General features: G+C 47.5%; 6 protein-coding genes across 6 annotated transcripts in view; 2 read left to right on the top strand and 4 right to left on the bottom strand.

Moving 5' to 3' along the window:
• slc25a38b (solute carrier family 25 member 38b) overlaps nucleotides 1-4,450 on the bottom strand; it is a gene marked incomplete at its 3' end in the record, with an annotated part of 10,830 nt that extends 6,380 nt beyond the window's left edge. The window contains exons 1-2 of the mRNA XM_084441222.1: nucleotides 4,365-4,450; nucleotides 2,966-3,075 (exon numbers count right to left, since the gene is read on the bottom strand). Coding sequence (XP_084297348.1) covers nucleotides 2,966-2,980 — 15 coding nt within the window. The 5' untranslated portion in view covers nucleotides 2,981-3,075; nucleotides 4,365-4,450. The remainder of the gene's footprint in view (nucleotides 1-2,965; nucleotides 3,076-4,364) is intronic.
• Nucleotides 4,451-6,632: 2,182 nt separating this feature from the next.
• LOC311311512 (myosin-9-like) lies at nucleotides 6,633-21,396 on the bottom strand (the record flags this gene model as incomplete). The annotated part of the gene is made up of 40 exons (XM_084441243.1): nucleotides 6,633-6,741; nucleotides 6,985-7,157; nucleotides 7,344-7,452; nucleotides 7,715-7,923; nucleotides 8,005-8,128; nucleotides 8,220-8,308; nucleotides 8,410-8,538; nucleotides 8,693-8,854; nucleotides 9,078-9,290; nucleotides 9,496-9,708; nucleotides 9,895-10,143; nucleotides 10,507-10,659; nucleotides 10,763-10,867; nucleotides 11,221-11,427; nucleotides 11,563-11,707; nucleotides 11,900-12,112; nucleotides 12,356-12,527; nucleotides 12,687-12,810; nucleotides 12,954-13,091; nucleotides 13,310-13,516; nucleotides 13,743-13,874; nucleotides 14,074-14,182; nucleotides 14,652-14,812; nucleotides 14,943-15,012; nucleotides 15,132-15,253; nucleotides 15,453-15,643; nucleotides 15,856-15,970; nucleotides 16,081-16,254; nucleotides 16,715-16,888; nucleotides 17,091-17,362; nucleotides 17,463-17,558; nucleotides 17,729-17,872; nucleotides 18,161-18,259; nucleotides 18,374-18,437; nucleotides 18,554-18,646; nucleotides 19,563-19,583; nucleotides 20,307-20,400; nucleotides 20,531-20,558; nucleotides 20,732-20,888; nucleotides 21,070-21,396. The coding sequence occupies 40 exons, from the start codon at nucleotides 21,394-21,396 to the stop codon at nucleotides 6,633-6,635; spliced, it is 5,886 nt and encodes a 1,961-aa protein (XP_084297369.1).
• A 3,382-nt stretch (nucleotides 21,397-24,778) lies between these two features.
• Nucleotides 24,779-41,096, top strand: LOC311311680 (CCN family member 1-like; the record flags this gene model as incomplete). Its single annotated transcript, XM_084441434.1, has 6 exons — nucleotides 24,779-24,836; nucleotides 25,128-25,324; nucleotides 37,880-38,093; nucleotides 39,028-39,417; nucleotides 39,781-39,962; nucleotides 40,785-41,096. 6 exons carry the CDS (start codon nucleotides 24,779-24,781, stop codon nucleotides 41,094-41,096), a joined length of 1,353 nt encoding a protein of 450 aa, XP_084297560.1.
• Nucleotides 41,097-42,423: 1,327 nt separating this feature from the next.
• LOC311311083 (ATP-dependent RNA helicase DDX39A) lies at nucleotides 42,424-49,099 on the bottom strand. Its single transcript, XM_084440722.1, has 10 exons — nucleotides 49,030-49,099; nucleotides 47,590-47,798; nucleotides 46,877-47,004; nucleotides 46,439-46,715; nucleotides 45,564-45,682; nucleotides 44,911-45,042; nucleotides 44,580-44,689; nucleotides 43,502-43,646; nucleotides 43,021-43,168; nucleotides 42,424-42,691 (listed from the first exon to the last, which is right to left on the bottom strand). Exons 2-10 carry the CDS (start codon nucleotides 47,795-47,797, stop codon nucleotides 42,675-42,677), a joined length of 1,284 nt encoding a protein of 427 aa, XP_084296848.1. The 5' UTR covers nucleotide 47,798; nucleotides 49,030-49,099; the 3' UTR covers nucleotides 42,424-42,674.
• A 9,110-nt stretch (nucleotides 49,100-58,209) lies between these two features.
• Nucleotides 58,210-85,478, top strand: evi5l (ecotropic viral integration site 5 like; the record flags this gene model as incomplete). The annotated part of the gene is made up of 24 exons (XM_084441435.1): nucleotides 58,210-58,439; nucleotides 60,201-60,390; nucleotides 61,009-61,233; nucleotides 61,544-61,618; nucleotides 62,023-62,148; nucleotides 63,811-63,954; nucleotides 64,110-64,199; nucleotides 64,538-64,635; nucleotides 64,840-64,900; nucleotides 65,072-65,125; nucleotides 65,719-65,751; nucleotides 67,342-67,482; nucleotides 70,494-70,610; nucleotides 70,928-71,068; nucleotides 71,610-71,777; nucleotides 72,212-72,358; nucleotides 72,685-72,780; nucleotides 73,106-73,201; nucleotides 75,022-75,317; nucleotides 82,232-82,368; nucleotides 82,495-82,718; nucleotides 84,441-84,548; nucleotides 84,831-84,996; nucleotides 85,306-85,478. The coding sequence occupies 24 exons, from the start codon at nucleotides 58,210-58,212 to the stop codon at nucleotides 85,476-85,478; spliced, it is 3,336 nt and encodes a 1,111-aa protein (XP_084297561.1).
• Nucleotides 85,479-104,464: 18,986 nt separating this feature from the next.
• The window catches only part of map2k7 (mitogen-activated protein kinase kinase 7), a gene marked incomplete at both ends in the record, with an annotated part of 10,692 nt that continues 10,156 nt past the window's right edge, over nucleotides 104,465-105,000 (bottom strand). The window contains 3 exons of the mRNA XM_084440782.1: nucleotides 104,465-104,608; nucleotides 104,760-104,805; nucleotides 104,909-105,000. The exon at nucleotides 104,909-105,000 is cut by the window's right edge and continues 51 nt beyond it. Of these exons, the coding sequence (XP_084296908.1) occupies nucleotides 104,465-104,608; nucleotides 104,760-104,805; nucleotides 104,909-105,000 (282 nt within the window). The remainder of the gene's footprint in view (nucleotides 104,609-104,759; nucleotides 104,806-104,908) is intronic.

Genomic DNA, 105,000 nt, shown 5'->3' on the forward strand with positions numbered 1-105,000 from the left:
AACACTGACACGCGTCCAAGGAGCGAAGCATCAAATGTCACATGTGCTTTTATTTGACAAGCGCACACACACACACACGTCTATCTGGCCCTACCTTTCCCATACCGCTGGGGGGTCTTGATGGAGAATCTTGTTTCTCTTGCATCACTCTCTCTTTCCCCTCTCTCCACCTCCCCGTCTGCTGGAGCTGCTGCTACAATCAGCACATCTCACAATAAGCCTCCACCCCCCCCCTCACAATAAGACTCCACCCCCCCCCCCCCCACCACACACACACACACACACACACCCTCTCTCTAACCCTAACCCTCTCTATCTCCCTGACTGCAGCAGCTTATTCCACAGGCTTCTACTGGTGGCTATCTTCCTCCAGCTCTCCCACGTGCAGGCTCTCAATCTCTCCTCTTTCTCTGTCTGTCCTCTGTCCCTCTCTCACACACACACCGCTCTCTCTCCCTCTCTCTCTCTCTCTCTCCCCCTACTGAAACCCTCCCTGACAAATCACGTCTTTATGAAATGCCATGAGTCATGCATGCAGTGGTTTTGTGTGTGTGTGTGTGTGTGTGTGTGTGAGTGTTTGTGTGCAAGCAAGGGGGGTCTTGCATGTAGGTCATTGAGAACGTATGCTGATGGGAGTCTGCTTATGCATGTCGTTGTGTGGTAGCGCGCACTCACGCATATCTTCCGTTCCGTAGGGCAAAACTGAACAACACACGACTAGGTTAGTCAAACTAGAACGCCTGAGACGTAAAGCGATTCAACGATAAACTGCTTTCACATCCATCCAGCCTGAAGCCTCTGCTGTTGGTTCTGAGCACGTGACTGAACCAATCCCCTCACTCTATGTCTATATCACATCCTCCAGTCAAGGCCCACCTTCCAAAGGGATGCCATGGCAACCATCAATGACGACCAATGAGGGACAGAGAATCAAATAGGCGTGACCTCACCTCCGAGCCCTTTAGCAGGGTTCAGAGTCTTTAGCAGGGTTCAGGGTCTTAAGCAGGGTTCAGAGTCTTTAGCAGGGTTCAGAGTCTTTAGCAGGGTTCAGAGTCTTTAGCAGGGTTCAGAGTCTTTAGCAGGGTTCAGAGTCTTTAGCAGGGTTCAGGGTCTTTAGCAGGGTTCAGAGTCTTTAGCAGGGTTCAGAGTCTTTAGCAGGGTTCAGAGTCTTTAGTAGGGTTCAGTCTTGAGCAGGGTTCAGAGTCTTTAGCAGGGTTCAGAGTCTTTAGCAGGGTTCAGAGTCTTTAGCAGGGTTCAGAGTCTTTAGCAGGGTTCAGAGTCTTTAGCAGGGTTCAGAGTCTTTAGCAGGGTTCAGAGTCTTTAGCAGGGTTCAGGGTCTTTAGCAGGGTTCAGAGTCTTTAGCAGGGTTCAGGGTCTTTAGCAGGGTTCAGAGTCTTTAGCAGGGTTCAGAGTCTTTAGCAGGGTTCAGAGTCTTTAGCAGGGTTCAGGGTCTTTAGCAGGGTTCAGGGTCTTGAGCAGGGTTCAGGGTCGTGAGCAGGGTTCAGTCTTGAGCAGGGTTCAGTCTTGAGCAGGGTTCAGTCTTGAGCAGGGTTCAGAGTCTTTAGCAGGGTTCAGGGTCTTTAGCAGGGTTCAGTCTTGAGCAGGGTTCAGGGTCTTTAGCAGGGTTCAGGGTCTTTAGCAGGGTTCAGTCTTGAGCAGGGTTCAGTCTTTAGCAGGGTTCAGTCTTTAGCAGGGTTCAGTCTTGAGCATGGTTCAGTCTTTAGCAGGGTTTAGTCTTGAGCATGGTTCAGTCTTTAGCAGGGTTCAGTCTGGAGCAGGGTTCATTCTGGAGCAGGGTTCAGTCTGGAGCAGGGTTCCGTCTGGAGCAGCGTTCAGAGTCTTTAGCAGGGTTCAGTCTTGAGCAGGGTTCAGGGTCTGTAGCAGGGTTCAGGGTCTTTAGCAGGGTTCAGAGTCTTTAGCAGGGTTCAGTCTTGAGCAGGGTTCAGTCTTGAGCAGGGTTCAGAGGACTCGAGGTAGCCTGGTTTAACATCTGTAATTCTGGATGGGCTTCAGTCTATTCGCCTGTCATTGTCATGTAAAGCAACAGCAGCAGATAAAAGCACCATTTGGAGATCGGCTGGCCAATAGGACGTTTTTAAAACCATCGTTATCGGCTGAACGGGGCTCTGATAGTAGTCGATGGCTGCGCAGCCTCTTCCCATTATAGACCACATTCAAACGATGTAGGCCTAATCCACCAAATCACACTTAAGAATGTTCCGTTACATTTAATTTATATACTTTATATAATGTTGTTGCCATTAGTTTCATTGAATTAATTGACAAAGATCTGGACCACAGCCACCCAGCAACTGATGAAAAGGAGTAGGCTACTTAATTTGAACAAGACATTTGATCAACATTTTTTAACAAAATGACCTGGATGTAGCCTACTACTCTTGGGCGTGAGGAAGGCATTCTTAGAGATTCTCCAGGCCTACATGCCCTGTTGGACATGTAGGCCTAACATGTGACAGAGATCAGGTGTGTGCAGGTAGTAAAGGGTTAAATGACCATGACACGTAGGCCTGATCCCCCTGAGTTTTCATTACTCTTTGCTTTTTAGCCTACGTTGAGTTTAATTATCCAGATGTATTTATTTAGGCATTTAATTTATTTGACAGTGGCAAAATATTATTATTATTTTTTGCTATCGGACAATTAATCGTAGATCTGTTTTTTCCTGCTTCAAAATCCTTTAAATAACCACTATCGATCGACCTCTAGCACCATTTAACGTCATACTAAGGAGTATCTGGCAAGCTCACCTCGCCCCCCAAAATGTTACAATTCAGCACAAGTCACCAGTTGGAGTGACCCGTCACGGTCACATATAAACATGAGATTCCCCAAGAATGTCAGAATCATGCAGCTCTGTTTGGTGGAGGACGCTCCTTCAACTGTCACCGTGTGACTGTTCATACAGGTCATATCAGGATAAACCACTGTATTTGTTTTTATTTACCATAGCCAGCTCCATCTTTGAGGGTGGTGGGGTAGATGACTCCTGGAAGTTGGTCGCGCGCAGCGCTTTATCCTCTCGAGCCGTCTTGCCGCTGTGAAGTACCGTCCCAACTTCAGTGCAAATGAGTCAGGGGGTGAGGAAACTTCATTAGTCAAAACGTATAACGTTAGTTACAATGTATTTCTGAGTTGAAATCAATTATATTTATCTGGGATATTATGTGGTAACTTGTTACAAGCAGCAAAAGTTGCAACAGTGTAACTATCCAGCTCCGCTAACGTTTGTTTTTATACCCAAATGTCATCATGTCCACGACCTGTCTGCTGGCTGGGCAGGCGGATGAACTCACCGGGCTAGGAGCTCTCCCTAGGAGCCCGCTAAGGACCCGCTAAGGACCGAGGATGGATGAACTCACCGGGCTAGGTCTCTAGGAGCCCGCTAAGGACCCGCTAAGGACCGAGGATGGATGAACTCACCGGGCTAGGAGCTCCCTAGGAGCCCGCTAAGGACCCGCTAAGGACCGAGGATGGATGAACTCACCGGGCTAGGTGCTCCCTAGGAGCCCGCTAAGGACCCGCTAAGGACCGAGGATGGATGAACTCACCGGGCTAGGTGCTCCCTAGGAGCCCGCTAAGGACCCGCTAAGGACCGAGGATGGTTGAACTCACCGGGCTAGGTGCTCCCTAGGAGCCGCTAAGGACCGAGGATGGATGAACTCACCGGGCTAGGTGCTCCCTAGGAGCCCGCTAAGGACCCGCTAAGGACCGAGGATGGATGAACTCACCGGGCTAGGTGCTCCCTAGGAGCCCGCTAAGGACCCGCTAAGGACCGAGGATGGATGAACTCACCGGGCTAGGTGCTCCCTAGGAGCCCGCTAAGGACCCGCTAAGGACCGAGGATGGATGAACTCACCGGGCTAGGTGCTCCCTAGGAGCCCGCTAAGGACCGAGGATGGTTGAACTCACCGGGCTAGGTGCTCCCTAGGAGCCCGCTAAGGACCCGCTAAGGACCGAGGATGGATGAACTCACCGGGCTAGGTGCTCCCTAGGAGCCCGCTAAGGACCCGCTAAGGACCGAGGATGGTTGAACTCACCGGGCTAGGTGCTCCCTAGGAGCCCGCTAAGGACCCGCTAAGGACCGAGGATGGATGAACTCACCGGGCTAGGAGCTCCCTAGGAGCCCGCTAAGGACCCGCTAAGGACCGAGGATGGATGAACTCACCGGGCTAGGAGGTCCCTAGGAGCCCGCTAAGGACCCGCTAAGGACCGAGGATGGATGAACTCACCGGGCTAGGTCCCTAGGAGCCCGCTAAGGACCCGCTAAGGACCGAGGATGGATGAACTCACCGGGCTAGGTGCTCCCTAGGAGCCCGCTAAGGACCGAGGATGGATGAACTCACCGGGCTAGGAGGTCCCTAGGAGCCCGCTAAGGACCCGCTAAGGACCGAGGATGATCACTTGACTCGGCTTCAGGAAAGGCATGTCGCCAGCGTCGAGGTGCTGTCTTTAACGGTGGTGAGCAAGTTAACTGAGCTAGTCTTTCAGGGAGCGTATAAGGACAAGCCACAGCAGAGAGAGTGGCTATCTACCGTTAGCTAGCTAGTGCTAACTAAACCCCACTGACACCGTAGCTAACGTTAGCCAGCCTGCTTATCTAGTTAGCGCGTGCTCTTAAAAGTTCTGTTTGCGACAGGCGAATTTTTACTGCTCTAATTCGTCCGTTTACACAAATAACGAGAGTTGTCAGAGCCGTTTCTCTCTGTCAATACTGTCTTTCTAGCTCCCGGGAGTTCACAGGGAATGTCAAAGCCGCAATGCGCAGCGCACCGGAGCAGCAAAGTTCCCAGATGCTTTACGTCCCTGGACCACAAGCCCCGCCCTCCCTACCAGTCTGCAAACGCTTGAACCGGTTGTGAACCGGTTTGAACTCGCTCTCCACTGCCAAACCCTACGGAAAGCAAGCTGAGAAAGATTCCACTGAACACGGAACCCTCTGGTGGTGGTGTTGCACCATCAGTTTATGAAATGTCATGGTACCACTATGATATACACTATATGGATCTAACCACACAAATGCTCTTCTGGATGAATTGGCAAAAATGATCACAGATTATTGTAGAAAGCAATCCCAGAAGAGTGGAAGATTGTTATAGCTGCAAAGGGGGGACCAACTCCATATTAATGCCTATGAATTTAGAATAGAATGTCATAAAAGCTCCTGTAGATTTAATGTGTAGGTGTCCCAATACTTTTGTCCAGATGGTGTATGATGAAATGATTAAGCTACCAGCCAGGCCATACATGGCAGTGGTATAGCCAACATTACAATAACAGTGGAAAGTTCTCAAATAAAGACTACATTAAATGATATTGCAAGTGAACATTTTATTAAAAATTGACACCTAGTAATACAAAATGTTACTAATAACATTGCATCCAAGAATCCATAAACCAGTCAGAAATTAAGCTTTAGCCTATTACTTAAAGCAAGGATCTTAGCATCAGTGCTACCCACCACCACAACAGCATAGCAACACGAATAACCAAAACATGGAAATATCAATAATTAGAGAAAGACAGAGCTCCCAAAACCAAGCTTTAATTACAAATGTTAAGGCTATATTGTTCACCCCATACTTGTGGCTTTATTTCATTCTGACCCTTTACAAAGTGCGTGCAGTCGACTCAACTTGTAAACCAGTGTCTGAATGTGAAAAGGCTACTATGCTCGCAACATGTTATAACAGTTTTGGCTTAAGAGAGGTAATGTGCACGTTTCCACACGCCCATGGGGTGTGATTCAAACCTGGGTCTACCACCGTTTTAACCAGCTACGCCAATGAAAAGCTAACTCTTCCTGGGAGCAGGTGAATGATATTTATACTGGGGGAGTGAGATTAATCAACAACTCCTTACTACCTACTCAGGACGCAAGGATTCCGTTTCACTCACTCGGCTACACTCACCCCCCAAACTCACTCCACATCCACAGGGCATCTGGGTCACAGCACCAGTGTAACCCCTCTGTTTCGGCAGGGTGGGATTAGAACCCTGGCCTCCCGCTCAGGAGCTGGACACGCTGACAGTTGCACTCCTAGTTTCACCTGCTACTCCACAGTTCACTCAGTTACACACGCCAAGACTTGACAGTGGAAAATGCACAGAAATATATAAATCTATAATATTACTTGATCAATATCCTATGACCCATACTGTTTTAGGCTACTGCGCCAATCAAACAATATCACGTGCAAAACATGGCACAAATGCCCAATGTTTACAGTGTGAAAAATGTATAATAGCATAAACTCCCAAGCAGAACAGGGCTAGAAACAGCAAGAATATTTATGAAAATAGTTATCTAAAATGCATTAATTACATCTCTCCTTTTCGGGGGATAATGAAGCAACAGAGTAGAAAAATTGTTTTAGAAAAAGTGTAACAATGCAAATATAATTTGGTCCAGCATATTGAGACAAGATGCATTATCGAAACAGAACTGAACGATTTGTAAGGCTGTGCGTAGTCGGGCTTGATCCCAGGTCCAGTATCAGCTACATGAGACGTTTTCTAAAGCACCTGAGATGCATGTCATTATGAAACCAAAATGGCGCGTTGAGTTTGGATTTCCAGTGTCGCCCTTTTTCTCCTCACCACCACTCTCCCGTTCACTCGGGGGCGGGCTCGGACGCCTCGCCTGGCGCGTCCAACTCCTCGTCGCTGTCCAGGCCGCTGCGGGTGACGACTCGGCGCATGTTGAAGGGCAGGTCCCCACGGCTGCAGATTTAAAAAAAAACATTAAAAAAAAAAAAAAACATTAAAAAAATAATAATAATTAACAAGCCTCCTCACTCATGGTCAGCCATAACTACCAATACAATCAGTAGCAGCATATCAAACTGCTAATCAATCAATCAACCAACAAATCAACCAACCAGCTAACTAACCAACCAACCAACCAACCAACCAATGACCAGACAGAAGGTGAGGAGGAGGAGGATGGGGTAAAGGGGGCTGTACCGGAGCTTGCTCTTCAGGGTGCTGACTTCTCGGTTCATGGTGTCCGCGGACTCGGTGGCGTCGTCCAGCTCTCTCTGCAGCTTCCTGCGGTAGGCGTTGGCCCGGGTCACCTCCTCCTCGGCCTCCTCCAGCTGCCTCTTGAGCTGGCGCATGCGGCTGTTCAGCTTGTCTGCCTGCGAAGCACGGACGGGAGAAGCCGTTCAGTTCAGCTGCGTTCATGCAGGAACAATGGTTTAGAGATTTAGACCTGAGCTCTTCTAAACTCCACTGAGACAAACCTCAGTACCTGCCGTTTCCTGTTCTCTAAAGAAACACCAATAACCCCCCAAACAGAAACTGAAGCGAGGAATGAGCCCCACCTGGTCTTTGTACTGCTCTGTGTTGCGTCTCTCGTCCTCCACCTGAAGCAAGACCTCCTTCAGCTTCTTCTCTGTGCGCCTGGTCAGCCTGGTGGCCTGCTGGCGCTCCCTGAGAGAGCAGAGGGCAAAGGTCAACTCATGAGTTAGGAGCAGAGGTAATGGTTACCGTCATGAGACAGACCTTTCCTTCTTCTAACCAGCACTGTTTTTTGGGGTCTGTGGCATATGCATGTGTTATCCTTAATAATTGACAGAATTCCCTCAAACCTACAAAACCTGGGGAAAAACGCCAGCTGAAATCGTTTCAAATCACACATCCAGACGCTCGATCCTCAACTACATTGAAGGAACACATGCGTGCGGGCTCTCACTTTGACTCGATGTCCAGCTGCTCTTCCAGCATGCCGATTTTGGCCTCCAGGGAGGCGATAGAGGACTTGTATTTGCTCTTGATGGTGCCCTCCATCTCCTGCAGCTTGAGCTTCAGCTCCTTGTTCTGGCGATCCAGGTGAGAGCGCGCGCCCTCCATGCTCTGAGAGGTGCTGCGCTCCGCCGCCAGCTCTGTGGTCAACTGGTCAGTCTGTCAGAGGAGGAAAATCATGGTGAGGGACTCCTTAGGCAATGTGGTACTCGCAACGCGGAGGCCAACGCGATTCGTTACCTGTAGGGTAGCCCTCCTCAAACGGTCGTTCACCATCTCGGTGCTCAGGTGCTCCTCCTCCAACTCTTCCTCCAGCTGGGATATACGAGCCTCTAGCCTCCTCTTCTCATCCGCCATCTGGATGCTGAGAGAAAGAACATAGACGAGATTTTGTTGAGAAAAAAAAAATCTTTTAAATATATAGATATATATAGTAGGTTTTGTGGTTTTATTACTTCTTGGCTGCATGGCTGTTGATTTCGTCCTGAAGCTCGTCCCTCTCTGCCTGCGCCTGTCTCTTCATCCTCTCCGCGGTGGCCAGGTCCTACGGAGGTCGGGAGGCGGGGCGTTAGAGCTCAGAGAAATTAAAGAAGGGAGACGGAGGGGCGGGATGGACCGTTCGACGGCCACGCAGGTGGTTCGTACCTCCTGGAGCTGCATGGCGTCGGCCTCCATGGTCTTGATCTTCCTCTCGTTCTCCTTGGCCTCGTTGAGGGCCTCCTCCCTGGACAGGCGCAGCTCCTCCAGCTCCCTCACCAGCTCCTTCATCTGGGCCTGAGGGTAGACGGAGCGCTAAGTTAGCCCACATACCCATTGTATCCGAACAACAAAAAAGTTTAGCAAGCCAAGATCTCCGCTCATTTCCAGTGCGTGATTGCAAGTGTTGGAGTAAATGTGCGCATGCCTTTAAAAAAAGGTGTGTGTTTACCTGCAGTCTCTTGAGCTGTTTGAGGGCCTCGTCACGGCCCTTGTTGGCAGCGTCTATCTGGGCCTCCAGATCGGCCAGGTCCATTTCCAGCCTCTTCTTGGATGACGTGGCCAGGGAACGCTGCCTGCGCTCGTCCTCCAGCTCCACCTCCATCTCTCGCACCTGGACGACAAGGGGTTAAAAAAAATGAGAAACTGAACTAGATCACAAGACGTTTAGAGCTTTGTCTGGAACTTCAAAAGTTGGGTTAGTGGGTTGAATGCTTATTGCATACACAATTCCCTTTGGAGCATGGAGCAAACCTGGATACAGGTTTCAATCAATCATGCCTTTGGGTCTATGAGACATTTGGAGGGGGGGGGGGGGGGTTTGGAGTCTATCGTACCTGCTTGACGAGCTGCTTCCTCCTCTCCTCTCCCTGCTCGTCCCTGGCCTGGAGGTCCCGGTCGAACTGGGCCTTCATGGCCTGCATGTTGACCTCCAGGCGCAGCTTGGCGTCCTCGGTGGCCTGCAGCTCATCCTCTAGCTCCTCCAGCTGGACCCGCATCTCCTCCAGCTGCTGCTCCATCCCCCGCTTGGAACGCTCCAGCTCGTGGACCTACCAAGAGTGAAGAGGAGAAACTTTATTGTGATTCACTGACATTCAGCAAAAATTTAAAATATAAACTAAATTAAAGCCATTACAAAAGCCATTACAAAAACTTTGAGCTGTTAAATCGTCATTGCAAAGACCCAATCTTGAACCTAATTTGGGTTTTGTGACCGTCCACAATAGTGTTTCAAGAAGACAACGGTGATCTTACGCTCTTGCCGACGTCGTCCTTGGACGAGACCAGGTCTTCCATCTCGGCCTTGAGCATCTTGTTGGCGCGGTCCAGCTCATCCTTCAGGTCCGTCACGGTCTCCAGCTCGCGGGTCAGGGTTAGCGCCCGCGTGTCCATCTCCCTGGCCTCAGCCTCCGCCCGGTCGCGCTCCTCGGCGTACTGGGTGGAGATGGTCTTCTCCTCGGCCAGCATCTGGACAGGGGAGAGGAGTGTTACCACTGGACAACCCTGGAGGCGCAACTTAGCGAAAAGAGTAAACCAGGTTCGATTGACAGGCCACCGAATCGTCCCAGTTGTTTTCAGGAATATCAGCGGCTACCCATTACCGCCGCGATGACGCCATGTCGTCCCAGACCCCCTCGTTGCTCTCCCTCTCACCTGGTCGAACTTCTTCTGCTTCCTCTCCAGGTTGTTGACGATCTGCCTGAGGTGGTCCTGGTCGACCATCATGTCGTCCAGCTCCTGCTGCAGACGGGTCTTGGTCTTGTCCAGTTTGTCGAAAGCCGAGTTCTTCTCCTCCAGCTGCTGCACCACGCCCTCCAGCTCGCGCTGCAGGCGCTTCTTGCTCTCCTCCGCCCCCTCCAGGGATGACGCCTCCAGCTCCACCTTCTTCTTCATCTCCACCAGCTGAGGATCCAGGGAAAACGGGTCAGAACGGAGTTTCATTTAACTGGAGCAAAACGCGATATGCTGTTTGAACACATGGCAAATCCCTTGAGGGTAAGATGTGTCATGGGGAACATGAGGAGAGTGAATGATTTGTCAAAGGAGTGGGAGGGTAATCGGTAAATGGTCACATCAATAGCTGCCATGCAAGGCCGCTAGCCTGCTCTTTGGTAGCAATCTGGGGTTCAGTGTCTTGCCCAAGGACACTTCAACATGTGGACAGGAGGAGCCGGGGATCGAACCGCCGACCCTGCGGTCATTGGACGACCCACTCTACCTCTGAAATCACCCTCCTCAGGGGTACAGAAGGAAGGATTCGCCCACCTGAGCTTGGAGGGTGTAGACCTGCTTCTCCACGGCCTTCTTGCTCTCCTCCTCCTCCTCCAGCATCTCCCTCAGGTTGTTCTGCTCGTCCTCCATCTGCCTCACGCGGGTGGAGAGGGACAGCTTCTGACGCGTCTCCTCCTGGAGCAGCTCCTGCGAACGGCGAAGAGAGGCGTGGTTGGCGTCAGCCGTAAGTGACAGAATAAGGTCCGAATTAGAATAAGGAGTGTGTGTGTGTGTGTGTGTGGGGTCATACCTGCACGTCCTGCAGCTGAGAGTCTACAGAGGAGTAGTCTTTGGAAGCCTTGATGGACTTGCTGTCCGCCTCGCTCAACAGCAGGTTGACATTATCCAGCTCCGACTAGATTACCGAGACACCGAACGAGAGAATGAGCACAGCCCAGTGATCACAGTGACCAAGAGTTGTCACAAACACACCACTTAACCCCTGACTATATATCCCCAACACACTGAATGATGTAACCGTATTATTATTTTGTAAAGATTTTTGGAGGGGCTTTTCTGCTTAATTGGAAAAGGATAGTGAAGATTGACAGACATGCAGCACAGGGCCCCCGAGACGGATTTGAACACGGGCCGCTGCGGTAAGGGCTAGCCTTTACGGTACGCGCCTTAACCAGATTAGCCACCGGGGCGCCCCCGACGTAACCGTATTATACCTGTGAAAACCACAGCGGAGCGGCCGGCACGCACCTGCATCTTGGCCGCCTTGTCGGCCAGCTCCTGCCTCTGGCGTTCGGTCTCCCCGTGCTTGATCTGCAGCTCCTGCACCTGGGCCTCCGCCTTCTTCCTGCGGTGCTCCAGCTCCGACTTGGCCTGCGTCAACGACTGCAACTCGATGGCCAGCTCGTTCCTCTCGATGTCCAGGCCCTGCTTGGACTTGTCCACCGACACCAGTTTCTGGCGGGGAACGGAGAGTTTAAAGCGATTAAAACTCGGAAGGTTGTATTTGACAATAACGAAACGGATACGCAGACTCTTCTGGGTCTACTCTACGACAGCTAGAATTGTCGTAAGAAACGGCGGAGCTCTCACCTTCTTGGCCTGCTCCAGCTGCTCGTTCAGTTCGTCGAAGGCTTGGTTGTGCTTGTGTCTCATGTCGGTCATCTGCTGCTCGTGGATCTTGGACTCGTCCTCCAGCGCCTTCTTCATGTGGGTCACCTCAGACTCACGCTTGGTCCTGGGGGACGGGAATGAAGGGAGAGAGGAGAGAGAGAGAGAGAGAAGGGAACAGAAAAATGAAGAGACAAGCCATGTAAAAGAAAACACTGTCATCGCAACAACACTAGCCATGGCATCTTTTCAGTTTTTCTGGACTTTTCTCAATAAATACTCTAACTACACTAGAGACATCCATGCCATCCGCTGCTACCTGAGCTCCTGCTGGGCGGCTGTGGAGTCCAGCTGGTCCTCCAGCTCGGTCTTGAGGGCCTCCAGCTCCTCTCCCAGGTCTCTGCGGTGTTTCTCCGCCTTGGCCCTGGCCGCCCGCTCCAGCTCCAGGTCCTCCTGCAGCTCAGACATCTGGGCCTCCAGCTCGCGGATCTTCTTCTGGGCTAGGTTCTTGGCCGCGGCCTCCTCCTCGATCCTAAGGGTATAGGATTAACGCGAGAGGTGTGAGAACTTGATTGACATGAACTGTGAGAACCCCGTTATCCAAACGGATGGTGAAAAACAATCTTCAACCCTTTATTTTAAAGTTCTATATAGACCGGTAGTTTTCACTCAAGACTACCTTGAGCATCACTCGAATTAGAACATCTTTTTAACCCACTAATCTGTAATCGGAGACATTGCATCATTCTCATCAGACAGACTGTGTCCCCCTCACCTGGTCAGCGCTTTCAGAAGCTCCTCCTCCTTCTTGGCCAGCTGGGCGCGGAGCTCGGCGACCTGGGCCTGCAGGTCGGCTATCTGGTCGCTGAGGTCGGTGGAGTCTCCCTCCAGCTTGCGCCGGTTCTTCTCCAGCTCCTGCCGCTGCTTCTCCTCCTTTCTCAGTCGATCTGCGGGGAGGAGGAGGAGAAATTAGGGTTATCTCCGCTTACGATCCTTCACCCGCAATGACGTGGAAGACCTTTTCCGAACACTACGGATGGAGTGTAGTATCGGCATGTTATTGACAAGGTTCGGTCGGAACGGGTCCGCAGTTGCGAGCCACCTACCCTCCAGGTCGGTGATCATGGCCTCGTGTTTGTTCTTGAGCTTCTGCAGGCTCTTGGACTTCTCCTCCTCCTCTGCCAGGTTGCTGGTGGACTCGGAAATCCTCTCCTCCAGGAGCTTCTTCTCCTGTTGAAACCAATCCAAGAATTGTCTTCCCACGCTGGCTATTCAACTCTTAACTCCTATAGCTCAGTTACAAGTTGCTGTCTATTCCTTTAATCAGCATAACCATGATTGACTGGTTTGTTGTTTTGACGACTTGAGCGGACCTTGTTGAGTTTGTTGTTCTGGTCGTCCAGCACCATCACGTCCTCCTCGATCTTCTTCAGCTTGGCGTCCATGGTCACCTTCTCCAGCTGCAGCTTCTGCCTGGCCGCCTCCTCCTCGTCCAGCTGCTGCTCCAGTTCCTGGAGGGAGAGACAGAACGTCATGTACCTCTGATGTCTTTGACGCAAAATGTACCCCTACCTTCGACTCTTCTAAAAGGCCTAAAATGATTAGGTCCGGTCTTGTGCTTAAGTTACTTTCAAGGGAAAAACTACATTGACAATGTTTTCTGATCCAGAACTTTCTCAAATACTTGGACCTTAAATACCGACCCGACGCCCAGGGCCACGCTCCTCACCGTGATGTTCTGCTGCATCTTCTTCCTCTCCGTCTGCATCTGGGTGACCCTCTCCTCCTCCTCCTCTACACGGGCCTCCAGGTCGTGGAGGATCTCCTCCAGCTCCTGTTTACGGGTGGCCAGGCGCGAGCGCATCTCCTCCGCCTCGGCGCACAGCTCCGTCTCCGCCTGCAGCTGCTCCTGGAGGGCCAGCTTCTCTGCGTTCAGCTGGAGGGCAGAGAGGAGCCCGGACACGGGGTCGTTAAAGCCAGGTCGTCTTATCATCTTGGTGTTGGGTAAGAATCATGCACTGTGACTGTCCCTTGAGGACTTAGCTGAGGTGATTCAGAACCAACTACTTGACCTCAACGAAACAGAGTTGGGCGCTTGTGAAGACGCCCGTACGTACGTACTACAGGCCTCGACAAGTGTGTTACAACCGGCCTCTCCATACCTGCTGCTGCTTGGATTCGAACTCCTGTAGCTGCTCATCTGCCTGCAGCTGCCTCTCCTTCACCTTGACCAGCTCCTCCTCTTTGGCCAGCATCTCCTCCTCCTGCCTGGTCACCTGGAGCAGGGGCTTCACCTGGGGGAGGACGGGAGAGAGGATATACTCAGAACACGGGGCCATTTCCCCCTCCCCTGTCTGTCCAGCGCCTGAACTACCGGGACATTCTCACTGGTGTGAGGTCCTGGTTCAAATGCGGCCACCCCGAGTAGAATGTTCAAAATCATAACAATGTCAATAAATGGCTGAATCAGTTCCATTTTGGATTCTTCCATACCTTGGTGAAGAGTCTCCACCACTGCCAGTTTCTCAGTTTGAGGTAGGCAGCACAGTTCCTCTGGATCACCTTCATGGCCGTCAGCTGCTGCTGCCTCTTAGCAAAGGCCCTGGATGGAGGTAGATAGATCAATTCAAATCAAACTTTATTTGTATAGCGCATTTCATACACAGAGGCAACACAATGCGCTTTACAGAGAGGGGTGGACATAGGTCAGAGATTTACTCTGACAGATGGGTCAGAGACAGAGAGATCTACTGACAGATGGGTCAGAGACAGAGAGATCTACAAGCCACCAAACGGCACAGCGCCACCCCGTACTGTATCTTCTCCTTCGATATCATTGGAGTGTAAGAGGTTCAGTGGGCTGTATGTAACTTTATTTGTATAGCACTTTTCACACAAAAAATGCAGCTCAAAGTGCTTTACAACAAAGATGTATGCACTGTGCTTCACATAAAAAGACGTAAAATTTAAAAGTAAGATAGAGATAAAGTTATGAAAATAAAGAAATCAAGTACAACATTTTTAAACGATATCATAGCCAAAAGGCTGTGGTGGGATATCATTCTGCTTACTTGCGGGCCACGTATCCCCGGCACCAGGACTGGAAGCTGATGATGACGTCGGTGATCTTCAGGTCCCGCTCCTCCTCCAGGTGGGCCAGGACGCCGGCCCGGAAGAACACCTTGCTCTGGCCGATCCTGAACAGGTTGGGGTCCAGCTCCAGGGCCTTGATCTGAGACAGGGGCGGGAGAGAGGAGGAGGAGGAGTAGAGAGGAGGAGGAGGAGGAGTCAGCCATCCACAGAGGGAGCAGACTTTTGAGGAATCTCGTTCGGAAGGTTTGACGTTTCGGTTCTCGTCTCACCATCAGCACGCAGGCTTGCTTTCCGTCCATGAAGCCTTTAGGGATGGCGTTCGGAGTGAGGATCTCGTATCTGGGAGGAGGGAGGTCGTGAGGAAGGGGTTTGCATTCCGACGTGCGCCTCCCACCATGACAAACACGTTACAGTCAAATTCATGCTCGCAGTGAAGGTGAAAGTCGACGAAAGGTTACCTCTGTCTGAACTCCTGGAAGACGACGCGGTTGGGGAAGCCCTGTCTGCAGATGCGGATCCCCTCCAGAACACCGTTACACCTCAGCTGGTCCAGAACCAGGTGGGGATCCAGCTTACCAGCCTGGGAGAGGAGAGAGAGAGAAAGTCATGCAAAATTAAATTGCAATTCCTGACGAGACACTGAATCAGGATTTATTTCCACCCAAGAAGAAAAGCAACAGAATATAACATCTAGATCAAGGTTCCTCAACTGAATGGAAGATTTAGACCCCACGCCTTTTTACGTCCGCACGGTATAGGTGGAGTTGTGCCGATCCTACCTTTTTCTCGTGGTTGGGGATGATGCAGCGGACGAAGTTGGGGTTGGTGTTCCTCAGCGTGGTCATGAGGTTGGACAGCTGCTCCTTGTAGAGCTGGCCCACCGTGCGGAACATGCCCTTCTTGGCCTTGAACGCCCCGTGCATGGGGTCCGACATACCCGCCACCTTGTCCAGGCCCACGATACGGTCCACTGACAAGGAAAAGCACCAAGAGTCAACAAGAAGATTTAGATAGAATCAATATAAAAAACTAGTATAATTCGTAGGGTTTGGTCTACTCGTTGATGGCCGAACGATGCCATTTTCCCTGCAGTTCTACTAACCAAACACTAGATGACAGCACACCACTGCCTGAGGCATTTATAGTCAGCTGTAGCAACGCAAGTCTCCTCCCAGGACGTACCATCTCTCCACAGGTCAGACACAAACTTGTCTGAGGACTGGTTGAGCAGGCTGGCCACGTTGTCGTTCAGGGGGTCCATGTTCTTCATCAGCCACTCGTCCGCCTTGTAGTCCACCTGAGGGAAGAGGGGAAGGAACCATATTGTGAACTCGAAAACCCTCTCACGATGGGGACTCGATTCAAGACGGACCGCGCGTACGGGAGACTCGTAGCGGAATCGCTAACCTTTCCGGCGTAGTGCATGACGCAGAAGTCGGCGTCGTCCTTCAGCATCTTCGGCTTGTGGAACTTGGGGTTGTTTCCTAGCTCCTGGACCACCTTCTCCACGAAGCTCTTGTCCGTGGCCTTGGGGAACCAGCACTCCTCGTCCAGCAGCGCCAGAATGCCTGGGGGGCTCACCTGAGAACAGCGGAGGAGAAACGGGGCAGATCGGAAAAAGGGGGAAAGAGGCACGACGTCAACACCTTTCGCTGACGTGAACTGCAGCGTCTAAAATCTTTTACATTTGAAATTTCATTTGAACAAGAATTGACTGTGCCCAAGAGGGGAGTATGGTAAATGGAGTGCACTTTATCCAAAGCACTTTACACTTTACTCTCATTCACACACACATACACACACCAATGGCGGCAGTTGCAATGCAAGGTGCTAGTCTGCTCATTGGGAGCAATTTGGGGTTCGGTGTCATGCCCAAGGACACTTCCGACATGTCGCCAGGAAGAGCCGGGATTTGAACCGCCGACCCAACGATCACTGGACTACCCGCTCTACCTCCTGAGCTATACAGCTGCTCCCTGTAGGAGTAAGAACAAGGACGAATTCCCCTGAGGCAGAATGGGTGGATGGACGTGTACTGTACATGTTTCTCGATGAGGTCGATGCAGGGCTGCAGGTCCAGGCCGAAGTCGATGAAGCTCCACTCGATGCCCTCTCTCTGGTACTCCTCCTGCTCCAGGATGAACATGGTGTGGTTGAACAGCTGCTGCAGCTTCTCGTTGGTGTAGTTGATGCACAGCTGCTCGAACGAGTTCAGCTGTAGGAGGGAGAGAGAGAGAGAGAGAGGAATTGAGAGAGAGAGAGAGAGAGGGAGGAAGAGAGAGGAAGGGAGAGAGAGAGAGGGAGAGAAAGAAAGCAGTTATTTGGAGATTCAGAACTCAAATGGCTTATCAGGAACACATCACAGAAAACCATCCAGTAACTACATCAAAGAAACAACCACCCTCCCTCTCCCTTACTTCGAAGATCTCAAATCCAGCGATATCCAGGATGCCGATGAAGGAGGCTCCCTGTCTCTTGGTCTTGTCCAGGGCCTTGTTGATCCTCATCACAAGCCAGCGGAACATCCTCTCGTAGGAGGCCTTGGCCAGGGCCTCAATGGCAAACTCGGCCTGCTCCTGGGTCTGCGCCTTCTGCACGTAGTCCCGGCCCACCTTGATCCTGGGGGACAGGATGGCCCGGGTGAAGTCCGTCACGTTCATGCCCAGCAGGTGGCACACTTTCTGGGCGGCTGTTGGAAAGAGGAGTGGGGCTCAGGTTGGCGATGGAGGTTGCTTGAAGGGAGGAGGCTACAAAAGTGTGTGTGTGTGTGTGTGTGTGTGTGTGCATACCAGTGTCGTCCGGCATGGACGCCTGGTCAGAGTGGCGCTCCTTTTTGAAGCTCATGTTCCCCAGCTGCAGCACAGCAGACACCGTCTTTAAAAGACCTGACAGGGAAACAACCACCACATTAGATAGTGGAGTAACAGGAGTGACAACAGGAGCGTCTACTTCTCATTCAGTTCATTTAAAGACTTGTCCCGTTCCATTTTGCACAACTAAGCAACATTTGGGTTGCTGCGGAGGACAGAACCGGGCCGGTTTGGAGGTGCCTTACCGGTGCACTCCTCCTCCGGGATGCTCATGATCTTGAAGGCGTCCATGGTCTCCACAAACAGGTCGCGGTCCTGCTGACCTGGGATGGTCACATTCCCGTTGGACAGGAAGCGGTACTTGCTGTAGTCCTCCAGGCACAGCTCGGCTAGAGAAGAGAAGGTCATTTTATTGAAAATCAATTCTATTTCTCTATATGCAAAATATAGACAAATGAAACTAAGCCCTTCAATGAACGTCAGCCATTTGTAAAACTGTATTGTAAGGATTTTGAGCCCAGGGGTCAGGTGCGGTGCTTTCAAATAGCCTGCTTTGTATGTCGGGCAAGGGGTTGGTGGCATTAAAATGGCATCATATGTTACTGGTTAAAAACAAATATGCCAATAAAGTTGTGCAAAATATTATTTTGAAGCTATAAAAGTGGTTGTTTCCTTACAACGCTGTTTGTCTCCAGCGCCAGTCAGCATGTAGTAGAAGATATGGAAGGTCCTCTCCTCTTTGGCCTGTCTGATGGCGCGAGACTTCTCCAGCAGGTCTGTCAACATGGCCGTCAAGGCAAGACCACACTACAGTTGACAGACAACCTAAGCCACGGCCATATTCTATATTTTTACTGGATGTCGTCCAAGAACCCATTATGAAAGGATACAAGTTTCAATATTAGCTCCGACAATGTATCCGTTGACATCAAAGTTGATCCTGATGAATTTCCCCTACAAGAGAGAAAACAAAGGATGATTATTTTTTTTTGCAGGGAGATTTGGAAGACCCATTCTGAGATTGTTGTCACTGGAGGCATCATTAGACGGTCATTGGATATGGCTCTCACAAAACGCGAGGAGTTGTCGTTCTTGACGGTCTTGGCGTTGCCGAAGGCCTCCAGGATGGGGTTGGCTTGCAGAAGCTGCTTCTCCAGTTCTCCCTACAGCAGACACAGTCAGGCGGTAGAACAAGTCCACGTGGGCGGTTTAACGAGATGATCTTATCTAAAATACTTGGTTGAGGTTTTGTTTGGGGTTGGTTCTTGCTACTGTTCGTGCATTGCAAACACAAAACAAAAGATGAGCCAATCCATGCGGTAGTCCCGAAGCCTTGCGGACATTGCATTGTTAATATCGCATAAACACAGGCATGAAGACGTGCATGCATAGCATTCAATCCCAGTCAAAAGCATTGTTTAACCACACACACACACACATCATCCAGGTTCAAACGGGCCCACTGGAGATCAAGATCACTCCACCCCTTCCCAACACAACAAGCGCAATCCATGCAGGCACATGCATGAACAAAGAGAGGAGCGACACCCAAAACAAGGGCGCAGATTAACCAGGCAGACGACCAAAGGCCCGTTCACCTTAACCGACCTGAATGGGGAGAACACTAAAGTTTTTTTTGGGGGGGGGGGCAATACACTCGCCACAAACGCTACACTGGGGAGGCATACACCAAGGGGCAATAGAGTGTTTGAGACAAACCCGGGGTAGAGTTACCCCTCTCTCCACGGTGTGTGACTAGACAGTTTACCGTGGGGGAAACTGGACACAGCAGAAGGCTGGGGGGGGCAATTCACATCATTCTTGAGTCTAGACAGATAAATGCGAGTCTCACTCTACGCTCATGAAAAACAGGTCGTATTTTAGATCCAGAATCGACATGAAGCTCGATGGATGTTTTTCTGGTGAGATATATGCACGCGGCGATTGCTTCCACGTTACGCACTGCAGCGGTGGTCGTTCGAGCGTTGTTGAAAGCGAGGGGAAGGGAAGATGGCCGCTGTTAGTAAAACAACAACAAACACACAATGAACGGCGCTGGAGAGACAGGGATGAACTCACATGTGACAGTGCTGCACTGCTCTGGTGACCGTAAGAGAGAGAGAGAGAGAGAGAGAGAGAGAGAGAGAGAGAGAGAGAGAGAGAGAGAGAGAGAGAGAGAGAGAAAGAGAGAGAATCTTCAACTTTAACACAAGCATGATGGTATGTAACACTCAGCCAGAGTGATGTAACAGAGCTGTTTAATGTAAAGGGGTCACACGGGTTCAGGACTTTCATTCCAACTCATTGACCAGCTCCGATATCGGGCCAGGCTACCTGCATGCAGGTTTCAGTAAATCATTCCTATCGTTTTCGCTGAGCATATACAGGTACGGACACCGCGCACGCGCCACTAGAGAGATAGGCGAGGCGGGCGGGTCCAGGCCTGACAGAGGAATGCTAGGAATACGCTAAAACCCTCCTTCACAGGAAGACAGATGAATGTTAACAGGGAACACGGGTCCAGGTATGTTACAACCTCCTTCACAGGAAGACGGTTCAGAGGAATGAGATCCCAGGATAACAGGAATGGAAGGACGAGGGAGAGAGAGAGAGAGAGAGAGAGAGAGAGGAAGGGAGGGAGAGAGAGAGGGAGGGAGGGAGGGAGAGAGAGAGGGAGAGGGGGAGAGAGAGAGAAGGAGGGAGGGAGGGAGAGATATACAGGGAGAGAGATAGAGAGAGAGGGAGGGAGAGAGAGAGAGGTAGAGAGAGGGGAGGGGGAAGTAAGAGGAGGACAGAAAGAAGGGGAGTGACAGAACTACTGACCTGGTCCTTCTTGGACTTGAAGGACGAGGCGACGTGGGCCAGATACTGGATCACTTTCTTGGTGTTCTCCGTCTTACCGGCTCCGGACTCCCCTCTGAAGGGAAAGACGACAGAGATGAGAGTCAGCAAACTGAATATGCTGGTTGAAAACCAGAGAGGGAAACTCACTTGAGACACAAGTATACTTAGCAGAGAAGATTCTGGTTAAAATGAAATGAACCTACGTGCAAAGAATGGACTGGTCCTCGCGATCTGGAAGGGAACGGAAGAAAATACAATGACAAACAACATAGTTGGAGGTTTGGCACACTAGTCGGCACAGAGGGAAAATGGGTCGTGTGAAATATCGGCCATTGCGTCTGTAACTATAGTATAGAGTGTGTAGTTCGGTTGTGTGTGTGTGTGTGTGTGTCATATGTTCCCACCCTGCATCATGCTCCGGTAGGCAGTGTCTGTGATGGCGTAGATGTGAGGGGGCATCTCGTGCCTCTTCTTGCCCTTATACATGTCCACTATGTCCTCTGTGTAGATGGGCAGGTACTTGTACGGGTTGATCACCACACAGAAGAGCCCCGAGTACGTCTGGTAGGAGGAAGACACAAGATGGAGGATGGAGGAGGACATTGGTCAGGCCCTCGGTATGTAAACAAACAACCCCACGATCGACACGGAGGCCCACACACAAGGGTCGCCATTTGTGAGTGTGTGTGTGTCGTGTGTACTACTCTAGTGTTCTCGTGTGTACGTGTGTGTGCACACTCACGTAGATGAGGCCGGAGTAGTATCTCTCCTTCAGGTTGTGCAGCACCGACGCCTCATTCATGCAGGTGAGCTCGGCCATGTCCTCCACCTTGTTGAACTTGGGCGGGTTCATCTTCTGGATGTCGTCCTTGTTGACCTTCACCTTCTTCCCCGAGTCGGCCAGCTCCACCAGGCACTCCTCGCCCATCTCCTCCTTGACGGATCCCGCCTTGAACCCCAGCTCCTCCGAGGGGATCCACACCAGCTTCTTGGTGGCCCAGTCGGCCTGCGCCAGCGGGTTACCGACCTGGCCGCGGTCCCCGTACAGGAACTTGTTTGCGTCCGTCATGGTGACTGTTGGGGGGGGATGGGTGCCGTCAATACATATTGAGAAAGACTTCTGTAGAAAAACTGTAATTATGTTACGAAATTAGAATGTGCCGGCGCTTTTTAACATGAGTCCCTCCATGGAAGGAAGTTGCAAACTCATTTCAACATTCTAGCAAATGCAGGGCTATTATCTGACACACTAAAAAGAATCAAGGGTAGAAATTAAGTAATAATGTCAGTTTTGGGAGTATGGGCTTTGAGGTGATGGGACTGCTTTGTTCAATAGCCTCTCTACTGTATGGTTGTTTAATTGACGTTTTGCATCACCATAGCCAGTAGACCATGGATAGCCAGTAGACCATGGATAGCCAGTAGACCATGGATAGCCAGTAGACCATGGATAGTAAAGTGCCAGTTTGGGAACCTTAATATGTCTAGCTACAGACCTGGGACTGGCATGAGGAACTGATTGATGCTGATAAGGACAAACAATGACAAGAATTCCAGTGTACCTGTACTGGTTATATATGTCAATTCAACTTTTCTATTTCTATTCAAAGAGATTATTGTTAAAACACCAAACATGAGCTCACGTCATAGACGCCGCTAGCAATGGTCAAACATGTGACACCCGTTCTATGAACATGTGCTTGAGCTCATGCTCAAGGTTATTTTGTGCTTTTCGGTAGGGCTGCACAATTAATCATGAATTAATCGAAATCGTTTTATTATGACGGATTATGACCTCCGTAATTAACTAAACGCAAAAGGCCGCAATTAATGTGATTAATAATTTCGCTTTGAATTGTGTGCTAGGACTACACGGACGAATCACAGGCGCTTATGCTGTCTGACCAATCACATGCGTTCCCGCTGAGTGCGCTGTGCGTAGCAATTTCACTGAGAAGACAGATAGCAGTAGGTCAAGACAAGTGTCACAAGAGTACCTGCAGCCGTGAGTACTGAAAAAATGATCAGTGGTGGTCAGTGAGTTAGTAGCAAGAAAGGGATCAATGTCCGTGATTTGGGAGCATTTTGGTTATTATATATGAATATTATATATTAAATATTAATCACAATTATTAATCGCAATTACCATTTTGAAGCAAATAATCACAATTATCTTGTCATAATCGTGCAGCCCTACTTTTCAGTGATTTATTTATACAGTGATCTAGGGGGTCACATGCATGTTGAGCAGTTTCTCCATCACAGAGTGCCAGGGAGACGTCATACATGCAAGCACAGTCCCTCCATAGTTAAAACTCAGTCATTCCATAGTTAAAACAGTCAGTCCATAGTTAAAACAGTCAGTCCATAGTTAAAACAGTCAGTCCATAGTTAAAACACAGTCAGCCCATAGCTAAAACAGTCAGTCCATAGCTAAAACAGTCAGTCCATAGCTAAAACAGTAATGTGCAAGTCAGCCATTTCTGTCTCCTTTCGCCATACTTTACCCCTTGTTCCTCCTTGTTCAAACATACAGGTTGAGACTGAAGGATTAGCATCCAGTTTGGGCATGTTAGCACAAATAACACATCTAATCTGATTCTCCACTGCCAGGCCAGCAATGGTAGCACATCTGCGTCTGTCTATGCGGAGGGCTGTAACTGATACTGGAGGACATTGTCTGATCACTGTATTGATCCTGGCTGCTGAGCCAAGTTATAATGATATTTCCATAATCTGTGGTGAAGATGAAGATGGCCAAGCTCTGACAAACTCCTCTGACATCAGCCATGATCACGCACAAATCAAATCAAACTTTATCTGTATAGCGCATTTCATACACAGAGGCAACACAATGCGCTTTACAGAGAGCAATGGGGGGGGGGGGGGGGCATAGGTCCCACCCCTACATATTCCAGAGGGAAGCAAAAAAAACATTTCATCAAGGGGCCAGAAAAGTGAGCTGTAAAAATTCTTCCCTGACCTCTCTCAACGAGACTATCGAACAAGCTCCTGGAAAATGTTTGTCTATTGGCTAAGAACCTATTCAGAGCAGTAAACATGGGCTTTATACACACACGCACAAACAATCACTCGCATACGTGTATACACACACACACACGCCACAGCCCCCTATACTGGAAGACAGTATTACACACACAAGACCTTTTTGGTCATACAGCTGACCTGTCATCGTGCCCCGTCATCTCTCCAGGTCACTCTCTCCCTGCACCTCCACCCCCCCCTACCCCCCCGTCCACCTGTACATTCCCAGGACCACATTCCGCCATCTCATTAGGATGGAAATTCTACACACTCATTCCAGGCTCGCACGCCCGCTCCTCTCCCATTATCCACAAAATGTCCAGGAAGGAAGAACGACGACTCAGCAGAGGTGTGTGGCGTAATACTGTCTTCAGGTATAGGGGGGCTGTGGTGGGCGTGTGTGTGTGTGTGTGCGTGTGTGTACCGACTACAGGCCATATGAGGGCTTCCCCTGGGGGGAGGGGAGGAGGAATGTGAGGAGCAAGTCTGGGCAAATTCAGAAATGTCATTATCTGCCACACCCTCAGCCTCTTTCAAAACACACACCGTGTCTTGTGCTGTCCATCCACATCTTAATCTAATCCTTTTAGCTTTCATTCTCTCTCTCTTTCTTTCTCTCTAAGGGGCTATTCTGGATCATGTCATTCCCCTGTGGTTAAGTCTCTAACTGTGTCTTTAATTGCATGAAGGTTAGATAAGAAAATCGGATACACAGTACATGTTGAATCCTCCGAAAATGGGTCTCTCTCTCATCCAAGAACTAACCCTGTCAGGTCAAATCAGTATCCTCATTACACACACACACACACACGCACACGCACAAACACACACACATGACCTGTTTGCACTGTCAAGCACCTGTGGTAGGAAGCTGGCATTATGCATGTACAGCACAAATATGAACCTCCAAAGCGCCTTCTGGTAAACACAAGTAACCTTGATTGTGTGGTGTGTGTGTGTGTGTGTGTGCGTGTGCGTTTCATTACACATCTCCATGTCATCCTCCCTCCAGGCGAGATAAAAGCAGTGTGCGTGTGTGTGTTTGAGAGGGATGAAGAGATCAAGTCCAGGAGGTGTTATCTGTGTGTCTCTCTCTAACTTCATTATGTTCAGAATCTGCTGTTCTGATTACAGAGGGACAGAGGGGGGAGGGCGGAGCAACCAGGGGCTCATGTCTCTCCCGTGCTGTTAGCCAAGTGTTCCTGGACGAACACAAAGGAACCAAACCTGAATCTCGCTGGCACAGGACCAGCTGACCCCACCCAAGACCCCCCCCCCCCCTCCCAAACCACGTGTTAAAGTTAGCCTCATTCGAGCCAAAGGCCCACAGAGCAGAACGGAAGTCTATGCTAGACGTTAGACATCTCAGCTGAAATACACCACCGTGATGAGAATGTGACTTCCACATGTCGGCGTGTGCCAAGTTCCTCAGGAAGTATCGCGTGGTGGTGTGTTTTGACACTGGTGTTTCCAATCGCCTTTCTTGCGCAGCTTCTCTCCGCGTCTACGTTCTCACCCCCGGCCCCCTGCAGGGCGCGTAGCTTACATCCAGGAGCGGCCATTACACTCCCGAAGACGCTAGGGCGGACTGAGACTTCCAAGGCTTTCCTAACCCAGGGGTGGGATCTACATGTCTGGTCTGGCGATTAAGGTGACGTCAGATTCATGTCCGTCACGTTTACTGACTTCAAAGGAGACTCTGGCCTGCTTGCGGCAGGTGGCACGGTGTCGTCTCCTCGCCATCGCCCTCCTCAGAGACCTGTCCTCCGCACGCGCCGACAGCGGTTCTGGACCGACGTCACCCTCGGCCTCCCCAGTCCTTCCCTGCTTTAAGCTTGGCTTCAACTATCCGCCCTTTCAACAGACCCTGGGCGGCCGCCGCCCCCACGCCGCCGGCCACGCCACCAAGTACCCACCTGCGCCGAGAGCCCGAGTTCAATCTGAGCTTCTGTGTAGGAAATCAAGTATTTTTGGCCCAACATGACCTAAATAGGCTACGTTAAGCGCTGCTAAAAATGAACGGTCCATGTCGTCATTACAGTGCAGTAGGCCTATGTGGTAGATGCAGGCAAGGCTTTTTAATAGTCTGACTGAGGAAGGGTCACCTCAGGAGCTAGACTACGTCCAGCAAATATAAGGGGGCAGGGAAGGGGACTACATCCATATGAATATTACACACGAGGCAAAATCTATTCATAGTCAACATTTGCAGGGGAAAAGGGCAGACTAAACCATGCTAATGTAAACATGCATACCAACGTGTTCCTAAAACAGGTAATCTGACCAGACCCAGAGTCATGAAAAACGTGAAAAACCACCAAAGAGCCCAAATTACAGTATGAATTCACTACATGTAAATTGTGCGTCCTCGGGGGATCCAGACGTCAGGGTGTGTGCGTTTCGTGTGCTTGTCAACCCTGCTCCAAACTATGGTCCGAGTTACTCAATCAGCAGGCAGACCGCAGTCAAGAGATTGCACACAGCCTCTGAAGCCAGTGTCCGACTTCAAACCAGGGCCAAGCAAACATCACATATATTGGTCAAAGCTCGCACAACATAGCCTACTAGGGATGACAATGGCTCCGCAGACACCTTGCACTACAGCGGTACCTTTTACAATAGCAACTTGGATTACTGGGTTAGGGCTGGTTAGGTTTTGAAAGCTGAATTTCCAAAAACAAGACGCAGCGCCGTAAGAATAACGGGCGCGTCTATAGGGGGCCTAATGGGATAGCCATGTAATAATGATATGAGTCATGGGTCATCTACGATATGTGCCATATCATCCAGGATTAGGCTACTAGCCTAAAGTTGCCATATGCTCAAAACTTAGAAAAAGAGCACTGTTTTATGAAGATTACTGCATTGAGGCGCCCTGCCAGACGCATTGTTACCTCGGGTTAGCAAATTCGGAACCAAAAGAAACATCAAACATTCGATTGAATCAACTTCAGCTGCTGTTGCGGTAACTGCCGGGAAAGCTCTCAATGCAAGTGCAATGTCAAGGCACGCGTCTCTCCTTCTGCGTTGTTCGTAGTGCTGCTGGCCGATTTAGCACGCACTAAAATATCTTATCACACGGGAATAGGGACACGGGGACAGACGGGCAGCCAACGATACAAGAAAGCAACCCTGTAGGCTACAGAAACATACCTGCCGCTACTGGAGGCAACTAAGAATGATTTCAGCTCGTCTCCGGGTGTCCGGGTTTGAAAAGGCGACTCTGTCCGCTCGACGACAGCCTCTCAGATCACAGCGCCGGCTCTTTTGATGTTCTCGTTTCTAATGTTCTGTACTTCTATTCTGTCCGCCCCAGTTCGACCAATGCGAGTTCTATCATGCGGCCCAGCTGCCCAGGCGTGGCTCAGGGAGGATGGACGACGTTTGCTTTGATACGCCCAGTTTGATCATTCGCAGGTGAGTGTGCTCCGCCTCTCCAGGTATCAGCGCCTAACTAGCCTACTAGCCAGGGCCGGACTGGCCATGTGGCGTACCGGGCAAATGCCCGGTGGGCCGGACCTACTCGTGGGCCGATCTAAAAAAAAAAGAGCTAACGAACGGCCCATAGAGCAGGGACAGCGGCCCATTGGTCCATTTTCTATACTGACAGTGGGCTGGCCCAATCATATGTAGGCCCCACCCCTCCCTCTGTTAGTTTCAGGTGTCATTTGCGTGGGCCCGCAGTGAATGGCCTGTCTCCCCGTCAACAAATCGCGCAGCAGCAGCACCCCCCCCCCCCCCCGTCAACAAATCGCGCAGTAGCACCCCCCCCCCCCCCCGTCAACAAATCGCGCAGCAGCACCCCCCCCCCCCCCGTCAACAAATCGCGCAGTAGCACCCCCCCCCCCCCCCCCGTCAACAAATCGCGCAGCAGCACCCCCCCCCCCCCCCCGTCAACAAAACGAAACTGAAGGTGTTCCATCTCACCGCGTCGGCTCGGCTAGTGGGCCGACTGGGGCTACATTTCCCGGTAGGAAATATTCACCCAGTCCAGTCCTGCTGCGCGCTGGTTGTGGTGGGCGGTCTGGGCCAAGATGCCAGGGCTGAATTTTTGTCCCAGTCCGTCCCTGCTACTAGCTATAGAATATATAACCCTATCTACAGATCAGCCGCAATGTTTAAAACTAGCTGCATAATGTTGTGTAAGCCTCCCCCGTGCTGCCAAAACAGCTCTGACCGGTCGATAATTTTTCTAATTACGTGGACATAGGCTAATTCACCCTGTAACAATATATTTGTATAGCCCTGTAATTCACAATATGTAATTATTTCAAAGTTTATGTAATAAAAACTAATAATGTAATAAGTAGCCTGGTGTAGCCTGTATTGATCTCCGGGGGGAATTTGCAATACAATGCACGGTTGCAGCATCAAATACAACAAAATAACACAATCAAGACAATACACAATAACACAAGGTGGGTAAACTGAGTTTACTCGGATTTATCCTCCACTACACAACTGAACACAGGAATTTAAGTTTTTCTGAAGGTTTCCTGTAGGAATCCTACAGAGCGAAAACCCTTCATGGTAATATTCCTGCAGGAATGTAACAATTCCTTCAGAAATCCTTCAAATATAGGCTATATATATATATTAAAAAAAAAGGCTATATAGTAATAATAGATTGGTAACCTGGAATCCTGCAGGAATCCCCAAATCCTGTAGATTCCTGCAGGACTCAATTTCTAGGAGGATTCTGTTTTCCTGCAGGCTTTTTGTAAGGGCAGTCAGATACAAATATACAGATGGTAAAAAATATCAGAAAAAAATACACAGCAGATACAAATATATACAGAATCCAAACATCCCAGAGGACACCGTCAGAGCTGTTTGGGCAGTACCAGGCAGACCTACACAGCATTAGGTAGGTGGCTTTCATACTGTGGCTGATCTGTGTATATTTTAGTTGTGGGCTCTATCAAAATTAAACAGTTTAGAAAGTAGGCTTTAGGGAAAGGGAGTGTTATGAAATCGAGGGAAGAGAGAGAGAGAGAGAGAGAGCATCTGGGGTCTGGCAGTCTGTGTGGACCAGGGAGGAATGCTGAGCCAGGTCTGTACCTGCAGCCTCCTGGGATTTTCCACCCCGAGTCTGTGAGTGGAGGGAAGGGGAGCTGGGGGAGACGGGGGAGGTGGGGGGAGATGGGGGAGGTGGGGGAGATGGGGGGAGGGGGGGGGGTGGGTGAGACGGGGGGAGATGGGAGAGGTGGAGGAGATAGGGGAGATGAGGGAGATGGGGGAGACGGGGGGAATGGGGGAGACGGGGGAGATGGGGGGAGAAGGGAGAAGGGGGAGGTGGGGGAGCGTGGTGAGACGGGGGAGCGTGGGGGAGATGGGGGAGCGTGGGGGAGACGGGGGGAGGGGGGGGAGATGGGGGAGGGGGGGGAGATGGGGGAGCGTTGGGGAGACGGGGGGGAGATGGGGGAGCGTGGGGAGATGGAGGAGCGTTGGGGAGACGGGGGGAGCGTGGGGGAGACGGGGGGAGCGTGGGGGAGATGGGGGAGCGTGGGGAGATGGGGGAGAGTGGGGGAGATGGGGGAGCGTGGGGGAGATGGGGGAGCGTGGGGGAGACGGGGGAGATGGGGGAGCGTGGGGGAGACGGGGGGGGGGGGGGGGATGGGGGAGCGTGGGGGAGATAAGGGAGATGGGGGAGATGGGGGAGCGTGGGGGAGACGGGGGAGCGTGGGGGAGATGGGGGAGCGTGGGGGAGATAGGGGAGCGTGGGGGAGATGGGGGAGCGTGGGGGAGACGGGGGAGCGTGGGGGAGATGGGGGAGCGTGGGGGAGCGTGGGGGAGATGGGGGAGCGTGGGGGAGACGGGGGGGGGGGGGATGGGGGAGCGTGGGGGAGATAAGGGAGATGGGGGAGATGGGGGAGCGTGGGGGAGACGGGGGAGCGTGGGGGAGCGTGGGGGAGCGTGGGCCGGGCACTGCAGGGAGATGTGAAGTCACACACACAGGCTGTGGAGGGAGAGAGAAACAGAGAGACCAGACAGAGACCACATATTACCTCAGTTTTAAAGCCTCTGCACTGGATACCTGTGAGTTTCAGCAATTGATTTTATTAAGATTATTTTATTTAGTTTTTAAAGCAATTCATGACTGTGCACCCCGATATATGTCAGACATGCTTTTGAGCCCTATTGTCCTGTGGCCCTCCGGTAGGCCTACTTCTAACCATAGCAAGGCCCAGGACTAAGAAATATGGAGAGGCAACTAAAAAGCTTGTATTCCCCCAGCCTCTGGAACAATCCAGCCAGAGTTTGCCAGAGAGTTAAAAAAAAAAAAATTAGTAAGCTCTTTAAACACTTTTCGGGGGCTCTTAGCATGTTACATGCTAGCATCTTCTACACTCACTTTCATTTGTTTTTTATCATGCTTACTTTTTACTGTATGCATTTTCTTTATGTCTGTTGGGCTATCTGACTTATGTATTCCCTTTCATTTTGGTGCAAAGCGCTTCTTGCATTCACGTCTAAATAAAGTTTGATTTTATTTGAGAGAACAGGCACAATCAATATACCCCAACTTAAAGGATCACTTTACCCTTGTGACTGACACCATTGTGTCTGCTCACCCATTCCATTATATCAGCACATACACTAGTATTGCACATATTTATTAAGAGTAATTTCTCATTCTTGACGATGAACAGACAAACAGAGGTCATCCATGACCAAACAAGTTGAGTTCAATTATTTGCAACCTAACAAAAACAAAAAGCAATACAACAATAAAGTTTGTTTTGTTTTTTTAAACGAATGTGCAAAAATATTCATGCCCCTGGCGAGTCTGGCACACGCCCAGACAGACGCGTATAAATGTGTCTCGGGCCGCGGAGTGATACCGTCTCTCCACTTTCTCTGCCTCTCACCAATGTAAAGCCTTTTCACGACTTCCCTGCCTTATACGGTCAAAAGAGAGAAAAAGAACGAGTGAGAGAAAGAGTGAAGGAGGTGTGGTCCATTGTGTTTTGTTTTTTTTAAGCTGTGGGGTAAAGTTACTCTTCCAACCCTACCATTACCCCTCCCCCCTGAGGCACCTCTCAGGTCAGAGATGAGAGTCGAGGACGGGCAGGTTGGAACAGCGCCGCTGAGGTGCAGACAGGAGAGAGAGACACTCGCACAAGCACGGGAATGGTAGCTGAAGTTAAAGGGCCGAATAAATTCTCGCTTAACGTTAGTAGCTTGCAGGGCACATAATGAATTGTCAAAAGTAGACCGACAACAGTACAAAAGTAGAGCTCTGATTGCGTAGCCCACGGTTCATCACAAGCATTCGCGTTCCAATGTTTAGTGCTGATTAATGTGACCGTATAAGGTGAAAGTGCTACGGCGGAGAATGACAAACACCCAGTCTGGAGTCGCCCAGGTATGCGTGAGCCAGAGGAATTTGTCATACAGTTAATACCGACTTTCCAAACGCCTTCGGTGTCTCACCACTGACACCTCACACACAGTACTAACCTGTTTGTCAATTTCTACGGCCACGGGGCTTTTTAGTAACGCCATATGGGTGGTGTAACTTCCTGCAAGGTCTGCTTCAGGGTGTTCAAAGACCTTCGTGCAACTTCATGTGCTGACGACACTCGGCCATGCTGCTACGTTGATAATCAGTACCGTGTTGGACGCAGAGGAATACAACACCATATAGAAAGATTAATGTAACAGAGCAATAGGCTACAACACCATATAGAAAGATTAATGTAACTGGACACACTTTCTTTTGCTTTATGCTGCACACGATTCACAAATCCAGGAAAGAAAAGTACATGTCAAGTCATGTAGAGCATCGTGGCTGTGTGCAACTTCACTGAGGAAGGTGAAATGATAGAGGCAGCACCCAGGGATGTGGGTCATAGGCTGGGGAAGGGCGTGGGTGGTGAGGGGCCTCCACGGAAGCTGTTCTGGATGTGTTTCTGCACATCTCCTTCCCTGTTGACAGGCCTGGACAGCCACTACGAATGAAGTGACAATTCACGCATATCTGGGTGTACAGTAGCAGCTCTCGATATTTCTTCAATAAGCATACTTGGAGTGTTTTCAGGTGTAGCCTATTGACAGGCTCTTTCTTTGTAGAACACCATTTTTAGCATCATTGACGTCAAACATCAAACACCGAAGCAAAATGACAGGCTACCATTAGCCTACGATAGGCTACTTAATAGCTTCACAAATATACATAGATCATTTTTATACATTTCAGTAGGCTACACAGTCACATGGAATTAACACAAAAACATTACCCTACAACAACATGAAACAATGATACAAAAATGTAACATACAGTCTACCTCGCTTCGCTTATAGAGGGTGCAAGGAAATCTTAATTGACAAACGACCGACATTGGGACAGCTATAGTGAAACTGCTTGCAATTGTCTTTGTCATTACTTTAGTTTCTTATCACACTTTCACCTGCTACTTAATAGCTCATACTTTTAACGTCTTTAGAGCTCTACTTATATGGTGTAGGCTACTGTTGACAATTGAGAATGTGCCCTGTAAGAAAAGACAGTAGCAGCTGCTCACCCCTATTTGTCTCCATCCTGTGTTTTGACCGACATTCCTCGTCAACATGACTGACGGTGTTTATCTGGTGACCTGAGACGCACCTGGGGAAAAGAGTCCCTCTAGTGGAGAAAGCGGAGTACAGGTTTCAATTAATTTATGTTTTTTCCTCCCCGAAACGTTATGTCTCAGGATGTAGATAATCATAATTATAATCTCCTTCTCTCTCTGAGAACTAAACCAACACTCTTGAACATACCGGGTTGCCATAGCATGCAAACCTGGTGATTGTCATCTATGAGCAGAGTGATGCAGAATAAACATGCTAGCCTACTCAAGCATTGTGCTGTGGGTTCAGGAGATGATTTCCTTCTTCCTTCTTCCTTCTTCCTCCTCAAAATGTCCGGACCCAACTCTACTATAGCCTACTTGTTGATTAAAACGTGCGAAATCGAAATACAAATTTGACAGAAATCTATTTGAGCTACAAAGCATGATTTGTGGACTCTTTTTGTCCAGACCCACAGAAGAAACATCTCAAAACAGAAATACAAGACAATATTGGAAAGATGATAATTTCTTCGTGGACGCTTGCCAATGCCATTATCCTACAATTTAAGCTACACTACATGGCATCAGCAAGACAGCGAATGACACACACCCTCCACTCCATCCTTGACAGCATACTAGCCTACTCCTTGTTTTATTTACCTGAGATGCAGCTCGAGAATGTAGAGATCTCCCTCTTGTGGACAAAGATGAACACTACAGGTTGTAGGCCATAGTTCTGCAAACGTTCATTTCATTGCTCCCAACTTGATCAACATGACTATGCATGCAAGCTTTTTGCTTTTAAATGCTTTTCCCCCCCAGATGCCGTGTGTGTAGAGTGTATGGTGTGTTTGCCAAAGTTTGCAGCGTTGATGCATAAGGGGCCTCAGTCCGCCCCCTCCCTGGAGTTTCAGAAAGGCAGGAAGACCCTTCTTCTTCTTCAGCTATTTCATCTATGTCTCCGTCTCCACCACGGTCATATTTCTATGTCTCTACCATGGTCATATTTCTATGTCTCTACCATGGTCATATTTCTATGTCTCCACCACGGTCATATATCATGTTGCTAAGTCCTCTGATTCTGTCAATGTGCTACGTCCTCTGTGAAACCCACCTTTGTATTCTGGAGTATGATTCATTCTTTAGAATTTACCACCACTCCCTTTTTGAATGTTTGCAGATAGGAGATGATCATGTCAGCCCACAAATTATGGTTTGAGGGTGATCTCCATAACCTTCTCTTCCTTGGTTATTGGCATCAGAGGGGTTTGATTTTATTACCTGAAGAATGACCTCTGTTCAAACTAAGTGGTCTCAGTAATGTGTCATTCTGTGATTGGCTACAGATAGTAATGTGGGTGTGTCTTGAGTGGTGTATATTTGGTAGAGATCTCAATGCTTTCACTGACAACGCTGTTGTCTTGCTTGTAAACCGTTCTCTCTTTGCAAAGGGTTAAGAATAAAACACTTTTATGCTCATGGAGAAACAAGACATTGAAAACAACATTTTGATATATCCACGACGCCACCCTCTCTTCCTGTGTGGAGTTCGCATGTTCTCCCCGTGTTCACAAGAGTTTCCTCCCAAGAACCCCAGTATATAAAAAAAACACATGCAGAAAAACAGATGTGTCTCGTCTCTGTCCTTGACCAGGACTGGAAAGAGCGCTCTGATTGGTCGCCAGGCAACGTCCCTCCAGGCGTCCACTGCTGTTGGCTGCCCTTGGAGGAAGGACATCCCAGGATGGGGTCAAAGGAAGAGAATTCCTTTCACCGGGCAAACAGGTGTGTGTGTGTTTGTCTGTGTGTGTGTGTGTGTGTGTGTGTTCCTGTGTCGGCCATTGCACGCGTGTGTTCGGATCAGGTTCTGTGTGACAAATAAAGACCTCTAATAAACATGCCTTGTTTCCTATCTTAAGCGCCAAGAAAGAGCTGCAATGGAGACAGAGGTCAGTGTGTCAGAACCAGCGGGCGTCGGCCCATGTGAGTCCTCTACCGTTCTCTCCAGGAGGCCGTTGAGAACATCTAGAGCAGCGGTCACCTGACCCTCATCAGTGAGAAACGGCGTGAGTCAGATCATCGTCTCGTCCTCAGATGTCTATAAACAAAACTGTAGAAATGTAAATAATGTAATAAATCCAACACTTCATGTCTATCAGTTAAGAGCGTTATTATAGGCTACTCTTTTTTTTGCATCAGTTTTTATGATAACAATTTGTCCCATGCCGTCGGTTGCATGCCTTGTTAGTAACGTCCCCGTCATTAATAGGCTATTAATATGACACTTTTAACTGTTTCCTCATTGCTGGCAGTGTGGAACAGGAAGGTCTCTGTCCTAACTCACTATTTGTGCCAACAAGGCCCCTTTCCTGACCCTGCAGTGAAGAGGCCGTGTGCACATCCAACCTGTACTGTAGGCCAGGTGCAGGATGAAAAAATGTGAATCTATAAATGGAAAAGAACATCTGCTCACTGGATTATAGCTCCCAACACTTTATTTAAGCAATGTTTCGACCCCACGGAGTCTTCTTTGGGCAAAATGTCTGACCCTCGCTCTCTGGCTGTCAAGGAAATCAATACCGGACTTCCTGTGTGCTGTTATAAAAATAACTTACAGAGAGAGAGAGGGAGAGAGAGAGAGAGAGAGAGAGAGAGGTACGTGGAAATACAAATTCTTGCACATCTCTATATCAGCTCCACCTTTTCCCTCGAACCCCCTTCACTCCTCCTGTTTCAAGACACGACTCCCGTTCCCTCAGCTTAGCCTGGACTCTTTAGAAATGCATTGTGGGACATTTACAGATCCGTTCAGTTATCAGTAGTTTTTTTTTATTTTTTACATTATTCAGAACCATACAACCAAATACTTTGTGATCTACTAATGTAACCTTAAAGATGGTAAAACATGTTGTGTGTGTTTTTTACAGGCATACCACAGCCCAGACCAGACCGGCCAATGGGGAGTAGCGGCTCTCCCCTCCCTTTAAAACAACAAACCGTGGCGCCACAAAACACCTGTCCTTTCAATTCTCCCCTTAGTATACTCCATTCGCTACTCTCTCTCTTTATCCTCTCTGTATTCTCTCGTTCCTTTTACCCCTTTCCTGTCCTGCTGTTCTGTCTTCCACCTCGGTAACACTTTTTCCCCCTTCTCTACCTAAGCTGATGTTATCTGGATCATATTTCCCACTTTGTCCTAATCTGCCGTGATGTGCGAGTTGTCCTCTTGTGACTTCACCGGATTGTACACTCTGGCCAATGTATCAAGTTTCCACCGTTTCATCTTCAAAACAGCTCGCACCGGGAATACTAACCACCCACTGGGTGACTCACAGAAGCCTTTGATAAATAATACCCCACCCTCCCTTTCTTTCTCTTCTCTCTCGTCTATCATTGGACAGTGTGTGTGTGTGTGTGTGTGTGTGTGTGTGTGTGTGTGTGTGAGTGAGTGTGTGTGTGTGTGTCAGTGTGTGTGTGGTGTGAGGTCAAACAGGTCTCTTCCATAACAATGTGTCACAGGATATAAGAGTAGACCAATACATTTCTCTTACATGACTGTATTGGCACCACCATTACACACACACACACACACACACACACACACACACTTACACACACACACACACACACACACACACACACACACACACACACACATATTAGTGAGTGAGTGACAGCTTTGACTATTCTGCGGTGTTTCCATTATTGGGTCAGTGCCATGGCTACTTCCCACTGAGTGACTGGCTACGGTTTGGGCTTCTGGGAAGAAGGAACCGTGTTTGGTTTGCCACACAACGGATGCGCCACACATTCTGAAGCGTCGAAAATAGCTTTTAACCACTGCCCTCCGAGTCAAAGAGACCAGCTTGGTCAATTAAAAGAGGCACACAATATTCTCACTGGACTACTCCTTAAAAAATAATACGTGCAACTAAAGTAGGCTACACCAGAAGGTTGCAACCAAAAAGTTGTTGGTCCTCAGGTGCGCTCAAGGAATCTTCCTTGAACTCATAATACTCCATGCTATTCGTACCAGCGGGCTCAGTATCACGTTTCATACAATTCTTTCATCGAAAGAGGGCGTTTGTGTGTTCAACAGGTGTGGCAGGAAATCTGGGGTTTGAATGGGTGGACGAGGGGGGCGCGGAGTGGGCGAGAGAGCGAGAGACCGACAGAGGGGTTTAGTACAAAGTAAACCCAGGCCAAGACCGAGTTCTGCTTTAAACAATAAAGCTTGTTTTAGCTTGAACTTTACTGCCCTCGCCAAGGTCTCTCTTTCCTCCTTCCCGTGTCAGCGCGGCTCAGGTAGCCCAGCCGAGACGGAAACATCGCTAGACGTGGTAGCGGAGCAAAACAATGAAGAGCCAGACAGCAGCACCTTGGATCAGAGCAAAAACATCTGTTCTTTAGACTAGAATGGACAAGGTACCAGCCGAGGTGTAAGGAGGCTATAGGTTCATTTTCCCAGACTAATGCAGTGTACATAGCCTACTATTATGGTTACATTTATGTTGACTTAATACCCCCACTTAAATTTTCTGTGCTGGTACGTTCGTATGAAAACAGACGAAATTCTTAACCTTTTCCTGAGGTGGAGTTACCATTAATGTTACTGTACTGTCTGACCCGCTAGCAGCCAGCTGAGTATATTTATCTTGGTGTTAAAAGAGCTGCCAGCCACAAAGGTGGAATGTGCGTAAATGTGACTTGAAAAGCACCGGTTACATTTTAGTTTTAACCCATAAAATAAATACAGAGTGGTCCTACAATTTTATGAATGACTGTATTCATTCCCATGCACGCCCCCCAATCAATTTCTAACCCTCTCCTAACTCCACCCATTTGGAATGTCTGGACTGATGCCCGAATGTTAATTGGGTAGACATATGGTGATGGGCGGAGTTTTTCCAAGACTCACGAGGTTGGTATAAATGAGGAGTAGTGGGGTATTCCTCCGCTTAAAACGTTCAGTAATCAAGTTAAGAAGTCAAATGACGAACCCACGGAAGAAATAAACTCTTATTACTCCGACGGCTTTTTATTGAAGGACACATTTTGACTGAGGACTTTAATGCTAGTCTTTAGCTTTTCAAAGTTCTATCTTCCTGTGGATTAAAATAGTAAAACCCGTGTTTTTTGGGTGACCATGGCATTTATGATATTCCTTGCATTCTTGACAATAGCAGTCACCAATCAGGTAAGCCATCTTCACAATTGATAAAGTATCTCACTATTAAATGTCAGGTTTTCATGAATATGCTAAGCAACAGCGGTCGGTGGATGGATGTGCGCGCAGTGGTGGCATGGTTTGACATCTAGAAATAGTCATGTTGCATTTCAATAAACAGCACTGAACGACCCACGTTGCATTTCTACGTGTTATTCACATGGAGGCCGTTTTCATTCTTATGAGTTGGGGCATGTAGGTTATGCATGTTGCTGCCGGTAAAGGCAAACGGCAAAGTGTGACGAATCACGGTTGTTTGTTGATCCTCTCTAACGGGAAATGTTGGCAAAGTATAACGCACTGTGACGGGAATCACGAGTTGGCAGGGAATTGGGTACATTACTTGATCGACTGTCTAGACATAGTTGATGTCTGACTGGATAGATGGCATGCTGCTGTCTGAAGTGGAAGTCCATGCTGTGATAAGATTATGATTGACGCACGAAGTCACTCATAGTCAAATCAAGTGTAGAATTGACTTCAGTTCACTTAAACGGTTAATGAAAATGATATTATGTAATATATAGACACAATAACACTTGACCGGAGAAGAATCGGCTTGGAATTTGGAGCTTTCTCCCCCAGAGCTGGTAGCCCAAGGGCAAACAGGAACAGAATCCAACCCACAATTTAAACTTGTTTATTTTCATGTTTCTAAATCTCACAACATGCCATAGCACCCAAACCTCCGTCCCAACCCCCTCTTCCTTCTGTCCGTCCAGGTGCGTGCCACCTGCCCGTCCGTGTGCGAGTGCCCGGCGGCGCCCACCGTCTGCCCGCCCGGAGTGAGCGCGGTGCCGGACGGGTGCGGGTGCTGCAAGGTGTGCGCCGCTCAGCTCAACCAGGACTGCAGTCCAACGGTGCCCTGCGACCATCACAAGGGCCTGGAGTGTAACTACGGAAATGACGTGACCCTGGCTTGGGGCATCTGCAGGGGTAAGTAGGAGGGGAGTGTTGTTGTGGAAGTCTATGGTCTGGAAGTGTGTTTAATGGAAGGAGTGTAGCCTATGTCTAGCTGCGTGGTATAAGCAGAACTGTACGGTTAATATCTGTTGTGCTTGGACGGTTACAGCTGTATGCCTCCAAGCCTGTAGTGTGTAACTTTGTTTTCAACATTGTAGGATGAACACGGGCACAGTTAGCAGAGAGACTAACCATGTGTTGAAAGTCATCATAACCTCAACACTTCGCACATCACACCCCAGTGAGGGAAGATATTTTGATGTGTAGAAGATTCTTATGGGCAGAAGGGGTGGGGGGGGGGGGTTACCCGGGGCGAGGATTCAATCTCAAAGACCAAAAATATAACTCCTACACCAAGCCAAGATGCCTCCACAGACTAAGAATAGAGGTTTCTGCGTGAGTTGGTGACGGCGGGTCTGTCCCTCTGTCTCCTCTCCCACCGGGCTCACTTCCTGTTGACCTTTCCGCGACCTCTCTCTCTACTCAGATCTAAGCATTCCGCTATAGGTTCCCGTGTGCGATTCCAGTATCGGGTTATTGTGTATTTGCTGGTTGTTATGGTGAAGGGTTACGCAAGGGGTTCTCAGCTGGCGTAACCGGAGAATGTGGCGAATTCCTGCCGGTCATACCTGGGATTGTCACGGGGGGGCTCCTGATCATTGACTTTCAAAACACAACCCCTCTTCTAGACACAGCATCTTTGAGATACTCCAAACATCTGCGGTGCCCAAAATATCCCCCAACCCCTCCGGTTCATAATGGCTGTAACATTCAAGCTGTTCGAGGGCCCCTGTTGATGGTTTTACGTGGGTTTTTTAAGTCCTCAATGTGTTGCATGTGTACCCTGAAGAGATAAATAAAGATTCACAGCTTTGAATCGAAGTTGCTCATCTTTATTTCCTCTCAGCGACAAAAGAGGGACGCACCTGCGAGTACAACGGCAGGATCTACCAGCACGGCGAGAGTTTCCGCGCCGGCTGCAAACACCAGTGCACGTGCATCGACGGCGCGGTGGGCTGCGGGCCGCTCTGCGCCAACCAGCTGCCGGCCGCCACGCCCGCCTGCCCGCACCCGCGGCTGGTCCGCGTGCCGGGGCAGTGCTGCTTCAGCGTGGACTGCCACAAGGGCACCTGGCGCCTGCCGCCCAAGAGTCAGAAACCGCGCCACCGACCGGCGGCGGCGGCGCCTCCTCCTCCCCACGACCCGTACCGGCCCGACGACGCCAACACCGTGGGAGACGAGCTGGCGGAGAGGGGCAAGGGCTGGGAGGACGAACGCGGGTACAAGCACCTGCCTGGTGAGCTACGTGTTTGTTTGTTAAATCAGTGTTGACATTCAGCTCTGGTAATATTCAGGGGCTACAGCCGCTCTAGGGGCGGCTGTGGCTCAGGAGGTAGAGCGGGTCGTCCAACGATCGCAGGGTCGGCGGTTCGAATCCCGCCTCCTCCTGACGACATGCCGAAGTGTCCTCGGTCAAGACACTGAAGTGCAGTCCATTTACCATTTGGTAATACTCTTACACAGTCAGTAATACCCGTGTTCAGCTTGTGACAGAACACTGTAACTACTGTTGAAATGACATTTATTACACCTTTCTTTTATTATCTCTCTCTGTTCCTCCCTCCTTCAACCCCCCCCCCCCCTCGCCATCTCCTCCCAGTCTGGAAGCAGCCTCAGGAGAAATGCGTCGTCCAGACCACCGACTGGTCCCAGTGCTCCCGGAGCTGCGGCATGGGCGTGTCCTCGCGCATCACCAACGACAACGGCCAGTGCAAACTGGAGAGGGAGACGCGTATCTGTACCGTACGGCCCTGCGGCCATGACCTGGCTCCACCCCCCAAGGTGTGTGTGTGTCTGTGTGTGTTTTGTGGACAATACCCTCTGACGTCGTCGCTTAAGTGCGTCAGTAAAAAACAGACATTCAGGAGAGTAGACCAACCGCGAAGATTTATCACCACAACCCCTCTCTCTCTCTCCCCCCCACACAACCCCTCTCTCTCTCTCTCCCCCACACAACCCCTCTCTCTCTCTCCCCCACACACACTCCCTCTGTTCCCTCGTTCTGAAATCAAACACGGGAGCCTCAGCTCGGTGTCTCTTGCTGACGCCCACCCGAAAAACACTTTGAAAACAAACCCGGCCCCCGACATTGTGTTTGGCATATCCCTTCTCGCGCAGAGTGTCCGATGGGAACAGTGTAGCGTTGATTTACTCACAGTAGCGGCGCCCTTTTAAATATAGTCCCCCCCCCCCCCCCACCACTAACCCAGCATTCCTGACAAGCAACTGTCCATAGCTGGCCGGCTCTCTGTGTATTCAGCCAGCCAGGGAGATGAGGCTTGTCTATATTAATCCTGCCTTTCTCAGCCTGTGGCTCAAGGAGCCGCCCTACCTCCAGTCCCTGGCCTCTCTGTAGCTGTGATTGTTGCATGTGACCAGCGGGTTGCCAGGTCTGTTACTTTGGGTCGGTTTGGTCTGAATTGAACATTAGTTTCCCCCAACATCCCTTTAATGCTGAAAGAATAGCACGTCAGTATCAACGTGAAGAAGGATGATCAAGTAGCTGCCGTTTTTGTTGTTGTTGTTGTGGGTGTGTATGTGTCATTATAAAAGGTTATGGGTTATATTAACCTATCCTCCCGCCCCCTTCTCTCCCGTACACAGAAAGGCAAGAAGTGCTCCCCTACCCACAAGGCACCAGAGCCCCAGCGTCTGTCCTACGGCGAGTGCCGGAGTGTCCGCCTCTACCGGCCCAACTACTGCGGCGTGTGCACGGACGGACGCTGCTGCTCGCCGCGGCGCACGCGCACCGTCCCCGTCACCTTCGTCTGCCCGGACGGCGAGCGCTTCCGGAAGTCGGCCATGTTCATCCGGTCGTGCAAGTGCGGCGGCGACGACGACTGCGGCCACCTGAACGAGGCGGCGCTGCCCCCTCAGCACTGGATGTACGGAGACACGCACAAGTTTGTCGACTAGACGCGCCCGTGGGGCCCCTGGGCCTTCTTCCCGTGAAGGCGGACATTTTGAAAACATAGACTTTGCACCTTCAGGCTTCTATCAAGACAACCAACCTGAACTCTCTGACTGTATGGGGCGGGCCTAGAGTATTAATAGCCAATTCCGATTGTAAAAGTGTGTTTGACTATGGTTGACAGGCGATTTACTCCCGGAGGTTCCACAAGACATGGGTCTGAACACAGTCCTGCAGTCTGACTTGACCTAAAGCACATATAGGTGCTAAAACGAATTACTCTGAAGGCCTCGGGATTAGACCTTCAAAGGGCAAGGAGAAACACCAAGCAACACAGCACTGTTCACTAGAACAATCTTGCAACTTGGAGCGTCCAGGTCTTCCTCGCGTACATGCGAAGCCTTGCCTGTGGTACGCACAGCCCCGCGAGGGTCGCAATGTTGCCACATTTCCCACAATGCACTGAGGACACGGAGCGGCAATTAGTGAGGATGAGCCTGGATTGGCTGAAATATCTTGAGTATATGAACATTGAGGACAGACGTGGACGAAGTATGACACCAAATACTGATATTTATTCTTATTGATCTCATTTTGTTTGGCAGGGAAATCCAAAGACACAAACACTCTGACGCAAAGAGGAACGTTTTACTTGCATGGTTAAGATGAGCCACCTGGAAGCAGAGATTTATGGAATGGTAATAAAAGATAGTGTCTCATTTTAGCCCCACCGAGTTAAAAGGAGCCCCATCGGGAACTGAGAAGGGTCGAGAAAAGACTGGACCAACTCCAATGCATTTCAAAATGACCTCTGCCTCTACCAAAATATTAGGACATCAAATGCACTTGCAGCTCCTGTTAATTTGTATCCTGAAAGCCGTAACTGAATCCCATGTAATATTTCACAAAAGAAACAGAAAAATACACCCATCTACTCTACCCCATCTGTGTGTTGTGAGATGACTGTCTTGTCTACGCCATATAGCGGAGGTTGAGCCAATCATATGGCAACTGCATTGCAGGTGATACAGGCTGTGGGTCCAGAACATGTTAAAGTACGTACTCTGGTTCCAGTATATTCAATTACTCTGGTTCCAGTATAATTTGACAGTTTGGTTTCAAATTCGTTTGGCAGCCCTCATGATGTGGAGGAAGCTATGGAACTAAACAGCGGCTAGCGGAAGAGTCTTCAACTATGAGCATAGCGCCCTCTACTGGTGATCCGTTAATACTGACTTAGTCCTCACTTATGTCCATATACTTCACATGTACACTTGTGTGAATGAAGGAGTGGATATATAGGAGGTAGCAACTGAATCCGACACAGTGAAATGACATTGTATAAAAAGTTTTAATACAATTCCATTAACCAAAAATACATCCACGATTATAACAAGAGAAAAATTAAAACTCGACACCCCCTGGGGAAACAACAAAATAAAAAGTGTTGATGCGTCATTAATGAGCATTCGGGGACAAACGTTTAGGGGGGAGGCTTTAAAATAAACTGGTTTTTTTTTAAATCCCTCCAAGAATGCATGGGAGGGGCACACACGATCTGGTCTTCACTGGAAAAAGAGGACTCATCTGGACTGCTCAACTGTAGAGAGAGAGAGGGAGAAGGAGAGGGAGGGGGAGAGAGAGAGAGAGAGAGAGGGAGGGAGGGAGGGAGGGAGAGGGAGGGAGGGAGAGGGAGGGAGGGAGAGGGAGGGAGGGAGAGGGAGGGAGGGAGGGAGGGAGAGGGAGGGAGGGAGAGGGAGGGAGGGAGGGAGGGAGAGAGGGAGGGAGGGAGGGAGAGCTTTCAGTTGACAATAACATCTCCCCCATCAATAAAACCCAGTGTTCTGTAGGCCCCCCACTGCTATTCAGACCATATTAACACCTATATTACTGGGTGTATGATAGTAGTGGTAAGGGGGAGGAGCTTACTGTAGGTAGAGATGTCGATCTCTTCCGGAAGTTCCGCCACATTGACCTCGAAGCGGTCCTGCACGTCGTTCAGGGTCTTGGCGTCGGTCTCGTCGGACACGAAAGTGACGGCCAGGCCTTTCGTCCCGAACCTGCCGGCACGGGCCACCTGGGGGACGGACGCAGCAGAGGTCAGGGGAGAGCCTCGGACTATTGGTTGTCGCTGCGACTGCAGTCGTACCATTGGTCGCTTCTGAATCTACAGTCGTAAAGGCCGCGTACTTTGTTCATAAGTGTATGCATCCACGGACTGCATACATTTTAAGTTGTGCCGTTCATGTGGAAATATTAGTCACCAGCTTCTACTACAGACGGGTAGTGAAAAGATGGGAATGTGTTACGTGGCTGGAGTTTAGACTTGATACAAATGCACCTTCGTTGTCTTGGACGTTTCTATGTACCACACCCAGAGAAAGGGTCAGGCGTATGGAAGCAGACTAACTCTGTGCAGGTAGGTGTCGGAGTCCTCCGGCATGTCGTAGTTGAAGACGATGTTGACGCGCTCGATGTCCATCCCTCGGCCAAACAGGTTGGTGGCCACCAGGATCCTCCTCTGGAAGTCCTTGAACTGCTGGTACCGAGAGAGCCTGGCCAAGAGGAGGGGGCGTGGGGGTCAAAGGTCAGCCAGCTAGCATTCAGCAGTTCAGGTACTATAGGCTGGCCAAACCTGGCATACCTACAGTAGTGGATTAAACCTGGCATACCTACAGTAGTGGATTAAACCTGTTTTATCTACAGTAGTGGATTAAACCTGGAATATCTACAGTAGTGGATTATTAAACCTGGCATATCTACAGTAGTGGATTATTAAACCTGGCCTATCTACAGTAGTGGATTAAACCTGGCCAATCTACAGTAGTGGATTAAACCTGGCATACCTACAGTAGTGGATTAAACCTGGCATATCTACAGTAGTGGATTAAACCTGGCATACCTACAGTAGTGGATTAAACCTGGCCTATCTACAGTAGTAGATTATTAAACCTGGCATATCTACAGTAGTAGATTAAACCTGGCATATCTACAGTAGTGGATTAAACCTGGCATATCTACAGTAGTGGATTAAACCTGGCATATCTACAGTAGTTCATTAAACTTGGTATATTTACAGTAGTTCATTAATCTTGGTATATTTACAGTAGTGGCTTAAGTGAAATGTAATAAATAATAAAGAGTAATGAATCTTATATCAATCCTTTCCGGTAACGGCATCTATTTTTAGGACGTACCTGCCCTCCTCTGAATACATGAAATGAAAAATCCATCGAGCTCTGAATTATTCTGACAGTGCATTACAGGAGGTGGAACTGGAGCATTCTCAGATGCTCGCATCGTTTCTCATATCTCTGAATACTAACGTGGAATAGAATTCAAATCAACCTCCTGGGCCGTACTGCAAGCACCTCACACCCTGAAATGTTCGGAATAAGTCATGCGTCGATGGCTCTCTCGACAATGCTGTAAACCGCACAAGGGCAGGGTACTTTTAAAGGGCGATTGATTCCTGGTGTGGTACCCACCTCTCCTCCTGGGCCATGCCCCTGTGGATGGCGATGGCCGGGAAGTTCTGCTCCACCAGCAGCTGGGACAGCGCCACGCAACGTTGCACGGACTTCACGAAGATCACCACCTGACGGGCGCAACATAGCAGTGGGTCAGAGGTGTGACAAATCCAAAAAAGCTAATCAAGAATAAATGTGACACAAACATGGAAGCACTCACAGCCAAAAAGTACGCCCGTACAAAAACATCAACGCTTACGAATGTTTAACGCTTAAAAACCCCATGGCGGCGTCTAGGGAACAAGTAGCTGGTCTTAGCCGCGGGACGAGAGGGTGTGTGTGTGTGTACCTGGTTGAACTCCAGGACGTCGAGCAGGTCGAAGAGCTTGCGGTTCTTCTCGCTGTCCTTCAGCTTGCAGTAGTACTGCTGCAGGCCGTGAAGGGTCAGCTTGGTCTCGTCGTCCACGAACACCTCCATGGGCTGGAGGACGACAGGCTCGCGCACGTTAGCATGAACCCCAGGGACCCGGCCAAACAGCACTCCACCATTTCTGGGACTAGACGTTTTAAGTCTTGTAGCGTTACGTTATTTTAGTGTTATTAGCCTGATTTGACACCCATCTATAGCAAGGGGCTGTTTTTTTTTTCCTTTTCTAAAGCAAGCAGCCGTAGCTGAGATGGATACAATAGCGCACACATCCTTTAGACCGCTGGCCGTTTCCTCGTTCGAGGCGTGTGTTCCTCCCGACAGGTCCAGAGGCAGGGGTGGAGCCCCCTGACCCAGGTTTAAAGAGAGGGTCACTCTATCCCCCATTAATGGCCACTTGTGACACTGACAGCCACGAGTGGGCAAAGCTTAGAGGGACTTTTAACGAAGTTGGGAGACGCGGTAACTTCCCACCACAGTCTAGGGATATTTCTAGTCATTCTCACCGTGAAAGCGATAAGAGCTACGTGTTTAAACGCGCGTACGCTGGTTCAAGCCCCTCGTTCCCTACTCACATCCTGCATGAATTTGCGGCAGACGGGCCGGATCTCCTTGCTGAGCGTGGCGCTGAACATCATGCACTGCTTCTCGTGGGGCGTCAGCCTGAAGATGTCCTGGACGTCACGCCTCATGTCTACAGGAGAGGGAAAGACGGGTGTTAACGTTTTACAGAAAGCCCTCTTGTAGTTATTGAGCAGGGTAAAGTTAAGCGAATTCGTTTTTTCAGCTCTCGTAATCCTCCTCGGATCAAAATGATTGAGGTAATTTGACCCACTTCCTTTGTTCCGGGGATCACGTCACAATTAGGAGCGAGTCCAATACCAGTATTTCCCCAAACATAGACTAAGCCGTGTTGGCCCGGCCCAGTTCACAGATCTCCTGACTTAGCTGTGTTGGCCCGGCCCAGTTCACAGATCTCCTGCCTATTTTCATAACGAAACCTTCCTCTTCTCAAATCTGGAAAAGTATCTCGAATCTTGATACTACTAATGTTATGCGCTCTGTGCTGTGCAGCACGCAATTGTTTTAACCTATCCACTCTCACCACCACTAACAGCCTTGTTAGCTTGCTACGCACACAGTACACACATGCACACCTCTCCAGCTGGTATCTCTGGTCTGGCTAGCTAGCTAGTGTTGCAATTATTACACAGTAGTTGAGCTGAAATCAGCAAAATCTTACAACCGCCGCTGCTTCTAAAATCTATAACACTAGCCGCTTGTGGTCTCGTTTGACTTACTAACGCTAGCGAACGTTAGCCTAGCGCTGTTACGCCAGGTAGATCGGACACTTCTTGCCTCGTCACCCCTGACCTCCGGGTCACACCCTGCCACAGCTACATTCCGATCCCGCTGGGGGGAACGCCGAAATGCCCCACCCCAGACTCACCCAGGGCCTCCAGCATCTTGTCGCACTCGTCCAGGACAAAGTGCTTGACGTTCTTCAGGCTGAGGGTCTTGTTGCGGCTCAGGGCCAGGATGCGCCCGGGCGTGCCCACCACGATGTGGGGGCAGTTCTTCTTCAGCACCTCCTCGTCCTTCTTGATCAGCATGCCGCCAAAGAACACGGCCGCCTTGACGGTGGGCATGTACTTGGAGAAGCGCTCGTACTCCTTGCTGATCTGGAAGGCCAGCTCGCGCGTGTGGCACATGACCAGAACCGACACCTGACGGACGGAGAATCGAGGTTTTAGCCGAGCTGTTTGTGGCGCCACACTACATACATAGATCGACTTATATAGACTACCTCTACGGTCGCGCTAATAATAGATCATTTGTTGGCTCGTTTTACACAGTATGAAGCTAAACATCGGTGTGACTCGCTCACCTGACCGTCCACAGGCTCAATCTGTTGGAGAGTGGCTAAGACAAACACCGCTGTCTTTCCCATACCAGACTTGGCCTGACACAGGATGTCCATGCCCAGGATGGCCTGTGGAATACACTCGTGCTGGACTGAAACAGACAAATTACAAAAAAGTTCGACGGTCAGGTTGTCCACATGATTCATAGAGACGGCCTAAGAGGAAGCGTGGAAGTGCTGTCCCCATGGGACCTTATTTTGGGAAAGTCAAGAAAATCGCAGTTTGTCGTAAAACTGTAAAGCAATACTTTCGGAACTAGGGAAATATTAAAAGGAGGAGAAAATCTCAATGGGCCTGGCCATGTTGAGACAGAGCGGCAGCCATGCGAAAGGAGGTGTAACCTGTTCTCTAAGAATTTGCATTACAAGGTTTTGGTTACAAGGTTTTGGTGAGTGTTAATGCCAGCTAACGTTAGCTAACTTGCGAGTAACTGGGATGAGTAAAAATTATGCTTTAAATTGACAAACATCTGAAAAAGAAATGATTTGTCTCTCGCCATTGACTAACATAGATATTTTTTTCCGAATTAAAGTCCTGTGGTGGTCTACCAGAAGAGGAGGGACTTAGGCTCTCTAGAGGCAGAATTGGTATAAAGCAGCTCCTGAAACAACATTCCCATTACAGAGTTCAGCCGCCAAACACCACTCATGCGTTTCTCTCACTGCGTCAGACTCACCTTCAGAGGGATGTTCAAAGCCACAGTCGACGATGGCGCGGAGCAACTCGGGTTTGAGCAGGAAGTCTCGGAAGCCGGAGCTGTGGATGGACACGTAGGAGCCCTTCACCTCCTTCTTGCTTGCCGGGGTGGCTGCCTCCGGGGCTGCCTGTGGCTCCTCGTCCTCTTCATAGTCCAACAGCTCGTTGTCAACGTCGTTCTCGGCCATGCTGTCGGAGTAAATACAGAGACCGTACGTTAACCTTCTGTTGTATTGGGCAACGCAGAGCCTTACTGAACTGTTTGTTTTGCTGCTTTATTGCTGTTGGACTCTTAAGCCGTCCTTAGTCCATACCCGTCTTCCTGATGGTCTTGCACACCTCCTTTACAACTGATGCCATCTTCCTTTTCACGTTACCGCCCCTCTCCTCTCACTACTCCGTTTTAACCGTTGTGCGTCTGTGTTCTTCAGCAGGGTGTACGACGACCGACCACCATTTATTGGTAATAATATGCACATTTTGGATCTATCCTTCTTACGCACTGTGATTTTGGTCCACTACAAAATGTACAAAGTACGGCAAATAGCTCGCTACGTTACACTCAACCAGGCTGACAATCCCCGTGCGTCGTCCAGCTCTCATTCTCAGCGGCAAATCTTGCGCTACTAGTAGCTGGTTATGCTAGCAGGCTAGTTATGCTAGCAGGCTAGTTATGCTAGCAGGCTAGTTATGCTAGCAGGCTAGTTATGCTAGTTATGCTAGCAGGCTAATTTACTAGCAGGCCGCGATTCCACCGCGCAAGACGGCAATGTACGTCTGAATTCATGGCTGATCACATATTGCTAGCTTGACAAATTCAAGATAAAGAGTATCGGCAATGGTAGTTAAATTAACATTTAAAATTTCACGATCAACAAAATGAAATCATTCCCTCTAAGTAGATTGAAGGTCTCGGTCGGTCGATACTACACAAACAATGCGTGGTGGGCCGGCCGCCCCTCGGGCCTCTTCCTTCAGTTCGCTCATTCAAACTTGATCCTTTACCCGGTTCAAAAACACGCAAGTTAACTCGTATATTCAGGATCTAAACAATTTAACCGAACGGGCGATACATTCAATTATTAAAGTTTGAGATTTAAGTCAAGATCATATTTCTACAGGATGATATATTTGCGAATCTCAAGGACCCTGAGATCACTGGGCTTGCTGGTTCCAGCCTGGGCTTGCTGGTTCCAGCCAGATAGCATGTCAGCAACGCTACTGCTAGGCTAACGAGGCTAACGAGGCTAGCTAGCTAGCTAGCTCACGGAACAAGCCGGGCTTTGTTTACATATTTAAACAAAAATATTCGTTTGTGCCTACTCTAGTCAAACCCGAAAGATTGGATATTGCATTTAAACAGCGTTTAGTTATTTCGTGGTTCAGAAATATCGAGTGAAATCATATAAAGCTATTTTACCTTTCGATGTTTGCTGGCTGGTTGTGTTCAGCTTCGAGAGTGTGATCAACTGCTAGCTGCTAGCTCACATGCAGCTGACTAGTTCCCTTTACCCCGGAAGCAAAGCTCTGGGTTAAGTAGTGGCTAGTTCCCATAAACGCAGAGACCAGTCAAACCCTAACCCCAACCCTAAACCTAACCTTAACCCAACCCTATATCTAAAACTAATTTTAATCCTAACCCTAACCCTATCCTAAGCCTAAACGCAACCCTAACCTTAACTCTAAACTGCCTCTGCGTTTATGGAAACTAGCCTTTACCCTCTGGTTTACCCGGCCTCGGCTGCTATTGGTCAGTTTTAGAGCCCATCAACAAGTCAAAGCGTTTGTCAATTTTCTGTTGTGTAACAAAATCAAATAGGTCATCTATATTCTGCATTCATTAATATTTTTCATAACTAGATATTAGGCTACTCGTCTAAGTTATAGCGATTAAATTGATTTCACTAGCCTCAGAATTATGTAGGCTAGATTTTACATCAAGCACTGAAATTCACATGGATAAATGGAAAATGCCTACGCTTGATAATGATCTTAGAATAACGCAACATTACATAAGGGGTGCAAATATTTATCATTTCATGTTTGGTTGTTGTTTGATTCACTGTAGATTGGCCGAATTGACGTCCACACCTGTGCCTCAATGGCTTATTAGCCTACTGTAGGCCTACTGTCCCTCCAGTATCCATGGGTTCTAGTTCCACTCACAGTTCACATATTTCTGTCATTTAATGTCTGTTTTCTCCCAAATAGCCTACCTCTCAATTGTGTAGGACTTATGTTACATAGACAAAATAATATTTTTGTCCACTTGGTGGCATCAAAGTAGCTGCCCCCTACTATAGCCTACTGCAATAAAATAAGCCTACAGGTCTACCATTGGCTTTAGGTGTTATCCTGAAACATTTGGTCTATGTTTTCTTTCGTTATTCATTCTAGGCCTGTCTTATGTTCACTAGCTCTTATATCAATTTCATTTATTCAACCCAGGGGAGACATTGCTCATTATGGAGGCCCAGGGGTCCTATTTTCACAAACGCCATCCTCCACCCCTCAGCATACCTTTGGAAAAATGCTCTTCAATGGCAAATGACTATGAATTTATGAATTTATGGTAAACGATGACACCTGCAAACACCTCCTCTCCGCAGAATAAAAGTTACAAATGATTGGTTTATCTTGTTGTCGCTTTGAAGGGTAAGTTAAGCAAGACAAATCATTGGCTTTATACATGTCAATCATGTCCCATTCTGTCGGTTGGCGCTACCCCAGTGAAACGCGAAGCACGCCATTCTGAATATGCTTTGATCATGGTTGATTACGATTAATCATGCGATTTAAAATCGTGTTTAGGTTGAACTTTGTCTTCGCGGCCTTAATTACCACCGTAACAGCGAGGAGGCTGACGAAGGGAGTCTGGGAAGCACAGCCCTGTAGGCGTCGCCTGTCTCTTTGAGAGGAAGCTCCAACAGCCAGCTGCGCGACTTCGCTCTTTACCATTCAACCAGCCGCACACGAGCGATGGCATATTGCGTGAAAGTCAGATCGGTGTGAATACTTTAACGCTTCTATTTGTGACCGTTTCGTGGTCGAACAGGACGACGGCCTTCGGAATGACATAGGAATAAACAAGAGCGCGTTATGGGAACGGCATTCAGGTGGGTACTGCTCATTATTTCTATATCCAGACAGTGTGTATGCTTAGCCCATATTAGGCTACAACAGTCTATCTAGCAATTTTCTTGTGAATAAATGGATCGAGCGGAGTGACTGCTGTGTTGGGAAATCAAGGAGAGATGTATTTTCTATGTTGGCGATCCTCCGTCCTCTTCATCAGCGATGCCGGTGCTGTCATTCTCGTTGTAAGATGTAGACTACATTCAGTGGTCTCAATTTGCGAAAGGAATGTCCAAAAACGGACTTATGGAATATTACAGTAATTTGGCATGTGAATGTGAAATGAATATGAATATGAAATGTAGGCTATAGCCCAACCGGGCTCGTAGGCTACCTCGCCGCGCGCCGTCTGCGGCCTCATTTTACAGTAGCCTCTCATGTCGTTGCTTATTACACAATCGTTATAATGTTTTGAAGAGCATTCACGTTAAAGCCGTGCAAGATGCAGACGTGCCGTTTATATGGTTACTGATGCTGGAACTGTAGCATCACCGTGTGCAGCGCGGGGCCGCACAGGTAGGTGTATGCATCAGCATTTCGGCCTGACTACAGGGCAAAGTGCCATCATAAAAACAGGACCGGTCAGCCAATGGGATCGTGCCCTCGGCTGCTTCTTTGTATAGGTTACTGGCTCGGCCTTGGGTTTCCAGTCGGCCCAGTTGTGTGCATCGTGCTGGCCCATGCTCATAGGCACAGGGAAGTCAAGTCTGTTCTCTATGGCGTTAACCATAAACCCCAGTAATTCACCAATTGGTAAATTCAACTCGGCTTATAGGAGATGCATTTTCCTCGTTTTTCCCTCTTGCCAGATGATAGTCCGTAAATAGCATATAGAGCTGACTGATGAAAGGCTGAATGTAGGCTCCAGGCATCCCAGTCTTTCTAAGGAGGAGGTGTTGAGTAGTTAATTTCATTGATCACCGCCTGACTTGAATAACAACAGGGAGGGCTTTAAGACATGTCTGATGAGTAGAATGAACCAGCACTTTTGAGGAAGTGTAGCCTGTTGGGTTGACGTCAGTATTTGTAAGTGTGAGATTAAGTGATTGGCCATGGTGTTATCTGTGAAATCCACTGGCTACACACACACACACACACACACACACACACACACACACACATACACACACACACACACACACACACACACACACACACACACACACACACACAGTCAACACATTTAGCTCTCAACCTGAAGAAACACTATTATCAGATCCCCTTCACAATCTCATGACCTTGTTTTAAAGTTAAACGGCCTCACCGGATTACCATTGACAGAGAACTAGCTTTGACTGCTCCGCAGGGAGAGATACACACACACACACACACACACACACACACACACACACATAGACATACAGTAGTCTCTTTCACTAGCACACACACGTACACACACACACACAGACACGCACACACACAGTCTCTCTCACCAGCACACACACACACACACACACACACACACACACACACACACACACACACACACACACACACACACAGTCTCTCACCAGCACACACACACACACACACACACACACACACACACACACACACACAGTCTCTCTCAGCAGCACACACACACACACACACACACACACACACACACACACACACACACACACACACACACAGTCTCTCTCACCAGCACACACATACACACACACACACACACACACAGTCTCTCTCAGCAGCACACACATGCACACACACACACACACACACACACACACAGATATAGTCTCACAAACGCTCGTTCACATCCAGCTGCGTGCTTCTTTAACACCTCATCCCTCCGTCCGCGTCCCGCTGCGTCGCCATAGTGAACTGCGAGCAGATGAGCTAATAGCCCTCCGCCGAGGTCGGCAGGATAAACGCTCTTTGTGTTTCACACAGGCCTGCTTCGTGTGTGTGCGTGTGTGTGTGTGTGTGCGCACGCACGCCACAGAAACTGCTGAATATCTAGCTCAGGGCAGGAGGGCAGAGAGACGACCCTTGTGTGGTGTGTTGCTGTGGAGGTCTATCTGTGTGTGTGTGTGTGTGTGTGTGTGTGTGTGTGTGTGTGTGGGCATGCGACACAGGCTGCCTGTCCCCCATGGTGGTGGGTGGCGTCCAGCGGGGGCCCAATGCAAACTGCTCCACTCCATCATCCTGCTGACTCTGTGAAACGGCGAGCTACTCGTTGGTGGCGGTGACACCCCCGGCCCACACAGAGGCCCCGCCCACCTCCCCCACCCCCTGGTCCGTTGTTGTTGACGACGGTGTGTTTGCACCTGGCATTTGTAATTGAATATCGCCGCCACTCGTGTTTGCAGACCTCTTTTGTTGTCGGTGGGTACATTGGTAATCTAATCCGTTGTTCATACAGTACGGTAATGTAATCATACAGGTAACTCGTTCAGTCAGGTACGCAGGGCTGCGGCTTCAATAAATAATTTTCCTGAGTGGTGGTGAAGTCCTGGCATGTCAAAGACACCGTTTCCTGAGCCCCACTCCACACTGCTTATAACACCGTCACTTTTATAGTCTAGTTTCATTTGACCCCTGCTAGGTGCTTGCCAGCTATTTTATAATAGACCATATAAAGACCATCATGTCTTGTCGGTATATCTTTATGTTTAGTTTTATATACAGTAACGGTGTTATTTCATTGTGGGCTAACATTTGACGTTTCATCTTGTAGAGTACCCTCACAGATTGTTTTTAGTCAGGTGAAGAAGGCCTGTTATGGGAGCATACTGTAGGGCCAAGAATTGCAGAAAGATGGTGCTTTTGGAACTCTGGTGGAATGATTTACCCCGAGTGTTCCATGTGTGACTGATGGGCGATGATTAACACTGTGGCTGGGTGTGTTGGGGTAGAGCTGGAACCCGACTTAACCAGGCCTGTTCTGAAACCCCAGGACAGCATCGATGACTAACCAGACCTATTCTAAAACCCCGGGATAGGCATCGGTGACTAAATGGAGGCTGGACTAACACAATCAGCTGTTGACATCATGTAGCGTTGTCTGTTTTTGCTTTGAGTTCGCACTGTAGCCTACAGATCCCCGATCTGTTGCTCTTCCCTAGGATATATATATATGAGTATGTTCCATTCCTGCTCTACTGGTCTCAGATCAGATTGGATTCACACAGGTAGACCCTATCAGGGATAGGGTTGGTAATTACAGTAAGTATTTAAGGTGACTGTTTAGCTGACATGATGATCTCATGCTTGCGTCAGGGTTTTTGTCAGTGCCTAGCTTAGCTGTGCCAGAACAGTTGTAATCCATTTTGTGAGATTACGTTGATCCGTATGATCTAACTGCTCTTATCTTGTTATTAAATAATAGAGAGATCTGATAACGAATGTAGCTTAAGCCATCTAACCAAGACACAAATGAATGAATGATAGTTTATTTTGTTTCAGTTATTTCAAACAAACAATACATACATAAACAATACAGTCTTACAACAATAGAAAAGCAATAATAACAAATAACAGAAGCCGAAAAGGCATAGGCTGAATCTATAAGCTTAATTACGCCTACCCTTCTTACCAATACAAACAAACAAACAATATTCAACTATAGTCCAATACCATCGTGACAACCTTTTAACCTTTTATCACTATACAGTGATAGAACAGAATCTAACCCTATGAAGATATAGCTCAATGTTTTAAACCCAAGTCATTCCCATTGCCATGCAGTCGTTCTGTCAGAGTGAACTTGTGGAAATGTGTATTTAAGGTATTTCCCCCTTGCTCTGTATTCTAGGGGAAAATCGCCAGGAGTAGGATGAATCCTTAAAGGGGAAGTCAGGAAATAATTATTTGAGTAAATGTCACTCCTTGGGAACTCCCCTTTGAGGAGCGTTCACCAGCTCCGTCAGTCTGTGTCCCACGCGGGTTCCTTCAGACCGTCCTCGTCAGACCGCCCCCAGGAACTACCCACAACACTGCCCTGCAGGAAGCAGGAAGAGAGCAGACAATTTCTGTAAATCACAATTACCGTAAATCACCAATTACTGGTGACTTACGTAATTCGCTTTGCGGAGGAAGAGCTTTTTCAAGGACGGTCGTTATGAGAGCAGGCGTCGCCGTGGACTACGATGACTCGGAGCGACCCGAGTGGAGGTCAGCCGCCTCAAAACATACACGCATATTCTCTGTTGGCAATGAGGAGACCGGGAGAACATCAACAACATTATCGTCCATATAGGGGTCATAGGGTTGAATCCTAATTGAAGAACAAGCCAGTCAGATCTATGTGTCTGTATTGCACTAGCTAGATAGATGTTTCACTGTTGAAGGAATAGGCCAATAGTCTGGCCCACAGGCAGAAAGATAACGTAAATTAGATGTAGCAACAGAGCATCGTTAGCGACAGATTAGCGCGGGGGGCCGTCCTTTGATGTCAAACAGTGCCCCGGGGGGTGTGAGGGGTGGGGTGGTGGGGGGTGGGGGGGGCAGACGAAGGGGGGGCGGTAGGAGGGGAGGGGCGGGTCACAGAGAGGGTATTGGAAGATGGGGGTGGGGGTTTGGGGCGTTAGAGAGATGGAGGGATGGATGAGTGGGGGGTGATTGGGGGTCCTGGTGATTGTGGCGGGGGGGTTGGAGGGGGGACAATAGAGCTGTCTGTTTCCTGCGGACGGTGCGAGTGAGGGGGGGCGGGGGGGGGGGGGGGGGGCGCTCGAGCGCACACACAATGCCAGAACTGTGCACGCAGATCGCGGTTAAAACGGCGACACACACACACACACACACACACACACACACACACACACACACACACACGTTAGCTCAGGCAGAGCTCGCATATACATACACAAACGTCAACACACACACACACACACCAAAGCCCCCCCTCCACACACGCCCAACCAAATAAAAGGCAGCAGTCAGCTCTCCATAGCCCCCCCCCAGTCCCCAGTCCTCTGCAGTGAATCCCAAATCCTGCCCCCCCTCGCCCGCCGCCTCCCCCAATTCCAGGGACGCCAGCGCCACGCTCATGTCGCTTCCAGGACCTTCGTTTCGTCCCCCCCCCCCCCCCACTCCGGTGACACACCGCTTCCGTTCGTCATCGCGAGTGCCGTACCGCCCCGCCCTCTCCACCGCGACTCGCGCGTTCCGGAGTCTAGCCCGTCTGTGACGTCGCTGCTGTACCCTCCCTGGCGTCTGTCCCAACCGTGCCGAGTGGGTGACAAATGGGTACTAGCCTAGACGAAGAGGCTATGAACACTTGTGATACTAAAACACTGTCTTTCAGGGCCCATGAGGATTCTGTACGTGTATTACCCTTTCGACTTACTGTCTAGTGATTTAAATGTATCGTTCAAAGAAACCAGGCCTTTATATGATGGGCTACACAAGTGCATCTCCATTCACCCTAATACCTTTTCACAGTCAAGGATTCACGGTAACTAAAGGGTCATTGCACTCACTCCCTCAACCTAATTATCCCAGACTGCTCTCTGCTGCTATTATTACGTTGTTTTGGCCGGTCCTGTGAGGAGCTGGCATTGTGACGCTTCCGTTTGACCGTCTCGTTGTCTCTGATGCGATTGGTCTCATGCGCTAGTCTGGTTAATGGCTCTTTTCATGGGGGCCGGCCCCCCTGATGCATGAATGCGGTCGTTGTCCCTTCCCTCGCAACGTTCTCTCCCCCGGATGGCTTTGGGGTTCCTGGGTTTCGCACGCCGCGCTCCGGTCGTCATGTGTGTCCGTGTGACTGCATGGTGGCCAGTTACAAAGGGGTATTGTTGTGGTCCGGCGTAGCTTACTGTAGCACTGTGCAGACGTTCACATTTTACTCAGGACTAACAGTGGACTACTAGGGGTCCTTTCGCTGCCAGTGTTTTGCTGCACCGAGCCTATGTTGTGGGGAGAGGTATCGTGCGTTCATGCATGGTACGTGTGTGTGCGTGTGTGTGTGTGTGCGCGTTTGTGTACATACACATCTTGGGTCTGCTCAGAATTCTGCTGATGGCAAACTCATCATGGCCCCCCCCCCCCCCCCCCCCATCTCTGTCTAACGCTGCACTCTAGCAGAGCATCCATTTGCCAGGCTCACGCTGAACTAAACTCTCATCCAGGGGTCAGATCCCTCCCGGAGCGGACCTGCTTTTCAACGCGCCGTCCAATCACACAGTAGCGGCAGGACCTTTGGCCCTCGTTTCTGCAGTGGCTACCGGGTCGTTATCCTCCATAGTGCTTCTCTGATTAGCAACTGCGGTGGAAAGTCTATTCAGAAATGACAGGAGAGAGGGAGGCAGACAGCGGGATGGAGGGAGAGAGGGAGAAAGAGGGAGATGGACAGAGGGAGGGAGAGAGAGGGAAACGGAGGGGGGAGGGAGACGGAGGGAGGGATGGAGGGAGACAGAAGGAAGGATAAATGCGAATCGGACCAGGCCTTCCCCTAAGGCCTGGCTTTCTAACGCCGGCCAGTAGAATGTTGCACATTGTGAAGCCCGCATGAACACACCCAATGTTCACCAGCATATACACACTCATATAGAGCAGCCGCTTGTTTCATTCAAATATCTAACCTAATCTTACAATCATGATCGCATAACACTTGAACAATCATGATCGCATAACACTTGAACAATCATGATCGCATCACACTATCACTTTGAGCTGTATCTAGTTCTCTTCTAAACGAAATTTTCCGAATGCAATCAAATCAGACCTAAATGGAATGGGAAATACATAAATGACCCTGGCGAATTATCGAGAGTAAACGGTGAACAAGCACTTTGACTTCCAATTAAATAATGGATTTTATGACCGTCATATATAATAATTCCCCTCCTGTATAAGACGGCATTATGGTCCGGACAACAACGTAATCAGTAACATCCACACTTTTAGCTGCTAAGCGCCAGTGCCTGTTCAGTTACAGGCAGAGTATGGGTATTATTATTATGGAGCTGCCATGACTACAGTAGTCTTCTACAGGCCCAATGACATCATGATGACTCATACCCTCCTAACATCTCACTCTGAATACAAATGGAGGGAGGTGGTTTGGCAACAGCAACAACAACAACTATCACTATGGAGATGTGTTTATCATTACTGTATACCAGTACTGTATGTCTTTAGTCAGTCAATTCATCATTTTATCATGTTGTCAATTAAGTAAGGATGTACTTTACCATTTCATGTATATTTCAGCTGGGCCTGTGTGTAAATCAGTCAATTAAACCAGTCAATCAATTAAACCAGTCAATTAATCAGTCTGGTCATCAGTTGGTTTTATCACAGGCTACTTATCTATCCACCCCTTTTCTTCCCGACAGGTGTGAAGAACCCTGATCCTATTGGCTCCACGGCTCAGCCTGCCGGCCAACCAGGCGACAGCCCCGAGGGGGAGACGAGGTGAGGAGACTCCACCCGCAGCCTCCCCCCCCCCACTCCCGGTCTTCCCACAGTGCATCGCTGCACCGCCACCCCCCCTTCCACCACCTCCAGCGCCACCATGTCCACCCCCAGCGGTAGCCCCGAGCGGGAAGGGGGCCCTCAGCTGGACTGCCCCTCCTCGCCCCCCGGCCTGTACCCCGACCCCCCCTCCACGGGCAGCCCCATGCTCAGCCCCGACTCGTCCTCCCACGATGCCGTGCTGTCGGCGCCCGCCGCCTCCCCCGCCGACTCGGAGAGCCTGAGCCCGGACGAACTGGAGCTGCTCGCCAAGCTGGAGGAGCAGAACAGGTCAGCAGCGCTCCCACCTGCGCCCGGCTTCTCCCGCGACTTCAAAGACTGCGTTTATGACTGCGACTCCTGTGCAATTTAGGGTTAATATTTGACTCAAAGTGGAGGTGGAATTTTGAGTTAATATTTGATTTTTAAAATGGAGGTGGAATTCAGAGAATTCCACTCCCAGGGCCGGTTTGTCTTTTCAATATCAGTTTTTATTAGCGCTAAAGCTAACACGGAGAGTAGCTAGCCTTTCAGCTGTTGTTAGTCGACTGTTTGCCCACAGTAGACTAACTGTAATGTAATTCCAGCGGACTGGTGGGAGATACATTTTGCTCCCACGATCAGAGCTGCTACTCTGTCCCAGGATGCTGATAACTGCCGGTTTACAATAGGCACAGTGTTCCTCTATAAAGAGGAGTACCCCAAGGCCCAGTCATCTGACCAGAATAGTAGTTAATAATACTAGTATTACTCGTAATACTAGTATGTGTTTATTTATGTCCCAATGGCATTATGGCATTATCCAACTAGGCCCAGTCCCATTTCTTTTTTTAACCCCTAGCCCTTGCCCCTCAGAGTGCTAAGGGCTAGTGGGTTGAAATCTTCCCCTATGAAATGGGACACCCCTTCAAGACCGATACATTATCTGTAGGTCCCCTGTTGTCTGCATGGAGTGGTACAGTAACAAGTGCAGCAAGTTCATTTTCGTGTGTCACTCATATGCTATCAAACGGGGGAAAGAATACATGGAAATCTTTCAAAACGCGGGACTGTCATGCATACTGTAAATCAGCCTTGAAACAATGTTGTCATGTTAGCAAGCTAGAGACATATCAGCATACTGCTATAGCGATTTTTCGTTATGCTTGTTTACATTGAAACTACATTAAATACAGACTGGAAATGGTGCTCCGAGAGCACAGACCTCCACCCCTGAATGCATTTCGGGGTTCTGCACACCTAAATTGGCCCATGCTACTGAGTTTCATGGCCCCTTCAGTGAGTTTCATGAAAAGCAGTCTGGTAGTTTTTGCATAATCCTAGTCCAAAAAAGGAATGTACAGTAGGTGAATGGCCGGAACGGCTGTGTTTGGCCGGCTCGTGGACCGGCCCTGTGATTTGGATCTGCTCCAAAATTGAATGGGGTCTGAGTTGGACCATGCTACACCCTTCCACCGAGTTTTGTGAAAATCGGTTCATTAGGTTTTGCGTAAACCTGCTATCAGACAAACAAACAAACAAATAAACAAGCAAACAAACAAACAAACAAGCAAACGCACGCCACCGAAAACACATCTGGAAAACATCCTATGGTTGTGAACCTATAATTCCTTACCCCCATCCTCCCCACCACAGAGATGAATGGAGTATTGGATTCATCTCTGGTGCTATACGACTGGCTACCTTAACTAACTGCACTTCTTTGGTATTTAGATTGTAGATTTTAGATTAGATTTCATTTTAGATTTAGATTAGATTTTGGTATCCCAATCACCTCATCTCATTCGCTATCAGTTATCACAGTTTGATTAATGATGACGAGTTTATGATGTTGGCTAAAGCACAGCACGTACAGAGTCCACCGAAAACCTCTCAGAATGAAAATGAACCCTATGATTGACCTTTGACCCCTATCTAACCCCTAACCCCCTCCAACCCATAAAAAGTCTTATACATTCTTTACGTAGATATGTATCTTAACATATCTATACATTCTTTAAATAAATGATAGATATCTGTGCTCACCTGTGTCCACCCCTTGTCCGTACCCAGGCTACTGGAGGCCGACTCCAAATCCATGCGTTCGATGAGCGGCTCGCGTCGCAACAGCGGCTGCTCGCTGGTGTCCAGCTCCTCCGCCTCCTCCAACCTGTCCCACCTGGAGGAGGACACCTGGATCCTCTGGGGACGCATCGTCAACGAATGGGAGGAGTGGAGGCGCAAGAAGGACAAGCTGCTGAAGGTGAGGAGGGGGGGGTGTTGAGGGTGACACTCAAAACGGACTCCAGAGAGCGTGTCTTTATTACAATAACTATCATGTCTAGTAACTTGGCTAACTCAACCAATTCCCTCTCTCTCTCTCTCTCTCTCTCTCTCTCTCTCTCTCTCTCTCTCTCCCCCCCTCCATCCTCTCAAATTAGTTCAGTTCAGAGGTGCTTTATTGGCATGGGGAACATGCGTTATTACGGTACCAAAGCAAGTGTGAAATAAAAACAAAAATATCCATACAATTAAAGATATAGTAGAATAAGTAAATGTGTAAACTGAGCCGTGTGTCTGTATAGAGATGCATAGAAAAAATAGGGTAAAAAAAAGAGAGAAAAATGTGGACATTGCCGTTTCAAAAATATAATTACAAATAAAGTGAGAACTGTGGAATTACTATTATTTATTTATTTTACAAATATATTTAAAGGTATCTGTTCAGTGTTACAGTGTGTATTATGTACAGAGATCAGCATGGTGCAGGAATACACAGATGACTGACTCTTTACGGTGGTTGTGTCTCTCTCTCTCTCTCTCTCTCTCTCTCTCTCTCTCTCTCTCTCTCTCTCTCTCTCTCCCCCTCCCCTCTCCCCAGGAGCTGATCAGGAAGGGGATCCCCCACCATTTCCGGGCCATCGTGTGGCAGCTGCTGGGGAACGCCACGGACATGCCGGTGAAGAACCAGTACTCGGAGCTGCTCAAGATGTCGTCGCCGTGCGAGAAGCTGATCCGCCGGGACATCGCCCGCACCTACCCCGAGCACGAGTTCTTCAAGGGCCAGGACAGTCTGGGCCAAGAGGTGCTCTTCAACGTCATGAAGGTGAGGAGGGGAGGGGGTGGGGGGCTGTCGGTAGCCCGCCGGGTACAGTAAGGCTGGGGTAAATGCTGTGGTGACGTTTTGTTTACTGGTATTCGAGCTCTGTGTGTGTGTGTGTGTGTGTGTGTGTGTATGTGTGAGAGGTTGTCATATATGGAGGAGACGTTGCTTCCTGTGTCCATAGGCTGTCTGCTAAGTGATGCAATGTATGGCAGTCAGTGAGTGTCCAGTGCTTGTGTGTGTGTGTGTGTGTGTGTGTGTGTGTGTGAGATTGAGCAGCTGCTTCATAATACCGTGTGTGTGTTTGTTGCAGGCATATTCCCTGGTAGACCGGGAGGTGGGTTACTGTCAGGGCAGCGCCTTCATCGTCGGACTGCTGCTCATGCAGGTACCGTGTTTCTTTTCAACACACACTCATTCATTCTCTCTCTCTCTCTCTCGTTCTTTTTTGGGGGGGACTGTAGCTCAGGAGGTAGAGCGGGTCGTCCGGCGATCGTAGGGTCGGCGGTTCGAATCCCAACTCCCCCTGCAAGACGCTGAACCCCAAATTGCTCCCAATGAGCAGGCTAGCACCTTGCATGGCAGCTGGCCACCATTGGTGTGTGTATGCGTGTGTGAACGGGTGCATGAGAGGCCTTCATTGCAAAGCACTTTAGATAAAAGCACTATATAAGTGCAGTCCATTTGACACTTGTCTGCCTCACACATATGTACTTGCACACACACACACACACACACACACACACACACTCATTCCCTGACCCCCGCCCCTGGTCGCTGTGCTTGCCCTAGATGCCAGAGGAGGAGGCGTTCTGTGTGTTCGTGCGCCTGATGCAGGAGTACCGTCTCAGAGAGCTGTTCAAGCCCACCATGGCCGAGCTGGGCCTCTGCATCTACCAGTTTGAGTACCTCCTACAGGTAAGAGACGGAACTGCGCCAAGTAGCTTCCTGACCCGAGTGCCTGTAGTGCTCAGTTTGGACGGCTTCTTGAATAACCTTTCTGGCAGTCCAAATTGAAGGGACAGGCAGTTTTTGTTTTGAAACAGTATTATCGTAATTTGTACATTGCACTGTATTTTGTTCTTACTTACTGTTGTTATTTAGAACGGCTACCGATGTGTTTTCCTGGGACAGACAGAGAGGAGATAGATGAGTGCCAGAGTGATGATTTTTCAATATATCAGTGATTATTTGTCATTTATTTTCATAATCTGATTTATTTCTGCATACAATCTATATGAAATTTCTTCTTTTTTATTTTATTTTTTTAAATGTACTTAAGACAGCGTGAGAAGTTAAGCGGTGTGCATTCCCTACTGCTTGACTTGCTGTATGTCTCTCTGTATTGAATCTGCCATTCTTCAAGCTTGAACGAATTAAAACTGGGTATATTCTCCACTTCTGAGGACCGCAGTGGTGATTTTAGGTTCCTACCTGAGTAAATTCCTACACACGTCTTTGCACTGTCCTGTCCTGCACCCTGTCCTATGTCGTCTGCAACAGTGTATGCCTTAAAGGACAATGCTCGTTTTTGACAACCTGGACCTTATTTACGGCATATTATAAGACGTTTCACTCACCGAGATAACTTGGGTCTAATTCGGCGGCCTGTTGTAGAATTTTAAAATCCAGCGCGAGCCAAGTATATCCATGTAATGGCGGCGGACGGGGCACTGAGAATGCAGCTTCTAAAAAATCTATTTTCTGCCGCAAAACAGTTGTTTTCATCAATCTGTCTTTATGAATCGCTAGTTGTGCTTACATAGAGCGTAGGCCTGTTGTGGTTTTTCACATGCCTCTGTAATAGCTTCCTCACTTGCTCCAGCACGCATGCGCACAGCGTGCTGGAGCAACGCTTGCGCGCTGTGCGCATGCGTGCTGGAGCAAGTGGGGAAGCTATTTCGTTTCTAAAGACGTTTCTAAAGATCATATTACAGAGGTATGTGAAAAACCACAAGACAGATTGATGAAAACAACCGTTTCGCAGCAGAAAATAGATTTTTTAGAAGCTGCATTCTCAGTGCCCCGTCTGCCGCCATTACATGGATATACTTGGCTCGCGCTGGATTTTAAATTTCTTCTACAGGCCTCCGAATTACACCAAAGTTATCTCGCTGAGTGAAACGTCTTATAATATGCCGTAAATAAGGTCCAGGTTGTCAAAAACGAGCATTGTCCTTTAACCTTAAGTCAAATTCCTAGTATGTGTGAACGATATACATGGATAATAAACAGATCTTGAATCTTGAAGGTAAACTCAATGATATGACTTGCAATGATATGAGTTGCAATGATAATGCTGCCCACAGAGGGGCAGCAGATAGCCAATGCTCATACCAGAGGCCTGTGTGAGACAGACTGAGACCAGGGACCAGGCATTTAGCACTCAGGCATTTAGCACACAGGCATTTAGCACTCCGTTCTGTTTGGCTGTTCCAGTTCAGTAAAAATGATACTTCTTCTTTGTTATCACGCACACTCCCCTTCTCTTTTTCTCTCCCTCTCTTTCTCTCTCTCTCTCTGTCTCTCTCTCTCCCCCCCCCTCTCTCTCTCTCCCTCCCTCCCTCCTCCCCACCTCAGGAGCAGCTCCCGGAGCTGAACGTCCACTTCCGCTCCCAGAGCTTCCACACGTCCATGTACGCCTCCTCCTGGTTCCTCACCCTCTTCCTCACCTTCCTCCCGCTGCCCGTGGCCACGCGCATCTTCGACATCTTCATGTACGAGGTACGAGACTCGCCAGCCCCGCGTGTGCGTGTGTGTGTGTGTGGGGGGGGGGTTGTTAGCGCGGTTAGCCGCTCGTCTGCTCTCCCGAATCTGAACGCCTCAGGGTAACACACGTTTCTCCACCCGGCTCCCCCCCCCCCCCCCTCCAAACCCAGGGTCTTGAGATCATATTCCGAGTGGGCATGGCCATCCTACAGTACAACCAGACGGACCTCATCCAGCTGGACATGGAGGGCATGTCTCAGGTCAGTTGGCCGCACCTCTCACGCCACACCACGGTCGTTACAACCGACCCCCTTGTGCCCCGCAGAACCTGTCAGAATCAGGGAGACGCGCTTAGTGTTCTTTTATGAGCCTTCAGCGCGGCTGGGCCCTCCGGGGGGCGAGGGGAATTTGAACAGCTGTTCCACAGATTGGCTCTTTGTCAAGTGTGCGCCGAATAATCTCTCGGTGACGCCAGCCGGTCACGTCTCGTTCACTCTCATCTGTTATTTAGCCCTCAAACCATCCCTCTCTCTCTCTCCCTCTTCCTCTCTCTCTCTCTTCCCGTCTCTCTCTCTCTCTCTTCATCACTCTCTCACAGCACTTCCAGAAGGTAATCCCTCACCAGTTTGACAGCTGTCCAGACAAGCTGATCCTGAGGGCGTACCAGGTCAAATACAACCCCAAAAGGATGAAAAAGTAGGCCGGACAGTTTTTGATCATTATTCAGTGAATTAATATTACAATACACACGCTCGAGGGCAGATAATGTAGGCTTAGTAATCAGGCCCAATGGGACATCGTCTTATACTGTTGTTGTTGTTTGTTTTTGTGTCATTTGCACTTTATATGAATTGTTTTTATTAATGATACTATCTTGCGATGTGATGTGTGTTCGGTCAGACTTGAGAAAGAGTATACCACAATCAAGAACAAAGAAATGGAGGAGCAGATAGAGATCAAGGTTGGTGTGTGTGTGTGTGTGTGTGTGTGTGCATGTGCGTGTGCGTGTACTCGCGCGTGTGTGTGTTCAGACCCTACTATTACAATCGATGAGCTGTACGAAGTCACCAATCCATTGTCCCTTTTCTCTCCCCTCTTGTGTGACACACACACACACACACACACTCCTCAGAGGCTGCGCACAGAGAACAGGCTACTGAAGCAGAGGATTGAGACTCTGGAGAAGGTGAGATGATGATCACAAGGCTCACGAGGTTCATGATGCACAATGAAACTGTAATGAAATACGAGCACATCTGTACTGTATCAGTGAGGTCACTTAATATTGAGTGCATCTGAGGATAGGTTTTCGGCGTGTGTGTGTGTGTGTGTGTGTGTGTGTGTGTGTGTGTGTGTGTGTGTGTGTGTGTGAGAGAGAGAGTGTGTGTGTGTGTGTGAGAGAGAGAGAGAGAGAGTAGGCTTCTATCATAGATCTCAGCTACCTTCCTTCATTTCCTACTGTAGTTCTCGGAGAGACTTTTTTCTTCTTCTCTTCTGTTCTCTGAGCAATACTTTTTCTCTCCCTGTCTTTGTATCTTACCTCCCACCCTCTTTTTTCCTCTCTGTGACACAAACCACACATCACTGTTTTCTTCTTGTTTTTCTCTCGATATTGGGTTATTTTTTCTTCTTCCTATCCGCCTTTTGATCATTTTCTGTCTCCTTTCATCTCTTGTTTTTTCCTGGTTTCTTTTTTTTTTTTATATTCCTCCATATCTATCTATATCACTCTCTTCCTTTTTCTCATCCTCCTCTTCCTCTCCTCCACCGGCGTTGTAGGAGAGTGCTGCTTTAGCAGACAGACTGATACAGGTACAGTACCACAAAACCATCAGGCCACTAACCTGTCCTCCGTTCCCCCCTTCCTCTCATCCTCCACTCCTTACCTCCTTACCTCCTTCCTTCCTTCCGCACTGCCTGTCTTCCTCTACTGGATAGTGACCAATAAATGCCTGTTTTGTTGCATGAGAGAATGTTTGTTTTTGTTTTTTCCCGTACGTTAACTTGTCTGTGTGTCTGTCAGACTATGCACCCCCTTCCCAACCCACTTATTGACAGCATGTGCATCCATGTGTTCATGAGAGGTGTTCTAATATAAAGCTATCAGCACGTGGCATGTAGAAGCACAGGTGTACCCCAAGGCTCTGTTTTGGGACCCTTCGCAATTGGTTGATAGGACCACATTTTAATTACAGCTGAATACAGACATTTTGTTTCAATAAGTATAGATATTAGTCACAGTCATGTTAGTTGTTTGCAAGAAAAGAAAAAAAAAGCTTTACAGCATGTCAACCATCACTGTATCATTCCACACTTTACCTGCAAGGATAACGATGACTAAAGTAGAAAAAACTACAAAAATATAGCTGCAAGCAGCAATAACGGGGCCAAGCGCAACAAATGCATCAAAGGCACAACAAATGCATCAAAATTTAATCTGACAATTTTGTCTCCAATGAGGAAGTTGTAGAGCATGCCATCACCTATCTATCCAAACAATATGAACTCCATCTTGCCACGAGGGGGGTCACAGCAATTGATTGCGTTTTAGCCACTTTTAAGCATTTTGGCTTATCATAGTGCTACCCTGTGGCCAATCTGGCTCATATTTCTCCAGTTAACTTAGGATAGGGCCAATAATTGCTCTAGCACCCCCATTGTGTTTGATTGGGCCAATAACTTGAGCTTCGCCTCAGGTTATATCTGGGGACCATCCTACAAAGTTTCGTGGTGTTCTCTACAACCCTTCAGAAATTATATCCCTTTATATGAAAAGCCACGCCCTCTGCAATTTTCGTTGGCTCATAGTGGCTGTTAAATTCAACTTTTTCAACTTTTGCATATATGGAATTTTAGATATTGGTCCCCTAGATTGTGTGTACCAGGTTTCATGCATATTGGTCGAAGTGTCTAGGAGGAGATTTAAGCCTTTTAAGCCTTTTTCAAAAAATTCAAAATGGCGGAAAATGTATATAACCGGAAGTTATGGGTCCTCGAGGCAAATTTGTTCAGCATGAGGAGAGACGTATATGTGCAAAGTTTCATGTCTGTAGGTCAAACGGGGCATGAGATATGCCTGTTCAAAGTTTGCAAATTCAATCAATTGCTGTAGCGCCCCCCTTTGGCGCATCGATGTAAAAGCCGGTCCATGGCATCTTCGCATTATTCTCTAGCACTGTGCAAAGTTTCGCAAAAATCGACCGGTCGTTTATAAGGCTTGCCATTGACTTCCATGGCAGAAGCGGAATAATAAAACTACCAATTACAATAGGGGCTCCGCACCTTCGGTGCTTGGCCCCTAATAATCCTCGGTGAACTCCAACCCCCGCAATACCTCTCTCTAATCAGCTGTGACCTCTTATGTACTTCCTGTCCCTTCATGCCGTGTCCTGTCGTGTCCAGGGTCAGGTGACCCGGGCGCAGGAGGCGGAGGAGAACTATGTGATCAAGCGGGAGCTGGCGGTGGTTCGTCAGCAGTACAGCGCGGCCAGCGGGAACCTGGAGAGAGCCCAGGACACCATCAGAGAGCTGCAGCAGCACAAGGTAACTATGACCCGCGTTGTTGGGCTGAAGAATATTCCTCGGCATCCACACTCATTACTGTATATTCAAAAAGAAAGAAAGAAACAAGGCAAACAAGCAAGCAAGCAAGCATGCACACTCATTATATTCAGAAAGAAAGAAAGAAAGAAAGAAAGAAAGAAAGAAAGAAAGAAAGAAAGAAAGAAAGAAAGAAAGAGAAATGATGCACCCTTATTATAAATTATGTTGCTTCTTGGGGCCGTATTGCCTGGCATCTGTCCAAGATTAAAGATTTCTTTATTTGTCATGTGTAATGTACGTGTACAGTTACAGTGAAATGTTGCTGCCGGCTCCAGATTATGCTCAATACAGATAAAACTGTATTAAGAGTTACAAATTTACAAATTACACTATACCGGTCTGGATGGATTATAGACATGTTATTTATATATATATATATATATATATATATATATATATATAAATACATAAATAATCGGGGGCGGTGGGTTATGGGTGTGTTATGCACATGCTATAGCTCTAATAAATCATCCCGGGGGGGGGGGGGGGGGGGGGGGGGGGAGATATGGCAGAAACAGTAGCACTAGATGCTAAGGGAATGATGACTGACCTTGAGTTCTTGTTGAGAGAGACAATTAAATTTTCACAGTTTTTCTCACCTTTTCATCATCACCACTGTATGTTTTTGCAAATGGATGTGTACTTGTGCAAAAATATTCACAGTGCAATTTGATGACAAGGTGAGAAGTTTTTTTTGCAGAGAGGAGAAAAAAAGGGTTGGTGTGAGAATGAAAAAGAGATAAAGTGACATTTCCTGGTAGAATGAAGAGGTGCTATTTGTCTACAACACGATGAACCGTCATAATCTCAATGTAAACTCAAAATAAACTCATGCCACATGGAGAGTACCGGTAACAAAAACCAATAACCGTATAAAGTAAATAATAACGGTAACTGTAAAACATGAAAGCATTTCATGATTAATACTGTTTATGGATCTATTCACATTTGAATAAGCTAAAAAGCTCTGGGCAATCTGAGGTGGGAGGCGTTTGAGTTGATTTCAGTCTGTAAACCAGAACACTGGCATGTACAGCTCTTTGGTCAGTTTGGTGCCCTTTTTCACCTCAAAGACAGGAAATAAATCTGTTTCACAGTGTAACGGGAAATCAACCACTTCCATGGTAGCCTAGCTCTTCAAAGTTCATTAACTGCGTTATGCTGCCCTATTCATATATCTAATGTATCCATATCTTCTAGTACTATCGTTGTTTTAGACCTAATAGAGTGGATTTAGCTTGTAATGCTACATTCTAATTATTAGTTAGAGACAGGCCTTTAACCCAGCTGGAAAACACAACGGTTTCTCAGTCCGGTTGCTGAAAGGCATGTGCTAGCTGCTGTGTGTGTCGTTATGTGGTCTCTCCTTGTTCAGTCTGTGTGTGTTCTGTATGTATGCTACTGAGACACAGTCTGACATGGCTGTTAGGTGCACAGCTCGCCACGCGCATGTGTCTTTGTACTCCATTTTTATTTGTCCATATTTATCTTGTCCATTGAAATATATCCATAAGGCACAATGATCAGTACTAAATATGATCTAAAGAATAATAATGATAATAATAATTCAAAATGATTATAATAAAATGATCTACTGTAGTTTTTTTTTTAATGTAGCTAGTTAGGACACTGCTTATTATACTTTCTTACTTTGGTTTCAGTGTCTCTTTCACAATGTAACACACCCACACACACTCTAGTCACACTCATCCACAGAGAGGAGTAACCGTGAGAGTGTGAGAGAGTTGACACATCCTACTTCTCTCTGCGTTCATCGCAGCGTTTTCCACACTCACTCAGAGAAACCAGCAGATTAGGTTTACAGTAACCTAAACAGGGCCATGGAAGAGAACCTGTGTGTGTGTGTGTGTGTGCGTGTGTGTGTGTGTGTGTGTGTGTGTGTGTGTGTGTGTGTGTGTGAGAGAGAGAGAGAGAGAGAGAGAGGTATGGTAATGTTTGCATGGTTGTGAAGGGTAGTTCTGTGTTGCGGCTGGAATGACTAGTCTCCAGAGCAAAATTCACACACCCTCAGTTTCTCCATCAGATTGAAATTGAAACCGGTGGAGGAGGCTTGAAGTGACTTTCCTCCCCAGCCCCCTCACCCACTGTCAGAGGATGGATAGATTCATCTCCCACTCCCACATTCACCTCTCCTTCCTTCCTTCCTTCCTTCCTTCCTTCCTTCCTTCCTTCCTTCCTTCCTTCCTTCCTTCCTTCCTTCCTTCCTTCCTTCCTTCCTTCCTTCCTTCCTTCCTTCCTTCCTTTCTCACTCTTTTTCTTTCTTTCGTTCTCTCTCTCTCTCTCTCTCTCTCTCCTATTCTCTCTCTCTTTCATGTGTCTCCTTCTTTCTAGCTCTCAGACACTAATAGTATGTATTTTGTACCCCAGCAACACACACAACACACAGTAGCCTGCGGCGCGTCACACACACACACACACACACACTCACACACACACACGCACGCCTAAGGTCGCTGCCACCTTTCCTGGGTGACTGGACCCAGCCCCCAGCGTGGAGACGAGCGTGACTGCATGGTTTTCTCCCCTCCCTGCAGTTCCCACCGGCCACACCCCCTCTCACCACAGCGTGGCTGAGGGCCTTCACACTGCTGACTAGACAGACTAGAGTCTACTTCTCTTGTGCGATGGTGATGGTGGTGATGGTGGTGATGATGATGCCAGCGGAGACTCATTGCACATATTGTTTGTGGCCTGGCTTTCAATCTTCAGTTTGTGATTGGTCCATATGTGGGGTAACAGGCTCTGATTGGTTTATTTATTGTCCTGGTACATAGAGAAGTTTGTGATTGGATGCCAAATGTCCCTCTAGGGGGATCATTAAAGCATCTATCTATCCATTCATTGATCCATCTATCTCAGTACACAGAACAGTTTGTGATTGGTCCATATGCGGGAGTATCAGGCTCTGATTGGTGTATTTATTGTCCCAGTACACAGAGCAGTTTGTGACCGGTCTGCAGACGCAGCTAGAGCAGTCGCGGCTGCAGGAGGCGGAGCTACTGGGCGCACTGAAGGAGATGCAGGACAAGGTGCTGGACCTGGAGAAGGTGAGCCCACACCGTGTGTGTGTGTGTGTGTATGTGTGCGTGCGTGTGTGCGTTCGTGTGTGTGTTTGTGTATGTGCTCTGAGTGTGTGTTAACTTCATATCCCCTTCACACCTCTCCGGCATTTGATGTTTCATATCTATGGTGTGTGTGCGTGTGTGTGTGCGTGCGTGTGTGTGTGCGTGTGTGTGTGCCTGCGTGCTTGTGTGTGTGCATGTGTGTGTGCGTGTGTGTGTGCATGTGTGTGTGCGTGTGTGTGTGCATGTGTGTGTTTGTGTGTGTGTGTGCGTGTGTGTGTGTGTGTGTGTGTGTGCTCCAGAGGAGCAGCTGCCTGCCTGATGAGAACAACGTGGCCCAGCTGCAGGAGGAGCTGAAGCAGGTGAAGCTGAGGGAGCTGGAGACGCTGCAGTCCTTCAGGGAGATGCAGGACGCCGTGACCGAGCTCAACCAGCGCTGGCAGGTACAGCAACACACACACACACACATGCACACGCACTCACACACACACACACACACACACACACACACACGCTCACACACACACACATGCTCCCACACGCGCTCACAAGCACACACACACACGCTCACACACACACACACACATGCTCACACACGCGCTCACAAGCACACACACGCACATGCACACGCGCTCACACACACACACGCTCACACACACACGCGCTCACACACGCATGCACATGCACACACACACGCACATGCGCACACACAAACACACACTCACATGCACACACACACACACACTCATGCTCACATGCACACACACGCTCGCACACACACACACATGCACACACACACACACGCGCTCACACACACACAAACACACGCTCACACACACTCACATGCACACACAGACACATGCTCACACACACACACACATCCACACACTCACACACGCACACACACAAACAAACACATGCTCGCATGCACACACACGCACACACACGCGCGGGCACCGTGCAATCACTGTCCCTTCCTCTCAGCACCACATGTCCCGGGGCGGCGGCGGCGGCGGCCATTGGAAGGAGTCTCCCAAGAAGAACGCCATGAACGAGCTGCAGGACAAGCTGATGAGCGTGCGCCTGCGCGAGGCCCGGGCCCAGGCGGAGCTCCGCGAGGTCCGGCTCAAGGCCCTGCAGCTGGAGAGTCAGGTCAGTCAGGGCCCCCATGGAGGTCAGTCAGGGCCCCGTGGAGGTCAGTCAGGGCCCCGTGGAGGTCAGTCAGGGCCCCGTGGAGGTCAGTCAGGGCCCCGTGGAGGTCAGTCAGGGCCCCGTGGAGGTCAGTCAGGGCCCCATCAAGGTCAGTCAGGGCCCCGTGGAGGTCAGTCAGGGCCCCATCAAGGTCAGTCAGGGCCCCATGGAGGTCGGTCAGACAGGCGTCTACCGCCAGCGACAGTGTGGAAATAGTAACACTGTGTCCGGCTGCAAAATAATGTCTACTAATGATAATGAAGCCTGCTTTACTTTGTAACCAGAAACTCTCTCTTTCTCTTTCTATCTATCTCATTCTCTCTCTGTGTTTCTTACTCTCTCTCTTTCTCTCTCTCTCTCTCTCTCTCCCCCCCCCCCTTCCCTCCCGTCTTCAGAACCAGATTCACAGTAAGCTGATTGGCCGTAATGAGCAGGAGGGCTTGGCCCAGCAAGAGAGGTTACAGATGCTGGTCAATCAGAACAAAGGGCTGCAGACCCAGCTCAACGAGATGAAGAGGAAACAGACCGAGTTTGACTGCAAGGTCCGGGAGAGAGGGAGGGAGGGAGAGAGGGAGGGAGAGAGGGAGGGAGGGAGGGAGGGAGAGAGGGAGGGAGGGAGGGAGGGGGAGAGGAAGGGGGAGAGGGAGAGGGAGAGGGAGGGGGAGAGGGAGAGGGAGAGGGAGAGGGAGAGGGAGAGGGAGAGGGAGAGGGAGAGGGAGAGGGAGAGGGAGAGGGAGGGAGGGAGGTAGAGCGGTCCCCGGTTCGATCCCAGCTTCCGGAGTGTGCCGAAGTGTCCTTGAGCAAGTCTCACTCTTTCTCACTGTCTCTCTGGCTGTCTGTGTCTCTCTGACTGTCTCTCTCTCTGTAGAGTAAAGAGGAGGTGATGGCGGTGCGGTTGCGGGAGGCAGACAGCATGGCGGCCATGGCTGAGCTGAGACAGAAGGTCGCCGATCTGGAGATACAGGTGAAGTGTGTGTGTGTCTGTCTGTCTGTGTGTGTGTCTGTCTATCTAATCTAATCTATCTATCTAATCTGATCAATCTAATCGCCCAGGACTGCGGATGAAAGTCTATCACATTTACCTAGTTTATTATATTACTAGTGCACTCTCGCGTTTTAAATACATAAACTTCTATCCATCCCTCTGTCCATCCATCCATCCATCCATCCATCCATCCATCCATCCATCCATCCATCCATCCATCCATCCATCCATCCATCCATCCATCCATCCATCCATCCATCCATCCATCCATCCAATCTATCCATGTACGTAATGTAATGTGCAGAAGGAGGCGGGACTGATCCAGGGTGAGCTCAATCACTCAGACTCCAGGCAGTACATCACACAGCTCCGAGACCAGATCGCCGAGCTCAAGAACGAGGTCAGACACACACACACACACACACACACACACACACACACCATCCTCACCCTCAACAGCATGCTTAGAGCCCCGACGCACATTCACACCAACCCATGTATGACCAAAAAAAAACTTGCGCAAAAAAAACCCCTTCCCTTTCAACAGGCCTCGGATATGTGTGAGAACTTTGTCATATGGTTGAACGTCTCACACACTCACACACACACACTCCGCTTGCTCATTCAGAGACGAGGTTCGCGCGGCAGAGAGGGACTAGGGTTAGCAGAGAGCTGAGACAGCCCTGCCCTTTGCCTTGCGTCAATTCTGCATTGCATAGAGCGCAAACCATGTACCAATCTCCTTCCGCGGAGGGAAACGAAACCGGCACGTCTGCGCCCAATGATAAGATAAAGCTCTAAAAAATCAGAGTTAAGTATCTCCAAAAAACATCAGAAGGACAACGAGGCGGTTCTTTGAGTGCGATGAGTGCAACGAGGAAGTGAAAGCAGTAGGCTAGCGTAAAGGTGGCTCTTTTTGTTCTTTTTGGAACATGCCGCTTCAAAGTTTGCTCTCAGAACATTTTTTTTAAGGTCCACCTCTGTGGTGTTGATACAGAGAACATGCAAATGACCTGCATTGGGGTCATGATCTCTCCTCACAGTCATTTGTACACCACAGCCTGGGTTTTGATGTATATATATTGAAAGAAATGGCGATTGAGAGGAGGAAGGAGAGGGTGAGCGCACAGTCATATCGTTTCATTGGTTAACCACCACAGCCCCGCCCCTTTCTCGTCCCAGCTCGTCTCTCAGCTCTGAGATTTGTCCTGACTCACTGTAGCAGTGGCACCTGTATCCCCCCCCCCCCCCCCCCCCCCACACACACACACACACACGTTCTGTCTCTCTCATTTACTCTCGGTACTACACACGCCTGCTGACGTATACAGAGATGATGACTGTGGTCTGCGTCTGTCACGCTAGAACATCCACCACCAACGGCGTCATCAGGAGTCCACAGATATAGTGTTACACCGTGTCCTAACTGCTTGCGACGCGAGCAACAGCACGCGACATCGCATGCTTGCTGTCCTAACTGAAACCGTTACATTTCTTGTTCTGTTACATCATGTGTCTATATTCCCAACTGAAGACAGTTAAAGAACGAACGCCTGTCAACGCGAGCGACAGGAGGAAAATAGGAACAGGGCGAGCGTCAAAAGGGTAGTTAAAACGTCGCGCTGCGTCGCTTGCGTCCAGTTAGGACATAACAATAGAAGTTAGAAAGCGGTGTTATAAGACATTGGCAAGGTGAATGATTCCAAATCAGATTATTTTAAAAGGAAAATACTTTGTATTCTGTACCGGTTGTTTGAAAACCACACCTCTCAAAGCTCTGATTTAATATGCGACCTATTTACCATGTGCCAGAAGTGAGATCTAGAACATGGAGACCCCGAACCCGCGGTTAAATACCACACTCTGAAAAAAAAAAAAGGAGCGAATTAAAACTGAACACGTCAGAAATACCCCTCACCACACAACCCAACACCAGAGCGCTCAACCAGGTTGCTATAGAAACGGGCCCCTTTGCAAACCAGCTTTCTCACGGCTGCCGCCAAAAAACGGCAAGCGCAGTAGTATTGTGTTTATTAGAAATAGAGTGGAAAAAAAAACATCCGGAACATTCTACAAGTAGTATTGTGAGATGGCTGTGGCTCGAACATGAGAACATAGCTTGAAAAAGGGGATCCTGGAACGTACCCACCCACAAACACACACACACACGTATTTTCTTTAACATGCCTTTCTCTATTCCGTTTTACGCTTCCATTTTAGGTCAGGCAGCTCCGCGGCCAGCCCGGCTCCCGGCTCGGCAGCGGCGCGTACGAGGACCTCTGCCTGGCTAGCCCCGCCTCGGCCCAGGGCGACTACCTGAGCTCGGACGACGACTTGCTGCCCAGCCCGCTGCCTGCCGGCGCCCTGTACTCGGCCATGCCCGGGCCCTGCCACCCGTCAGCACGCCTGGACAGCGAGGGCAGCACCGACAGCGAGGCGGACGAGAGGGGGGGCGGCGGCGACGCCCTCCGGGACCCCGGGCGCCACGGCGCCCAGCAGCTCTACGGCGGTCTGGTGTGCGGCGCCGAGACTCTGGACAACTGAGGCGCTGTCACCGGACCACCCCCCCCCCCCCCCACCGCCAACCCACCTCCACCACACCGCTGTCACCAGACCAGACTCCGCCCCCCTCTCCATCATCCTGACCTCCAGGCTGGAACAAGACGCCCAGCTGTCTTTTTCCCCTTCTTCACCCTAGTGACCCTTTTGTCTCCGTCTCTTTCTCTCTCCTTCTCTTTCTCTCCCTCTCGGAGGTCTCTCCATTCTCTCTTCGTTCTCTCTTTTCTTCTCTTCACGAGTTCTGGTCTGTCTGTATTTCCCTCCCTGTTCCGCTCCCCATGTAGTCTCGCCCTTCACTCCTCGTCATTGCTCTCTCTCTCCATCTCTCCACCTCTCTTCTCTCCTCCCTCTCCCTCTCTCCACCTCTCTTCTCTCCTCCCTCTCCCTCTCTCCACCTCCCTCTCTCCACCTCTCTTCTCTCCTCCCTCCACCTCCCTCTCTCCACCTCTCTTCTCTCCTCCCTCTCCCTCTCTCCACCTCTCTTCTCTCCTCCCTCTCCCTCTCTCCACCTCTCTTCTCTCCTCCCTCTCCCTCTCTCCACCTCCCTCTCTCCACCTCTCTTCTCTCCTCCCTCCACCTCTCTCCATCTCTGCTCTCCTCCCTCTCCCCTCTCCATCTCTCTCTTCCTGTCACCGATTGTTCGTGTACTTCCTATTGGTAGTATACTTAATGCCTCTCCTCTTCCTCTCCTCCTCCTCCTCTCCTCCTCTTCCTCTCCTCTTGCCCTTGCCAGTTCATCCCCACATCATACACCAGAGAACAGACTCCTCCAGTATACTCCCTCACTGTGCAGCAAGCATATCCACACACACACACACGCACACACACACGCACACACGGAAGCCTGCGAACAGAAAAATGACTTTGATTGACCATGGACCAAACAGGCCTCTCACTATTCAAGACTGGTCCAACGGATTGACTACAGTCCAGGTTAAAATGATTGAGAAACCTGGTGGGCTTGATCCAACGCACACTGTCCTTCTCAGTGAGAGAGGGACTGCTCTCTCTCTCTCTCTCTCTCTCTCTCTCTCTCTCTCTCGATCTCTCTCTCCCGTGAGAGAGACTGTCAGAGTGGACGTACCACAGAGTGGACCTCTCTCTCCGTCACTCACTCCATCATCACATGAAGACCCGGTGTGTCCACCTGCACTGCCTCTAGGGGAAAAAAACAAAACAACAACAAAACAACAACAACTCAGTCCTTCACTGGAACCTCCCAGCAGACACTGACTTTACTACCGAGAGGTGAGGGAGAGAGAGAGAGAGAGGAAGGGAGGGACAAAAGAGGAGTGAGGTATATGGACTTGTACACATCAGTACCATAGGGACGTTACTAGTTGACATGCATAGATGAATATTAACAATTTAACGTATTTAATATGTGTGTTGTGTGTGTCTCTAAAGCCCGCGAGGGCGAGCAAATTACCATGACGTATGTCAAAAATATCCACCTTCACTTAGAAAAGAGGGGAAAAAAAACTCATTGCCAAATCGTCATTTTTTGTTTGTTATTTTTGCTATTATTTATATGTTCTTATTTATTTTGATATTTTTTATTTTTTATATATCTATACAGAAATATAAGTAGATACAGACGGCGGCCAAACTTTATATATTCATTGAGTTCCCACCGTCTTTTGTGCCAACTTGAATCCTGAGGCTGAAGGCGTTGCAGGGTCCATGACGTGGATGTGTGTCGGAGAGACAGCGTGCTGCTATATGATTTTTGTGTTTTTCCACTTTGTTTTTCAGTTCTTTATGTTCTGCGTGTGCAGTCTGCCCTTTACTCTGGTGTGAATCGACTGCGAAAACTACTCTTAAAAGTATTGAATGCTACTGTTGACTAAGACAGTGATGTCTTTTTATGGGATATCTTTCCCTGTAATTATGAAAACTTCCTTGAAATGTGTGTTCATGGATATCCCCAGGAAGCAAACAGTTATTCACTTCAATAGGAGAGAAATTGCTCAGTCTGGGTCAGCCACTCATTCTGTCAACAGGTAAACAATACAGTTTGACTGCTATTGGCCAATAGGTTTATCACATTTGATGCTGCTTGTTATGATTGGCTGGAACAGTTGGTCACCCAAGTCTGTGTGGAGCTCAAATGGAAACGCTCAACTAACGTACAGAGACAGTTCTGTTCGTTTCTGTACACAGTTGGGACCAGAAGCAAAAACTAAAAATAAGAGCTATGAGTTGACATTCTCATAAATACCACTTTCTGCCAAGGTGGGTCAGGCGTTAAACTGCTGTTTCCATATCTCTGCTGTATTTCTGTACCATTACATGCCAATCCCACCGAGTGTTCCATCTATGACATCACTTCCTCATTCCTCTACCTGTCACAGTTTGTATGCAGAGCTGTATGAGAAAGGTTCTCAGTGATGACAGATAATGTTATGACTAGACTATGGGGTCCGCTCACATCTAGCCTGAAACGTAGCATCGACAGGGCGTGCTGTGATTCATGGCTGACTCACTGGATCTTCAGTCCAGTCGTACAAGTGTACAAGGAAGAATGCATTGGTTTGGTGTTACATGTATATGGATACGGTCGATGAGTTCATGTCTGAGAGTGAGTGAAGAGGTGGGATGCAGATTCAGAGTGCAGGGCAGGCTACAACAACATGGCCTTTCCAAGCTCATGTCATTATATTCTCACAGATGTTGATGATGGGAATGTATGTACAAGTATAAAGGGTAGGCCTACCCTTTTACTCTAGTGAAAGAACTTTGCATATCACACACACACACACACATCTTTTCTCTTGTATTACGACCGCACAGTGATGAATACAGGAAAATACAGTATGTCAACATGAAATCACAAATAGATGAGTATATTTATATCACACGTAACAATCTCTAGTTGATGATCTGCAGAATATATGTGATTTATCAAACATGGTGTTGAGCCAACAGGGATGAGTATAACTTTTTGCACTACAGAGAAGAGCCAAACTGGTCTTGATTTAATTTCACTCAGCTAAGCGCCACCTCGGAGTAACAGGATATAAAACAGGATGCCTGAAGTATATACATGTAGTGTCAAATAATGACGGTAGAGCAGTATAGATACAGTAGAGTATTAACAGTTCACCGTAGGAGTATTGAAGTGGAACGCAAAGTTCCTCAAGCTGCTGTGTCTCCTCACTCTTTGAAGGATTAAAGGGACATGCAATTAGGACATTGGGCTCCTCCAAAAGGATCTGGCAGTCATGTTTTTAGCGAAAGAGGATGTCGGTTTCCCCGACTATAGTGTTACAAATAACCGTCAGGAAGCCCCTGGTATAGAAATCAGTGTTGCCTGCTTTTGACTTTTTTTTTTTAAGCAACTGATGCGAGTTACAGGGACAGAGTGTTGTCAGAACAAGAGATCAGTAAAGTTTTGAGAGTCGAACAGAGAACTGCTGTCGGGTCAAAACCTTGCATCTCCAAAATGGCAAGTTTTCAACTGTTGAAAAGAATATTCCAGTTTCTATGTTTTTGAACATAAAATCACACATGATGAGCTGTTTTGAGGCCCCAGGGCTGGGAGGTGTTCAGAGGCTGAAAAGGGTCATAGGGTCATCCCAGCTTTACGTTGAGGGGGGGGGGTCACCAAAATGGAGATATGATGTTTTGACCCGACCTGAGCGACAGAAGAGTTGCCTCATATCACTGTTTTGGGTTCAGATCTGTGGTCGTCATACCTGACAGAGTTTATAGGTAGAGGAATCTGATTTGGGATCAGTATTAAACACCACACTCACATTGCAACACGACTGTACACTGATGATGCTGTACTGGTCACTGTCTAACTTCAAACTGTAACAACTGTGACAGACTTTTTGATACAGGGAAAAGTTCCCTTGAACACAGCACTTTGTGGTAGTTTAATGATTGATATCATTATTACTTGTGGATATTCCTTTGAATATGATTATGGATAAAATTGTGTCTATTCTTTTGAATATGATTCTGGATTAAGTACGAGGGCAGGGAGAGTGTTCCATATTGAAATCTCACAAGGTGCCATAAATGTAGGCTGTAGATTTTTTTTACACAGAATCCCAATTGTACTGTAGGCTACCTGTACATCGGAAGCATTTTCACACTGTCAGAGTCGGCTCATTTCAAATACGGTCCACCAAAACAACATGGAAAGGAAATTCTTTTTGAGCTTGAATGACTTAACTGAAGGGCAAATCCGCGTCCGCACGTGTTTGTGTGAAATTCAAAGTTATTCTGAAACTCACAATGTACATCTTGTTGTCTCGTCTCATGGTTCAAAGAAAGAAAGAAACAAAACCAATGCAAAACATTGAGATTATTGCCTAACCTTGGTGTGGGAATCCTCTGGTGTGTTATTGCAGTTTGATATCCACATCATGCCCTCAAATCCTGTCCTCTCTTGCAGTTCTAGCAATGTTGTTGTCAAGTATATAAATGACAGTAATAAAGATGATATTAATGACAATATGAAAAACATTTCAGCGTTCTGTATCTGATATGAAACAAATGTTGACACTGCCCATTCGCAAAGGCCATAGATACAGTAGCCTAGCTAATTCTATTTTTCTCATTTTTTGTATGAATTGTGTGCACTGTGTGGGTTTCCTGGACCTAGGTCAAATTCTAAAACAAACAGTTTCTTCAATGGAGATATTAAACGTATTTGTATTGTATCATTTAGTGCAGTAAAGATTATGTAGTATAGGTCTAGTATAGGTTAAATCTGTGTCTGGGGAACCATTCCTGGCTGCCTCTCTCTTAGTCTGGATCTTAAGTTGTAAAGACTGCTACTGATACTGTGAATCTCTGTCTGTATCCCTAGATCTTACTCTCCTTTCACGTCTCTGCCTCAGGTAGGCTAGGCTACACTAGATGCATGATACTGAGTGTTTGTAACCCTGCCCCCCCCCCCCCCCCCCACACACACACACACACACACACACATCCATCCATTCTTCTCACAGATTGAACAGTACTTTTGCAATCTTCTCTGTCTTAATATGATGGTTATGGTGACACTTTCACAAGAAGTTTTGCAGCACTTACTCAAGTGACCGCCAGCATATAGACACGTGTAAAAATAGACCTATCGAAGAGACAAACCATCATTTATGTAGTGAATTCAAAACTCATACTCACACAGATAATACAAAACAACTTAGTGGCCCAACTATCACACAACTTAAGGCATGTGTGTGTATTGTGTAAATCAGTAGTATAACTGGTATAGTAACAGGCTACAATAGTGTATAGCAGTAGGTTTAGTATTGCTGTAGTATTGTATGGTAGCAGGGACATATAAGTGGTATATGCAACTGTCTTTTTCATCGGTAGTTTGCTGTGAGGAAGCTCTGTGGTCATGGTGTCAGAGAGCAGCTAAACTTACTTCCTCCTCACACTCTAGACTGCACTCAACTGGACCATAAAGAGACGATGTGGGCTGTGTCATCGCACAGCACGCACGCATCGCACGCACAGCTCTTGGCTTCGGCGTGAGGCTTTGATTGATTGGAGTTTGATGGTCCTGTTCTTAGACGCTGGCTTAATTAAGTGTGTCAGTTTGATAGTTGTCCTCCATTTTCATGTTTTTACTCATTGAAATCAATCATCGACTCGTCTGTGATTTGGCATCCTGATGCACTGGACGGATGTTTGGTCTGGTGAGTTTGTACGAAATCTCAGTTGGTAGATAAGCATTTTGAATATAATATTGTTGATTTATGATGCTAGAGAACTCACCTACAACTACTGTTTCAACCAGGTAACTTAGCATGATTTAACATCACTGTTTCATCGGGTCAAAGAGCTCTAGTTATGCAAAGTAGGCCTATGCACAGAATAATTGCTGTGCCTTTATCAAACTGATTTGCATATACTGTACCAATTATAGATGAGAACAGCTAATTGAATCTAAGCACCTGTACAAGTCTTTCATCATTCTCACTGACTTTATCTGTACACACTTAACCAATCAGATCTCTGCTTATTTAACAGCTATTTGGAGGATTATTTAATTATACTACTCACAATATAATACCAAATAGAAAAACAAATATTTATTTTGGTAGATTGTCAGGCATGTATGGTGAATATTCTGGAATATTCCTTGGCGGATCACAGGTTGTTCACTGAAGGATAAATGTTACCACTGTCTGAGGTCGTGTGTGATTTCAAATGCCCTAATTCTAGGGAAATGTGTTTGTTTTTTCCTAAACGTCCCCTCATGCTACTCAGATGAAAAGAGAAGTTGTCACTGGAAATCTTTCAAAACATCACCTGCTTTTCTAATGAATTGGTTTCTTCAGCTTATGCAGCAACAGTCCCATCCGAGGGACTAGAGTTCAGTCTCTGAAATAAGTTCGTGTGTCAAATAGATTGCCTTTGTTATGGACAGAGCTTCTCCACAGACCTGTGAACAATGATCATTTTCATGATGTAGGGTTTTGTTTTCGTAGAGTTGGTTGTTGTCACTGTAGACCTGATGACTCCATTGATAGTGTTAGTGTGCTATAGAGGATGGCTAACGCTCAGAATGCAGCGATGATATCATAACACTGCTGCCACCTGTTGGATGACACAGAGTGAGTTCTAACATTGAGCAGGAGACACTATGGATGTGTAATTCTCTGCCTATTGGGGCTGATGTCAGTATGCTAGGAATGTTCTTTGATCAAATCCCTTCTGTATTGCAGCGTGTTTGAACTCCTGATCCTTTCCACTGAGTCTACGAAGCTTCGCTCACGCACGTCTCCTCGCCCCGCCCCCATGCCTCGCTCTTTCCTGGTGAAGAGGGGGGGTTATTATCCCCTGCGTCCCACGCCGGGCGCCAGCCCCCATCCGGGCGCTACCCCGGTGCCACTGTGCCCCCCAGAGGCGGAGGAGAAGGGGCACTGGAACGCCCTCCCGGGATGCCCCGCGTCAAAGTCGCCCCCCAGGGCGCGCCCACCCGTGCCGCCCTCGCCCCTCCCTCCGACCCCTCACCCCGAGGCGCCCTGTCAACCACAGCCTGTCAGAGCCAGGTGTTACGGTGGGTATTGGACCATCATCGTGGATTGCAAGTGCACAATTTATAATAAGAAATTCTTAAAATTCAACATTGCTGAAACTGACGCTGTTTCTTCCTACACTCCTAAGATGGAGGACCCGCCTCCAAATGCACCCCTGCTCAGTTCAACCCTGCCAGGCCTGCCGAGGAAGCAGCATCCCCCCCCTTCCCCCAGATGGCGTGGCCCAACTGCAGTTCAGGATATCCTGAGGGAACGTCTGATCCAGCAGGTCCCGGGGGGCGGCCGGGGCTCCGCCCACACAGAGCCTGTCCCAGCAGAGCCCCTGAGGAGGAGTGCCTGCTGTGTGGCAAGGTTGGCAAGAATATCAGTTGTTAGGCCAACAGCATAATTTTCTTCTTTAGCATAGGCTATTAACCACCAGAGTTGGAGTTGAGAGGTTAGGAATAGTTCTCACGGTAAAAATCGTTTTGATATCAAAAGGTTAAGTTCAATTATATACTTTGCAGCTCCAAATGTGAGCAAAAAAGAAAGGCCCCCAATCTAACTATAAAATAAGGGATCTCTGTCTGTCTGTCTGTCTGTATTTCGATTATCCCGAGAACCGGGCACTGTATGAAGTTGACAATCAGCAGGTGTATTACTCGGGTCTCAAGGAAGCGCAGTGTCAAGTGTGATGTTATTTGGATGAGCGGTTCTCGAGAAAGATGCAATTAATCGAACAGGCATGTGTTCATAGAGCGCTAGGACCCGGTGCGAAACAGGACTAGTGCTGCGTTCTTTGCCCGGGGACCAGTCCAAGTGCTCCGTCCAAGTCCTGGTCATGGACAGGACTGAAGAGCATGTTTTTCATATTGGGTGCTTTGGGAGGAAACCCTTGTGAACACAGAGAGAACATGCAAACTCCACACAGAAAGGCCCAGGGGACCTTCTTGCTTTGAGGCGACAGTACCAAGTACTGCGCTACCGTGCCGCTCGTGAGCAATTTGGGGTTCAGTGTCTTGCTCACTGCAGGGAGCTGGGATCAAACCAGGGATATTCCAATCCCCAGCCGGCCGCTTTTCCTCCCAAGCTACATGCCACTATGAGGTCAAATCAAGATGGCTGCTCCGCCAACCAACAATGTTTCACCATCAAGTGAAATCTGTAATAAGAGTTTATTAGCGCTTCTCTTTTACTGTCCAATTTCTGTCAATGGACAATGTTGCTACTGTGTTTATATTCACGAATTAATGCATAGTGCATCGTTATGTAAAGTGGTTTTTTTTCTGTAATGCTTTTAACTGGGGTATGATGTCATCCAGGGCGGAAAATGTTAGTGTCCGAGGCAACTGCAATGTAGCAAAATGCTAGCGATAGAGAACCAGTTAGCTACAGCCAAGGCTAGCAGGCTAGCAGCTAGCTAAGCTCTAGCTAGACGTGAGTTCATGTGGGAGCAGATTGGTTTGGCAGGACCACACACCTGACAGAAGTAACATGCAGCACGAGTTACATCAGCAGGTTGCCACACTGGATGGGAGTCACATTAACGTTATAATTTTGCTCACCAGCTAATGTTAGCTAACCCAGGCCCAAGGAAGCACAATTAAGTTGTTTGGATGAGCAGTTCTTGAGAAAGCAGCACACAGCAATACCAGAGGCCTAGCAATCGGGACTGTTCCGAACAGACTTTTAACGGGCACTGCACTAGTATAATCAAATGTACTGTAGCAACAGTGCTGGAAAGTGTACACCTCACCAATGGTCTTGACTTCTTGATTAACAATGGTCATTGTCTTTCCAAGGAATTTCTTCACCCAGATTATATAATGTAGTAGATGCAATGAGAAACACCCCTCCCTCCCTAAACCCACACATACTACTAGGGAAATCAATCATCAAACAATAGAACACTTATTGTGTGGAATTCTAGCACTTATAGTCAAGCACAGCGTTAGCATTGTTTGCTTGTTGATACAGTGTCTGAAATACAGATTCTGGTTCTGGAATGATACCTTTGATATCTCCTTCCTCTCCTATTTCTTTATCTCCTTTTTCTTATCATTTCAGACGTTTTCCTCTGTGTCTGGTCTGCAGTCCCATGTCCACAAGTCCCATGGTAGCAGAACCCACCTGTCACTAGTCAACACCAGGACTACCTGCCAGCAGTACGCTGGCAGAACCAACCCAGGAACACAACACAAGGTAGGCTAAATACTGTACAATATAAGGTAAAAATAAATAAATAAATAAAATAAAACTCTGGTACACACAAGAAAACAAAGAAACTTTGTAAGAGAAAATAAAAAATAAACATTACACATAAAAACCTGTACTGTGCAATTTAATTGTTTATACAGTGACTATAAGGTAATACAATCTAAACGTAGTCATGATTCATGAATCATTTCGGATGATTCATATAAGAAATGTAACATGCATGAGACTGAACCACATAGACTCTACAGTAATACCGTTGTGTACCAGGAGCGGACATTTGGCTGCAAGGTGTGTGGGAAGACTTTCAAGCGCTCATCCACCCTGTCCACCCACCTCCTGATCCATTCGGACACGCGGCCCTACCCCTGCCAGTACTGCGGCAAGAGGTTTCACCAGAAATCAGACATGAAGAAACATACCTTCATACACACAGGTGCGTGGACACCGACTGGACCGTCCTCTCACTGCCATCAATACAGACTTTCAGTCAGTCACTCTGAATCAATAAAAACAAATCAATTGTGGTTTATTCGTCATATTGTACGGGTACAATGCACAGTGACATTCTTAGTCAGTCAAACATGAATACCAAGCCTACAAAAAACAAACCTACCAAAAACGAATATTACTGTGCCTGTGTGAGATTTAGAATGGATGGTTGAGACTGTGGGTCACTGTGGGCCCCTCCGTATGTGGATCACTGATTGGTCACCTGTGTCCCCCCCCCCTCCTCGCTGCCCAGGCGAGAAGCCCCACGTGTGTCCGGTGTGCGGCAAAGCTTTCAGCCAGAGCTCCAACCTCATCACCCACAGCAGGAAGCACAGCGGGAACCGGCCATACCCCTGCCCGCGCTGTCACTATGCCTTCCAACGCAAGGCGGACCTCCGTCACCACCAGGACCGGCACTGCAGATAGACCCCCCCACACCCCCTGGCTCCGGGGCTGGACCCCAGTTCAGCTCTCCTACCCTGACAGGATGACCACTGGAAGTATAGACTCTCAGGATCAGAGACTGACTTTTTACCACCGTCCAGGGACATAGTAGATGCTGGATTTGGCGGTCAGGCCTTAAGGCTGACCTGAGTTCAGTTTTTACCCCAAGGAGACCAGTGCCGATAGATATTCCATTACAATCTGATCCCAGGTCAGTTCTCGCCACCAGGTGGAGCTCTATAGCCTACCTGTTTGGGCCTGAGGCTTTATGGCTGAACTTCAACACACCCACCAGTCAGCTGATACCTGACACAGGTCAGGAAGACATTTATATAGAGGCTAACCATCAGTGGATGTACACAGAGAAACATTATTTGCCCAGTGTATTGTTTAATTGATATCTAATTCATGAGTTTTGGAATCTGGAATCAGTTTTTACATTACATTACAGTCAATCAGAATCAGAATTTGTTTAATTGCCATGCTGTTTTTCAGTATACTAGGAATAATGCTTTCGGTCATGGTGCATAACATGGAGACAGCATTGGACAGGGTGCAGGGACGAGACAGGACAGTGCAAAGACAGGACAGTGCAAAGAGCAAGTACAAAATGCTGGTGCAATAAAGGATAAGCTAAGAAAAAGAACAATATACAAAAAGTAGTCAGTGTATACAGTGAGTGAGCAGAGTGTAATGTGTGTGTGTGTGTGTGTGTGTGTGTGTGTGCGTGTGCGTGTGCGTGTGCGTGTGTGTGTGTGTGTGTGTGCGTGTGTGCGTGTGTGGCATGATACTGTGCAGTATGTGAGTGTGATGAGTCCTATACAGTACATTCAGGTGATGTGCAAGCTGACACTTTTTTTTCTAAAGCGACTTACAATAATTGCATTTAATGTAGGAAGTCAGTGTAACATGATAGCAAACCCTTTGAAAAAAGTATAGAGGCTATACCTATGCCGTCACATATTTATATAATTTGTGAGTATGCATATTAGCCAGAAGGATAACATACAGTATGAGCTGATTAGTGTTCCTTTGAAATTGCTCACCATAAATGATTAGATCACAGGTACTTTAGGAGATAATGCGTAGAATCAAGGATAACCTTTTTTGCCGGAGTTTAATGGTTGCTGTTGAAAAATATTTTAATAACCATTGGCTTTAAAGAACTTAGCCCTGAAAATAACGTCGATGGAGTAGTCTTTCCCAGTAGTGTGTTCATCCACTCTGTCAAAGGAGGACTTGAGTGTTTTGTTTCCCATGTTGTAGGCAGCTAATGCCCCTGCAGACAAGATAGAAAATATCTTATTTGAATGACAAATTCACAATAGAATTTCAACTCGACAGCTTTCTCAAACGTATTACAGTCTTCGTGGAACTACCTTGCAGACACTCCTCCCTGGTCCAGTTGGATCTCTCTGGCTGGCTCCTGACTGCATTGTACCAATCAGTCAAGATCTTGGTGCATTGACTGATGTGCTCCTCACTGTACGGTCCCCCTTGAGGCTCGTGCCACCTCTTGTCAACCTACAAAACATAGTATAGCCTAATGTAAAATGATGCAAAACTTGTCATTCAGTAGTATTCAATGAGGAAAGCATATAATACACTGTACTGTAAAGTCAGGTTCAATGGATCTAGGAATTATCGGGTCAATTAACCTATTTTGTAATGATCCTCCAAATCGCAGGCTGCAGGCTTACAATTTCTAAAGACCTGGACGCACACACACGGTAGGCCTATACCTGCATGAGCCCAAAAGCATGGCCATGATCTCCACAGCCCTGGGAGTCCAGCCCCCTGCCGCCACTGGACTCTCGGGAAATGATGCCAGCGATGACGGCTGGATCCATTCCAGATTTTCTCCCCACGCTGGTGATGCTGCTCTTGTACTTGTTCACATAGGGCGCGTCATCAGAAGCCATTTTACTGGACGCTGCTGGTGCTGGTAGACGCAATATAATGGTTAACGTATACTGTTTAATACGATCAATACATTTAGTAACCTACTGTATATGTGTGGACCTATATTTGTGGATGTAAAATAGAACTGCCATTGGCTTGAACACATTACCTACCACGGCTAGTAATCTTTCTGATATCACCGTAACCTGTATGAAGACAACCATGATAACCATTATAGGCTATATATAAACATACAGTTTTGAACCAAAAAAACATAAATATTGGTTGTAGCTGGAGCTTTAAGTCATAAAAATACAACGTGTAGCCCAACAAAATGTAAAATGACCCATAACATACAGTATCTTGGCTATATACAGTATTGTCACAAGCAAACACCCATAGATTGGCTAAGTTGCAACCACAAAGAAAGATTTATAATTTAACAAAAATGAATACAACTCACTCATTTTGAATCCTGGAGGTTATTACTAGCAAGGCAACGACTATAACCAATCACCCAGAATGAGAATGTGGACTGCAGTAAGTTGCCTGATTGCTCTCATTTATACACGGAATACTGTACCGCCCTCCCGCCATAAATACCCTCATTCTCATAAGTCAGGCTACTACAAGTAAAAATAGGCTAATTATGAAAGTGAAAGTCCTCACCAACCCCAAAGGTCAATAATGAAAGCCTTTCACTTTCATTATAAGCATATTGCTTGTTGTTGTTTAATTTGACATCAAAGTGAAAATTCATGGTTTTGAAATATAGCAGTTATTTGAATATTTGAAATGACTAGAAATGATTATTTAGAGGAATGGTGATGACTGAATGATATGGAATCAATGGTAGGCTATAGGGTACTGTAGTATGACTAATGACTAGATTACAAAACAAATATATGGAAAATTATTTGCAAAATGTATTGCACCATACAAATCAATGTTGCACATAGTGCTGCACATAAAAAAGAGATGGATAAAAACTAAAATCATGTAAACCCAATGAGAACAGAATACAAATTAAGAACAGTTTCAGATATGAACACAAATAAAGCTATGTTGTAAAAGCGATATTAAAAAAGGTATGTTTTAAGATCTCGCTTAAAAGTTACCATGGTCTCAGACATGCAGGTCTTCTGGCAGGGTGTTCCAAAGGCTGGGGACATAAGACCAGAAGGCTGCCTCCCCATGCCTCTTAGTCCTGGCTCTAGGAACCATTAAAAGCTCAGTGCCCGAGGACATGAGGGACCTACTAGGTGTATATTTCAAAAGCATGTCTGACATGTATTTAGGTGCATGATTATGTATGGATTTATAAACTAATAACATCATCTTTTATCATAAAACCGCCAAATAACAAGTGTAGTGATTTTAAAACTGGTGTGATGTGAACCCTCCTGTACTTTGTAAGAACACGAGCTACAGCATTTTGAATCAGTTAGAGTTGACTATCGCTTTTTTGGTAGGCCAGACAGGAGAGTATTTTCTGCAGAAAATACTTTTATAACATTCATCCACTTGTCGTTGCCTATAGCGCGCACATTTCAAACGATTTCGATTAGTTTACTTTTACTGCTCTGAAAGACCTCTTCGCATTCACATCTCTATCGAGAGTTTATTTCGGGTATGTATTTATCTTAAATCTATTTTCTATTTCACATCTATTGGAATACTGTACCCCCCTCCCGCCATAAATACCCTCATTCTCATAAGGTACTACAAGTAACAATAGGCTAATTATGAAAGTGAAAGTCCTCACCAACCCCAAAGGTCAATAATGAAAGCCTTTCACTTTCATTATAAGCATATTGCTTGTTGTTGTTTAATTTGACATCAAAGTGAAAATTCATGGTTTTGAAATATAGCAGTTATTTGAATATTTGAAATGACTAGAAATGATTATTTAGAGGAATGGTGATGACTGAATGATATGGAATCAATGGTAGGCTATAGGGTACTGTAGTATGACTAATGACTAGATTACAAAACAAATATATGGAAAATTATTTGCAAAATGTATTGCACCATACAAATCAATGTTGCACATAGTGCTGCACATAAAAAAGAGATGGATAAAAACTAAAATCATGTAAACCCAATGAGAACAGAATACAAATTAAGAACAGTTTCAGATATGAACACAAATAAAGCTATGTTGTAAAAGCGATATTAAAAAAGGTATGTTTTAAGATCTCGCTTAAAAGTTACCATGGTCTCAGACATGCAGGTCTTCTGGCAGGGTGTTCCAAAGGCTGGGGACATAAGACCAGAAGGCTGCTTCCCCATGCCTCTTAGTCCTGGCTCTAGGAACCATTAAAAGCTCAGTGCCCGAGGACCTGAGGGACCTACTAGGTGTATATTTCAAAAGCATGTCTGACATGTATTTAGGTGCATGATTAAGTATGGATTTATAAACTAATAACATCGTCTTTTATCATAAAACCGCCACATAACAAGTGTAGTGATTTTAAAACTGGTGTGATGTGAACCCTCCTGTACTTTGTAAGAACACGAGCTACAGCGTTTTGAATCAGTTAGAGTTGACTATCGCTTTTTTGGTAGGCCAGACAGGAGAGTATTTTCTGCAGAAAATACTTTTATAACATTCATCCACTTGTCGTTGCCTATAGCGCGCACATTTCAAACGATTTCGATTAGTTTACTTTTACTGCTCTCAAAGACCTCTTCGCATTCACATCTCTATCGAGAGTTTATTTCGGGTATGTATTTATCTTAAATCTATTTTCTATTTCACATCTATTGGAATACTGTACCCCTCTCCCGCCATAAATACCCTCATTCTCATAAGGTACTTCAAGTAACAATAGCCTAATTATGAAAGTGAAAGTCCTCACCAACCCCAAAGGTCAATAATGAAAGCCTTTCACTTTCATTATAAGCATATTGCTTGTTGTTGTTTAATTTGACATCAAAGTGAAAATTCATGGTTTTGAAATATAGCAGTTATTTGAATATTTGAAATGACTAGAAATGATTATTTAGAGGAATGGTGATGACTGAATGATATGGAATCAATGGTAGGCTATAGGGTACTGTAGTATGACTAATGACTAGATTACAAAACAAATATATGGAAAATTATTTGCAAAATGTATTGCACCATACAAATCAATGTTGCACATAGTGCTGCACATAAAAAAGAGATGGATAAAAACTAAAATCATGTAAACACAATGAGAACAGAATACAAATTAAGAACAGTTTCAGATATGAACACAAATAAAGCTATGTGGTAAAAGCGATATTAAAAAAGGTATGTTTTAAGATCTCGCTTAAAAGTTACCATGGTCTCAGACATGCAGGTCTTCTGGCAGGGTGTTCCAAAGGCTGGGGACATAAGACCAGAAGGCTGCCTCCCCATGCCTCTTAGTCCTGGCTCTAGGAACCATTAAAAGCTCAGTGCCCGAGGACCTGAGGGACCTACTAGGTGTATATTTCAAAAGCATGTCTGACATGTATTTAGGTGCATGATTATGTATGGGTTTATAAACTAATAACATCATCTTTTATCATAAAACCGCCAAATAACAAGTGTAGTGATTTTAAAACTGGTGTGATGTGAACCCTCCTGTACTTTGTAAGAACACGAGCTACAGCATTTTGAATCAGTTAGAGTTGACTATCGCTTTTTTGGTAGGCCAGACAGGAGAGCGCTACAATAATTCCACCTGGTAGTAATAAAAGCATGTATTCGTTTTTGTGTGTTGGCTGTAAGCCGACACACCATGAAGAGGGAATCCTATTTGTCGCTCCCTGCCTCAACTTCCGGCGAGTTGTTGACCTGCAGTTCTATGTTGCTACCACAAGAGGCAGTGGTCCCAGAACATCAAAACAAAAAGACTCCACAGATTACCCTGGTTAGCGGTGGCCGAGTGGATAGTGCGCTGCCTATCACTGTGAAGATTGTGAGTTCAATCCTTGGTGTGGACATACCAAGGTACCATGACATATTTTGTCACTGGATGTTATAGAAGTTATGTAACGGTTAATTATAGACCTTTTTACAGCCTAGTCAGCACAAGTATGCGCGTGCATTCTTGAAACAGTAGCAGAGGAAGACAGACGAAATCGCCATTATTAAGCGTACGGACTGGACTGAGGAAATCATCAGAAATGCCTGCGTTTGCGGTGCCCATTTTATATCAGGTAAGTTATTTTGACTATCTGGTTTCACTGGAATGTTTGGTTGAAATGTAGCCCTTCTCAGTCCCCTTGTCGCATTCCGCTCGCTCATGCCAGATAACAGTCCTTTGCTGGTCCATTCACTTTGCCGTCAAAATAAATCGGTGTCGGCCTAGTTAGGAGAGGCGCTCATATTTACATATAAACATATATAAACATGAAACTTCACTTACCTAAGCAAAAGTGTCTATTTTAACAAATGCTGGGTTGAAGCTTCAAAGCACCGCCACCACCACAGAAGAAGACTACCTCGGAAAAATAATTTCACTCGGACAGAACGCGTCTAAATAAGTTATTTATTGGTAGTGCCGAGGCTTCAAAACCTGTATACATGTGCATTACATGCCTCTCTTCTTTACAAAGATGGTCACAACCACAACATGTCCTGAGAGCACATGCAAAATAACAACTTATGGCTACTTTTAATGTGTACGTCTGTATGTTTAATAAAGCTTTAAAGAAAAGTTTCAATCAAGACTTGAGTATTACCTATTCTCTTGAGTACTATGGCCCAGTCCCAATGTCCCCCGTAAACCCTCAAGCCCTGAGCCCTCATAGACTTATTGATGTCACCTGGTAAAGTGGTTGAGTGCGAGAGGCTGCAAGGGCTCGAATTGGTATACAAAGGAATGGGACATCACTTGCGACATCACATTACGTTGACGTGAAAACATATTTCTTACTATTGTGGGTGTGGGGCTTTTTTTTAATCATTTTTTCAATTTTACATGTTTTTCTTGTAGGCCTTCATGTAAATTAATTTTGGGCTGAGTCAAATCCCCTTTATATTATCCGAAACTCTCTGTGTTACCCTCAAAACATGTCTGTTCAACTTGTTGAAATCATTTCATTTTGTGGTCATATGCGAACTACTGTACATTACTGCCTGTGATTCTTGTTTGTGATGAATCCAAAAGTATTTACTTCAGAATGATAATACATATTTCTGCACCTCACAACTCTTTCCATATTCATGTTGGAAATCTCAATTCAAAGAACACTGCACCGAAATGGGTGATTAATGTCAAACTGCTTTTAACTGGGAAATCATATGATTTAGAGCAACAGAATACCATTAATGTTATGGAAGCTGCTGCTAGTTATTGTGAGCCCATGAGCTTACTGGCTATCCCGCTCTCATTGTGCTGGATTAGCATTGGAAGCATTGGAACTGATGTGTCCAGGTGACAAGACCCATCTTTATTTATCAGACATTACCGTCCTACCAGTCCCGCACAGAAACAAGCCAGCCAACACACATAAGCCAGGCTGGGCCTGGCCTGGTTCAGTTGAGGGGTGTCACAGAAATGTAGAGCAGGGTGTCATCAGCATATGGTAGCTAATGTTGTTCCTTCTCATGACATCGCGTAGGGATAACATGTACAGACTGAAAAGTAAGGGCCCTAGAATTGATCCTGGTGGAACCCCACATGTAATTGCAGTGCTTTTAGAGCTGTGGTCACCAAGAGTGATGAAAAACTCTCAGTCAGTTAAATAAGTCCTGAACCAGTCAAGGAATGGACCGGAGAGGCCGACCCAGTTCTCAAGTCTTCTAACCATGATCTACCGTGTCAGAAGCTGCACTCAGGTCCAGGAGGACAAGGACAGAGAGCTTTTTTGAGTCAGCATTGATTCTGAGGTCGTTAGCAACCTTCACCAGCACTGTGTCTGTGCTATGATGAGGGAAAAAAACTGACTGAAAAATATCCAGGATACAATTTGCAGCTAGGAAATTATTTAGCTGTTTGAATACATTTTCTTCTAGAATTTTGCTTAAAAAGGGGAGATTGGAGATTGGTCTAAAATTACTGAGGACTGAGGAGTCTAAGTTGTTTTTCTTCAGAATGGGTTTTACCAGGGCAGTTTTAAATGCTCATGGAAAAACGCCTGTACTGAGCAAACAATAAGTGTCAACAGATACCAAGTTAAAAATAGTCTTGAAGAACTTGGTGGGAATAGGATCACCCTACACCCAAATCCTGCCCAACCCCACTGGGTTACTGAGTAACAAGCAATAGCCTAATGAAAGTGAAAGGCCTCCCCAATGCCAATGACAATAAAGAAGACTCCTAGCCTATTGCTTGTTACTCAGTAGGGTTGGACAGGTGTAGGGTGATGAGGTATACAATTTAGGTCACTAGCTAATGATTTATGTAATGGGTTGAACAACAGGATAGGCTAGCCTACTGTAGTCAATGACTAGATTACAAAACACATTTATATGGAAAATAATTTGCAAAATGTAGGTACTGTTTTGTTTGATGTAGGCCTATTGTTCAATTTGGAAACCGACAGTCAAGACTTTCAAGTGAGCCAACCAATGATCTGGTGTGTGTGTGTGTGTGTGTGTGTGTGTGTGTGTGTGTGTGTGTGTATGTATGTGTTTGTTTGTGCGACCTCTTAAACTGGAATGAGGGGAAGTTGATTCACATCAAATGGGGGATGGTGATTGTGAATTTGTGGTGTAAAATGGCAACAAAAATGTTCGCGATGAGTCTGGAATTACCAGACTACTTAGGGATGAATTATTCACCGTGGAAACGGAACGTGTTTTGATTCTAATTCCCCCATTCGTCGAATGTTTATCTTTCACCTTGACGATAATGATGAATCTATAGCGTCATATGTTTCATCTTCCAACATATCTGCAGAAAATACTTTTATAACATTCATCCACTTGCCGTTGCCTATAGCGCGCGCATTTCAAACGATTTCGATTAGTTTACTTTTACTGCTCTCAAAGACCTCTTCGCATTCACATCTCTATCGAGAGTTTATTTCGGGTATGTATTTATCTTAAATCTATTTTATATGTCACATCTATTGGATTATAAATTAAATCAACATAACTCATGTAGCCTAGATAATGTGGACAGTTTTATCAGATGGGATGTGGGCCTAAGCCTTGGCAACTAATTGTCCAACCACATTGTGTTATTTCAGGATAATTACTCCCATGAATCCAAACATGGATTGTGAAAGCATCCACATATACTCCTGGGTGGAGTCACACCTTAAGGAGCAGGTAAGATATTCTTGGACAAGCAGCTCAAATGGTGTCCATTGATAATGATGACTGGTTCCAGGTTCACATTGAGCCCAAACAGCTTGTTGGTGTTCAGTGTAAAGGCCTGGCTCACTGGTTGTGGAGCTAATGGGTGAGCCTGTCTTCCAGAGAAAGCTCGTGCGAGAGTTCCTGAGCCTTCAGGAGCAGGGAGCAGTACCGGCCATCATCACAGCGGCTCACATGAGGAGATGGATCCTCTGCCGGGCCAGAGCAGCCTTCCTGACAAAGTGAGTGAGACGTCCAAGTACCACACGGTTATTTTCTTCTTGCATATTCTGCTTTTGTTTTGTTCTAAAACTGATGATCGACATGACACATGACTTCATGACACACCAGTAACAGATCGATTAACATAAATTGTGAATAGATTATGAAAAGCTCATAGACTGATACATTCGGTGTTTATCGTGTATAGGTTTCAGGAGAGGGCTGATTGGAGGAACCTCTATCTCGTTGAGATGGTAAGAAACAGTTTAGAATGTAAGACCATCTTGCAGATCTATAACTTAGCCAGGCCAATGACCTCCTCCTGAACACCCCCAGACCTTGATGGTGAGGAGTCGACTCAGGCTCAGTGAGATTGAGCTTCTTAACGAGCTCCCTGGAGAGAATGCCCCCTCTGCCCAGCCTGAGGTATCGTTGGCTCCTCATGTTTTGTTTTGATCATTTGATATTGTTGCCAAGAATCTATAAAGCACGTTTCACAAAGTAAGATGTACAGTACACTACAACCCAATCAGAATGCTGATGGCTCATTTAATGTATCTGAGAACAAACATTACATTGTAACTCTCTCTCTTTTTCTTTCTCTCTCTCTCCAATCTGAAGGCGGCTCAATCCCATGAGAGCACCACTCTCCTCAAGGCTTTCTCTGACATTGGAGCCAAAGTGAACGGGGCTGCGGTCTCCGGGATCAAGGTGATGCCCAAACCCATGGTGGTGCACACCTCCACAGTGAAGCACATCATCTCCCAGGTGCTCCTCCAGATCAACCACCAGGCCTTCCAGAGGGGGGTCTCCTTGAAGCTGGGCCCTCTGGTCAACGACGCCCAAGACCTTCTCTGGTCCTTCCCCTGGGTCCAGGTGACCGAGGAGAAGCAGCTGGCCAGCGCTCTCCAGCGGTCCACTGATGTCTATGAGGTGGCCAGGGTCGTCTTGGACAAACTGGAGCAGGTTCTGGCTCCCAGATATCTACTGAAACAAGCTCTAGGCGTCTGGTCCAACATCCTACTGCGGTACGTGGCTCATCTTGTAGCTCTGGAGATCGCCAGCCGAGTACCAGACCAGTGCTCAGCCAAGGAGGAGGAAGGACTGATTAGTCAGAGAATGGCTAAGATGAGTCCACTTCCCCCAAAGTTTGTGGTTAGCGGTCAGCTAGTTGAGGAAATGGTCACGGAGTTACTCCTCAAAGTGTACCCCCTGAATGGCCATGTCAAATGGTTTGGTTACCAGGGGCTACCTGCCCTATGTGCTTTAATGAGTGAAGTCACCACAGATGTTCTGGAGAAGATCCCAGGTGTAACTCTGGATGCAAAGTTGCGTCCTCCACTTTTCAACATGACAAGGAGCATACAGAAACTCCAGAACTCCTCGGTTTGGAAATGTAGCAAATCAACACCACTTAAAGACCTGGTAGTGATGGGAGACAGGGAGGTGTTTGTCACTGTTATTCCATATGCTGTGATTGAGGAGATCTTTATAATATACATCAGCATCGCTGGTCTCCATATTCCTGATGTCGCCAGTGGGGTAGCCAAGCGTGTTGGAGGTGATCTGGGCCAGCTGCTTGAGAATCCACTGGTGAAGGTCAGTGTCGCTGAACCAGACAGCTTTCCTATGGGGGAACCTCTGACCAACCCTGCCCAACCCTCTTATGGGGGAACCGCGGACTTACCCTGTCCTGGAGTCAAACCCCAGGAGGACAAGCAGGATGGACAGCAGGTGTCCCAGTGTGAGGAGACACAGAACCAGACCACTGTGGAAGATACCAGAAAACCCAAGAAGAAGATTCTTAACTTCTTCAAGAGGCTGTTTTGTATGAAATGAACACTGTTTAGTATTGAATGGGGGCTAACCCCATTAATCTATTTGATTATTAATTATTTATATTTTAAAATATTTAAGTAATAATATTGTAATAATTCAGGGTTTAATGAATAAAGATTCATATTGCATTCTGTGACTGGTTAAATTTTTACATGTATTGCTCTATGACACTGATAACTGATAAAGAATAATAGGCCCACACACACAGTCTTTTTATGCATTATTTTTATTAGCATGTACATGTATACATGTATGTTCCTCTTCAAGAAACCTATTACCGTTACTTTTGTATACTGAATGTCTGACTAAGTATGAGATAATGTAGACAAGCTATTTTCATGTTTCAATCCTTGCAATGTGTAGTTGTCTCAGTTTGTTGATGTATTGTAATAACGGTGGCATTAGTGAAAGTGAAAGAATTAGCATCCTATTCTTTTTAGATTATACTAATACTATTATAGTACAGTAGTATGTAGGCTTCTCCATTTAAATTTGTGATACTATGACAAAATCACTCCATGTACCTAAATACCACTACAGCAAGAACTCTGCATCTAGCTGCACCATACTGTAGATATGAACAGTCCCAACAGAACCATACTGTAGATATGAACAGTCCCAACAGAACCATACTGTAGATATGAACAGTCCCAACAGAACTGACCGTGTTCTTCTGCGTACTTGCAGATGCTGTACAGACTGGGGTTCCCTTGCTGGTCCTTGAACCGACAGCAAAACGGGCTACTTTGGTTCCAACTGCCCCTGCTGAGGGTGAACTGAGCCCGGGGTCTCCCTTCAGGGTGCGTCACGGTGTCCACCCTCTCCTGACGCTTGTAGAGCTCAAACTGCACCCCAACCCCACCGTTCCCCCCTGGGAGCTCCAGACGAGGACCAGATGAGATAGGATAGATGAGGATTGGAGGTTCAAACAAAGTGCTTCTATATGGAAGATTTCTCATACAGTATGCAGCTCAAAGAACAGGCTATCAGCTAATTTCATTTTGATTTTTTTGATTTTCGCTATTGTGTCACAGGACAAAAGGTTGACAGATTGAATTAGTTGCTTATGATCAAATAGTAAAGACTCATCACTCTGCAAAAACGTTTTTGGATGTTTTTTATTTATTTATTTATTTGATTTTTAAGTGTTTTATTTTTTTTTCTCCAAAAAAATCCTGAGGTATTCACAATATAATGGCATTTATTCTGTTTGAAATGAGACGGGGGATTTTGAAATACAGAAAAATAAAAAATAAAATAAAGAAGCAATTTGAGGCAGTAAAGCTGTGTAGATTGATACAACTGTCAGAACATCGTGTCATACAAACAAACATACATACATACATGTACATTAAGCCTAGGAACTGCTGTAGCTGTGGGAAAAAAGTACAGAATTTCTCCCCTGCGAATTAGCAGGTCATGCAATTTAGAAGAACTGCAATTAAAAACCCAACGGAACACAAGCAAGTATTCTCTATGAAAATTGTACATTTTCAAACAGGGCTTCTCCACTTTACTAGAGTACAGATTATGTAGATTATTTCTGTCAAATCCCTATGCTTAAAGTTTTGACACTGCTTGGTTGAGGATTGTGCCTAGCATTCCTTAGTATCAAAATTACTACAAGTGTCAAACAATCGTAGCTACTAGTATAGCACTTATATTTGTAATACACCATGCTTTATAATGTGTTTAGATTTAAACCAAAACTGCTGTTTGGGCTGAGGAGAAGGACGTCAAACAGTGAACAGAATAACAGACCTCAGTATGCAGACATCAAAGAGAACAGACACCCTACAAGTCAAGCAGACCAGTCATAACGATTATCACGGGACTGTGTAGGCCTACTGTACCTAAACCAGTCCGATTCTCCATGCTTTGTTGGTGAGGGTGGTTGGATATTTGGCTCTTTGTATCAACGGTAAAATGCCAACGTCAGACTGACTCTCTACCATGTGTCTTGTTTGGCTTCGAAAACAAACACACAAATTGCCAATAAATAAATATCAGTGAAAAAAAAAAAAAAAAAACATCAACAGAAAAAAAAAAAATACATTGTTGAATCGGTTTTCTTTTATGCAAATCACATGTCTATGATTGATAAACGGACATCTGTGAGTGACACATCATCTCCCTGACCTGATCCCCCCCCCCCCCCATCCTCCACTCAAAAGCCACCCCGAGTGCAACATCAGTCATGACAGTCCCAGCATTACAAGAAGCTCTCCTTAGGGGCATGTTCCAGAAAGCAGGACCAATGACTTAAACCGGCTCTCTAACTTCCCAAAGTACTTTTTCCAAGGAAAATCTGTATTTTCTGTGGTCAAAAAATAAATACAATTTGCATAATTGAATTAAACACTTCCCCAACGACCCCGTGTTCATATTCAGCTTTCTTAACGTTCTAGATTGTTTATCTAATTGACAGTTCTCAGTAAGCTGTCTGACTCTGTGCCTGCGTTGTGGAACAGCCCTATAGAATGACCATACAGACTAGTACAGCATTAAAGGAACAGGGACCAGCAGGGCTCCAGGATGTGGATGGGTGAAGGACCTCAAATAACGTATATGACAGCACACAAATGTCCCCCCCCCCCCCCCCCAACCCCCCAAAAAAGTGGCAAAGGAAGAAATCTTGTCATTTGATCACGGAGGGGGGGGGGGGGGGGGGGGGGGGTGTTTGGGGGCAAACCAAACCAAACGTATAAACAGTTCAGGTTCAGATCAGCGTATATCTGAGGACAGACGACTCCAGCCACACAGGGTATTAAGAGGCGGGGCCACAGGGCTGAACGCCATCGCTCCGCCTCGCCAGAAAAAGACACACCTTTGACCAGACATTCCTTCAGGGGGTCAGAATAAAAAGAAATCAAGTCCTCTAGCTAGCCACTGCTTCTCACCACTCTCTAGGAACATCCGGACAGCTCTTTGTTCAATTTGGTGTAATCTTTGCCCTGAATATAATAATAAAAATAGTAAATCATGATACAAAATAAAACAATGGACGAAAATAAAGGTAATCATAATCACAATCAATAAAGACTTTTGGTAGACAAAACACTGCAACACACCTTTCTCCCTCCTCCCAGGCTCTCAACACACACACACGCACGCACACACACACACACACACGAAACACACACGGCACATTGAGGAAAACACAAACGGACAGGTCTACCTCCTGCGGTGATCGACACAAACGACCACCCGTTCTCAGATCAACTAAAGATGACAAAAGTAAAAATGTATATTGCAAATAGCAGAAAGTCAAGAGGACATAAAAAAGGCAAAAGTGTGTCTTTTCCTAAGTACACAATTCAACATTTGCGCAAAAAAAATGAAAAAAAGATACAGAATATATATGTAAAAATTATAAATAAAGAGAGTCTTGTGTGCACTCCCCCCCCCCCCCCCCACCCTCCTGACCAACCATAATCTAAAATCAATGGCAGTTACAGTGATAACAATAACATGCAATTGATATACTTACAGCATTGGACTACAACCCCCCCCCAACTACAAACCCTGTCTAAACCCACCCCAGCCTATCACCCCCCCCCCCTTCCCTCCCCAAACCCCGATACAATCCTTAAATATTCGTCAGCTCATTCAAAACACGTCTCTTGCTCTCCGTCAGTCTACTTGTTAGCTCTCTGGACCAGCTGAAGGCATCGTCTCTGACGGACTAGGAGGGGGTTCGTAAGATCCGGTACGTCGTCTCCGCCACTCCGGTTTCACCGTGTATACGTGTTATGTAGAGGAGCAGAGGCTTTCCGTTACGTGACGGTCTAAATGACTGCATAGTGAAAATGATATTTGGTTTGACTTTACAGATGGGGGCCGTGACACACCCTCCCGCAACGCGCCCAAGGAGCAACGCAGCGCGCACACGCGCTAGAAGAGTACTATTGAGATTTTACAGGGCTGGCTTTGCCACTAACGCACGCACGCACACACGCACACAGACAAACACACACAAAGCCTATTGGCAGCAGCCAGCATTGCTGTGTGTACATTTGGTGTGTGCGTCTGTTGGTGTTTTATAGCGTCACTGTCCTTGGATATGGGCGTCAGGATTATAATTCAAAGGTTGTTGTTTTTTTCTATTATAATTTTTACAAACACACGAACACCCGAGTCATTCAGTTTAGTACAATGCAAATCTGGCTACACAACTGAGGTGAAGACACTTTTGCCATCAGGTCAAACTCAAATACACATATCCAGAGCACTAACATGTGTGGAAAGTGTGTGTGTGTTTGTAAAAGTGTGTCAGAAAAACAAAATTCAAACGGTTGACAGTGGAGACTGGCTCTAACATTCATTCTGGAGTCAGGCACAGGACAACCAAGACTTAATAGGGCAAATTCTCAATAGTGTGCACTAGTGAATTATGTGCACTTAGTAGTGATTCAAGAAAGTCCAAATTAAATCTGATCTGGTATTGGAAGTAATTAGTACTGCAGTACTAACCAGGCCAATGTCTTATAATACTGTTTTAGCTAATGAGCTGACCAACACTGTAGTCAATGACTTGCACTTATCCAAGATTGCAGAACTTAATTCTCCTGACGACTCGTTGTGGTTGGTCAATAACCTGAACATTGTGGTGTAGCTGTTAAATATCTACTTGTTTGAGTGTAGTTGATTGCTTGGCTCCAGCTCAGTTGTGTGTGTTTGAGTGCCAGTCTCCGACCTGTATCCCACCCACCCACACACACGCACAGGTGTTGCTATCCTAAAGCACCCCCCCCCCCCCTCCCCCCCTTTGCCCTCATGTCCTCCCTGGTCAGTTACAGAGAGATCGAGTGTGGTCGTGGTGATCAATTCTAACAGCAAGAACATTAATAGCTTGTATTTGTCTCGTCGATAACACCTTTGGTGAGTAACGTCAAGGTCATCGAGCTCAGGAGGCCGCCGGACGGAGAGGCAGACGGACGGTCGGACAGGAAGGAGCAGGGTGACCCCGGACCCAAATGGGTCAGATCTCATACCCCCAGGACAGACACACTCCCTACGTAACAGGTGTACTCTGCAGTAATAAAGCAGTGTGATATTGTGACGTTAATGCAAACAAACAATAAACTATCCTATGGGCCTTGTTAGATCCTTGCCGTTGAGGCGTGCATCATTAGTGTGGGTTAGTTTTGTGCCTCCCTACTCTTCCTCCCTCTCTCACTTGTCGTTGCCCTCGTTAGACTTGCTTCTCTGTATTTGGTAACGTGTGTAGACATTGCATCATTTGACTCATTTGGTTTTGAAAGACAAAAATTAAAGGATCTGTCCTTTGGGGGAAAAATCAAGTGACAGCAGCGTCTAAAGCAAAATAGCAGCAGTAATATTGTAAATAAATAATAACAATTACCATAATACAGGAACATTTTCTTGAAAGATACAATAATGAATAGAACACCAAACATCATCAAAACAAATCCTAATTCACGCGCTAAAAATCATAAATTGGTACGCTGGTGTGTAACACCATGAAAGCTTTTGCGATATCCAGCTAGTTCTAGCAAGCCGGTGAATTCAGGCCTCCAAGCTCCTCTCCTTTATCAAATACTTCATCACCATCGCTCTCTTGATCTGCACTCATTCGCTCAGGACCTAGACAGACCTGATCTTTCTCTGACCCTCGACTCTGGATCAAGACGGCCCGACTCTTCCCCTTTTATCCTCAACTCTCAACTTTCTGTCTGACTTCCTGTTCCTTCTCTCCTTCGCCTCCCTGCCCACGTTCTCCCGACGTTCCATCAACATTCCGACTTCTCCCTCTATTTCCACCCTTCTCCTTTCCTCTACTGCTCCTTCAGTCAACGTTCCAGTTCTCTTCCTCGGACTTCCTGCCGTTCTCCCCATCTCTGCTCTCCTAGTGGTGATTTGGCTTGGTGGGTGTGTGTGTGTGTGTGTGTGTGTGGGGGGGGGGGGGGGTCTATGTCTGGAGGTCTAGCCCACAGGTTTTGGAGAGGGCCTCGCAGGAGTGGAGGCGCTAAGACCGGAGAAAGGAGGGGTCTCTCCCGACGCCCTGACCGCACCCAAAAACAACAACTACAGCACTTTGGTTTGACCCAACCGTGGAGCTCTGAGAAGAGAGTGAGTGACAGAAAAGAGGAGGGGAGAGGAGAAAGAACCCCCCAAGAAAGAAGAGGGGAGACAGAGCGACGGAGAGACAGAAGAAGGGAGAAAGGAGAAAGGTTGAAACTCTCCACGGAAATGTCCACTTCCTGCACATTTGTAAAGGATAGGTTCCCGTCTGACTTGCCTACTACTACTTCCTCCTCGGTAAAATACGCAAACATTCCCTCATTCACCCAAGCGGTAATCACCGAATGAACACAACTACCGACACCAAACATATTTATAAGACATGCCAGTCACTTCCAAGTGAAGTTGGGATACGCTAGCCTTGTAGAAGAAACCCTTGGTTATTTGAAGAATTTTACTCTATTTTACATTTCAGCCATTTGAATTGCTACTCTATAGGTTTCTTTGTAAAAGAGATCTATCTAGATATAGCTGCAATACAGTGCAGCGTTTTATTTGGAGTTAACACGGTTTACAAATCCTTTCCTATCTGATTTGTATCAAACTGTTAAAAGACGTTTGTCACTGTGGCTGTCATTTAGGCCCTTTCCCTGTGTTCATGCCAAGTATAACAGTTTTCTTCCATGCACTCTAATTAAGCACTAGTAGAGACTTGTAATTGTTCAAATAATTACAATTAATTAATGAGTTTCTAATCACAACCTTATTTTACATTGAATCATTACATGTTATGGAATAAAATCTCTGTCGTCAACTTCAGTCCCTTCACTTTCTTATCATAGTTACACTCTGAATCCACCTGAATTAAAAACACCATCTCATCTACACATCTAAGAATAATAACCCTAATTTTTTTGTATTTTCCACAGTTTTCCAATTCACATCTGCTAGAAAATTTAAAGTTGGTTAATGTTTGTCTGTACTTGTACTTTCAAGTGTTATTGACTAAAAAGAATACAGTGGCTCTAATGTGTGGGTTAGAATTGTAGTGGGACAGCGATAGCTATCCATAACTAATGTGATAACGTAGTGAGCTTGAATTTGTAGTTTCCCTCTCTCTCTCTCTCTCACTCACACACACACACACACACGCACACGCACACGCACACGCACACGCACACAGTGAGTAAAGGTAATATAATACCTGTCTGTTTATTGCACTGTACCTGTTCTTTGTGAACCTAGCCGTGGTTGCGTGTGTGAAACTGAACTCGCCGTAGGGGACTAATGTTACAGTAGCTAGCTGAGTGTGTGTTGACTACTCTTTGTTGACAAATCCGGTGACCGGGGCCCTCTGCTGGAGCTGCGGCCCACATGCAGGCACGCCAGGGAGATTAGTGGGTTTACAACGCGCCGTGCGAGGTGGGCCGGCAGACCAGAGCGTGTGCTGCGTTTAAGACGACCCACGCCGACACGGGCGCGCTTACAGCGACTTCACACCCCCTACCCTCCGTGTGTCTGTCCGTCCCGCCCCCCCCCCCCCCGCTCAATTCGCCCGGCATCCCTCCGTCCGTCTATCTACCCGTCCGTCCGTCCGTCCGTCCGTCTCCGAATCCTCCTCCGTGTCTGTCTCCCTCCCTCCCTCCCTCCCTCCTCCAGCGGGGCTGCCCTCCTGACCGCGGGGGGCTCCGCGGGGGGTCCGCCGGCCGAGGGCCCGGGGTGAGGGCGGGGGGGGAGGGTGGAGGGCGCCGCGTCTCGGCTACCTGCTGAACAGCGAGTGGAGCTGGTGCTGGTGGCTGTAACACTGGCTGCTGCGCGGCGACTCGGTGCGCTCCATGACGGCCTGGAACCAGCCCGCCACGTCCACCTCAAGAACCTCGTAGCGCCGGATGAAACTGTGCTCCTGGATGGGGGGGGGGGGGTTGGGAAAAAGACAGGAGGGGGGGTAGGGGGGTTATTCGAATCCGCCCCTTTTACTTTGGTCTGTACTTGATCTCTTTGTCGTCTTATAAAGCGACGGCATCTCGTAACGGATGAAAAGCGCAGACACTTACGAGCAGCTTGTGGTATTTTGGCCTTTTTCTGTGATCCTTTGTGAGGCTGTGGGGAAGAGACGCAGGATGAGAGGCGAAGGAGCTAATACTGTGTGTGTGTGTGTGTGTGTGTGTCTGTGTGTGTGTCTGCGTGTGTGTGTGTGACTCACCAGTCTTTGACGAAGGACTGGAAGTCGAGGGAGAAGCCCATGCTGAGTGGGAGCAGTGGCGGGTCCTCCTGCAGCACTTTGGTCAGGACCTC

This window comes from Borostomias antarcticus (genome assembly GCF_949987555.1).
Source record: "Borostomias antarcticus genome assembly, chromosome: 7".
Lineage (NCBI taxonomy): Eukaryota > Metazoa > Chordata > Actinopteri > Stomiiformes > Stomiidae > Borostomias > Borostomias antarcticus.

What these genes read in the sequence shown, in the direction of transcription:
- LOC311311083 (XM_084440722.1), bottom strand. Translation starts at nt 47,797, where the DNA reads ATGGCCGAGAACGACGTTGACAACGAGCTGTTGGACTATGAAGAGGAC. An exon ending in TTGAGCCTGTGGACGGTCAG is followed by an intron (nt 46,716 to 46,876) that starts GTGAGCGAGTCA and finishes TCCGTCCGTCAG; the next exon opens with GTGTCGGTTCTGGTCATGTG. An exon ending in ACGTCCTGGAGTTCAACCAG is followed by an intron (nt 44,690 to 44,910) that starts GTACACACACAC and finishes TGCGCCCGTCAG; the next exon opens with GTGGTGATCTTCGTGAAGTC.